Source organism: Zingiber officinale, chromosome 7B (assembly GCF_018446385.1).
Source record: "Zingiber officinale cultivar Zhangliang chromosome 7B, Zo_v1.1, whole genome shotgun sequence".
Classification (NCBI taxonomy): domain Eukaryota; kingdom Viridiplantae; phylum Streptophyta; class Magnoliopsida; order Zingiberales; family Zingiberaceae; genus Zingiber; species Zingiber officinale.
In genome coordinates this window covers 108,964,184-109,107,858 of record NC_055999.1, presented here as the reverse complement: position 1 = coordinate 109,107,858, position 143,675 = coordinate 108,964,184, and the positions used below count along the sequence as shown (strand labels likewise).

The following is a 143,675-nucleotide window of genomic DNA, read 5'->3' as shown; positions in this document are numbered from 1 at the left end:
TGCTCTTCGCCGTTCGGTCTTACTAATGCCGAGCCCACAGCATGCTTGGTCGAAGACAAGTAAATACGGAGCGGCTCTCCTACAGCCGGTTTGGCCAGCACGGGTAAAGAATTGAGATAAGTCTTCAGCTCCTCGAACGCCCGATCGCATTCCTTGTCCCATTGAAACTTGGTAGCCTTGCGCAGGATCTTAAAAAAAGGGAAGCTTCGGTCGGCCGTTCGGGATATGAATCGTGATAGTGCCGTTATCCGACCGGTGAGGCGTTGCACTTCTCGAAGATTTCTGGGAGGAGACATATCTTGCAATGCTTTTACCTTGCTGGGGTTCGCTTCTATGCCCAGCTCGGTCACAATGTAGCCCAAGAAACGTCCTCCCTTTGCTCCGAACAAACACTTCTGGGGGTTCAGCTTGACCCCGTATCTCCTCAGTGTCTGGAAAGTTTCTTCCAAATCCGCATAAAGGTCCGCCGCTCGGAAGGATTTGATAAGTATATCGTCCACATACACTTCCAAGTTGTGCCCGATCTGCTCCCAGAATACCTTATTCATCAGCCGCTTATAGGTAGCTCCCGCGTTCTTCAGTCCGAACGGCATTACGTTGTAACAGTAAGTGTCGTCTGCGGTGACGAAACCGACTTTCTCTTGATCTTCTCGGGCGAGCGACACTTGATGGTAGCCATGATATGCATCCAACATGCATATCAGCTCGCATCCGGTAGTGGAGTCTACCAGTTGATCGATTCGAGGCAAGGGGTAGAAATCCTTTGGGCAGACCTTGTTCAGATCACGGAAGTCGATGCAGACTCTCCACTTGTTGCCTGGTTTGGAGACCAGCACCACGTTTGCGAGCCAGCTCGGGAACTGCACCTCCCGTATGTGGCCGGCCTCCAAGAGCTTCTCCACCTCCGCGCAGATGATGATATTCTGTTTGGCACTGAAGTCCCTTTTCCTTTGCTTTACCGACCGAGCATTCGGTCGGACGTGAAACTCGTGCTGCGCTATGCTAGGCAAGACTCCTGGCAGCTCATGAGTCGACCAAGCGAAAATGTCGCAGTTTTTCTGGAGGCATCTGATCAGCTTCTCTTTCTGACTTGCTTCCAGGTCGGCTGCTATGAAAGTCGTGGCCTCCGGTCGGGAAGGGTTGATCTATACCTCCTCTTTTTCTTCATAAACTAGAGAAGGTGGCTTTTCCGTTATAGCGTTTACCTCGACTCGTGGCACTTTCCGAGTGGATCTAGCCTCGGCTCGGACCATCTCTACGTAGCATCGCCGGGCTGTCAGCTGATCTCCTCGGACCTCCCCAAATTTATCTTCCACCGGGAACTTGATCTTCTGGCAGAAGGTGGAGACGACCGTTCGGAACTTGTTGAGAGCCGGTCGCCCCAGGATAACATTGTACGCGGATGGAGCGTCGACCACAATGAAGTTGGCGGTCCGCGTTCTTCTGAGTGGCTCCTCCCCCATCGAGATAGCCAGCCGGACTTGTCCGACCGACAAAACTTCGTTACCGGTGAATCCGTAGAGGGGGGTTGTCATCGGCAGTAACTCGGCTCGATCGATTTACAATTGGCCAAATGCCTTCCGGAAGATGATGTTGACCGAGCTGCCTATATCAATAAAAATGCGGTGAATAGTGTAGTTAGCTATTATCGCTCAAATGATGAGGGCGTCATCATGCGGGACTTCGACTCCTTCGAGGTCCCTAGGCCCAAAGCTGATCTCGGGCCCGTTTGCCCGCTCCTGACTGCAGCCAACTGCATGGATCGTGAGCTGCCTAGCATGCGCCTTCCGTGCCCTGTTGGAATATCCTCAGGTCGGGCCTCCGCCGATGATGTTGATTTCGTCCCTCGAGGCATTTCCTCTGTTCTCTTCCTCCCGAGCGGACGACTTAGGTCGTTCATGCGACGCCCGGGGATTAGCTCTGTGCGGCTGGTGAAGGTGCCGCTCGGGTGATTCTTTGGTTGCCCGCCGCCTGGCCTCTTGGTGTCGATGTTGCCTATCAGGCGATGGGTATCGACGACGATAACTCTTGGGAGCGGGATGAGCGATCAGAGGGAGACTCCGACAATCTCGGGTGTTGTGTGTGACGGATTGGTGGAGCGAGCAGAACATGAGAGTCCACACCTTCCCTTTTGGCTTAGGTCGATCAGCAGCTACTTGTTGGATGGCATGCAGCCTCGCTTGCTGATGGGGACGAGCCATCTATGCGCGGGGTCCTCTTGGCGGTTGATAATTGGAAGGCGACTTCCGCTCGGCGAGGACTGGTGGCTAGGCTGGTGCTTCCTTTTTCCTCGCCATCTGAGCTTCCTCCACGTTGAAGTACTCATTGGCCTTATTCAACATGTGGTCGTAGCTGCGGGGCGGCTTTCTGACGAGCGCACGGAAGAAATCCCCGTCCACAAGCCCCTGTGTAAATGCGTTCATCATAATTTCCGAGGTGGCCGTCGGGATATCCATGGCCACCTGGTTGAAGCGTTGGATGTAGGCCCGAAGTGACTCCCTCGGTCCTTGTTTGATGGCGAATAGGCTGATGTTGGTTTTCTGATAGCGTCTACTACTCGTGAAGTGGTGGAGAAAAGTCGTGCGGAACTCCTTGAAACTTGTTATTGATCCGTCCGGCAGCCTCCGGAACCACCGTTATGCCGACCCAGAAAGGGTGGTGAGGAACACTCAGCACTTCACCCCATCTGTATATTGATGTAAAGTGGCGGTGTTGTTGAACTTACCCAGATGGTCATCCGGATCGGTGGTCCCGTTGTATTCTCCGATCGCCGGAGGCGCATAATGCTTTGGTAGTGGGTCTCTCAGGATGACATCGGAGAACTGCCGATTGATCCGCTCGGGGGATGAATCCGTCTGGGGCGCCTTGCCCTTCCTAGCGTCACGGATAGGCGCCTCGTCGGACGATCCCTGGTTGGCTAGGGCCAATTCTGATGGCGTCTGGAATAGTGCTCGATGGAATGGAATAGGGGCGGTCGGCGCGTCTCCTGGTGTGCCGATCTGCCCCTTGTTCTGAGCCCACGTAGAATATTGTTCCGGTCGGTCCTCCATTGCCGCTCGGCCTCTAGAGGCGGATGCGGCCTGCTGCGTTATCCTTTCTGTTTGAGCCTTCTGCTGTTGCTCAACCATCTTTGCGGCTCCCGCTTGAATGAGTGCTTCGAGCTCCTCAGGAGAGAGCGTTACCAGGAGATGACGTCCAGCTTCTTCCATCTTCTAGGTTCGGATTCAGGTGCGTTCCCACAGACGACGCCAATTTGATCCTGTCTGAGCGCTGAGTCGACGGACGCTGGGGACGTGACACTCTCCTTGTTGGTGCAACGGAGACCGGCAAGAGGGGGGTGAATTGCTGAAAACAAAAAATAAAAATACCCTCCTCGGATTTCAACTCAGAAATAAGTGCGGCAATAAAAATAACTAGCAACTATACAAAATTAAAGACAGAAATAAAAACGGGAGACCGAGGTTTAACCTGGTTACAACCAAGGAGGTTGTTAATCCAGGACAATCGAAGATCGCACTAGCAGAGTCTCCTTCACTGTAGGCGGAGAAGCCTTTTTACACACTTAATGAACTCACAAGTTGCTAGAATTGAAAGTTTGAATGATTGATGAATTCCTAGCTCCAGGGGCCTTTTATAGCTTCTGGAAAGTCTATCCCGAGGGTCCAAGGCGTCTCCAAAAAGGTTCAAGGCGCCTCCAGCTCGGTCAGCGGATAAAACTTTATCCGCGCGCAAACGGTCAAAACTGACCTGTTGAAGGCGCCTTGAACAGGCTTGAAGGCGCCTTCAAGCTTGTTTAAGGCACCTTAAGGCTACAGTAACTTTCTGCTACAGTAAATTCCAGCCTCTTTTGACTCATTTTCTTCTTCGCTTTGGCTTCCGAAACTCCGTTCTTTTGGGTGATTGTGGCCAACAGGAATAGGGCTCACCCGAACCCAATTCCCGGCCTTCTCCTCGAGCAGCCTTCCGTCTCGGCTTAACGTCCCTCGAACGCCGCGCACGCTCTTCACCCCCACCGGAGTACTCTTCCGCAGCTCTCTCGTCCTTCGGACGCACCGAGCCCGTTGACTCCCTTCCCGTGCCGTCCTTATCGCTAGCTGTGTCTTCCGCTCGACTTCCTGTGCTCCTAAGCTCCTGCACACTCAGACACAGGGATCAAACACAGCAGGACCTAACTAACTTGGTTGATCACATCAAAACTACCACGGGGTCCAACACTCTCCACTGTCTCCGACTGGTGGTGTAGATCTCCGGCGAACCTACAAAGAAGTCGAGCCGGGAGGGGTTTCCCGGCGACGAGCCTCCGACGCTCAAGTCAGGCAGCGAAGAAGCAGAGTGACGTTACTGTGACTGCAGTGATCAAGATTCCATACCTCCATTGAAGTCTGGGGGTCCTTATATAGGACCCCGGGGAGGCGCGGGCATGCTTCTCGATGCGTGCACGCTTTCCAAAACATACCTCAGTAGGGTTGTGTCAGAAAAGTACGCCTGACGCCATTCCGCAATCGTCCGAGCATATTCTGGATGTGACAGTGGAAGCTTCTACCGTACGACATTCTGTCCACTCCAGCCGCCGACCATGCTGTTTGTCGGCGGCAGGTGTCTCGAGTATGAAGCTACCAGCTGTCATTTTTGTCTCCTAGCGCTCTTGTCCGTTCCTGGGCCGAGCGGAACGACCGCTCGGCGCTCATGCCCTCCAAGAAGCCCTGTTCACGTGCTCGGCTGGGATTGCAGATTACTATCCTGCAGCTCGGCCGAGCGTCCTGGCTTCACGGCTTAAATACTCTTTTACCTTGAGCGTCGGAAACCCGCGCCCATGGTCGGGTTGTCTTTTGTCCGGCCGCCTAGGAGACCCAGACCGGGCGCCCGGTCGGCCGGATGTCCGGGGATGGTCCGCCAGTCCGCTCGGCACGACCTTGGTGTTGACCCTCTTGACTCTTGACCTCCACGTATCGTTGACCCCTCGCCAACGAGTGATCCCCTCGTCTTTACCACCGGATCAGTATATATATACAGTATTGATATCCTGCGTGACGCGCACCGTGCGTGTCGCGCAGGAGTATTTTGTTTTTCTTTTTAATTTTTTTTTTAAATTTTGAATTAAAAAAATAATATTTCTATATATATAAATCCTTAATATATAAATATATCCCCTAAACATAGTATAATACTTCATAAATATTTAAATATATTTCATTTTTAAATTTTTTTTTACTAAATACTATAACCCAGTTGGAAAATCTAAACCCTAGAGATAAAATCTAAAAAAAAGAAAATAACTTACAAAATATAACATGGGAAGCATGAATCCTAGAAATAAAATTTTTAAAAATATTTTAATTATTTTTTTTCTCGCAGGATATCAGCCATTTTTTTCTCTTTTTTTTTAAAAAAAATAAAAATGAAGTATATTTAAATATATATTGAGTATTATAATTAATGTGTTTAGGGATATATTTATATATATAGAAATATTGATTTTTTTAATTCAAAATTTTAAAAATATTAAAAAGGAAAACAAAATACTGATTTCCTGCGAATTTGTTTGGATTGGATTGGATATATATATATCCTACGAATTTGTTTGGATTGGATTTGGCGTGTCTAGAATTCATCCAGACACCCGTGTGTAAATTGGTCCGCTTGGAATGAATCCATATTTCTAGATTTTTCTCTCTCTATTTTTTTTATTTTAAGGTATATTATATGTTTTTAAGGTTTAAAATTTTAAGATTTAAGAGTTGAGTTACAATGAGTCTGAGCCAATAAAATTTTTCTCTAAAGTTTAAGTTTCTCTCTTGGGTTATAGTGTTCAAAATTTAAAATTTTAGATATTCACAGGGTATATTATATGTATTTAGGGTTTAAGATTTTATAATTTAGGGGTGGAGTTATAATGAGTTTAAGCTAATAAACTTTTTCTTTTAGGGTTTAATTTTCCTTTTGAATTATAGTATTCAAGATAAAAAATTTTAGGTATTCACAAGTTATAATATATGTATTTAGAATGTTTGGTTTAAAATTTAAAGAATTTTTTTTATTTTAAAAAATAAAATAAAATAAAATAGAAGAATTGAGGCCTTAGATTAAATCTAGACGTCTCACCAAAAAAGTTTTAAAAAATAAAAATAAAAAAGAATTGAGAGATTATTTTTCTGGCGCCTGATATATATATATATATATATATCCTAATTATTTATCATTCAATTTCCATATAACAAATATGAGATATTGGATTGTTGGACAGTCTGTTATAAGAATTTTAGATTTATCTTAATGGCTAATAATAATTTTTTATAAAATTAAATTTGTAGTTTTCAAAATTAATCGGTCCAAAGTTAAATGCATATTGCTAGTTAAAATATGTTTTTAAAATCAAACTAGTTGAGTTACTAGAACACTCCATGGGTTAGCCAACTTGGGCCAAAAAATTTATGAATAAATAACTGTCTTTTGTGGGCTTAGACCGGCCCAAGTCCATATAGACAAACAATTTGAGCATGGACTTGTATGGTCGTGGCAAAAGGCTATGCCATCGAAAATAGGAACCTTTTGCTTCATGTAATGTAAGCTCTCAAAATATACTATCAATACATAGACATATACTTAAGAAAATATATAAAAACGTTTAGAATGATGCATGAAACCTAATCATTTCTATCTAGTCATTTTGAAATAAAAGATTTTGATAAAATATCCTTTGTTATAAGAATCTAGATATATTCAAGAGACATTCTTGAACTATCACAAAGGACCTATATTGAAAAGATATTTATAAAATATGACATGTAAAATTGTGTATCTGGTAACACATCTGTGTTTAACGGTGATGGATTCAATTTGCAACAATGTCCACAACTGAACTTGAAATAAAGTAGATGAAATAATTCTCTTATGCGTCTGTTGTGGGAAGTCTCATGTATATACAGGTTTGTATACGACCATATATAGTGTTCATAGTGGGGATGTTAGTTAGATATGTAAGTAACCCATGAGCATCGCACTGGAAAGTGATAAAGAGAGTGATGCGATATTTCCAAAGAACTAAAAGAGACATGTTAACGTATCAGAGATCAGATTACCTAGAGATGATTGGATATTAAAACTTTGATTTTGTTGAATGTTTGGATAACAAAAGGTCTACTTTAGGCTATATGTTCATGCTCACTAAAGGAGCTATATCTTGGAAGAGCGTTAAGCAGATGTTAGTAGCCACTTCTACTATGGAGGAAAAGTTGATAAAATACTGCGAAGCATCCATTCACGAGATTTGATTATAGAACTTTATCATAGCATTATAGATCGCTCATGGCATTGATAAACCATTAAAAACCATCTGTTAAACTAAAGTCGCAAAATTTTACACTAAGAACAATCGTAGTTCATTAATGTCCAAATATATCGATATCAAATTTCTGGCGGTTAAAGAAGGAGTTCAGAATCATCAGGTGATGATAGAGCACATCATCATAGATTCCATATTGACAAATTCACTGACCAAGGGATTAATGTCTAAGGTATTTCATGCACATGTTGTGGATATGAGTCTTTTTTATGGAAGGAGAACTCATCTAGTAGGAGTCTGTATTTATCTTATTGTTCTATGTTAATAAAGATAAATATTTTGTTTTGATTATTGTATATACTTAAAGTTTAAAATATTAAAAAGTATTTATACATTTGTTTGACACTCTAAATAAAATATCATAATTTACTATTGATGTTTAACATTGGATGTTTGTAAATATGATATAGATTTCTTTTGAAATTATAAGATTTGGATCATAATTTGCTGTTGCAGTTTAGCATAAAGTATTTGTAAATATAATCAGACCCTTTTCGTTCACTTTAGAACGAGTTGGAAATTGACATGTACTAATCACATTTCACATAATTTTCATACTGCACATCCATGTCTTGATCATGTCATTAATGACATTAATATTATGATTACTATTGGGACTGATTATAGCCATATATAGTAGTTATTACCTCTTTAGTACTATACCAATGAAGTTAATGAAGATGATTATTTACAAAGGTATTCTGGACCCATAAAGTTTGATATTAACTAAAATTATACTCATATATCATATACATATCACATGTAGCCCAAGTGGAAGATTGTTGAATTTAATCTTGTTAAAGTGGTCTTAATGTAATTTGTATATGCAGATACGAACTGAACCCATTTAAATGATTTAATTTGAGGTTATTGGATATGAGTTGAATATATAGAACAATTTAGCTCAATTCGTTATCATTTATGGACTGATAATGGATTGTATTCCCATATAAGAAAGAGGTCCCCGTTGGATTAGGATATAAGACATAATCCTCGATCCCCATTGATGAAGGTTTTTGGCGCTGCCATCTTATCTTCTCCACAAAATCTCCCCTCTACTTTTTCTTCTTCCGCAGGAACCATAGATTAAGAGGACGATGGTACAACAATGACACTTCTGTTGTAATCAGGTTCTGTGTCATTATTTATTTATGTATTTACTATACTATACCATGATTTATGTTGAAACTAGATCATACTTAGGGTTCATTGTTTTCTCTATTTATTTTCAAAAATTATGAGATTAAGGGAAAACTTTAATTCCCATCACATGGAGTCTTCTTAAACAAGGAGAAACCTCTTACATCAATTAGTAAACACAAATATTAAAAATAAGAATAAGTGAAACAATGAAGACTCTTGAGGAGATATAATATACATGTATTTTGTATTTCTTAGATTGTACTTTCACAACCTCCTCGGCTCTTTTTACAGCTTCACATTGACTCTTGTCATTTGTTGATATGACGACCATTAACTGAGTGAGTGTTATCTATCCGTCAACTACTCCTTGGTTCTTATATATCCGAATCATACCATTAGAATTTCCATCTTCCATTTGATTTGGTCACTGTAACTCCAGTCGATTGATCTGAACCTTTAATTGATTCATTAATGTTCAATCAACTGTTTTAATTGACTCTAACATTTTGGACTATTCTATTAAAATTCAATCCGACTATACAAGTCAATTGAAAAACATACTATTTACTTCTAATGAACTTTAGTGGACTTAGCTAGCCGATTGAATAATATTTTATTTGTCAACATACACAAATCAAAAAAATACATAAAAAGTTAGCTTAAATTTTTGTCAATCTCATCAAATTCTTTTATTGTCTAAATGCATATCTCCATAAGATGCTAAGTTTGTTAGAAGATAATAGATTTAATAATTGGGTATAGATTTATTTCTGGTGATGTATATTTTTAGAAAAAAAATTCTTTTCATTCTTAGATATTTGGCAATGGACTATAAGCTAATCTCATGATCTATTTTTCTTTATATAATCTAGAGACATATTTTGAGGGGCTCTTGGTATGAAGATGATTATATTTGTACTATAATTTATTATCTAAATGCATAGAAAAAGTTAATGATTTTCACCTTTAAAAAATTTAAAATTATATTAACTCAAAGATTTATAATCGTAATCTTTTTTATACTCTAACAACATTTTTTATATAAAATAATAAACCTTCCAATAAAACTTTAATTGTTCTAATAAAAATCTAATGTTTTTTTCTAAAAAAAAATTAAACATCTTTTCAAAAGTTTTAGTTAATTATAAAAAAATAATGACTAATTTAACTTTTAAATAATTTATTGAGGGAATAAATTAATTACGAATAGATCTCTATATAAAACAGTATTAAATTCCACGACTTCATCAGAATTGGATTAAAAGAGAACTCGACTTCGTTAAATGGGAAGTTGGGGTAGTTGTAAAACACAGCCACATATTTAGTGGAATTGGATAATTATTAATTATTTATTCAATCGTTACTTAATATAAATAAAATTTCTTATAATCCCCCCTTCCTTAGGAGAATTCTATTGTTGACTTTTTTTATTAGATCATTTTTTCAAGTGCAAGGAATAATTATTTTGATAACAAATAAAGAGAGATTTGAAAGTATTCAATATGAAAAAAATTGAACCGATCCAAGCAAATTAACAATATAAAAGTTAGTAGTAATTTTTCTTATAATTTAGAAACACTATGAAATTTTTTTTTAGCAATTATCCATCGTCACTATTTTCAATCAGCGGCTATTTTCCATTAGCGACTGATTAGTGATCAATTATTATCGTTGCTATGAAATTGGCCTATGATGTCACTTAGTGACGAAATTAAATTAATTATTGCTAGTCAGCAGCAGAATAAAATTTCATAGTTAATTTTAACGACAAGATTAAAATAGTTGGTCGCTAAATTAGAGATGGGCGTTTATTAATCTGGTAGCTAATTGTAAAGATGGATATTATATTCCGTCTCTAATTAGCAATGATTAATTTAATTTTGTTGTTAAATTCGTTAACAATGTCGTTATACCATAGCCAAGATTTGCGATAGAATAATTAAAAACTATCGCTAAGTAGAGACGGATATATATAAATACCATTGCCAATGTAACATTTTAAAATTTCACGTACAAACATTTGTGATGGAAGTTAAGTAAAGATGGAATTTTAAATATTCGTCTCTATATAGAGATAAAATATGAATACGCCATCGCTAATTATTAAGTTTTTAAAAATCATATATAAACATAGCGACAACAATTAAATATTTCATTGCTAGCTAAAGACGGAATATAAAAGTTCATCACTAATTAGAGACAGAATATTAAATTTTCATCGCTAATTTCATAACTTTTTAAATTTCATATGAAAATATATAGATGGAATTGACAACATTACGAATAGAAGATTGATTATTTAGCAATTATGCAATTAATACAAGAGATACTAGAACATGATTTCATGTATAAGTGAGGTAATACAAAACTTAGCATATTATTAAGCATATAAAGTTTTCATATTCTTTTCACATTATATTTGACCTACTTTGGTATGCATGGATTCGTGATATCTTAACTTTTCACTTCATTTTTATGTTTTATTACTTATATGTATTACTCTCGTGTATTTTTATTGACAGGGACGTGAATCAGAGTGAAATCGGAGCTAGGAGACCAAGATTAGAGAACAGAGATCCAGACACTAGTGCTCGTGCCCAATGGCACGGGTCATACCCGATCAAGTCTCTCTCCATGACCACCTGTGCCCAGCGACACAAGTCATGCTCTGCGAGGGTCTCTTGCCATGATCGCTCGTGCCCAGCGACACGAGTCTTGCTCAACAGCACGAGTCGTGCCTGACTCGAGTCTCGCGCCATGACTGGTCGTGCCCGGCTCATGTTTCTCATCACGACCACCTGTGCCCAATGGCATGGGTCGTGCTCCGCTCGGGTCTCTCTCCATGACCGCCCATGCCCAATGGCATGGGTCGTGCTCAACCAAATCAGAGGTCTTCACGCCCGACACGGGTGCCCATGCCAAGCGGCACGGCTCGTGTTGGGCATCCAATTTCCTGCACTATTTAAGGAGCTCTCTCCAATTAGATTAGGGATCTCAATCCGAGATTGTCCAAGGACCCCAAGGAGGCTCGAGGAGGAGTCTTCATGGTGTTCCAGATTCATCCGAGCATCAAAGAGAGATCAAGAGTGACGAGGAGGAAGATTCATGATCAATCCTAAGCTTTTCTTTCTCCTCTATATTTTTTCTGGATTTGAATCTAATTGTCTGAGATGTTGAACATGTTTTGTGATTGTAACCCCTTATTTGTGGGGTAATTTCTTGGATTCTAGGATTAGGGAGTGTGATGTAAACATTATTTCATTGGTCTATGCATGTTTTCTTTTCTTGTTTCTATGATGTTTTGGATTATGATTCAGATCTACTGTATTAATACAATCTTGATAACAAAAGCATGAGATTCATATTCCATAAGGATTTGGGGGTGAATCAAATGGAGAATTTGACCCTCTTACCCATAGAAAACCAAGATATGGAAAGTCGAATATTAAAGTGCAACCCAATATGTCGCGAAGAACCTTAGGCCGTCATAGAGTTTAATGAGTTAAACCTAATTTGTTGTCACACAGTAGGAAAAGTGGTAAATTAGATGTCAAGGGATCTTGTGACAGAGCCTCCCTAGGTTTCGATCATTAGTTGTGATCCTTTTGAAAGTAGACGATGATTAAGGTTGATACACCATTATAGCACCAAAAGTTCATATCGGATCCCATAGGATGGTCTACCTACATAAGTCAATATTGAGAACAAGAATCCGAACATAGTGTAGGATCGTTGTGCACGTGAGAGGGGGATGAATCACGTAGTTTTAGAAAACTTATCTTTTTCTGTTTTAAAAATGAGTACATAGCGGAATAAAAAATAAAAATAGAAAACAATAAGACACAAGTACACGAGGAGTTACTTGGTTTGAAGTCTTCGACGACTCCTACTCTAAGACCCACGATTCCTTGGACCATATCGACGGGTAATCCACTATAAATCTCTTTCCAGAACCACTAGAAAAAAGAATCTGTTGGGGACGTTGGTGGCTGGCTATAAGGGGTTTTGAATAGCCCTGCACAATATAAAACAAAACCCTTCTTGGACTTTAAAAGAACACTTACGTAAATTAAATAAAGAAAGAAACTAAAAAGATGAGACTCACGAATTTGATTTAGTTACAATCGGGGATGTTATTAATATAAGAAAGTTGAAGCGCAATAAAGATCTCCTTCAGACGGAGAACTTCTTACAGTATTCAAGCACAGAAAATGAGAAACTAAACTAAACAATAGAAGCATACAAATGTATTTTTGATCAGCTTCATGGCCCGTTAATTTCCTATCTTTGACTGTCTTAATCTTGACTTCTTTACCTTTGACTTATCTTTGGTATATCCCTTTTATCATCGCATCACCATACTTACCTTAACTTTTGCACTTTGGCCTATATAAGCCTATAAATTAATATAATCATTTCATCCTCTCCTATGTAATTTAACTTTTGTGCTCAAGTAAGGTGGTTTGGCAAATTTATCTTAATAAATCATTTATGTCCTCTCCTATGTAATTTAACTTTTGTGCTCGAGTAAAGTGGTTTGTCAAATTTATCTTGATGGACTTATCGACATTATATTGAACTTTTATATTAACATAATTAATTAATTGTAGAAATTAAATATGAGAAAAAGTCGAAGATCTTCTAAAGTTCTATTTTGATATCCAAATTATATATATACAAACATATGTAATTTGAAAAATAATTTAAATCATTAATAAATCGATATGACATTTATAATTCTTATCATAATAATTAAATTTCACCCATAGGCATAGGCATAGAGAGTGCCAATTCATATATATCGAATCAGATTCAGATTAGATTAAAAAAAGTTATAAAAATTATCAATTTAAATATGAATATCTTAATTTTTAAAATAAATTTTAATTTAATCTTAAAAATCTACTAAAATCTAAATTTAGATCCATCCGAATCTAAATCTAATCTGAAAATTTCAAATCTAAAAGCTCTTCAATTCGAACTTAATCCAAAATCTAATTTTGACAGATCAACTTGGATCGAATCATCATTTTTGACACCTGGGCACATATGATGGTAAGACAACGATTATTTAAATCTTCTCACGGAATTCGAACCATATTAGTTGGATCCAAAGTTCGATACTTGGATTAAAAAAAATAAATTAAATATTAAATTTCTTTTAAATATGATTTTTCAAAAAAAAAAAAACTCCAACTTACACCCTCACACCGACACGTCTCCCACAGCAAATCTGTTGGGCCCACAACCTTCCCACGGACAACGTGCTGCCACGTCACTATCCCCTCCATGTGATGTGATGGCCGCCCTATTTCCTTCCTTCCTTCCCCATTAAAAACAAAATGATACCCATATATTACCCAAAATGAACATTTATTGTATTGCTTTTTCAATTATTGGTCACGCCACTTGGTTTCGCATCTTCTCGTTTAATACTCCAATTCATATTTTATTCAAATTTGTTACCCTTATAATTTAATAATTTCCAAAAATAAATTATAAAGTAGTTTTAGAAAATAATAAAATATAAGGGGGCAAAATAAAATTATATACAATCATTTATCGACGTTTACGTGGGTAGGTCAGGTGGTAATTGCTCAACAAATAAAAATTAGAAGGCGATAACTATAAATGTTAATTCGGACGATGGATCACGTATAGTAGAAAAAAAATTAAAAAGAAAAAATCCCCTCGAGGTGGTGTGATGTGATATGATGATTAAAACATAACATATTATTACATTAAGTTCAAGTATGTCTTCTCTCATAATTCAGTCAATGCATTAATGACTAACCGCAATCCATCATCTCGTGATCCCACACAGTCAATCCTATAAAAAAAAAAGATTAATCAAGATGAATAACATCAAGTCCTAGTGATCGATCCGACCCATGAAAGTTTTCCACCGATCATCAGGGTAAATCGAGAAGCACTCGCAGTAGGCAACCCAGGAGTGTAGCATCCTTTAGCTGCATGCTCCATTTAGAGAAAAAATTCCTATAAATTCTTCATAGCTGGGACTCGAACCGTGGGTGTTTAGGTGACAACCTAAATACCCCGCCACTGCACCATAGCCCTGGGGACCCACACGATCAATCCCATTATGGCATAAGACAAATACTCTCGCCCCCAGCGCACCATACGGTCAATCCCATTGTAACAAAAAGACAAATACGCTCGTCCTCAGCGCCTCTGCCAACCCGTCCCAAGGCCAACACAAGAAGGTAAATCACGAGCGGCTACTAGCCTTTGGAATAGTGACTAGCACATAAGGAATGTATTTACCTCAGTTTTGTCAAGATTCGAACCTCAGACCTCATTGTAGCAACACCTCATGCGCTAGCCACTAGACTCATCCGAGGGGACCACACGGTCAATCCCATGACCATATATGAGGAGGTAAATTGAGAAGTTATAGTTGACCATTGTGGAGGGATTATTCATTCGATTTTGCCAAGAATCGACCACTACTCATTGTTATAAGTTCTATCCCATAGTTGTCAACTTATGTTACAAAAAGGTGATTCGCTCATCTCCAGCGCCCCTACCAACCTATCACTAGGCTAACACGGAGAAAGTAAATAATGGATGACTACTAGTCATTAGTGCACTGGCCAAGACATGCTCGGATGCACCGAGTTTGATCCCATGATCTAATGTGGTAGTACTCTATATTTTAACTAGGGGTGATCGCGGATCGAGTTAGTTTGGTTATTAAAGTAAAAAAACTATCCGGTCCTACTAGATCAGATAATGCAATATCAGAACCTACATCCGGCCCTATATCCGACAGTTATTATGTATCAAATATCCGACGGGTTGTCAATTATTTGGATATCCGATCCTATATTCAATGAAATATAAAATATAAATATAAATACAACAAAAAAAATAAAATGATAATAAATATTACTCATTACATGTTGTAGTAGCTAATCGATAGTAGCTACTACAATGTGTAGCAGTTTATCGGCAGTAGCTGCTACAATGTGTAGCAACTTATCGACAGTAGTTGCTATAAGTAGTGGTGGTAGCGGATTAGGTTGGTTTGGTTATTGGGATAAACAACTATCCGACCCTACTAGATCAGATAATGTAATATCAGGACCCTACATCCGGCCTTATATCCGTCGGATTTTTGTTCAATTCGATTTGGATCGGTATGAGCGGGTTGGTCGATTTGGTGGGTTAACTGCTCCCCTAGTTTTAATCACTGTGTCGCACCACCCCAAGGGACCCGTAGTAACTAATTTATGTGGCAAAAGATGATTCGCTCATCAAGGCATGGAGAAAGCATGTTGGGACATATCAAGTTTCAACTCCAAGATCTTATATGATAGCACCCTATATTTTAATCATCGCGTCGCCCCTGAAATTATATAGTAATTAATTTATGTGGTAAAAAATATTCGATCACCTTCAACGTCTCTATTAACTTATTTTTATATCAATACAGAGAAAATATAGCTATTAGGGTGCGTTTGGTTCAAGTCATCATGTATAACCTTGGTTATGTGATTACCAGGTAATCACATAACGAAGGTTATAGGGAATAAAACATAACCAAATGTTGTTTGGTTCAACTTAGGTAATGCAACAAAAACTTGTTTGTTTGAAGGTTTTAATGAATACCCTACTTTAATATTTTACCGTATTACCCTCAGTTACAAAACTAACTATACATATTATTATTATTATTATTATTTATTTATTTTTTAATGTTTTTTTACTTTTGTATGTGTTTTTTTTATTTTTTAATGTTTTTATATTTTTATATTATTTATATTTATATTTATTATTTTTTATATTTTTTTAATTTTAATTTTTATTTATTTATTTTATTTTTAATTTTTTTTTATTTTTAAAATTTTAAAATTTTTATAAATTTTTTTTTTTTAAATTCTTAAATTTTTTAAAATTTTTAAATTTTTAAATTTTTTTAAATTTTTAAATTTTTTAAAATTTTTATAATTTTTTAAATTTTTTAAAAATTTTAAATTTTTTTAACATTTTTTAAATCTTTAAATTTTTTTTTTTATTTTTTTTTAAAAAAAATATTTATTTTTTTAAAAAATTATTTATTTTTTAAAAAAATTAATTTTTTAAAACTTTTTTTTTTTTATTTTTTTACATTTTTTCTTTTTTTTTTCATGTTTTTTCTTATCAGAGGGTATTTTTGGTAAAAAAAATTCGTTAACCCCGGAATCAAGAAAAACCTTAGTTTTCTGAGGTTTTCCGATTCCTGGCTGCATGACCCTTTTGCTGACGTGTCGGGTATGGAACATTACTTGGGAATCATCGAATACCTAAACCAAACAAGGTTTTTGTTGATAACCTTGGATGAGTAACCAAGGTTATCAAAAATAACCCCGAACCAAACGCACCTAGTGTAATGACCACCGACATACCAAATTTTAATCCTACGATTTAATACCATAACATTATGGCTTAACCATCGCACTGTCGGACATGCAGTAACTGAGGCATCTGATGGTGTTCTTATGAGTTATCAATGTATTCATTTTATATAGTATTTTAATTTTAAATTTTAATTAATATTATTTTAACTGCTCCGATCTATTTTTAGCCGTAGATTGGATGGCCATGGAAGTGGGTTAGTGTACTGGGTGGTAATAGCAGAGATCCACGATGGCATGCATGATGCGTTCCCCATCATCCGCATCATCTGAACAAAAAAGGAACCGTACATGACTCTGTTCTCGTCCTCGAAGGACAGCTTTGATTATCTGGAAACTGCGGATGCGACAAGGCCAGCGTGGATTTTTGGCGCGCTTCCTCCAGGCGAATCGCTGGACTTGTTTAACTAACTCGGTTTCCGCGCGGCAGCACAACGGCGGGCCTCGAGATTTTTAAATCGCCTCAGCCACCCGCTTCGCCATCATCCGACGGACGACAGTAGCTCCTTTCCTGCTGCTGCCCCGCGCCGAGGCTCGCGGACCGCTAGATCGCCCCTCCGAGGCCGTCGTGGCCGCAGCTTGGCCGTCTGTTCGTCCGCCGACACAGCGCGTCGGAAGCGGCCACCGGTTCCCGGCGGCGAATAGATTGCCCCTTTGTCGCGGTCAGGCGTTCGAGCTGGAGGGAAAGAGAGACTCTGGGTTCTTTTGCGGAGACTTGTGGTGTGATCTTATGGACGCTAAGGCGAGGCCGGCGAAGCGTATCCTGATCTTTGCACTTTTCCACATGCGGTTGTTTGATTTTTTATTATTATTATTATTATCAGATCCGAGTTGCCTTGATTGATTTTCTTTGTATTTTTTCGTGATTCTTTTTTCGTTTGTAAAATTCGTTTTTTTTTCTTTCAGTTTTGTTGCTTTGTTGCTGATCTGTGAACAACTTTCTTCATTCCATTTTTTCTATGACGTTTTATTCCATTATATCAGAGATCCTATAAGGTCGTATCAAATTGATGACCGATGGTTGATACTTAATGGTTGGTTTTCTTTTTCTTGCCCATAAGGAAAGAATAAAGACGAATACTTTTGTCTTTAGATGCAAGCAACATGAGGGATCTATCTGTTTTTTTTTTATTGAAAAGAATTTGATGGTTCTGTCATTTAGGGATCAATTGAGTTAGATATCGCTGTTAGTTTTTTTTTTTTTTTTTTTTTTTTTTTTTTGAATTTGTGATCTCGATGATCGCGATTGATTTGTCAAATAATCAAATTATGTAAACCTTTTTTTTTAAAAAAAAAGTATCTATGTAAAGCTATGATTTGTTTACACGGCGGCACGATTTTCTACTGGCTTAATAAATCGGCATCCTTGCATCCCTTGATATATTGGGTCAATTGGTATTTTCTTTTCCGGTTTTGGTTATGCGTCGACCTTCACTTTTAGTTATCCAGCCATTGATGAAGCAATTAAGACATTGAAGATCGATCCTCCGTCAAAAGCCACCAGTGTCACCATGGTAATCTGCAGCGTACTATTGCTTGCTTTTGAAATCGAACTTTTTTAGTTGGGTTTTGCTTGATTTATTTTCAAACCCAATATTGATTTTTGACTTAATTCTCTTTTTAGTTCGGTGCAAAAGGTGCAAGCTTGTCTGATGCAACATCCTGCATCTCTTCCGGAGATGCAACAAGCATCATCAAGGAAAGCGAGGTAGACCAAGATGTGTCTGTGGATGATCAGGGCACATATTATAATGGTTACTATTATCCAGGTTTGTCGTCAAAATTTTCCAAGTTAACTGAATTTCACTTTCATCTCATATCTAAATCCAAACAGGATCTCATGGTGTCATGGGGGAATGGGATAATTCACGTTGCAACCGTGGAACAGATAACGTCCAAGTAGAGCATCCTGTAAGTGTATGTACTCATTTTTTTTAGCTCCTGCAATTTGTTCGACTTTTTTCTTTTCTTTATGTGTTCTTCAGGATTTCCATTTTAGGAGCTGCTGAAACAGCATTTTTAAAAGAAGGGACATGTTCTAGTTTCTAAATTAATTGCTATTTTTTTATTAAAAAATATATATTGATATTTCAGTCTTTAGGTTTATGTGCTAACTATAATTGGTCATAAAATCACCATGGAAAATTAAAAACGGGTTCATTTGGATATGCAGCAATAATTGCTTGTCTAATTCACTGTGGATAGGTTGAAAAGGTTTTACTGCAATAATTTTGACAAATAGTCATTGTCCCTTACTGGTTGAGTCAGGTTTCATGTGGATCAGTTTCTGTCATTGAGTATGTGAGACCATGTCAGCATATCACTCTCCGAGCATAGCAAGGTTGTTTAGATGTAAGGTTTGTTTGTTTTTTCTCTAATCAACTAACCTTTAACTAAATCAGTTGAAACCATCTTTGAACACCTCCACCGTGGCTACTTTGCTTTCATATGCTAATTGTTTTTGCTTATTCTCTGGAGGTAACCTCACACATCCATCATTCATCTCAGTATTTATGATGTCTGAATTCCACTTCACAATGTGGAATATCAAATGTTAATTTAACAATGAGAAGAGTACAGTGAAAAGAGTAAAAAAAAGGGTCAAATTACAGAGCATTATCACTCTTTTCCTAGTTATGAAGTTAGTGGGCAACCTAGAGTGCTGTATTTTCTCAATTTGCTTCATATGGATGGTTTGATTGTCTTGTATGGATGTTTGCTCTAACATATTCTTGTGTGTCCTTGTTTCAGACCATTCAAGTTGATAGTGGATCGCTGATATACTACTTGCCAGGATTTCAAACTGGATATAGCAACTACGGTCCATTCTCACCTGGACCCATGTATTGTGCTGATGGACAGTTTTGGGGGCAAGGCTCATATTATGCAAGTCCAGTTTCTCCTCAAACGGTTGTTTCGCCAGGAATTTATGCTCATCCAATTGCTTATGGGCCTGAGCTAATTCCTGCATACCCATGGGATCCATATTTTTTCTTGCAAGATGGGATTCAAGGGAACACATTTACTGTGGATCCAACAAATCCACATTATAAACCAAATCATTCATCCCATGGTCATAACCTTCCTCCTTCCAAAACCTTGACAACTTCAAAAGTGACTTCACTAGCATCTGATTTATCACTTCCTGTATCAGCTCAAAACCAAACACAGAAATCTGTGCAGAAGGTAATGCTTTTAACTTTCTGTTTGTCTAGTATGCAAGATTGTACTTGAGATCCTTTTGTTTGCACATTTTGAATTATTCCATTGGAATTAAATGGTTCCAGGCACCCACTGCTGTTTTACCCAAAGGATATGTTCCTCTAAATAAGTTCAGTGCATATGCTAACCAAGTGAATGGTGCATTGCATTATCCAAACGCTGTCATTCCTATGAACGAAAATACACGTTGCTGGGTTGATGATGAAAAGCTGAAAGCCAGAAATAAGCTTAATAGTTTTGCTGATCTGGACCGTGGTCCTAGAACAAATAGCATCAAAACTACTAATTCTGGCGATAATTTTCAGGAAACTCTTAGCATCAAACAGAATGATAATAGCAGTGGTTCAATTGACAAGGATGAATACAACTCTCCTGATTTCATAACGAAGTATGAACAAGCTTTGTTTTTTATAATAAAATCATACAGCGAAGATGATGTTCATAAAAGTATAAAATATAATGTCTGGTCAAGCACTCCAAATGGGAACAAAAGGCTTGACAATGCCTTCCTAGCTGCTCAAGGAAAGATGGCAGAAAAGGGTGGCAAGTGTCCTGTGTTTCTCTTCTTTTCTGTAAGTAGACCTAACTCCTCCTTTTCGAAGGTTGGCCTAACTATCTAATCGCAAAAAATGATCCTTGATTTGGTGTTGCTATCTCCTACATGGATTTCATGACACATGCATTTTAGTCATTAAAAGTGTAACTTGGATTTTAAGGAAAAATGTCCTAATCCATTAAGTGGGTGTATCATCTCTCCAAGTGTTCCGCATGTTATGATTGAAGAATTTTGCCTTTTTACAAGTGTCGTTTTATTGAATGCTCAATTGTTTTATTTGCCTAAACCTTTGAATCTTTTGTTGTTCAGGTTAATGCAAGCGGTCAATTTTGTGGTGTTGCAGAAATGTCAGGCCGAGTTGATTTCAGTAAAAATATGCCCTTTTGGCAACAGGACAAATGGAATGGCTTTTTCCCAGTGAAGTGGCATATAATTAAAGATGTTTCAAACCCACGACTCCGTCACATAATATTGGAGAATAATGAGAACAAGCCTGTAACAAACAGCAGGGATACGCAAGAGGTATACCTCTCTATAGTTTCAACTGTGAATATGTTGATGTTTATCCGGCTGTTAGAAGGATCTGGGTTTCCTATTATAATGTTCTGATAATTTACTAGATGATTGTGTTTTCAAAATACAATCTAAGGATCATCCCATTGACTCGTAACTCAAAATACAAGCACATGACCAAATGGAAGTTCAAAAATCATGACCATGTATTTGATTTAAGGTATTATCAAACCCTCCACTAATTTTCACTTAAGACGTTGTGTACTTCTTAAAGATTTTGAAAAATGATATGGCACAATATATATATATATATATATAGAGAGAGAGAGAGAGAGGCTTCATACCCTACTTACCTTATGATGCTTATACCTTGTGAGCACCATGTGAAATATTTTATTTTTTTAATTTCCTTTAGCTTTAATATTATAATCTAAACCCTATGCTCTAAAAAAAAAACTTGGTGCTCACAAGGTGAATAACATAAGGTAAGTAGAGTAATATTCTATATTGTTAAAATGCCTTGATAATTACTAACTTGGAAGGTTGCTTTAGTAGAAGTTAAAAGTATCAATCTTATGAACCTATAATTAAGCACTTCATCCTTCTCCTTACATTGGGATTCATAGTCCAAAGGAAGTTCAATGCTCTCTTGCCGCTTAACTGTCGCCTCATATATACCTTACTGTATTCTATATGTTACTGGATGTGATGCTAAGTACTTTAAATCTGTCAGGTTAAGTTTCCACAAGGCACTGAGATGTTAAACATTTTCAAGAGCTATTCTGCTAAAACGTCCATATTGGACGACTTTGGCTTTTACGAGAATCGCCAGAAAGCAATGCAAGAGAAGAGGGGCAAGCCTACTACTCCAACTTTGGATAACTCTCTGGTAATCAGTTATCGAATTATTTATTTTGCTCTAAGCAGTCTCTATGAGCACTAAAAACTCTCTTACATCCTGATGCGTATTCTCTACAGTCCAAAATGGTTGAATCATCTCAATTCCAGAAGCTAGATGATTCCAAATCACATAAACTTGTGTTAGTCGAGGTGAAGGAAGCACTCCCTTGCTCGAGGGTCACTTCACCTAAGTGAACATGCAAAGGAAGCCAGCTCTTTATGTGGACTGGAGAACTACAACAGCGCTCCTTTGAAGTTAAAAAGCATTCTGTCCCTCCCTCATGGATTATCAACATCGACCTCAATTCAAGAAGGAATCTGAAAATGGAAAACACGAGACTACGGAGTGCCCGCCCCAGGAGCAACAATAGCAATGGTTGGGGAGAGCTGCATCGGGCAAAGCATTGCCGGCTTCAATGGCATATGACTCCATTGAAACAAATTGATCTGGAAGATGTCGATAGATGAAATGGGGTAGGATAGTGTAAGCATGTAATGCAAGAAACTAAATCCCCAGAGGCTGCTTGGGAGCAAAGTTGTGTTGTCCAAACACTGAATCTGGAAGCAACATATTAATAATAATAATAATAATAATATAATAATAAATATCCCTTTCCATTCTTTCCTCAACCTACACCATTACCTTGTATTTGCACAAGTTTTAGTGGATTAACAGTAAATTCTTTCAGTGACATGACTGCTACCTTGATGGCTTGTTTGACCATATAAGAAGACAAATTTTCCTCTTGATATCATTAAAAGTTTCATGACAATTATGCAACAACTAATGACGATCATTAGCCTTCCTGCTCAGCTCGGGTAGGTGGTTCATTATAATAGATTGATGCAGTTACATCAGTTTTTGAGTCTAAAGTTTTTGATTAAATCACATCATTGTAGTAAAAATTGAAGTTGGATATTTGTTTTAGTACAGTGATCTTTTATATGAAGAGGTCAGATATCCAACGAGATATTTTATATCAATTAAAATATCTTGGTTAAAAATTGATCTTAAAATTTATTGGATCAATCATCCAGGTAGATACCAACTATATCAATCTATTAGGAATTGTTAAGACCTATTCATAACTTCATAAAACAATAAATTGTGAAGTGGATTCATAATTTTTTAGAGATGGAACATGTTTTAAGGAAACATGAGAGAGGCATGAAGTATGTTGAGACCTATTTATCGGTCAACTTATATTCCTCTAATGAGTCTCAACTACCGAATCCCCTTTGTTCTAGTTGCACCATTTAAGTGCAACATATCGCGCCAAAACATAGAAAAGTAAAAGCATATATTCATTCCTTCTCTAGGAGGTAAACATTCATTTTAATGAGTGGAATGAAGGCAAAAAAGGAAAAAAGTTGACTCAGGAATCAGGTGCTTTGTTGGTTTTATTGAGTGAGTTCTATGAAAATTAAGCTCATATTAGCTTTAATGAAGTATTGCATCAAGATCTCTTTCTTTTTGTCAATTAACATATCTCCTTTCCTTCTTCTTAGTATACAAAGCATGAGAATGTATCCATTCTGTTTCATTACATATAATATGTTCATCTTTATATATTGTTGTAACTTTAACTGAGTTAGTAAATAAATAAAGCACGGCAATGATCGAGTTTGAGCTTTAATGACATATAATATGTTCATCTTATTTGCATTCCCATGCCAAACACTTCTCTAGCTCGAACTTCAAATATTTATTGTATCTTATCTTCCTATTCGATGGGTTTACACTGTGTTTTGCAACTATTACCAATCAACCAATCTAATTAATGTTATTTATGATTTTGTACTATTGGATGTGAGTTTATATGTGTAGAACCTGTTAACACGTATTCTATTATTATTTATAGGTTGATAATAAAATCAAATATACTGCTATATATATAGGACGTAGTCTTCGTAGAATTGAGTAGCTTTTTGAGATCTCCCTACTTCCCATTAGTGAGGAGAGTACGAAGTCATCACCCTAAGCCCTATGAAAGATCTGCCTATAGTTTACCTCTTCCCAAGATCATAATTGGATTTCGTGGGATAATGACAATTCAATTGCATTCAAATCATATTTCTAAAATTTGGATCTTAGGATTCATGATTAAGAACTCCATATACTACTTGCTCCAACCATTTAAGATTGAGTCTTTTGATGTTGTTTAGACTCTTTTGTAAGAACTTAATATCCAATGAGAAATTATTTTTTATTTATTTATTTATTTTATTTAGTTGGTAACAGGTATTTAGTTTATGTTGATTAATCATGGGATGATCAATTATGTCCCACCAATGTTTTTCACCAACTACCAGAATCAATCGGTAAGCGCTTATAGTGGATGACCCATCAATCTATCATTCTTAGATCAATCATCTATTAAGAAAAATTCATTCATCAATTCATCTGAAATTATTATTATGCAACATGGGAATCTATCATCATTGAACTGTATATGTTAAATGGAAATCCAAAGAAGGCTATCGACATTTCTTGAATTAAATCTACCTTCTCCAACAATCACGATGTCGACTTTTCAGCTACTCATTGTGACTTAATTTGGGAGTTAGGGTTCATTCGTAACATGGTGAACATGACATTGTTCAGCAATAAAAGATCTACAAATCGTTTTCACTTAGTCTCATTTATTGGAATAGTATTGCAAGACTTAATGAAATAAATAATTGCAAATGATCTAGAATTTTACTATGCAGTAGGACACACTTATGTGCTTGTGAAAATGAAATGAGATGACTTTTTTGGGGGGTATGAACTTTATCCAGTATATGTCCATCCGGCATGAACATATTGTTAGACAATTTACTCTATCTATCGAGATGGACTTAAATTTCAAGTCGGGAAGGTCTAGGCGGGAAGCCGGGCTGCTAAGCTAGGTAAATTGAGCTACCAAAAAAGGTTGAGTTGTCGGGGATGACTAAACTGCTAGGGAAGGTCGAGTTACTTAGGAAGGCAGAGCTATCAGGAAAAGTCAAGTGGCTTTAGTGTTGAGTGGGTTAAGCGGCCAAAGAGCGAGCGACCAAGTCGTTGAGCTGCTAGGGGCTAATAGCCCAAGTGCCCGAGCAGAAAGGTAAGGGAGGGAGGGCAAGCTGTCGAGTGCTGAGAGGCTGGGTAAGGAGGTCGAGCTGTCGAGCCAAAAGACTGGGTTGCTAGACATGAAACATAGCTATTGGACTGGGAGCCAAGGCTACCGAGCAAGCTTGGCTGCTAGGTAGACTTGATCATGATTCGAAACTTATGGTTCGATAGGTCAAAACCGCCGAGTTAACATTTTGGAATTGTCAGTTCGACGATTCAAAAAATCTTAATCTTTAACCTTAACCTTCAAAAGCAATTACAGTTCACAGTTTAGAACCACTAGTTATGATTTGATTCACAGTTTATGAAGATTAAAGATTATTATTTATATTTTATTTTAAAAAATATTTAAAATTTATAAATATAGAAAATATTAAAAAAATATGCGTTGGTGCAGGAAGCACCAGATGATCGAACTCAAATTTTGATAATGACAAAGAGTTCAAAGTTAAAAATTATTATGGTTCTAATAAGTCTGACTAAGTGTGCAGGAAAGTCCTAAATGAGTTTAGATAAGGTAAAAGTTCTAATGAGTACTAGGCATTTGGAAAGCCCTAGTTGTGTCTAAGCAAGGAATTCTTGGTCTGAGGGACTGGGCAGAGGTCTTAGTAGGTTGAGAACATTAGGAGAAAAATCCTACTAGTCGAGGACAGTAGGTGAAAGTTCTGGAGGTCACGGACACCATACGGAAGATTGGATAGGTCGGGGATCGAACGTCCGACAAAAAGTCCTGAAGTCTCGGATGCTAAGCAAAAGTTCAAATTATCTGGAGAATCGGTTTGACATTAGGTAAGCTCTCCTGAGAAAAGTAGATGAGGACGTGTTCCCCGTTGAGGAAACAGTAAACATCAATTTGACTTAGGGTTTCATGAAAATCTGAAAGTCAGAATCGGATAGTCCCGAGACTGTCAAATTCAAAAATGATATATTTTACTTGTTATGCTAATTCTATGGTACAGGAAATTAAAGTTGGAAGATTGGCCGGACAATGGGCATCTAGGCACTCGGCCTAGGTCCAAGTGTCGAACATCCAAGCGCTCGGACGTCCAGGCACCCAGACTAGGTCCAAGCGCCCGAACTGGGCCAAACTCAACTGCTCGTGCAGATGAGTTAGCGTGATCTGATTGGTCAGCACATCTCAACATCCAGGCATCCGGGAGTGGTCCAGATGCCTGGGTAAAGATAAAAGTTGTTGGATAGAGTTTCGATGAGAGGATGCTACGTGGGGGCGCCTAGGACCTATCCAGACGCTCGGAGGTGACTTATAAAATGGACTTCGACCAGCACCTCAAAAATAACACCTCTAACGATTTACTCTTTTACACGATGCTCTAAAGACAACTCGATAACATTGTAATGCTGCTCCGACGATCGAAAGCATGAATATCTGAATCTTTAATTGTTGGTATAATTTCATTTATAGCACTTAAACTATTATCACTTTGTACTTGTACTTATTCAAAATTATTAGTGGATAGTCCAACGAAAACAATTGACAATCGCGGACCTTGGAGTAGGAGTCGCCACATGCTCTAAACCAAGTAAAAAATAACGTGTTAACTTTGTTTATGTAGATTCTAATAGGACACTCCGGTGAGCTAGAGGGAGTAGTTAGCTTGAATCGTTTCGTCGATAATTTGTTGCAACAGAAAACACTCAAAACAATGATAACATCCGGATTTACTTGGTATCCACCTTAACGATATGACTAATCCAAGGATTCACATAGAGTATGCTCTCCACTATGAAAATACTCCTTCTCATAAATACTCTGGAGGTAGAGAAACCTCATACAAGCTCTTAACAAGAAAATACAACAAGGAAATGAATGAATAATAATAAACACATTGCTTGATCTTTTGTATCTTCTAGATACCTCTTGTAGACTTAGAAATGAAGCGACACTTTGCCTTGAATCTTTCGAGAACAAGCGGTGAAGAGTGGAGAAGAAACCGAGAAGAAGTCTTGCATTTGAATCTTCACAAACGCCTTTATACCTTATGATCTAGGGGATTGAACTTACCCTCAATCGATTGCCACATGAGATCCAAGCATATCCAGCCATCCGACCTCACAATGACTCTTTTCTTCTTCATATAATCGATTACTGGCCTTCTTAATCGATCACCCAGTTGATTACAAAGCCACTATTCGCTCGTGAGTTTCTCTCAATCGATTACCCAATCGATCATGCTCTCACGAGGATGATAATGTGCTTCATGAAAAACTCCTCTTGATCGATTAGATGATCGATCAAGAGCTCTTATTTGTCGTGAAGAAATGTATCCAATCGATCACACAGTCGATCAAGCAGCTTCAATCAATTACCTGATCGATTCAGAAGCTCTCTGTTCCCTCATGACCAAGCTTAATCAATTAACCAATCGATTAAACTGTTGGTGCAGTAAGCATCCGACGATCGAACCTCAGTTTTGATAATGGCAAAGGGATTCAAAGTTAAGACTCCTTGTTATCTAACGTGGTTAAATAAGGTTTCAGGAAAGTCCTAACTGCGGTTAGGCAAGGGAAAATCCTAAGGGGGGGTAACCTTAGGTTCTAGGGGGCGGTAACCCTAGGTGGAGGAAAACCCTAAGGGGCGGCAACCTTAGGTCCTAGGGGGCGGTAACCCTAGGTGGAGGAAAACCCTAAGGGGCGGCAACCTTAGATCCTAGGGGGTGGTAACCCTAGGTGGAGAAAAACCCTAGGGGGCGGTAACCCTAGGTCCTAGGGGTGGTAACCCTAGGCGGAAAGTCCAGTCGGTCTGGAGGACCGGACTGACAACAGGTAAATCTCTTGAGTGGAGTAGGTGAGGACGCGTTCCCCGTAGAGGGAACAATAGGCGTCGGGTCGACCTAGGGTTTCCGGTTGGAAACCCGAAGTCAGACCCGGACAGTTCGAATGCTGTCAAATCTTTTATTCATTATGTTTCTGTGCTAACTTTGTTTTGCAGGGTATGTGTTTGGGACTAACACATTTTGCAGGAACAAAGGAGCAAGTTACAACTCGGATGAACAGTGTCCGAGGCGCCTCCATGGAGCTTGGAGGCGCCTCGGGTGCGAGCCAGGAAAAGGCCAGCGCAGCAGACTGGAGTTCAAGGCGCCTTGAACCGGAGGTTGAAGGCGCCTTGGATAGGCTGAAGGCGCCTTAAACCAGATAGAGTTCGACCAGGTCCGTGCTGATCCACGCGGGTGACTCGGCTCGTTCAAGGCGCCTTGGTGAACAGTGTAAGGCGCCTTGAACCCCCTTTATAAGGGGTCTCGACCAGCAGCTTCAGGACACAACTTCCAAGCAATCCTTGTGCTGCGTGCTGCTCATTCAACAACCCTGAAGTGCTGTTACAAGTCCACGACGACCAGGAGCTTCGAGATTACGATTCTGTCGTCGGTATACTTGTTTTTAATTACTGTACTAATTGTAAATCTTGTACTCCTTTTTCGTACTTATAAGTGTTGCCCACCGAAAGCGATCAAGGATCGCGGGCCTTCGAGTAGGAGTCGACCTAGGCTCCGAACGAAGTAAAACTACTTGTGTTCTTCTGTGTGTTTGTTTACTTTCCGCTGCGTTACTTCTCCGATAGTTTTTTACGATTCGAAAAACGAATTAGCCGCGAGCGCTATTCACCCCCCTCTAGCGCGTCTCGATCCAACATAAACCTCTTGTGATATCCTTAATCAATTGGAATTCATCTCAATCAATTCAGCACAGTGCAATGCATTGTGCTTGGCAAAAACCAAATTCCAATCGATCACTTGATTGATTGGGTTCAGGGTGAATCAATCACTTGATCGATTCATCATGCACTTCGTGAAGATATGTACTTAATCAATCGGTTGATCGATTAACACAAGTCTCAATCGATCATCTGATCGATTACCCAACCCTAACTTGCTTAACCTATGTCCAGAGTCCCCTTGCCCAATCTTCGATTAACCATGACCTGTTGGGACTTCTCCACAAAGTGTTCAGTCAACCTTTTGACCCACTTGGACTTCGCCAATTTTTTGTTGGACTTCTGATCACCAAGTGTGGTCCTCCTTTACCCACTTTGATTTTTCTCTTGCCTAACCACAATTAGGACTTTACCTTGCCAACGTGTGATCTCCTTGATCCACTTGGAATTCCCTTTGTCTAACCGTAGTTAGGATTTTTCTTTTCCAACATGCGATCCTCCTTGATCCACTTGGACTTTCTTTGCCAACGTGCAATCCTCCTTAACACACTTGGATCTTCCTTGCCAACGTACGGTCCCTCTTGACCCACTTGGACTTCCCTTTGCCTAACCGTAGTTAGGGTTTTCCTTTGCCAACGTGTGATTATCCTTGATCACTTGGACTTTGTTTGTCTAACTATAGTTAGGACTTTCCTTGCCAACGTGTGGTCTTCTTTGACTCACTTGGACTTTTCTTTGTCTAGCTCTCGAGTTAGGACTTTACCCTTGTCTAACCCCTAGTTAGGACTTTACCATTGCCTAACTTCTATTTAGGACTTTACCAGTCAAGTACCAATCCTCCATGATCTACTTGACTTCTCTCACATATATCCTACAACATATTGTTTAAACATGTTGTCTACAACATATTGTCCAAATATCGAAACTTAAACTCGAATCCACTCAAACTTAATCAAACTGATCAACTTTGACTCAAAAAATGATTGTGCCAGCAATCTCCCAACAAATTATTCTTTTGAATTCTTTTTTTCTGCTCCGTATATTATTGATTTACGAAAACAACTAAAAAAGTCACGAATGATATTTATCTCCCTCCCCCTTCTAACACTTTCGATCTTACAATATGAACTTATATAAGTTGTTTATCTATTCACTTAGGATATAAGGGAATTAAAACCAAGTAATTCATTGTTATTTCAGTATTAAAATCTCCTACTTCATCTTTTGAAGGTTATATTCTTTTATTCTTTTTTAACTTTCACCTAATCATTAGTATTTGAGTTTCCAAAAAAAATAAAAACAGAATAGATTGAGAAGAATATTATACTAAACTTTGAACCATCTTTGTTTTCCCAAATAGTAATACATGTAATAAAATCTAATCCTAATAAATGAAAGAGAATGCAAATAATGGAAATCTAATCTACCTTAAATTACAATTGCAAGAAAATTTACAAAAACATAAAATAAGTATAACATGAACTTGACATGGAAACATAATCTAATCTAACATAATTACTCCAAAATTAAAAATAAGAATAAACATCCTAACTAAATTCAACAAGAAAAGCATGGCACAAAATTAAACTAAACTAGTTGCAACAATTAAAGTCTAACTAAGTAAAGAGATGAGCTGAATGGCCAGCGACAATGAGAAAGGAGGTGAAGTCGCTAGCCTTAATGGAGGAAGAGAAAAAGATGGGTCATTGGTGGCATCCAAGGTTGGCATGGAAGAGATGAAATTCGCTTGAGATACTTGGTGTGAGAAAAGAATAGAAGGCCTAGGGTGCGTTTGGTTTGTTTGTATTTTCATTTCATTTTCCAAAAAATCATATTTTCTCGTTTTTCAGAAAATGACTTTTTCATATTTTCCGTTTTCTTAGAAAATGCTCTTTCTTTTTCTTGAAAATGAATGTGGAAAATGTAAATCAAACGCGTTTTTCATTTTCTCAGAAAATGAAAATAGAGAAGAACATGGAAAATGAAAATCAAACGCCCCCTTAGGTTTTTGTAAAAGGATAACGGTTTTTAAAAACTATTATTATAACCCCTAAAAAAGTGTTGATGGGCAACTATTTTCAAAAAACTATTATCATATCCCCTAAAAAAGTGACCATAGAAAATCATTATCGTAGTCCAAAAAAAGGCTCATAGACAAGGATTTGTATCATTGCCCCTAAGAAAGCGCTCATACAACGTATTAACTATTGTCTTTGATTAAAAAATATTCAAAGATAATGATTTTTACTAAAACTGTTGTAAAATTGTAAAAAAAATAATCATTTTGGCATAAAATCATTGTCTTTTAAGTGTTCTTGAATAAGGATTTTTTTTAATGAAAAAGAGTTTTATTTTACCAAAACAAAATAGCCTCTCTAACATCAACTAAATGATTATTTAAATAGACCCAAAACTTTAAGATGCAAAAGAAAGAAGAAGAAAATTTTAATAAAAGGAAAAAATATTAATAAAAAAAATCTTAATAGACTCAAACCCCTTAAATTTTTAAACGAATTCAAAACCTTAAAAATGTAAAAGGTGAATTTTTTTTTTTTTTTTTTTTTAAACAATCTTGAGCCTTTGCAGTGTAGCAAAATGTGGTTACACACATCTTAGTCGTCTTCATAGTTTATCCTTAGATTATATAAAGAAAAATAAATTATAAAATTAACTTATAATCGACTATGAAATAATTAAGAAGGTGAGAGATCGAGAGGTTGCACACATTATAGCCTTTAACTTTATGTTATCCAACACTATATATCTTTACATCCATGGATAAATGATGGGGCCAATCAAGTGTCGCCTCGTTTGGAAGGTGCATTATTAGATGTACTATGATCGTGTGAAAAAACTTAATAGAAAAATGCTCTCCGTGTTAAATAATAATAATAATGCAACATGAGTTGATAAATTGATCAACTGTATTTGGATGCAAAGTCCTCGAACGTAATGTCGTCTTAGAAAGAATTGACAAGTTCATAACGACACATTGAACTTTTCTATGCACAAAACTTTATAGAAAAAAAAAAATCGACATAAGAGATTTGCTAAGATTGTATAATAAATGGTCGATGGCTAGAGGGGTCAATCTATAGTCTATAGCATGTCCCGTCGTCACCTATAAATTCGAACTATTTCTTTCCCTTACATATGAAAAGTCGAATAAATTCGTTAGTTCATGTGCATCATACACGCGTCTTTGTTTGTATCAAAATAACATGCATTGTGAAAATAGAGTATCAAGTTCATTCTTCTGTTGAATTACTCCCTAAATTTCAGAATATATCTTCTTTCAAGAGATGAATAAACTTTATACAAAGTATATATTCTTTATAATAACTAAAGAATGTGCACACGCGTTGAATGCTCCTTATATCAAGTGGGTTAATGTAGGGAGAAATTTAGAGAAAGAAGAATTAATGTATAAAAAATAATTTTAATTTTTGAAGATTATTTTTATTTTTAATTTAATATCATATTTGATCTAAGTTAAAAAATTGAGAAAAATATGTTTTTTAATATTGTCGACTCAAGGTATTTATAGAAATTTTTTTGCACACAGTGTTGTCAATTTTAAAATGTGGAACTAAATAGAACTCTAGATTTTTAATAAAATTCTTAGTTTCGAAATTTAATTATTGATAGAAGCATTTATGGAAATTACTAATCAATTTTAAAATTATTTTTGATATGAATAATAAAAAAGACATTAACATAATTTTATTTTGGACTTTATCAAAATTAATTAGTAAAGAAAGAGGATTCTTACTAAAATAGTAAGAATAGAATAAAATAATTAAGAAAGAAAATATGTTAAATTTATCTTACTATTTTATTAAAAATCTCTCCCCTTTACTAACTAATTTTGGTGAAGCCTAAAATAAATTTACGTTAATATCATTTTTTCTATTCACACTAAAAATAATTCTAAGGTTTATTAGTAATTCCACAAGCGAAACAATCGATCTAGATTTCGAGACTCAGCTGCAGCATATTATTATGAATTTTTCTCATCATTAATTTTCTCTGGTCATTTTATATAAAAAAATATAGTTCTCTTTAGTCCCACATCTTAGAATTGAAAACACTATGATTAAAGAAACTTCTATAAATATTTTAAGTCAATAATGTTAAAAAATATACTTTTCTTAGTTTTTTATACTAAGATAAGTATAATATTAAATTAAATTAATTTTTTTCATCGGGAAGCCGTAAGGGTGACATTTGAAAATCCAAACAATTCGGATTTTCAAAGGCCCAAATAATAATTTAGATTTTCAAAAGTCAGTACTTTACCCTAATGACTCTACTTTAGTATTTCAATACTAAAATACTTTAATTAATATAATTTCATTATAAAGGGTCAATGTGATTTCAATATATTATATTACACACGCGACGCGTGTGCACCAAATCTAATAATAAATAATTATTTATATTATTTTTCATCTTGAAAAATCTCTTTAAATTTGATTGTACTTTTATTGTGTCAATATGTCATCAATTTTAAGGTTAATATAGATATACAGGCGTTGAGAGTATGATGAAATCGATCATGTCGGCTGTGCTACGCGCTGGGATAAAAAAAAAGTCAATCAAACTCATATATTACTTAGGGCATCTATAGTACATCACCATTATAACACCCATCACCTCATCAAAAAATACAGAGTTCATTGTCATATATTCATTATAACAACATATCTATTTCACCCACATTACTTTAATATTAATATTCATTATTTATGGGTCCCACAATCCACTCAATCATCTTAAAATTATATTATATTAAATAAATATATTTTAAAATATTTAAATTATTATTACTATTTTTAATAATAATCTTACTTTTTAAAATTATTAATATTTTTTTTAAAAAAAAATTAATAAATAAAATTTAAACAAAAACACACATGTGGCTAGCCCATCCCATAATAAATGTTAATATCAAAAAGTGTTATAACACCCTTATTAATCAAGCATTGCAGATGTGTGAAAAAAATTGACAATTCATGCTTATATTAAAAAAAAACAGTACCTAATTTTTCAATTGATATATTTGTTTCCCATTTGACCTTTTTATACCAAATTTTGTTTTTTTGCATAGCATTTGAGGTGTTGTTTTTGAAATATTTTTTTTTTCAAAAATAGAATTGCACCCCTCTAACTTCTCTATTTTTAAAAATAGGGTGATTTCAATTTGATTTTTTACTCTTAATTTATCATAGTAAATTTCTATGAGACTGAGTAACCTAAAATTAATTGATATAAACTAAATACTTAAATACTTGGTATCAATTAAAAATGTATAGGTTTTAAAATTTAGTACCATGATTATATTGATTTTAAAATTTATACATTATCGTGATAATGTTGATTTTTAAAATATAGTGTTATAGTAGTGATTGACGGGAGAATTAAAATAAAAAACAAGTATATGCTTTAGAAAATCTAAAATTAAGTAAATCTTTTAATTCGGTAACCTTTAGTACGCCCCTCTGGTCAATTGTTGAAAAAACACTAGTAAGCAATCTTTTAGTATTATTATGCTCAAGATGATTGCATCTCACTTTCTACTCTTTTAAACTAATATAAATTATAAGGATTTGAATTTTATGTCACTTCGCACTACTTTTAATACATTTAACAATCGATCTTCATTTGCATGCACCAATCCACTCGTAATTATGAAAGATTAGTCCCCAAATTATGATGTCATAATAGGATATTTAGATTATCATTTAGGTATCTATAGTTCGAATCTCCTATTTATAAAAAAAAATTTCTAAATAGGAAGTACAATCAAAGAATGTTGGATTTTTAGATTGGTCGTCATGTGCGCTTCCTGATTTATCCTGATGACCGATGAAAATTTCTATGGGGTTAAACTGATCCCCCTAAATCTTTAATGAAGCTAACTAAAATTATCATATAACTATAGAAAATTAACTTTATTCCATTCACTATGGTCACTCCTCTTATTCACCCAACAACTGATCAAGAGTTATATAATTAGGGATTCGTCAACTCAATCCGAGTCGAGTTGAGATTTGGATTGAGAGTTTTCAAATTTGGATCAAATTTAGATTGAAGATTTTTTAGATTGGTTTAAGATTGAATTAGGTAGAGTTGAGTTGAGTTGACCTAAATGAATCTGAATTTAAAATTGTTTAGGGTTAAATTAAATTTTATTTAAAAAATTAAGATATTATAGTATACAAATAGTAAATGTTAGTATAACACTAATAAAATATTAAAATAAAAGTAAAAAAATTATAAGAAAATAATAATATAAAAAAGGAAAAATTGATTCAGATCGGTTGGATTGTCCAAGTTCAGATTGTGATTTATATTAAGTTTGAGTTTGAATTAAATTCGTATTAAAATTTATTTTAGTAACTAATCTTCAATCCAACTCATCTAATCCGTCAGAATTAATATCCTTTTTATATATATATATATATATATATATATATATATATATATATATATATATATATATATATATATATATAGCTTTCGTATAATGATACAAGAACAAAACTCTTTCTTAAGTTTTAAGACATCTAAAAATCAGTCTTACTTTTAATAAATTAATAAATAATTTTTTAATGGATAATTAATCATAAGACTGAGGGGGTGTTTGGTTGATGGAGTTGGGAATGAAGGAATGAAATGATAATAAAAGATAGTGTTTGGATTGTGGATTTGAGAATGATATTTTAGAAATGATTATTAAATTTATGAGAATCAACCAAATATCTCCTGAATTGATAAATCACTCGCTACGAGTATAATTTTTTTTTTTTCCTAAGATCAGATCTGTCACCCCGGGTTAAGTTGAATACGTGTGCCGACTAAAGACAAGAGTATATATATAGCCAACACTAGTGCGGCGGCAAAGTCATCATCTCCCCTCCTCCTCCTCCTCCTCCCCCAAGCTCTGCTAGCCATGGAGGACACGTTCCTCAAGCAACTAAGCCATCCCAGTATCGACGAAGAAAGAGGCTCCTCCTGCCTCGGCAGGAGCGGCGGCGCAGGGTCCGTCGACTCCTCTGTTCTGGCGGAGGGGCGCGCAGCAGCCAGCCGGCGGCCGAGCACGGTCCTCTTGGCGGCCACCTACGCCGCGCTCTTCGTCGGATCACTATCCTCCTCTCTGCTCTCCCGATTCTACTTCGTGCACGGAGGATCCAACCGGTGGCTCTCCACCCTGGTCCAGTCCGCTGGCTTTCCCCTGCTTCTTCTTGCTATTTATTTAACTCATTCCCCTGCCTCCGGCGGCCGCCCTTTCTATCGCTTCACTCCTTCTCTCCTCTACCTCTCCATCCTCCTCGGAGTCCTTGTCGGCATCAACAACCTCCTCTTTTCCTGCGGCGTCTCCTACCTCCCCATCTCCACCTCCTCGCTCCTCCTATCCTCGCAGCTCGGCTTCACGCTCCTCCTCTCCGCGCTCCTCGTCCGCCACCCCCTCACCTTCTCCAACATTAACTGCGTCGTCCTTCTCACCCTCAGCTCCGTCCTCCTCGCTCTCGACTCCTCCACCGATCGCCCCGCCGGCGTCGACGGCCGCAGCTTCTTCCTCGGCTTCGCCGCCGCCCTCGGCGCCGCCGCCCTCGTCGCCGTTTACCTCCCCGCCACGCAGCTCCTCTACCTCCGCGTCTCCGGCTGCCGCGAGGCCGCCGAGGTGCAGGTCGTCGTGCAGGCCGCCGCCACCGCCCTCGCCGCCGCGGGCATGGCCGTTGCCGGCGGATGGCGCCGCGAGGACGCATGGGACCTCGACGCCGCCGCCTACTGGTCCGTGGTGGGCTCCGCCGTGGTCAGCTGGCAGCTCTGCTTCGCGGGCACCGCCGGCGTGGTCTTCCTCACCTCCTCGGTCAACGGCGGCATCTGCATGACGGCGCTGCTGTCGGTCAACGTCCTCGGCGGGGTCCTGGTCTTCGGCGATGAGTTCGGCGGCAGCAAAGCCGTCGCCATGGCCCTCTGCCTCTGGGGCTTCACCTCCTACGTCTACGGCGAGCTGAAGCTGGAAAAGCTGGAAAGCAGCAAGGACGCGATCAATGATGGCAACCCCTTAATTAATCCATAAAAAAAACCCACTCCCTGCTAGTTAATTAATCATTAGTGCCAAACAACTAATGACGCATTACTGTTTTTGCTTCAATTCCATCTTTTCCTCCTCGTCTAATCCTCTGCTGGTTACAAATCATATAGTGGGGAGATTAATGGAGTTAATTAGTTAATTAATGCGTGCACTTCCACTGCCATAGCAATTCTTTATTCTTCTCTTCTTCGAGGTTAATTAATTTCGATCGAAAGCCCAAACTCAACCACCCCACAATTCTATTAATTACTTAGCTTTGGAGCATGCAGCAGTAGTAACATGGTACTGAAGGCGAGTGAGTGAGTGAGTGAGAGACGACAGTGCATGTGAAAAGGATGGAACATGTCCATGTTGATCTTCCTGTTTAGGGGAGTACTTACTTAGCTTGGTGTGCCTGGCATCGAGCTTTGCCATGGCTGATCATCTCCCTCTTAGATCCTGAGGCCTCCCTCGGTGGCCACGAATACGATGGAGAGACAGATGCTGTTGCAAAAGGTGGCCGAGTGAGTCAGCTTTATGGCGGATGCCTCTGCAATTGGCATCCTTGATAATAAGGTCGCCTCAGTGTCCTACGTACTGCGAGCTGCATGCTAGCTAGCAAGTTTCAAGAGGAAGGAACGCAATTCAGTAGCCCCTCGAATAAGTATCTTGATGCTGCTACAGATCGGAAAATCAACAAGGTTTAATTTGCCTATAAAGGGGGGGAGCTAGCTAGCTAGTAGTGATACACTCACTATGTGAAAATGGATAATATACTTCGCCACTGTTTACTTCAGTAATTAGTAATTACGAAGTAATATATGATAATCAACTTCGATAATAAATTTGATGTAGTAAATACGATTTTAGACTTCGTAGGTTTAAAAATGCGGGTCTCACTTTTAATTTTATCAGACATTTTATTTCATAATATATATTCGATGAAGTAATAAGTTATAAAATAAAATAAATATGTTTAAGTGTTGAAGTAATAAGTAGAATGGCTTAAAATTTGTGCATAGTTTGAACCGGTTTATTATGTTTTTCCACCGAATCCTACAAAAACCTAATTTTGCCGAAAGCACATCACAATCACATTTTTCTCCTTCGCGTTTTCTCTTGCGATGCGCAATGGCCACCCGACGACAACTTCACATTTTCTCCCCGCAGCCTTCTCTTTCGTGTGCCCCCATCCCGACGGCAGCCTTCTCTTTCGTGTGCCCCCAGCAGCCTTCTCTTTCGTGTGCCCCCATCCCGACGACAGCCTTCTCCTTCGGTGTTTTCTCCCCGACGCGCGACGATCACTCGACACTAGGTTTCTTCCCTCTCCATCCCTTTTTTCCTTTTCTCTCTGTTGTGTTATTAGTGTTCTTCTTCTGTACAACGTCTTTGGGAGAATTGACCTTTAATAGGTCATCCTCTTTGAGGTTTCTTGTTCACGGAAAGAAGGCATGTACTTTGTAGGAGTTCGAGCTAGAGGTCGTTGTCTCTAACAGATTCAGTCCTGCAGCCCTAACAGCTCGTATACCAGGTTGGTTTATGGCATCTCTTGCCCTATGTTTCTCTCTTCTTCATATGAGATAATAGATGTGTTTTTTAGGGGAGGGATTTTTGAATTAGTTAATGCTCATGGATTATCTGTTGAAATCAATCGTTCAGATTATGGATTTTGTAAAATGTGAATTTGAGATTGAAACCTTCATGAATAGACTATCTGCTAAACCCTTTTGGTGTTCAAAACTTCATCTACAACACTACCTCGTAGATCTACTGATATGAAAAGGAATCTTTTGTCTTAGCTTATAAAATTTCTTTAGAAAGCTTAATTTCTTCGTTACATGAACTGAAATTCCTCCCTTGGATATGGTATACAAGAGCAATGAGCATATGCAGAGGCATACGTTGATTATTATTAGTTATTAAAAAAATATTTATATTGATATTTAAAGTATCTATCATTTTCAAATAATTGTTTAATGCACACTTAAAAATTATAAGTTATTAAATAAGGTAGCTTACAGCTTTAAAGTTAATTTACTTTAATTTAATGTAATTTGTATAAACTAAATATGATTCTATAAGTGCATATACTATATGTGATCGCTATTTGATCCCCTTCATAGTCTAGGTTGCTGCTTTTGCAATTCAAGTGGAGGCTTTTTAGGCTAAAGCTTAAACTTTATATGTGCCTTATATATGTTTTGTGTTGCACTTATTTATTTGTTTGCTCTAGTCATGCAAATCTAGCATACAAGTTTATGAAATTCAATGAAACTCCTTAAACTAATTTCATGTGTGAGACTCTAATGGGTAGCATCCATGGTTTATGAAAGGAGGGGTTGTTAATGGATACTTAGGTTATAATTCGAGAAGTGTGAGGTTTCAAGAGTTATTCTCTTATATCCTTACCTCATAAAAGAGACGACTCAGTGTAAGGGTCAATTGCTCAATATGTGTGGTTGGTAGTTCTTAACAAGACCTCTACCACCAACCTACATTAACTTTCTTACTCAACTACTGGGTTCCCTTCTACTTAATAAAGTGAAACATATGTCGCCCTTTGACATCATGTTAGGTTAGGAGGTGTTTATCTTTGTTGCTAGAAGGCCTTGATTAGCCCTTCCATGCTGTGGTTGAGTTGGATATATTCCTTTCCACTCCATTGTTTGTAATTTTCAATTGAATCTTTTTTTTTTCTATTTATATAATGAGGCTGCATATGTTTCTCTATGCATTAAGTGGATGTTCTAACTGTGCATCTCTCAGTAGATATTATCCACACCTTTTGACATAAATAGTCTATCGGGTAAGCTTAGTTGCATGTCTAGATGGTTTAGTCATTTAGGCAGTTAAGTTGCCTTTTAGTTGGATTGAATGATCGTTTCTAGGTCGTCAAGAATGAAACCACCTATGTTAGTAGTAAAAAGAAAATCGCTATGAAGTATAAATTAGATTACTGTGGTGATATGCATGTTATATTAACCATTTATTCTTTTGTACTTCACTGTATAATGAGCAAAAAATAAATGAAATATTTATTTCTTCTTTTGTACTTCACTATATTTACTTCACTATATTAGATTACTGTAGAGAGAAAGCTGAATTTCTTCTTTATGAAATATTTTATTTATAAAATATTGAGTCATTTTTTATTGATCCTCAAACTTCTATTAATGTTTCAGTTTGCAGCATCAAAAAATAAAGAGTACTACAATCAATCTCAGTATGATGAAGTCAGAAGTGAATGGAATGAATTCGTCTACTTCTATATGGGTGCCTAAATGTAGGCTATGATATAAATTTTAGACATGTATTTAGAGATTTTTGGATACAAAAGTTTTTGGATTATGGTTACACATGTCTTTTATGAATACACTTTTGGATTGTATTTGATACATATTTGTGATATATTTGTTTAATTTTGTTGGTCTAAATTTTGTCAATTAAAATTGTATTGCAGTAAAATATGGTCAATTACTTTGATACTATAAATAAATGATGAAATAATACGACAAACAAGACTTCGCTAAATTTAAATAGTGGTGTAGTTAAAGAAACTATTTACTTCACTATTGATCAAATTTATGAAGTAGTTCGTATAAATTACTTCGCTACATTGAATTTTTCGTTGTTGTAAAATATACTCTATTACCGCTATACTACGATGAAGTAATACAATAATAAATATTTCAACCAAGATAAATTATGCAGAAGTAAAATTAAATTTTTACTGCACCATAATACAAAAATTGTGAAGTTGTATACCTATTTTACTTTGTCAAACAACGAAGCCTATGAAGTAATATATCATCAACTACTTCAGTTATTTTACTGGTCTCGATGAAGTAATAGAGTTTTTTTACTTCGAAAACGGTCCGATTTTGAACCGATTTTAGACCGGTGATAGACTTCGGTAAAAGTGTGGTGAAGTAAAAAATTTACCCTTTTACTTCACGTGCGTCTACTTCGGTAATTATCTACCTATTACTTCGGATAATATCCGAAGTCTATTGTCAATTTTCACATAGTGACTGGCTGAATTTCATGTGGCTTGTACTTGAAGATGCAGCGTTTAGTTTGTTCCTTCCTTGTTTACCAGCGCAACCAAGAACATGCACTGCTGCTCCTCAGCAGGCCGTGATTAATTAATTAATGCTTTTTTAAATTCATCGGTTAATTTCCAGAGCAATGTCGTCACATCATCATTTGTTTCTAGTCATCCAAGGTTGGAGTTGGGATTTAATTGATTGAACTGGTCTGCTTCAGACCTGAGGTGGCTTTTTGTCTAGGAGGACCCAATAGACCCCCATCTACCGCTCTGTTAAAGTTATTCAAGCTTTAATTTGAGTATCTTTACATTGAAATTATGAAAAAAGTAATAGGGTTCTAACCTTGTATATTTATCTTAATATTGTGATGGTTCTTCATTGGAAGCTTTATGGGCTTAAGAGACATTTTATGCTGCCTTCGGAGGTTGGAAAAAATTATGTTGCTTATTAAAGGTGCAATTTGTTGTTCTCTGAAATTTTAGTATTTGGGCGTGTTAGAGATGTGATAATTTTTCTATTGGCAATGAGAGAGTTATTTGGAGAGTAGGCTTAGACTAACTATATTAATTCAAATTTGGATAAATAAATGTTGGATTTGAAGTGAAATTTTAAAAACATTGTCATAGCACTCTCCAACCCATTAAGTGATATAACACGATTAGCTTATGGGACATGCAATTATATAAGAATGTTAATATACATTTAGAGAGGCACTAAAGAATGTTCAATTTCTCTGTGTAATTATTGAATGTATCATTATTCAATAATAGAGTAGGATTTGGGAGTAAATTAGATAATAAAGAAACTGATATATATATATATATATATATATAAAAAAGGTGTTATATATATGCACCCTCAAGAGACTAGTCTTACCTCAGCCAAGCTTGAAAACTCATTCAAGCATTTACAAATAAGGTGCTAATTGAATCAAATATTCAGAAATAAATTTGATGTTCAACTAATGTTCATGAACATGAACAACGATTGTAAATTGTAAATCATATTTATCAATAAAATTCAATTACCAAACTTCGCCCTTAGCAATTCACTTAGGCACTTTTTCACTTCCACCAAATTCAACTTGTACTCATATCTATCTCAACCATAATAATATGGTGACAAAAATGAAAAAGGTAAATCACGGATGACTATTAATTTTTGAAATAGTCATTAGAGTATGAGAAAAACATTTACCTCGATTATATCAAAATTCAAACTATGGACCTCATGATGACAACACCTCATGCGTTAACCAGACCGTCCCGTGGGGACTTCGACTACAATAATTTGATCAAAACATGAAGTGGTGATGACATTTCATTAGATTTGAAATCATTTTCACCTCATCATCTTGTTAATGTTTAGAGAAGATTAAGAGAAGTATAGGCGTGCAATTTTAAAAAAGAAAATAAAGTTGAATCGATGAAATAAAAAAAAATCATACAAAATATACAGCTTCCAGCATCAGAGGTAATCAAAAAGAGTATAATTTTCCTCACTAAAACAAGAATTCGATCTTGATAGCAAGGAAAATATATAAGAATAAACAAATTCCTCCCACAATTGAGAAAAACTAAAATAAAATGGCAATAATAATAACAGAGTAAGCAACACCAAGATCACTCGGAATCGCTCTCGAGGCTTTCCATCCCCTTCAATCCCAAACGCCTCTGCGTAAAATTGAATCCATAAATCAAATTTTAGAAATTTAAATTCAATAAAATAAAATAAAGAATGCAAACTTCGATCTCACAAAACCACGAACGCGAAACAAACAGATTACGAAGACCACGTTTTTTAGAAAATTAATAAAGAATAAAAAAAAATCGAGTCGAAATTCGTGATTTAATTAATAATTACCTTCTTGTTGCACCTTTTCTCCCTAACGTCGTATCTTCCTCTCGACAAATCTGACAACCACATTCCAGGGAAACAGTACTGCAATCGCACAGAACGCAGTGCCTTATTTCTAGATCTGAAGAGCAGAAACAAACGGAACAAACAAATAATGAACGAAAAGGAAATATAGTTTGAGATCGATACTTGGAGAGACTTGTCGACGCACTTGGCTCTCTTTTTGGGCCTCTGGGGAAGCTTGCTGCCTCTCATGGCGAGGAAGTCGTCTTCCTTCTCCTTCCGGGAGAGGGAGATGCAGATCTTGGGCCACTCCGATTGATCCACGCTCAGCTTCTCTTCGATCGGGGCGGTGTCGAAGTCCTTGTCGAGTTCAGGGGCGGCGTTCATTGGGCCGTCGGAGACGGTGGCTTCCTCGGTGGGAATGGCGGTGGTCCCTTCTCGGATCGTGGTGGGCCGTTGAGGTCTTGATCACGGTGAGAAAGGAAGGGTTATTTCGGAGATCTATAAATGGTAAAAAATAAGGTGGGGATGAATTGTAGCGTGGCCATGCTATAAATAGAAAGGAAGTAAGAAGTGGTCGTAAACGATTCATGACCATAAATAGAAATAAAAGAAATTATGAAAGTGTTTAAACCACAATAATTAAAACACGAATACTTTCTTTTTTAAAAAAAATATATTGAAGTGAAAATATTCAAGAGAGGGTTAAGAAAATAAGAGGAAAATAATTCGTGCGGATTTCGCTCTCATGGATGCGATGCGCCTTGCGATGGTTATCGCCGTCGATGGTGACCTTCTCTTTCCATGGTCTAAAGAAGGGCTTCCTTCCGTTGCTGAGTGGCAAGATATCGAAGCTCATTTTATGTAATCTACATCAACAAAGTGAAATTGAAATAAGCAACTGGTTCAAATCTCGGTAAATCAATCATATCACGGGGAAAGAGAACGAGAGATATGGCATTAAAATATGATCTTGATGTAAAACACTCAGGAAGGGTATCAAACAAAATCCAAACTTGCATTATCCAGCAAATGTTGATTTTTTGATGGGATACATGAAAACAATGATCTATATAGAACCAGGTGCGCTAGAAAATGTTGTAAGCAATTTGATACCAGGAAGAGAAGACCTTAGTGAGAAGATCAAAGACTGGAAAACTTCAAAAAGATCATATTAGAAGCAAACGTGAATTCTGTTTACGAACTTGATGATCCCCAATTTCTAGAAGCCAAGTGTGTTCTTCAAATTCAATCGTAAGAAGAAAAAAACTAGGAAATGTCACCAACAACTTGCGACAAGCTGATCTAATAAATACATGATTCAAGAAGAAAAGCTCGGTCATTTCAAAGGAGAAAATTACAACAGAAGAGGAGAAAGGGACGAAAAACAGTACAGGAAAAAAAACTACCGAGATCAACAGGAAAACAAACCATATCAATCCAACCAGAACAGGGTAACAGTAGTATCCATATCGAAATAAGAAAATAATGTGAACTAGAATTGGTCATCTATTTTCCTCTATCAGTCCTTCCCTAGATAAAATCAAAACCATATCGAAAACAATTTGTTGAAAGGAAATGGTACCAGGGAATCAAAATGTAGCTCCCTACAGATCGAACGATCTTCTCATGATTTGCATGTCAGTCGAAACAATCAAAGACCTTTCCTCTTTCTTGTTCTTTTTGACCGAAGATTATGTAGAAATGGGTTTGAGGAAGGAGATGAAGTGAATCGGGAGGAATGCGGTGGAACAGAACAACCGAGCGGGGGAGGAGGAAAGAGGAAGCAAGCGAGGAAGGGGATGAAGAAGAAAAGGGTTAAAATAGTGACTTTGGGGGATTTAAATTGACTATATTACCCCTACTCCATGGCGTTAATAACCCAAAATGTCCTCCCTCTCATGAGGATTGTGTTGTCAATAAAATGAAAGTAGAGGGCGTTTACGGAATTAAAAAAGTAGACCTTGTTCTAGTTAACATAGCAATTCGATGCGGGTGCTTAGGATGGAACCCAAAAAATCAAGATCCACCGTTCATTAACAGATCCTGGATCTCCGCCGTTGAGCATATTCTGATGCTTCTGCAAGTATCCTGCGAATAGTCCGCCTAATGTATGGACGCTGGTGATTGACCTGAGAGCATCTGAACGGTCGATTAAATTCAGTCAATAATTGTAAGACCCACAATGTCGTGAGCTTAATTTACATGATAATAGCATAAATAATATACAGTTAAGATTTACCGAGAGAAAATTAAATCACCTTAATACCATTTCGTAGTACCAAAGAAATGATCAAAAATCTCTCTATCGATTTGGTCGATGAAAAACTTTCTTTACCCTAAAATTTTGTATCAATCTTTTATAGATGTTATCTTTTAAATATAGTAAAGATATATGATATGTTGCGGATCTTTTACCGTGGACTCGTTCAGACTTAACTCGGGGCGTCTAAAATTGATCTAGGTACCAGTGCATAACATAGTCCAAGTGCCTAAATTCATTCAGTATTTTTTTTTAATTTTATTTTTGGATATATTATATGTATTTAAATTTTAAGATTTTAAAATTTAGGAGTTTAGTCATAATAGGTTTGAGTCAATAAGAGTTTCCCTCTAGGATTCAGGCTTCCCTCTTGAGTTATAGTATTCAAGATTAAAAATTTTAGAAACTCATGAGTTATATTATATGTATTTAGGATTTAAGATTTTAGGATTTAAAGGTTGGATTATAATGAGTTTAAGTTAATAAAATTTTACTTTAATGTTTAGGCTTCCCTCTTGAGTTATAGTGTTCAAGATAAAAAATTTTTAGATGCTCACAGGGTATAGTGTTCTTCTTTAAGAAAATTTTATTTTTTTCAAAAAAAATGAATCTAGGCACCTGGATCATTGTAGTGCGAACGGGCTCACGACGTATGGTTCACAGTAGATCACACACACACATATATATGCTTGATAGCCTGGGCGATGTTGATGAGCGTCGCCCATGGCCCATGGGTGCCTCTTACATTGGGAGGCACGATTCATTTTTTAGAATCGAGGTGCCTGAATATGTGAGGATTGCCCAAGAGTGTCCACCAAACGGGGGTGCAGGCTAACAAAATATTTTATATATATATATATATATATATAGAGTATTGATATCCTGCGCGACGCGCACAGTGCGTGACTGTGCGCGTCGCGCAGGATATCAACCTTGTTTTTTCTTTTTTATTTTTTTTAAATTTTTGAATAAAAAAAATAATTAAAAAAATCAATATTTCCTTATATATAAATCTTTAATCCATGAATATATCCCCTAAACATATTACAATACTCCATAAATACTTAAATTTATTTCATTTTTAATTTTTTTTTTACTAAATACTATAACCCAATTGTAAAATCTAAACCCTAGAGGTAAAATCTTAAAAAAAAATAACTTACAAATTATAACCCAATTGGGAAGCATGAATCCTAGAAATAAAATTTAAAAAAATATTTTAATTATTTTTTTAATTCAAAATTTAAAAAAAATAAAAAAAAGTTTGATATCCTGCGCGACTCGCACGCACTGTGTGCGTAGCACAGGATATCAATACTATATATATATATATATATATATATACGAAAATATTACCCTACGGCACACATCCGTGCGGATCGGTGCGGTGGATCGATCCACTGATCGATTCAGCCCCGCTGGATCGATCAGTGGATCGATCCAGCAGGCGCGAGAAGACGAAGCGGGGCTGGCGCGAGAAGAAGCGGGTCTGGCGTGAGAAGACGAAGCGGGCCGATCGCGAAGCTGCCAATTCTGGCCGCGATCCGGTCGAAATCCGCTCGCGGCCGGATTCCGGCCGGATCACGACCGGATTCCGGCCAGATGGCGGCCAAAATCCAACTGTTTTGTGGTCAAAATCGGTCGCGACGCTAGCAAATGCAGCGCTGCCAATTCTGTTGGTGATTCGGCCGGAATCCGGTAGCGATCCGGTCGAAATCCGGTCGCGTTGTGATCCAGCCGAGGGGTGATCCGTCAGCATCCCGTGAAGATCAGCGGCGCCGGCGACCGACGCGAGAAGACAAGCGGGGTTGAATCAATCCACTGATCGATTCAGTCCCGCTGGATCGATTAGTGGATCGATCCATCACTAATTTTGATGCGTGCCGCACCAAACCGTATGGAGCGTGCCGCAGGGTATCTTTATATATATATAAGCTCACCTGTGGTTAGAGGTGGAACTAGAAAAAAAAATTCGGGAGGCTGAATTACACAGATATTTTTTTTGTACGGCTAAATAAAAATATTTAATAATTAAAGTTTTACATCAACTCTTGCATAATATACGATGCTGCAGAAATTATACACATGAAGTCTGAAATCTAATTGATAAAGAAATCAAGCTCTAGTCTATTCATTTCTAGTGTGTTGATCCCTCCAAGGCTCCAATTCTTGCATAATATACGTATTGCAAAAACTGTAGCCAAATAAACATGAACATCATTCACATAAATCATAATATGTATGAAATTCTCATGATAGATAGTGTAAAATAGAGCAAAAAAAAGAGGTTCAGAATTTTAAGGAATCAACGATGAACAAAGAACACTTTAATAGCAAATGTTTTTGCCAATACAGAAGTATAAGAAATAGTTGTACATCTCATTTTGCAACCCACTTGATGACTAATAACATGAAACACTCTCCATGCAAAAGCTATTAACCTATTAAGTTAATCACAACCAATTGATCTTGTTGAACACTTAGGATTCTCATTTAAGCCATATAATAGGCCGCAATACTAATACTTATAATATGTGATTGAAATGATATTGTTAGAGTTTACCAAGAGTCCAAGAGACTATAACTCGAGAGCCTTCCCCTTGTCCCACTTAATACTCGACAGAATCTCCATAACCTGATAAATTAAAATTGAGAACATTTAATCTAACTTGTAAGAAAAAAAAACTAGAAGTTTAGGAAAGATTAGTCTACCTTTCTTACATAGGTGAGCTCCATTTCTGGGTTGACACAGAAGTTTACGACGATCGACGAGTCGATACAAGAGGAGACAATTGGATTCTACAAGACTGCATTTGTTGAAAATATTGTAATATTTCCTCATTTTCAATTGTAGAAAAAAAATATCCTTTTCAATGTATACAACTAGACTGTCATTCATCCATTCATCTCTCATTCTATTGCGTAAATCAATCTTCACAGTCTTCATTGCAGAAAAAACTCGTTCAACCGAAGCAGTTGCAACTAGTAAAACTAATGTCAACTCTATCATACGATAAACCAATGGGAACACCAAATGTTTTTTAGTCTCAACCAATTCCTGAGCAAGAATTTCTAAGTCATCAATTGAAGAAAAGTATGGATTATCCCGCTTATTATAAAAGTAACTCATAAGTTGTTGTTCCAAAAATAAATAATCAGTACCACAAAAGTCCTCGGGATAAAAATCAGCAAGATGGATGAGTTTGTGAACACCAAATTGAGAGAAAGAATTTCTTGGATGAAGACATGATATGCAACTAAGCAATTCCGTACTAACTTTTGAAAAATGATATTCATCTCTTGTATAATTAAATCAACAACGTAGCATTCAAATTTGCAACCATGATAACATTAATAATCAACGAAATCTCTTTAACAAAAAAATAGGTTTTCAGAAATAATACCTGACAAAAAATCTCCACACGATAATGATAAAATTTGGTGATGAGTTGCCCTCTACGCCTGCCATGACCACGAGTTAGCATGTTGTCATCTATATCAAGTATTGAAATCATATTCAATTCACAAAATGTGTTAACTCGTTCCAAAATTATCTGCCATCTATCTTGCCTGAAGTCTTGTAGTCGACATTTCACACTTCTAACCAAAGACATGGCTTGAATAATATTTTGATTCCCTTGTTGTAGGGAAAGTGATAACTTGTTTGTAATTCCAATATATACTTCATCAAATGTAACACGAAAACAAATTGAGAACTCTCCATCTTCTCAATTAAACCTGCGACAACACCTTTATTTGCAGAATAAGAGGCATCATCATATACATTTCCTAACACTTCTATCACTAAAGACCACATAGAGTATAAACGAAGTAATGTTAAGTAGTGTGATCCCCAACGAGTACCTCCAGGTCTTGCTAAACTAGTTTCTTGTTTTTTTTTCTTTTCCACTAGTAATTTCTCCACTTTTCAATTTAGCAATTACCTTATTATGTTGAATTTTTCTAAGTTGATCTCTTCTCTTACAAGATACTCTAGATATATTCACAATCATGGTGATATACCCAAAAAATTCACTCATAGTAAAATTGTCATGGGCAACAGCAACAAGAACTAATTGGAGCTGGTGATAGAAACAGTGAACATACATTGCAAATGAATTTTCTTGTAGTATCAGATATTTCAATTCATGGAACTCACCACGCATATTTGAAGCTCTCTCATATCCTTGGCCTCTCAATCTAGATAATGATAAACCATATTGCACGAATAAAGCATCAATAGCCATTTTCAAAGAATGAGAACTAGTGTCAGGTACATGCACAACTACAAGAAATCGTTCAATCACACATCATTCTTTATTCACATACCTCAAAACAAATCCCATATGCTCCTTCACTGAACTATCTCGAGCCTCATTAACCATCAAAGAAAAGAATTTATCTCCAATATCATTGATTATAGCAAGTGTGATCTCTGAAGCACAAACACATGTTAAATCTTTTTAAATTTTTGGGGAAGTCAATTGATTGTTTGCAGGAGCATTTTGTTTTATAACTTTAGAAACCTCTTCATTTCGTTGACTATACCATTCAAGCAACTCAAGAAAATTACCTCTATTTGAAGAACTAGTTGACTCATCGTGTCCTCGAAAAGTCAACCCTTGCTTCAATAGAAAGCGTGTCACATCCAACATTGCTGTTAAACGAGTGCGATAATCAATTTCCATATCACGACTATGTACTCATAAAATATTCCCCACACTGTCTTTGATCTTGAAAAGACTCAAATTGTATTCTAGCTTCATTGTGACAACTATTCACAGTCCCCATATGACGATTGAATCTTTCTAATGCCCTTTTTCAATTGTTGTAACCATCTTTTATAAAGGCATTATCTACATTTTCTTTATTTAATGGTTTGAAAAGATAACACCAAAAATAAAATGCAACATCTTTTGATATGCTATACTCTAGCCATGTATATTTTTTATACCAAGTTCCTTGAAAACTTCTTTCTTGATTACCAAAAGTTGTTTTCGAATACACATGACCATTTGGTTGACAAGGCTCTCGGAGCACATACTCTCTTCGAGCTTGATCTCGAATAGCAATATCAAATTCTTCAATTGACTTTCGTAATCCCAGATCACTAACAATATCATCCAAATTTAATTTTACATGAGATTGATTTTTCACTTGTTCAATAACATTCGGCTCATTAGAGGAGCCAAAGCCGGAACTACGAGTTCGTTTAAAAAATCTCTCCATATCCTACACAAATAAATAGCTAAAAATAAATTATGTAATGGAAAACTACAAATGTAATGGAAAAATATATGTTGAATTAATAAACTTTAATAAACCACCACTACCAATCTAATAGAATATTAATGGAAAACTAAACTACAAATGTAATCCTGTACATTTTACAAAAAAAATCAAATAATAATGGAAAACTACCAATCTAATAGAAAACTAAACTACAATGACAATATGGTATTCTGTACATTTCTAAAAAAAATAAAATAATAAAAAATTAAAATACAATAAATCTAAGTTCTAACCTTATGGTGAAATGATGTTGGAGATTGGAGCCTTAGATTTAGATACTCGGTTTTCGGTTGGAGAATAGAGACTACTGCTGTCGCCTGCTGCTTCCTGCCGTTTGGCTATCCGCGAGCAAGACCGCGACTCCACCGACTACCGCACTTGGAGACTTGGTTGGAGGCTTAGAGCCTTGGACTCAAGAGCCTTGAAGGAGAGTTGGAGTGGGAGAGGAAGAGGTTAGGAATTTAGGGTTTTTGCCATTCTGTGAAGCAGCAGCGAAGGGAAAAGAAAAGAAAAGGCAGATTTACAGAGCTCGGTCCATGTTTAATGTTTTTATTTTTTTATTATTTAATTTATTTAACTTTGGGCTCCACTTACTAAGTTGTCGTATTGCTTAATTAAAATACTAAGAACATGAAAAAAAACACTCCTTCTTCTCCGGCACCGCACACACACGACCGCACCCGCACCACACGGTGGCATAAGCGCACAGCCGCACAGGCACAGGGCAGCGGCACCGGCGCACGGCGCACCGCCACAGGGCCTACACCGGCACTGGCAGCAAGCGTCGTGGATAGCATCCAGGTTGGGGAGGCTGAAAATGTCTTGCCTCTTCATCCTCTTGCATCACTCGGAAAATGTCTTGCCGTCCAGCGATGTCCAGTGGACGGCAGCCAGACCGGGGGGGGGGGGGTCGAAGCCTCCCCAGTTGGTCCGCCACTGCTTGTGGTGATTTCCTACAGTTTGATGCTGCAGAGGTGAGCTGGAGGGCGACGTGGAACACGTGAGAAAGAAAAAATGTAGCAAAACGCCACACCTCCTCCATCTCTAAAAAAACCCTAGCTGCGAACAGTAACGCCTTCTCCCTGCCACACCTCCCTCTCTTGCCTATGAACGGCTTCGCCCCGAGAGATCTCTATCGCCCTGAGCTTTCTCAAGCCGCGACCTCCCTCTCTCACCTTAGTTCGAAGTCGTCGCCTCTCTCGCCTCAGTTCAAAGTCATCGCCTCTCTCGCCTCAATTCGAAGTCGTTCCCTCTCTCACCTCAGTTCTAAGACGTCGCTTCCCTCTCAACCAATGAGAGACCTAGCTTCTCTCTCCCCGCGTCCCCTCCTTCTCAACCAATGAGAGCCCTAGCTTCTCACTCCTTGTCATCCCCTCCCTCTCATCCGACAAGAGCCCTAGCTTCTCTCTCCCCGCACCTGGGTTCCTCGCCGCCATGAAGCCTCACAGGCGCCCTTCACAAGGTACTTTGTTTACTCTGATTTGGGTTTCGACTCAGTGCCTTAATCTGAGTTGGTTTTACAATGGCATGATTTCACCTTTATTGTCTTCTTTTTTTTTATTGGTATTGACTGATGATCGGGAAAGATAGAAGTTTTTTGAGTGAAGATTACTCATGCCTTTGTGCTTATGCATACTATTTTAGCAGTTTGAGATTATAATTTGGGCATTATAATTTTAGTTTATATGCTTTTCTTGACTACTCTATCTTCTAAACAGTAATAATGTTTTCGGATAAAGTTTAGAGATATTTCTGATTTGTTAGCCTAACTATTGAATTGATGTCGTTCTCTTTCTGTTTCCCAATATTGAATTAATAACAACAATGACACAACCAAGCCTTTCCAATTGCTTATTTTGACTAATTTGTTTAGTTTTTGTGGATTTTATTCTATTATTTTGCTTTAGAAAACTGTTAAAGTTAGTGTTTATTTCAAGTTAATTGGAACATTTGTTGTTTATTTATCTACTTATACATCTATTATAAAATATAATGCAAGGGCACCCAAAATGGAAGAAAATAGAGTTGATGATCAAGAATTCATTCCCCAAGTTGTAGAAGATCGAAAGCTAAAAATTGGAATGGAATTCCCATCACTAGAGGATGTATATTCGTTCTATAACTAATATGCATGAGAAGTCGGATTTAGTTCAAGGAATAACACGAGCAGGAAAAACAAGATGACAAATGAAGTAACATGGAAATAAATTGTATGCTTTAAAGAAGGGCATACAGATCTAATGCGGAACAATAAACATCCAAACCCTGATCAACCAACAAGAGAAAGAGCACATGGCACAATTAGAATGCGTTGTAAGTCAAATATTGCATTTGTCAAGAAACAGGCGGGGCCTGCTTGGGTTGTGTATAACTTCATAGAAACCCATAATCATCGTCTCTCGACTTGATCACGCTCACATCGTAGTGTTTTGGTAGCAAGAAAACATTGATAAAATAATTTTCAGAGGCCAATAACCAACTTGTTAACGAATGTGTTTATTGGAGATAGAATATGGAGGCTCTGAAAGGGTAGGTTGCACAGAAAAAGTTATTAGAAACTTTAAGAGAAATCTTAGGGATGAACAAAAGGGTATTGATGCAGAAACACTAATCGCGTGTTTTGCATCTGAGCAAGAGAAGAATTCAATTTTTTTCTTTGATTACAAGACTGATTTAGATAAAAGATCTACTAGGTGCTTTTGGGCTGATCATGTCTCAAGAAAGGCATACAATGTATTTGATGATGTAGTTGCATTTGATACCACATATAATACTAATAGATATGGCTTATTTTGGCACCATTTGTAAGAGTTAATCATTATCATCAGACAATTCTTTTTGGTTGCGGGTTTCTTAGTGATGAGAAAACTGAATCTTTTGTTTGGTTGCTTACAAAGTTCTTAGAAGTCATGCCTAAAGGTGCACTAAATATTATCATCATTGATCAAGATCCTTCTATGACAAGATCTATTGTATAGATTTTCCCTCAAATAGTGCATCGATATTGTTTGTGGCATATATTGAACAAATTCTCAGATAAATTAGACCCTTTGACTTTTCAAAACCACTATCATAGCATAAAGAATGTCATGATAAATTTTACAACACTTGATGCTTTTGAGAAGTCATGGGAAGAGATTATCAAGTGTGATAACTTAGAAAAAAATGATTGGTTGTCCTTGAGGTATGAATTGCGACATAGATGAATACCAACATATTTTAGTCATGTATTTTCTATAGGAATGTCAAGTAGTCAAAAATCTGAAGGCTCACATGCATTTTTCAAAAATTATATCTCAAATACGAACTCATTAATGGATTTCATCATCCATTTTAATAGAGCATTGAGATACCAAAGACACAATGAGTTAGTTGTGGATCATATTAATATGAATGAGCATCCCAAGGTTAAGATAATCTGGTCAATGGAAACTCAAATGGTTAAGCTGTACAAAAAAAAATGGCTGGAGTTTCAAAGTGAAATGTCCGAGAGTCATAGTTATTATGTGCATCAGATATTTACAGGAGTTGCCTCAATAGTTTACCATGTGATGAAATTTAAAATTCTTCTTCTTCAAAATCAAGAGTACTCATGCATGACAAACAAAGGGACTACATATCATGTAGCTGCACAAAATTTGAGTTTGAGGGCATTCCATGCAGACATATGTTAGTTTTTTTTCGTATTAACCAAGTATTTCATTTGCCTGATACGTATATACTCAAACGATGGACACGACATGAAAAAGTAGGAGCAATATATGCTTTAGGGGAGCAAAATGTCATTGATGATCCAGATTTAGAAAGAAATTTGATGTCGAGACACTCGAGGTTATCCTATAAAGCTTCAGTGTTAGTTGATGATGCATCTTTGAGTAATGACAGGACAACCTTCTTGGATGAACAATTCGATTGTATCTACAATAAAATTCAAGAGATGTCCATTAGTACAACATGCAGTGATAGAAGTCAAAGAAAGAAATTCATTGTTGAGAGCCTTGGTATTATTGATCATTCTATAGTAAGAACTAAGGGATGTGGGAAGAGATTGAAATCATCAAAGGAGAAATCAACATCAAATTCCAGGCTTTGTCGTGGATGCAGACATCGAGAAGTGTCATATGACAAGCGTAACTGCCCCAATTACAACAAAAGTATGTGTCGATTCAATTTTTTATTTTTATTATATTTTTTCTTGCAAACAAATTTATTTGATTATATTTTGTATATAACAATGTATCAATTATCAAATTAATTGAAGAAAATAATCATATCAGTCTCGACGATACATATGAACCTGATTTGGGATCTATAGTTGGTACTATCAAAATTTTAATTTGTAAAATTATAGTGGTTTATTGTTTATTGAGAAAATGAAATAAATAAATTATTTTTATTGTTGCAGGTTCTAATAACATGTGCTAGGATGTTGTAATTATCTATGGTTAGTATTGATCTATTTCCTTTGTTTGTATGTTTAAGGTTAAATATTTCTATCCTTATTGTTTGTATTTAAATTGATGTGTATTTTCTTTCAATGAATCCAGTGTTAGAGAAGATTTGCCTTGGCCTTGGTTTCGATTTGGTTTACTCCCTTTGCTCTAGTGTTAGAGAAGCTTTCACCCAACAAAAATTAGTCATCAAAAACTTTTTTTTGTTTGATTATATCGTAATCGAAGACTTGTATTTTGATGCCAAAGATTGATCTGATTTTTTGTTTTTAGTTTACGGATACTGGAAATAAAGTAATTGGAAATAGTCAAAGACTGATCTGATTTCTTTTTTTTTGTTTGATTATATTGTAATCCAAGAATTCTAGTTATTGATCTTGTGTTTTGATGTCATATGCTGTCTTGATCTTGTATTTTGATGCCATATGATGTCATATTGTAATCCAGTTTCGATGGGTAGTACCTGAAGTTCATTTAGGTACTAGCATGAGAAAATTGAACTCCTCTTCTAGCTTTGACAATAGCATTGGTGGCACATCCTTCATACATGTTGACAATGTTGCCACTGTAATCCTCATACTTCTGCTTTACTCATCCATATGGTTGTCGTGTTATACAGGTTCATTTTTTTATTTTTGATTCGTTGTCATACTAGTTTATGTGAATGTGTATTTTACCTCTATTATTTTTTTCTTCTATTGTCTCAGAGAGTGCTGGAGCATTGTGACAATCCTAATACTCAACAGATTGTCATGGGTGAGATTCTACATTCTGTTTCCATGTTGACACAAGACCAAGATGGTAATTATGCTGTTCAGAAGTTATCAGTTCTGTTTCCATGCATTTCTTCAAACTATTGTAATTGGATATATTGCCTTTGGTCTATTGCGTTTTCCTCTACCTTTGTTTATCTATTTAAGGTTTATCGTCTCGTTGTGTAAGGAAACCCAAGGAGTGTTTCAAGAAATACTATCGTCTTGTTGTGAATTTAACTTTATCAGTTTCGTCAAACTAAATTCATTGTCGCGACTTTCTGGAATTGCTAGGACAGTGATACAGTCGCATCACTGAAACCTGTTTGAATGTTTTCCCCACTTGTTCAATGGCAGGCCATGATGAAAGATCAATTTGGTAACTACGCCGTACAAAAAGTGTTACAGATGTGCGACGTTCAGCAGCGGGAGCTGATCCTCTCGCGAATCAAGGTCCACTTTAATGCACTTAAAAAATACACTTGTTTGATTATATTTTCACACAGAAACATGTAAAATAATGCCAATCTGATACACAATCATCTATCTTAAAATACATCTTTTATTGTAACTGATAGAACCAAACGATACCTGCAAAACATGCATCACGATCAAGGATCGATCAAGAAGCTGCATCCTTTCGAGAAATACATCCTTTATTTCTCATTACATTGATTAAAATACATCACACAGAAAAGAGTTGTACACATCTAAGCGTCTTCAACTTATTTTGAAAGGGTGCATCCTTTTATTTTACAAACTCAATGTGAATTCATACGATATTCTTGTGAAGCTCAGTCATATTGATCGATACAAATAATAAGCTCAGCTTATCAATTAGACACAATTGAACAACTCGAGTTGCATCTTTATAATTCATTTGAAACATGCATAAAAAAACTGATGCAAAACTTGTTTTGGGAAATTTTCCGAGAATTAGAAAACATTATAAAGAGTCAAATTTAGCTTCTGCTCAAATTTAAAAGATTTAAAAGAAATTAAACTATGACTGAAACAAAAATTAATTATATTTATGTTTGAGATTATTTAAAATTTGACTCTTTATAATCTACAAGTTTGTTATGTAGATGGAAAGTAGAAGTATGAGGAACACTGTTATCATATTATAATTGTAACATCAACATTGTTTAACGTTGGCAACACCAACTAACAAACCAAGTTTGTGTCCATAATTATAAACATTTAGTCAGTTACATTACAACACCAATATTACTTAACACTAACTAACAAGATGGGTTAACAACACAATTATGATTACGACTAAGAGAATCAAGTTCATCATTACTGATATCCAAATGAAGTTCAGTACATGGATTATTCTCGAATTATGTTCATGAGAAGTATTGTGTTCACTTTCAATATTGTCAGATGAACTAGTATCAGTCGTCACCCACTTTTATCATCCATGTTACCCACATCTGTAATACTATCTTCCAAGATTCTTGGTTGATATAGAAACACGTAACATTGTTCTTTGTCCGCAGTCCCCCTACATATTACAGGTTGAAATTTCATATTGTCAATGTTACTATAACTTGATGATACCATGAAATAGTAACCTAATTATCAAATTTCCATTACTTAGATTAAAATAAAAAATTTACAACATTCTCTAAAACAGGTTTGATTAATGTTCAATTTGTAAGAATAGTATATATTCAGCTAATTAATACAGCAATCACAATAAAATATGAAGTACTTGAAATCCTCATGATATTCTCAACTCTAGAGTGCAGTTGAATATGTTAGGCCATGGATCATTGTCGTTCATCTTAATTTATGAATTTACATTGCTCTATTCTCTATCTTATAAGGCTGCAACCTCTAAGTAAAATGAATTAAATAGCTACTATTCCGGTCATGATCATTGTAAATTTCACATTGATTTTCACACTAATATAGTTACTAACATTAGAAACTTAAACAACCATTGATTTTCACCTCTAAGGGGAACTTGAACAACCACTAACATCTTCGAAACCCAAATCAAAGGAAGACAATCAAGGTGAAATCATGTCATTGTGAAACCAACTCAGATTAAGATATTGAGTCGAAACCCAAATCAGAGCAACAAAGTACCTTGTGAAGGGCGCCTGTGAGGCTTCGTGGCGGCGAGGAACCCAGGTGCGGGGAGAGAGAAGCTAGGGCTCTCGTCGGTTGAGAGGGAGGGGACGACAAGGAGAGAGAAGCTAGGGCTCTCGTCGATTTAGAGGGAGGTGACGACTTCGAACTGAGGCGAGAGAGGCGACGACTTCGAACTGAAGCATGAAAGGTAACAGCTTCGAACTGAGACGAGAGAGGGAGGTCGGGGCTTGAGAAAGCTCGGGGCGACAGAGATCTCTCACAGCGAAGACGTTCGGAGGCGAGAGAGGGAGGTGCGGCGTTTTTGACGCATTTTTTCTCTCTCATACGTTCCACATCACCCTCTAGCTCACCTCTGTCGCACCAAATCATAGGAAATCACACAGACAAAAAAGCTCACTTGCGGTGATTTCCTATGGTTTGGTGCGACAGAAGTGAGCTGGAGGGTGATGTGGAATGCATGAGAGAGAAATAATGCGTCAAAAACGCCACACCTCCCTTGCTCGCCTATATTTTTGGTAATATAGGTATATAAATATATATTAATTTTGAAGTTGACTGATTTGATCCTATAGAAAATTTCCATTGGTCACGGATAAATCCATAAAAAATAAGTGACAGTCCACGCAATGGCTCAATGATCCAAGTGGTTCAAACATAGGAGGTGAATTTCTCGTGTTCCATGAGTTTTAAACCCTAGGTCCAGGGGCGTAGCTAGAATTCAAAAATAGTTGGGACTGTCACAGATGTAATTGATACAATAAATTAATTAGTTTTAAAATATAAATTAAAAAATTTATGAATATTAATTTTTAAAAATAAATAATAAAAATATTTAACATTCAAAAACATGAGAACAAATACTATTAAAATCGTGCGCTTCAATTCTACTTAGAATCAAATTTATTAATAACATTTATCAATTTTTTTTAATAAACTCTCGTTCATAGGTGACTATAGAATTTGTTAAAAATCTTTTTTTATCTTATTACAAAGAGTTGTTTCAACTCTTCATCCCAATAAAAAATTATTTTATAAATTTCATAATTATTCAACTTTGTGTTATTTCTAATTAGGAAAATCACAATACAAATTCAATAACAATGGTAACGTCAATAATTCTCAAAAATCACAACCAGTGAATTATTTTTCTAAAATTTGTAATAATAAAATTTTAAGCTAAAAATTAAAACTTGAAAATTCATAAACATGATGACCCAATATTATTGCAATTTAAATAATCATAACTAAATATTCAATATAATTTTATAGTCATCAAATTTACCTCAAAATCACATAATTTATCGAACTAAATCAAATAGATAAAATTTTCATTTGAGGTAGCACACAAATCAACCAATCAAGTTGAAATTCAACTTCAAAACTCCCAAAATCATAACTAAATAGAGCGAACAAAATTTATAATAATTTGTAGCTTGAAACATCCAAACCAAGGATCTGAAATTGAATTGAAAACTCCTCAAAAATTAAGTAAAATCGATTTGGGTTGGAGTAAGGTGGTCATGTAGTACTTCTGCCCAAATTACTGTCGGAAATTCAAAGGGAAGCGATAGTCATGGCTAGGTTTGGTCAGAAAATCTTCTTAGGGTTTGAATGCACATAACGCATCACCTAAACTCTAGGAAATCATCGGTGAAATGACATAAACTGAAGGAGAACAACTCACGCATGACTTGTGCAAACTAGGATTTGTTTTTCACCATTCTTACTCAAATATTCCAATTCAAGCGACAAATTTAGGACTGTAAATAAACCAAACGTTCGTGAACAAACTTGATGTTCGACTTGGTAAGATCTTATTTATGTCCATTCAATAACCATAAGACCAATTAAATAAACAAATTTGGACAACTTCTTAAACTAAACAAACAAGTTCTAACACACATGTGTTTATCTCATTAATGTTCGTGAATAATATTCGTGAATAATGTTCACGAACCATGTTCATTAATAAAACTATTATTAATATGCTAAATAAATAAATAAATAAAAAATAAATAAATAAGTTTGACTTATCAAACTCAATAATCAATTAAACAAATAAAAGTTTCAAACAATCAAATAAACTTGAATTGAGAGTTCAATTATATCTAAACAAACCAAGCTCGAACCAAGTTTTAGTTAAGAGCTTGATAATATCTAAACAAACTAAGCTTAAGCCAAGCTTCAAAGAAGCTCAAGCTGGTTTACCTCACCATGCGTCTATGGTCTGTGTACCTGTATATATCTTTCTCTATATCCATGGAGCCGACACTAGGGGGTTGCTAAGTTAACAGATCTACCTTTTTTTTTCCAAAGAAGCTCAAGCTCATAAAAATAAACCAAGCTAAGCTTGAGCAATCATTTCAAAAACTTGGTTCATTTAAACTTTGCTCGGCTTGACTCGATTATCTTATCAAACAAACTTGAACACTTCAAAGTTTGACTCAGCTCGACTTATTTACAACCCTAGATAAATTGATACAATAGAATTTGAATTAGGTTGAGTTAGGATCAAACATCATTTTCTAACAGCAATCAGTCAGAAATTGAAAGGGGAGGAGGTTGATGGAAATGACTAATAGATTTATGATGAAGTTAAAATATTAAAATTAAAAGTTTTTTTTTTTTTGAGAAAATTAGGTGGGACAGAAATCCATCCTAGCCCAAGGATGACTTTGCCCCTCTTATGTGTATGGGTACCCTAAGATGTGTTTACTCGTGGTCTAAAAAATTTTACACTTTTTTTGCCTCATGGTAATGGTACAACGGTAGAGTACTTTTTCAGTTTCCTAGACATCTAAGGATCGAGTCTCAACTTCAATAGATTAATGAATAAATTTTCCTTAATGGATAGTTGACCTAAGAATGCTGGGTTGATAGACCACTCGATGTAAAGATTTATTGATTTACTCCGATGATCAGTGGAAAATTTCTATAGGATTGAATCGATCATTCCAAAAATAATAGGCTTAAATTGAATACATAATGTCAACTATTTTTTTTATATGTATATTCTTTTTTTTTTTTACCAAGTATTTAGTTTATCGAATCGACTAATCTCGAATACCTAGTTTGGTCTCATAAAAAGTTTTCATTGGTCAACAAAGTAAATAAAAAATACTAATAAAGATCCATTCAGATGACTAATATCTTAAATTTTGAGTGAAAATTTCCTACCGTATCTTAGGTCCATTGATTATCCGAGGCATTATCTTCTTATTACACAATGCAATGAAGATCCACGGGTGTTATCACATGAAATATTGAGGTCGAAATTTGACATGTCCAAATATATTTTTCTTCATGTCTTGGTCAATTATACTAATAGATAATAATCATCTATGATTTATATTTTCTATATTAATTTAAGGATAAGATTATGGGACGTTGAAAATGGATGAATCATCCTTTTATCACATCATCGATTTATTGCACATCCATTGCGGGCCACTGTATACACGTCAAAAATCTAGTTATCTACTCATTGCCTGCCACTTGTGTAAAGTTGTGTTGCACTCTGTGCTTGCAATTGACGACGAAGATGAAGGGCATAAAAGATATTTCAATTTATTCTTAATGTTTTTCCTTTGCACCTTAAACACACTAAACACGGCTGGATGATCTTTTAGTTTTTTTTCCCTTCCACTCCTCTTCCGCCCCTCCAGGTAAACACGTTTGAATGTAACAATGGTGACGTACTGACGTTGTAACAGCTTCCTGTGTCGCTTCTCTGTACCGCTTTCCAACATTCAAACAATTTCAAATCGGGGTCGACCGACGCTCCTTGCAGGACAAATCATCTTCTCCTCCCGCTTCGCGATCCAACCGTCCACAACATGTCGACGCCGCTTCGTTGGACGGATCAGATCTTCCAAGTTGAGTCCAACTCATTACCAACCGACGGTGAAGACGTCAAACTCTAAAGCCGTCTCTGTCTGTTGGACGGCGAGTCGCCAAGAAACTCTCTCTCCTCCCCGATCTCGGTGTTTGCGACGGGCGGGGTCGGGATCTCGCGGTGATCTGATCTGTGTGCTCTTCGATCTCTTCGCCTTTGTTGTGCTTGGGACATGGAGAGCTTGATTTCGTTGGTGAATAAGCTCCAGAGGGCTTGCACGGCTCTAGGTGACCACGGAGAGGAGAACGCCCTCCCGACCCTCTGGGACTCCTTGCCGGCGATTGCAGTCGTCGGTGGACAGGTCAGTACTAACACATCCCGGATCTCGCTTTCCTTCCGATCGTGGCCTTTTGTGCTACTCGTTAAACGGAAATTGGTCGTCGTATTGCATGAGCTCTGGGATTGGACCTTCTTGGCGGCTGACTTTTGGATGTGAGCTTGTTTTGAGAGGAAAGATCTAGCCTTTTTGCCCGTCCTGGTTCTTGTGAAATCAACGTGAAAATATTTAATGGCAAAATTTCCTTTCAAGTTTTTTCCAACCAATTCTGATATGCAGTTATAGCTCAAAATACTCAAAATTTATGGAAGTTCAAAGATCTATAGCTAATATGACGCCAAGCAGAATATGTATATTATTCTGGGACGTGAAGTTGTAGAAGGATTAACAAGAAAATAAGAGAGAAGTAACACAAAAAAATTGAATAACTTAAATTAGGCTTAAACATATTATGAAATCAAGAGCGCAAAGAAAAAGAGATATAGTCATAACGTGGTTTAAGTGAAACCAATTGATTCAATATTAAAATAATTTCTCCTAAATATCATTTAAGCATAGGTTTATATAGTTCTCAAAACTCTAAAAAAATCCTAAACGGAAAAAATAACCAACTAGACTTATTCCCTAGGATTTAGGATAAATTAACTAATAAAATTTATTTTCCTAAGATTTAGGATAAAATTAAATATAATTAAGAAAAAAACAAACTAAACTTAATTAATGGATAACTAATTAAAAAAAATCTAAAAGATGCAAATCTGAATACTTTGGATTCCTTCCTGTATCATAACCTTTTCGGAGAACATAAATTGATCATGGTGCTAGATGCTCCTGCATCAAACTGCCCAGGTTGAAAAAAAACTCGTCTTCGAGTTTAAAATAGTATTAGGTGGCAGCCCAAGAGGAAGATCCTCTAGCACTGAATCAGCAATATTCATTTGTTGCAGATAGATACGTATTAGAGTAGCTTTATTTGATTCTTGTCTTCCAAATCTGTGCTTGATCAAGGGTAAGTTGGTCTCAGCTCTCTCCTTAAACTTCACTGTGCAAGCCAAGAGATAAATCATGCATGAATAATGTTCTTCTTCGTGTTCAACATCATACTTTTGCGTTGTAGAATCAAAATACTCCCATCCGTCATCAACCTTCCCCGTGCGAGCACATGTAGACAACACCAAGATGAACATGATGCTTGTGGGCTCATTTTCTGTATCAAGAATCACTTTGAACAACTCCAATGCTTCCAAACCAAGTCAATGCTGAGCCTAAGCTGTGATCATAGTATTGAATGAGACCATGTTGCGTTGGTGCATCATCTCGAAAAGCATATTTGCATCCTTGAGATTTCCACACTTCGCGTACATGGAAACTAGTGCATTGTCAACAAAGATTTTATTGCTTGGCGACTCAATCTTAATGGTTAGTCCATGCATTTGCTTCTCTTGCGACGGGGATGACAAATTCGAGCATGAACTGATGGTGCACACAAAGATTCAATTGTCTGATTTAACCCCAGCTAACTACTTATCGTAGAAACATTCAAGGCCTTTCTCTTAGAACTCATCATTGAGCAAGTACCCTGAGATCATCGTGTTCAACAAGACTAAATCAGGATCATCAACCTCCTTGAAGACCTTCAGTACATTGACTATCCAGCCAACCTTCGAGTACAGCTCAATCAAGCCCCTATCAACATGATATTTTCTTGCAAAATCATTCTTGGTCATATGCACATGGAACTGTGCACTGCTGGCTGAATCCTTCACGACTATGAATGTTGTGAGCATGTTGGCGAGCGTGAACATATCGATCTCGAAGCCTTTCTTCACTATTGCTTGAAACAAGTTAAGGGCTTTTAGTCCTTGCCGGTGCTATCCAAACGCAATGATCATGCAATTCCAAGAAACAACATCCCTTTTGCAGAACATCTCATCAAAAATCGGCTCGGCTTCGACCAAAAAGTACTGCAGTTGCTGATGAGGGTGTTGTTAACGAAGATATAGGAGTCAAGGACTGAGGCGATGGTGAGGAAGTGGAACTACTTGATGACATTGACGACAGATGAGATGACAGAGGAGAGGGTGAAGCCATTGGCGTCGGAGCCAAGGTAGCGCATGCGAGAAAAAAAGCGGATGAAGTTGCAAGCGTAGGCGCCACCGTTGGCGGCTGCGAAGGCGAGGAGGAGAGTGTTGTAGCAAGTTGGAAGGCTGCTTCGGTGTCTGATTGAACAGCTAGCAGTAGCAAAAAGAAACAAGAATAGAACTTGAGCAAGCTGGTGAAGTAGAGCCTGTAGCCCATACCATCGGGAAGAGAAGAAGGAACCACAACGGGGAAACAACCGGAAGAGAGAATAGCCTTGAGTGATAGAACATGCATTATCTTCAATACCTTCATCCATTTTTGCAAATGATATTAATGTTTTGTAATTGTATATCTAAGGCCATAGTAGATTGTTGAGCTCTTTGTATCTTAGAAGAATTCAATTCCCTCTCAATATTGCTTTTAGCATCATTAGGCCCTACAGTTTGCTTCACTTCATTGAGTTTAAAAAACCAATACAATCGTGATCTTCATCATAGAGTTAATCAACTCAATTGGAATGAATCAATCCTCCCATATGTAATTTGGAGTGGAAATGGGGATTTCAATGGATGCGTTCTTCGCCAAGTGGAAAGCATTAGAAATAAGAGAAGATACTTCTTCTTCCTCCAAGATAGCAGTAGCGTGTCCTTCGTTCTCATCCTCTTCTTTAGGGTCTTCCAATTCGTCATCATAAATTGAATCACCAAATATTTCAATCTTGTCGTCGTCTCCGCCTCCTCCTGTGATCGAATGATCGGAAGAGTAAAATTGGGCATACTCGATGTTGTTGAAGTCCGTATCCTCATGGTTGTCTCCACCATCGCGGAAGGAAGGGGGGATGTATAGGTGTTGCAGAGTTGACGTTTTCTTGAAGTTGTAGGTGGTGGGGCAGTTGGTCTCGTATTTCTCGAAACCAAATTTGCGCTTGAACATCTCTTCTCGATTGGAAATTAGGGATTTTTCAAAAGGGGAATAAAGGAACTTATGATCTTTACGATCTTGTGCCATTAGACGTCGAGATGACTTTGTGACTTGTCTCTAGTGAATCTCATCTTGGGTGATATGACCATGGTGTGAGGCTTCCTCAATCGGAACCTGCCTTGCACGACCATGACCATGTCCACAATGACCCTCCATTGGATCGTAATGAGCTCTGATACCAACTGACACGGGACAGAATATATATATTATTCTAGGGCGTGAAGTTGTAGAGGGATTAACAAGAAAACAAGAGAGAAGTAACACAAAAAAAAGGAATAGCCTAAATTAGGCTTAAACTTATTATGAAATCAAGAGCACAAAGAAAAAGAGATGTAGCCGTAACGTGGCTTAAGCGAAACCAATTGATTCAATATCAAAATAACTTCTCTTAAACATCATCTAAGCATAGGTTCATATAGCTCTCAAAACTCTAAAAAAAATCTAAACGGAAAAAATAACCAACTAGACTTATTCCCTAAGATTTAGGATAAATTAACTAACACAACTTAGTTCCCTAAGATTTATGACAAAATTAAATATAATTAAGGAAAAAACAAACTAAACTTAATTAACAGATAACTAATTAAAAAAAAATCCAAAAGATGCAAATCTAAATACTTTGGATCCTCTCCTACATCATAGCCTTATCAGAGAACATAAATTGATCGCGGTGCTGGATGCTTCTGCATCATAATCTATTGGAATAGCAATCAAAGGATAAAAATATGTTATGTCAACAGGTCACCGTATATAGTATTAGGTTCCCATTGCCAAGTGGAAGAGGCAAGAAGGATAAATAGATTTATCACCCATTTGGTAAATGTCAGGGTCATTTTGTTCTTGGAGGAATTACTAACTCAATCTTTGCTCGTAGACTATTGAGAAGACCGAACTTCAAAATGTTATCAATAATCAATTGCTTTAACCATCGACCAATAGGCAAGACCTACTTAGCAAATTAAATAAATTTTGCAATGCCATTGTCTAGTAACCCATCCCATCCTTTCACCATATCAGATTTTGGCTATTGATTTTTTTTTGGACACGATCATAGTCCCTTTGCTACTTCATTTTTAATAATTTTATTTGGATTTTACAAATTTTATTTTGTTAAATTTATCATAATTTGTTTTGTTAATTCATTATGTTGTTGTTTTGGTCTTGTAATTCATGTTTTTCTATTTCATTGATTTACTGAATATCCAAAATTGAAACCACAAACCGACTTTCTAATTCTTTCTAATTAACTAACAATGTGAAAAATGTAAAATTTGAATCATTTTTATATGCATCAACATGACAAATAACTGTATTTTGAAATTCTGTTTTATGTTATAGTTCATATATATTTTGTGAAGTTCTCCAGTTTCTTTTTCACTGTCCCGCAATAATTTTGCTTAGTCCTTTCTCTAAACATTCAGGGTGTGATAGCCGATACTTGTTTTTGGTTTTAGTTTCTTGTTATCAGTATTATAGTGCATTTGCTATGCATCTGTCACCAATGTTCTTCGCTTAACAGTGAAGTGTTTGTACTTTTCTTTCATGATAATAAATGTGCATTGTATAATACCTGGAGTTTAAGTACTCCATTCCACCTGAAATGCCTTTTTTGTTATTTTATTCTTCTGATATGGTTGTGTTAACAGAGTTCTGGAAAGTCTTCAGTATTGGAAAGCATAGTTGGGAAGGACTTCCTACCAAGGGGTTCAGGTAAAAACTTACTCCAGTTCTGTTTTGCTGTGTATTTGTTGGTGATTTTAACTTTATGGTGGCTTTCAATTTCAAAAACTTGTAGGAATTGTTACTAGACGTCCCCTTGTTCTCCAGTTGCATAAGATTGATGGTGATAGAGAATATGCAGAGTTCATGCATCTTCCAAGAAAGAGGTTCACTGATTTTGGTAATCTTATCTGTTAATGGTGTTGATTTTAGCACATCTGGAAACATAGAGACACTCTCTAATGTTATTGATTCCTTGGTTCTTCTGGACCTTTGAAAATGCTAAATACTCGTAGTAAGATAATCTAATTAAGTTCAAATGCAGTATGCTGGTTTATGATATTGTCGAGTATCGAAAGAGCAAACTTTTCAGTGATTTGTTGGTCCTCTTATTCCATTTGCATTTGTGTACACCAATTAGATTTGGTGTACGTTGCATGCTTTTCAATGTCTGTTATGCATTGCATCTGCATCTTCTCTAAATCCTCATTACATTACGATTCATATCATATTCATTTTTTAATGCAGCTCTTGTTAGGAAGGAAATCCAAGATGAAACTGATAGAGAGACTGGTCGTACCAAGCATATCTCACCTGTTCCAATTCATCTGAGTATTTATTCGCCTAATGGTGAGATTGTGGCATGAGAGCCAGAAATGTTTATGATTTTTGGTAGATTTTATGAAGCTTATTGAAATTACATCAGTTAATCCATAGCTTCATGTTTGCTAGGACATCCTTCAATATAAGACAACTATTTTAATGTGCCAATTAAGTAAATTGGCTAATTCATTTCTTACAATATCAACATTTTGGTGTTATGATTGTTTGTGTATTTTAATTCCCCAGTTTAGCTTGATAAATCTGTCTTTAATATGTGTGCTTTTTTTTTGGTCCTCAATGCATGTCTTCTTTTGTAGTTTCCCTTTGAAAACTAAACTAATCCTCATACTCACGGATGAAATGACAAGGTTAGCTCATGTCTAAAGTCAAAAATTCAAGCTAGGAAACTAAGGCTGATTTGCCTAGTTGAGCAGCTTTCTGTGACAAGAGTTGAACCAACAATTGCTTACTCTGTTGCTGACGTTCTCTCATTAGGTTATGTTTGCCTGTCATGTGGTCATTTTCCCACTGTATATTTTGCATTAGCACATGAATAAGAATGTGGAGTTTAATCTTTTACCCTAATGCTAATGCTCTAAAGTTTGGCAGTCGTGAACCTGACACTTATAGATCTTCCTGGACTCACAAAGGTGGCTGTTGGTAATTTACTTTCCATGTTTGTTAAATGTTATGTGCCTTTAGGCAGTAGAGTTGCATTTCTTATTTATTTACGACCTGACTATGTTTTTTGTTGCAGAGGGTCAACCTGATGGTATTGTGGCTGATATCGAGAATATGGTTCGGTCATACATTGAAAAGGTTCATCCTGCTTTTTAGATATCCAGAATTATATTCCACTCAGATTCATGTTTGTTTTTCTTTTAATTATTTTGGATTTTTTTTTTTTTCAAATATTCTACGTATGTCTGTGTATCCTTTACTATGATCTGTTTGTTCCAAGACTGACTCTTTTTGGATTGTACAGCCAAACTGTATAATTCTTGCCATTTCGCCAGCTAATCAGGATCTTGCCACATCTGATGCAATTAAAATCTCTCGTGAAGTAGACCCCAAGGGTAAGTCTTTATGATTGCCAAGGTAGTTGTAGTGTCACTTTGATTGCATACTTCATTTTCACACCATGGTCATCAAATTGTATCTATTGGAAAAGAGTTATACATTAGCATATACGACCTATAAAATCTGTTTTGGTGATATAAGTGAGCTTTCACAATATCTCAGTAACCATGGATTAATGAGATGATAATTTGAAAATTTTGAAGTAGTTTGAAGGAAATTGTTGTTGGAAAATGGTGGGATTTTTATATTCCTTTTGTGCTTGTACATTTTCTTTTTTGATGTATCTGTGTGTTGTGAAGAATGATTCTGAAATCTTCCAGTGCAAGATATATATTAAACTTGAGACAGATTGTATTCCATGGTAACAAGTTTATGCATTTCATGATTTATGCTATTATAAGGTCCGATAATCTAGTCTGGCATTAGTATTTCCGTGTGAATTTCTCTGCAAGTGTTTGAATTTGAAAATATTGATGGGATGATAATCCCTTTGATTAAGGATGTGAAGGGGCTTAATTTTTTTATTTTTATTTTTCCTTTTGCTCTAATTGTGTTGTAGGTGAGCGAACATTTGGTGTGCTCACAAAGATTGATCTTATGGACAAGGGTACTGATGCTGTCGATGTAAGTTGATTTTATTTGAGATACCTGTTTAGATTTTCAGCTTTAACAGGTTACAATGGCATGAATTGTCTCTTTCTATTTTCAGTTTTTGAAAATATCTCATGATGCTGTGATAATTGTTTTAGAAACTAGTTTGATGGTGTTGATTAGTCTATTTTATTTCATGTAAATCTCTTGTATTGTTGGAAAATTTTGTCTTCCATTATGATTCTGCTCAGCAATGTTTATATGCTTGTTTGATCGAGTGCCTTGGCTGTTTGGTGTTGCCACAAATCTTCAGAATACATTGTTTTGGATCTTGTGGAGTTGGAAGAGGATGAAAGTTTAGTTCTTATAGTCAGTGAATAGATAAATAGCATCGCTGAAGATGATAAAATTTAATTAATTTTCGTTAGGATATATAGCTGAATTACAACACATGTTAAATGATAACAGGAGTTTCTAAAAAATGACAACAAAAATCATTATCTCTCAATCAGAGATTAAAATCTTGACCCGTGTCAGTTGGCATTGATCGAAACTTATTATTCCGCTCTCTAATTGAAGCACAAAGGGAGATTGGCATGAAGATTTCATTATCATTCTTTACGACCGACCTCCTTGTGATATTTGAAATTCTTCTTCGTTGTGACAACATTGTCAAGTGTTGACAATGACTTGTATTTTCTTGATATTTTCTTCATGCAGTACCAAACCTTTCTTCCTCATAGTGTGTTGTTGCTATCTTTGTAGCGACCCTTCTTGCATGCGATACCCGAAACACTTATTAAAGTGACGATGATGACTTGCTTGTGTTTTCTTCCTCGATTTTTCTCCATGTAGTATCAAAACCTTTCTTACTTGCGGTATTTCGTTGGAATCTTTGTAGTGGTCCTTCTTGCACACGATATATGAAGCCCTACTTTTGCCTTTATGTTGATTGGTTACAATGTGAGGTGATGCAAGGGACTAGCATTGGCAGCACTTCCTCCTAACAATAGGATCCTTTTTGCACATGGTAGTACATTCAAGTCAATTGGTGGATGCGAGGGATTGCAACATATGTGATACCTTCTTCCGGTAAGTTTCCTACTCTTTTCCTTCTTATTCCTCCCCTCATTAGAGCGACCGAATCATATACTATCACTTCTAAAATGACATATTTGTATTGAGACCTAAATCGTAGCTCAGAATGAGATTTGAGATCACGATCCCAACTATTTACAATAGGTTGCTTTAACATTAGCCTCCATTGAGTTCCAAGGATACATGAGTAATAACAATAGTTAAATCATTTAAAACATTTTTCAATTTTACCAAAAGGCGCACTTAACTTTCAGAATTTTCCAAAGGGTACACAACACTTTGGTAGTTACAAAAAGTGCTGATATTAACAATGTGGTCGGATGCTTTGGAAGTTGGGTTGGAGTTACAACTGTTTGGACCGCTATTTGGGGAGGGATATTCTAGGAATTAAGTGCGCCCTTTTGTAAAAACCAGTGTGGTGAACCCTTTGGGAAATTCTGAAAAGCTAGATGGGCCCTTTGGTAAAACCAAAAATATTTTAAATGATCTGACTATTGTTATTACTAATGTATCCTGAGAACTCAATGGAGGCTAGTGTTAATGCAACCTATTGTAAATAGTTAGGATCGTGAAATCTCATTCTGAGCTACGATTTAAGTTTCCAGTCGGAACAAATGTGTCATTTTAGAAGTGACAACATATGATTCAGTTGCTCTAATGAGGGTAGGAAGAAGGAAAAGAGTAGGAAACTTACCGAAGAAGGTGTCACATATGTTGCAGTCCCTTGTATCAACCAGGTGTTGCCAATGCTAGAGTCCCTTACACTGCTTCACGTTGCAACCAATCAACATGAGAAAACCTTGAAAAGAATAAATGAGAAGAACGTAGATTATATGTCAAGTAATGATATGTATCGAGTTGTAGAGTAAATCCTAAACAGTCTTCTTTGTAGAAACAACAGTCGCCCATTTTTGTTTTTTGATTGCTATACTGCTGGAACAGTGCTTTGAGTGGAAAAGTTGCATGTAAAAAGGACTTGGAAAGCACAAACCTCTAGGAATGTTTGGGTAGCTCGTATAGTCTTTAGGTCGGATGCTTTGGAAGTTGAGTTCGAGTTACAGCTATTTGCTATTTGAACCGTTGTTTGGGAGAGGGATATTTTGGGAATTAAGTGCATCTTTTGGTAAAAATCAAAGCGTGGTGTGCCCTTTGGGAAATTCCAAAAGTTGGGTGCGCCCTTTGGTAAAATGTCAAACATTTTTTTCTATTGCATTAAAGTCTCTTTCATCTCCTTCTTACTCTTTGACCTATCATTCTAATCAATTCAATTTCTTAACTATAGAATCTATTGGTTGCCTTTGCACATATGTATGCCATCTCAACCTATTTTGTCTCATTTTATCCCAATCAACACTTAAATCAGGAGTTGGTAGATAAAGCAGCTAGAAAACCAACATTTAAGTTTTCTTTTCTTCTTTTTAGCAGATTCTCTGTGGCTTTGTTTATGATCAAGACAGATGAATATGCTGCATATATAGGCATTGTTCTCCCCCTGGCTACTGTAGATCTGAAATCAACCTAGACTTCACATGATTGATGGCGAGGTGTCCTTGTTTCTTGCCATTGATGTATGGTTGGTCCTCTTTTAGGGTTGCATCACCCAAGATCAATCTATGCTGTTGTAAGAATTATTGGGAAGGTGCTTAAATCCTACGCCCATAATTGACGACAGTGGGAGATCATGTAAATTATTTAACCTGGATTCATTTTATTGTTTTTCAGTTTAGGCCGCCACCTCATACAATCAGCACAAGGTGATCAAGGTGTTTTGCAAGTAGTTGCCCTATTCATTGGTAGTCAGTCCCAGCCAATAATGAGTAATCAGTATAGCTTGATAGTTGACATGAAAAACGGTTATATTCACAATATATTTTGAAGGCTTAATATAGATTAACTATATGCTTACTATTTAGCAATTTGATGTAGCTATGCATTAGGGATTTAGAAAATAATGGTGTCTAAATAAAATTAGTTGCAAAAGAGAGAGTAGGTTTCTGATTACCTTAATGTACATCTTGTAAATAGATTACTATTCTTTTCAACCCGCATTTTCTATTAGCATGTTGATCCTATTGCTGCAGCTATGTATCTGGCATTCAGAAAAGTAATGTTGTCTGAATAAGTTGGCTATAAAGAAGGGGTTGGTTTTTAATTGTTTTAATGTATGCATTGTAAATGGACTATCTTTTTTTGAGAGCCAGTAAGTGGTTTTTATTCAAGATTTAGGATATTACACCAAGTATTACTGTTTCTGTCCCAGCCATTTGGTGTCTTTTCCAGCAATTATTCCGTACTTTTCTTTTCCTTTTTATCATTGATGAAGGTGGTGTGCTGTTGGTTTCTTTTTTGTACTTAATATGTTTTTTTCATTGGTGTACAATTATTATACTGCAAAGTCTTATAATTTAGTAAATCATACTTTCTTCCTTGCAAAATGCTAATCATTTCAAGATGGCTGCCAATATTTATAATTCATGGATTACTGCCTTTTCTAGTAACGGTTAGTTCTGCGAAACATCTCTTTTTGCATCTCTGAAATTTTCTTTTCTTGAATATGACATTTATTTTTTTATTATAATAATAATATTTTGTATGTTTGGGGGTGGTGGTGGGTGTCCAACATTGGTTTCGCCATAACTTGTTTTTTGTGTTTATAGATATTGGAAGGAAAAGCATTTAGACTACAGTACCCTTGGATTGGTGTTGTCAATCGTTCCCAGGCTGATATTAATAAGAATGTGGACATGATTGCTGCTAGACGGAGAGAGAGAGAGTATTTTGCTAATACACCAGAATACAAGCATCTAGCTCACAGGATGGGTTCAGAGTACTTAGGGAAGGTCATGTCAAAGGTACAAGAAGTTTCTTTGAAGAATTTCTGTCAATTGATTCTAGCTTGGAGCTAGTAGTCTTTGCCAAGTAATAGGCATAAATTTCTCATTTTGCAGCATTTGGAACAAGTGATTAAATCTCGAATCCCAGGCATTCAATCTCTCATAAATAAGAGCATTGCTGAAATTGAAGGTGAATTAAGTCGTCTTGGGAAACCAATTGCTGCAGATGCTGGAGTAAGTTCAATGCTGTACCATCATTTGTTGCTGCATGAAACTTTGTTGTCAATAGATAGTAGCTATTTTTCACCAGTTATGCTGGGCATATAGATTAGTTTAAAATTTGGTTTACTTAAAAGTATGATTCCTTTGCTTTGCTTATTTTTTTAAAAACATCCGGAAGCTGATATTATAGGTTTGATTCATAAATTATCATTTATTTTGTGATGAAGGATCTTTATTTTTGCGCTTCCTTTTTTTGTCCAGTTTTCTAGTTCTGATAAAACATGAAAACAACCAAATTTGGTACTAATAATGTAATTTCATATGGTTTCTTGGATCAAAGTCATTTACTATTTAGTCCGAGACTAACACATCAATCTCATCTCTTAGAATTTAAGCTGGAGATATCACAGATATATATTAGATGCATTACTTACTCTACCATTCAATTATTGCCCAAATCATTGAGTTTGTCCATTTATGCAGGGCAAGTTATATTCAATTATGGAAATTTGCCGTATCTTTGACCAAATATACAAGGAACATCTTGATGGAGTGTAAGCTTTTTTTTTTTTACTTTACAATCATATTTGCCTTTGTCTGTTGCAATGTGTATAATCTGCTTAATTCATGGATTATGGTTATGTATATTGTAGATGTATAGTTTTGAAATCTAGATTGGAAACTGTCATAGAGTAAAACGTGTTTCAAAACCGAGCATACCATTGATAACATTGTGTGGCTGTTAGATACGGAAAATTAGTGCTTCATTTTTTTGCAAGTTCTGATTCTTTCATCAAGGCAAGAAGATTCTAAGATTGTGTGGCTGTAGTTGTTGCCTCCAAGTTCAATGCACAATGAACTGCCATCTATAAATAACATTATCAGATATGTCTGTAACAGAGGATACATTGTCATATATTCCTGTCCCTTTGGAATTTTATAGGCTGTATTTGAAGTTGCAATTAAGATACCTTGTAAGATTCTTGGACTTCCATGGTTAATTAATATCTGAATCACTATCACTTGATGGTTTTTTAGTTATATTCTGTCTTTTTTTTATCGGTGCTTCAATCAGGATCCTAGACTTTCATATTGCTCCGCTCTAGTATAAAAGATCCCTGTTTGTAACAGAAGAAAGACAGGAGGGCAGCTGTATTGAGAGGGTTGACTCACAGATAGTCCAGTGGTCATGCTACTGAGAGTTTGAAATTATTTGCCAATCGGGATATTTTCCATTTTTTGACTTCTTTTTATATTCACTTAAATTGGGGCATATTAAATTGTTTATTCTTCTTCTTATTATTATAATTTTGTACTAAAAAATTGAAAATGAATAGTCAGAAGCAAACAATGTTGAATGCAAAATCAGGGTATTAGCATTGCTTGTAACACTATATCTTAAGGTGTATATTGATTGGCATACCAATTGATTGACTTAAGCTTGATAGATGAAACAAGTAGTATGATGAACCTCTTTCCCTGATGATAGAACTGATGGTCTAGGTGTTTAGGTAACGTAATGTTAAAGAGGGATGATTCCCTATTCTCTGTTATTTTTTGTTTTGCACTTTTACCACATTATCATTTGATGTCCTTTTTTTTGTAGATCCTTTTTTTAACCAAAATGTGCTACTCTCTGCAGGCGACCTGGTGGTGAGAAAGTTTACAATGTTTTTAACACTCAACTTCCTGCAGCTCTAAAACGTTTGCAATTTGACAAACAACTATCAATGGAGAATGTCAGAAAACTCATCACTGAAGCTGATGGGTATCAACCTCACTTGATAGCTCCTGAGCAAGGATATCGCCGTCTTATCGAATCTTCTTTGGTTTCTATTAGGGGTCCTGCTGAGGCATCTGTTGATGCGGTAAATATGCTGCTAATCCTTGGATTCCAATCTTTATTCTTCATCTCTGCTACTTGAAGGGTATTCATTCTGTTTGTTTGATCATTTTTTTATTTATTGTAAAGGCTTGTGTTTTCTTTATCTTTTTCTAGTTATGGGAGGATATGCTGAGTAGGTATTTGTTGAAAATAGAGCAATAATTATACCCTTGGTTAAACTGCTATAGTTTTCTTCTGTTTCCACGGGTTTGGATTTGACCAGCCCTTCCTCTTAATTCCTGCTAAGCTCTATACCCGTTTTAATAGTGTTGGTTCCTAAAGTAATATCCCATCTAGTGAGATAAAGTTTGGTTGTTGTTGTTCCTAAAGCAATATTCACCACCACTATTCTGGAGTAGAGTTAATATAATCCAAAATGACTAGCCACTTGGCAGAGGTGTTCCCCATTATACAATATGTTGATTGGGGGAAAACATATTAGGGCTGTTTCCCTAGTTAGTCCCCTTTACGTTATATAAATTATCTCTATTGTTCATTTACATTTGCACACTTTAAGTTAGTATATTTACTAATTCCTATTTTATTTACATTTTAGTCCGCAACACTTCCTCTCAAGCTTGTTAAAAAATATTGTAAAATCCCACTTTCTTACAACTATTATTGATTCTAAGACCTCTTGAAGGTTTAATGAGCAAATTTTCTAGTTGATCATTAGAAGTAATAAAAGAGGTCAAAATTTAATTGGATTGCATTTTTTTCATAAACGGAATGACAATCTTTCTTGTTTTTTTTTTTTTTTGCTTCATTGAGAAGGGGTTGGAAGCAATATGCACAAAAATATTTCATTAACTCACTCAAGACATTGCTCTGGTACTCGACTTAGTTATTGACTGTTTGAACCATATACGATCATATGTAAGAAGAGTCATAGTTCAGGGCTATGCCTTTGCACTTAGCTTATTAGGAACTATCTTCTATAGAGTTTGTAGACTAGGATGATCTAACCAACAATGGACTAGAGTGGAGAAGCATTAGCTACAAGAGCAGATTAGTGTGTAACCACGGTAAATATACACAATCCTCGAGGCTCGTGCGCGACACCAATCATCTTTCCTAAATGGATACTGAATTAGCAGTAAGTTTACTAAACAATTTAGTGATCCGGTGAGTTTTCTCACAAATACTAAATTGATGGGTAATTTAAGCATATAGAAAAAGAAGTGATAAAGATGGAGTAGGAATCACTTGACTAACACCCATGCAGATGAGTGATTGACCCAGTTGTTAGAGTTGTATGAATATGATGTGAAGATTAGGGAAAAAGAGATGTTAATAATCATATGCTCAGAGGATTAAGAATTTGAAATCCAAGTTTTAGATATAGGTGCTGTGGAAGCAGTAGAATTTCCTCCTTGATCCAATGATGACAAAGACATGCATAATGCACTTATAGATGCCTGCCACTTAAGAAAGCATTGATATTTGGGTGGTATTTCTGTCTGCAGAAAGTATTGCAAAGAATTCCATGAAGAGTTCCTTTGGATGAGCCATACTTGTGGAATTTGGTGATGCAGGAAGAGAACTACTAATTTAAATGGAAATCTGCCAAAACAGAGGTAAAAATCATCTGAAGCAGCTGATAAGGGAAGAGGTGCAAACAGACTTAATTTGGATTCTGAAATTCAGGAGGGGAAACCAAACAAGGAATCTGCTGATTCAAGAGCCTTCCTGTTGATTTTTGGAAGAAGCTAGCACCAAAAGCAAATTTGAAAACAAATTTGATCCATGAAATCAGTTTTTTGAAAGCCTTCCAAGAAGACGGAAGAAGAAACTCTCCAAGGAGATGGTTAAGTGAATCTGGATGTGGATCTGATGCCGATTGGAAGGAATCTATGGCTCACAGAAGAAGCAAACAAAAATCTGCCTAGTCTTCTTTAGTGAATAGAGACAATCTACTGGAGATCAATTTTGTTGGGAGGATTCTCCAAGGGAAAACTGCAAGGGGGAACAGATCTAGAGATGAAGAGGCTCCTTTTCCCTCAGCCACTGGCTCTGTCTGAAATCAGATTGCACACAGAATCCAGCACACACATAATCTCAGGAGAGAGAAGCTTTAATGAGCAAAAATACGCTGGAGGGGAGAGGGCAAGCAATCGGGAAATTTTATTAGGTTTATTTCCCTATATAATCCCCTTTACTTGGATATAAATTACCCATATTGTTTTTATATAATTATACTTATATAATTATATCTTTACAATTGAGCCATATTCTATTTACAATTTGATCTCAACAAATATAAATGCATCCAGTATGTTATTTTGGACTATGAGGTGGCAAAGCACTCTATAAACTGATGTTCAAGAGTACCATCAACACTTATATTTTGACAACCACAATATTATTCTTGTTTATAATATGCCTAGGCATTCTGTAAATGACAGCTTGAGTGGAGGGATGATAGTATGTATGTATAGAAAAAAATATTGTGTAATGTCTTTTTTATCTTTTTTTCAATAGCTGACAATTAACACATACGCTTACAATTTCATAATATCATTTTCTTGAGGTCATTTAGCTAATTTACATAGCTTCTCGTCTTAAATTGCTTATTTTTCCTGTCATCATCTGCTTGTTATATGCCCTTGGATATACTGGACAGGATGCTTTTATTGTTTCATTTGATTGGCTGTTTATTGTTTTGTAAGATTGGATGCTCTTTATGTTCCATCCATCATTAAACTTGCAAACATTTAGTCTAACCTTGGAAATTCATTAATGTGATATCTTTACTGTGTTTCCAGGTTCATGCCATACTGAAGGAGTTGGTTCACAAAGCTATGAGTGAGACTCCGGTATATTGTACTTGTGCATCTCTTGCCTCTTGCTGTTTATGATTTCTTGCTATGCACGAAATCATTCATTGCTTGCTGTTCCTTCTTTATCAATGTTTTCTACAGGCTGTTTACAACATATTAATGGGGGAAAACAAAATGAAATCAGTAATAACAAAGATGTGATATGTCTAATGATGCTTTTGTTTGAGTTAATAATTAATTGTATCCTTATTCCTTGGTACATCCTAGATTAATAAAAACAGGGGATAGGATTGAGAAAGAAATGAAGAATATGCACTATAGCTATTTGAAGGACTTTTAACCATCAATAATGATTGTCATACCCTAGATGCTGCTAGAAGTATCAAAAGTTAATAGGTATAGGTGCTAGGGATTTATTCCTATATATACACATTTCATGTACGAGATCTCTAAAAACAGAAATATATAATAATATTATTATTCCACTTAACCTGGATCTCAGGCCTTTTATTTTTCAGGGTTGGCATTTCACATAGTAAACCCCTTAGGGAGGGGAGGCCATCAATTTTGATATGGCCACAATGTCCCCTCATCCATGTCAACTTCTTCCTTCGGATAAAAATCATCCTTCCTCTACCTCGTCTCTAATCTCTAGCACCCACCCACTTTGCCTGCATCACCATCTGCATGCTCTAGTTGATGCACCGGAACAGCTAATTGTTGAACCTGTTTTTCTCCCTGACGTAGAGCTCCTCATTGGATTTACTTGTGGCTCCACCTTTGAAGAATCATGTGCAAGATCTGCATATTGAATTTTCCTTTGATTCTTCCTCTTTGTTGCCTATTGACTAATTTGTTGCTGCTTCCCACTCCATTCGAATTATAACCACTATGCTTGTCTCTTTGGTGCTCACATCATCAACATCCTTGATCCTCTCATTTGCCGACATGTCATCCTTCACTTTCATCGAATCTGATAAATGCACCTACATCCCTCACATTCAAATATCTCCAACAAGAGGAGATCGACACCTTCAAACTATCTTCAATCTTCAGTTGCATCTACTAATAACAGTACCTCTGGTGGTGAGAGACCACTAATGCATAACAATCGGGCCAACTAATTGCCATGCTCTGTGCTTCATCTCTCTATCTTGTCCCTCAAAACATTTTCCTCTATATAGATGATGCCCTACGTGGTGATCACTCTCTCCTTGCTGTCAACAATGTGGAGGTAAGTTCTACTCTCTCAAATAGGTTATCATGCTTATGATGCTTCTTTCTGGGTCACCTTTGACCAGTGGAGTAACACCTTCACTGATTTATGGAATTACATTCCCTCTCCAATGGCCCCTACTCACTTTCCTCTGTGTCATACATTCAAGCAACCACTAATCATTAATTTCATTATGTGGAGAATCAAAATTCACCCAATGCAGATCTAGCATGTTGATCCCTTCTATTTTTACCCTACGACTTAAGTCTTGTCTTCCTCTACTAGTACATGCATGTTTCTATTTTCCAATTGTTGGTCTTGTTCATTGCTTTTGATGCCTTGTATTGTCCTTCCCGTGTTGACTTCTTCCACAAAGGTTTTGCTCATGGTTCTTAGTAGGTAATTTCAACTTCTTTCCATATTCGTTGCATCCCACTTGACATATGTTTGGGCTTTATGCCAATTGCCAAGTATGCATCCACCTTGGCAGGTCTTGACTAGGATCTCATATTGCATATGCAGTCTGTATGTGTATGTGCGATTAAAAAATCTTATTTGATTCATTTAAACAATTTAAACAAAATTAACTTAAAACTATAAACTATCCTATTTAGTAACTTCTAACTTGTAGGTTGAATCAAAATTTTCCATGTACAATAAACAATTTCATAACTTTTTTAACCTCTGAGAGTTTGTTTGTCACATGAAATAAAACTGACGTTTCTGCTGCCTTTTTCTTGTTCTGTAGTCTGAGAGGCTTCTGATTCCAAATTGAGGGAGACTTAAAGTTTGCTACCTCCAGTTTATACAATTAAATGCCAGGACTTAATAAATGGTTGATCGAATGTTACTTTGTTATAGTCAGCGAAATATGTATAGTTAAAATGTAAACGATCATTCATGCTGCAATATTGGAATAGGTATTTACTTAAAATGATTGGATTTGGATCCAAATGTCACAGGAAGCTAATAAATCTGGAAACCACTTGGTCTTAAGAGCACACTAATCTTATGTCTCTCAAATTTAAAGTCAATCTCACAAATTCACTAGCAAAAAATTCATAAAGCAGGTGAGACTTGAGAGATATTAAACATGAATATTACCTTAACCTACTAAAAGCTGGTGAAGCTAAAACCTGGCTTCACGAAAATTAAAACTTTCAAGTTTGTTTTGCTAATATTTGTAAATTATTCTGGAAAGTTTCTCTCTTTAGCTCATTAGTTGAAAGAGTAGTCAATTTATTATTATTATAATTATTGTTATTATTACATTATATTTTTTTAATTAATTATTTTTTGCATAGATGTAACTTGTAGTGGGTGGCAAACTTCTTAATCCATCTGCAATTGGTTGGTATGAACTCCAATTTTTGAAGCTTATCTACTGGTTGTCTATGAAATGGCTTTGAACTGTATTTTTCCAATTCCCATTCTGTTGTCAAGTGGTTTACAAGTATAAGTAGTTGCGTCTATGAAGTAGTGGTTGGATTCGGTCATCACTTTTGGAATACCAAGTGTCAGAAACATGAAATGGTGCATCTTAATATAACTTCTGAGTTTGACTAGTAGATCGAAGCATTAAATTTTTTTTCCAGAAATTGATTAAATACTGAATAATATGGTCTGAATAGATAAATTCCTTGTAGGAAGAAAATTAATTAGACCTTCCATGATTTTTTCAGGAGCTGAAACAATACCCTACATTGCGAGTTGAAGTTGGCAATGCTGCATTTGAATCATTGGAAAGAATGAGGGAAGAAAGCCGAAAAGCAACTCTTAAATTAGTTGATATGGAGTGCAGTTACCTTACAGTAGATTTTTTCCGTAAGCTACCTCAGGATGTTGAGAAAGGAGGAAATCCAACACTTTCTATATTTGACAGATACAATGATTCCTATCTCAGACGCATAGGTGAGTTTTCATGTGTAAATATCTCTGAAACTTCATATTTTACTAGCAAATTGCAATGTATGTCCATTTGAATTTCAAATTGATGTGTTGTATCAGTTAAATACATTATTGGATTTGAAATCTAATCTCCTATATGGTCATGCGGTCATTTCTTGTTCACATAATGAATCCTACTAACCTACTTAAAGGCATTCCAAATTTTGTAAATATAATAGATGACTTTCAACTTATTGTTGTACACTACAGGAACAACAGTGCTGTCATATGTGAACATGGTATTGGCAAGCTTGCGCAACTCCATTCCAAAATCTATTGTTTACTGCCAAGTTCGTGAGGCAAAACGCTCCTTGCTTGATCATTTCTTCACCGAGCTGGGAAAGAAAGAGGTGAAATAATGTAGTCATCAATTAAGTTGCATGAAATAGTTGCTGTTAATTATTCAGTTTCCACTTTCATACACATTTAAACACATTAAGAGTAATTTGAATTTGCTCATAATTTTCTGGGCTAGTGAACTTCGTTGCTGATTTTACCCGCCTTGTGTGTTAACCCACCTAGTGGATTAATTATCATAATACGAGTGGCATATAGTGAATAACAGTGCGAGTTAAATCAAGGGATTTTGGAAGAGCTCCACATTGATTCAAAATTTAAGAAGTCGCAGTATATCTACATTTGTCTGACTGAGGATGCTCAAACCTGTGTGGAGGGCATATTGTGCATAATTATCTGTGGAGGCAATTATTCTGCCACGGTTTACCTTAGCTATGTATCCCATGGAAACAATGGTAAATTGAAGAGCACCCGTTGATGAAAAATCTGTTATTTTGATTTCGATATCGAATCCAGTTGACCATAGGATCAAGTGAATGCGTGATATCTAATACAGTTGACCATTGGATCAGGTGAATGTGTGTTTGCTTAACCTTCATGGCACTTTCAGATAACAAAATAAATAGTTTACACATGTTTTAGTACTCGAATGAGAGAGGTTCAGCATGCAGATGACCTGAACGCATTTTAAAATATGAGTTATTGATTAATACTGATAAGGTGCATTTAGATTATGAACATACAGGGATTCCTTTCATTCTATGGCTTGTCAAAACATTTTGATCACTTTGTGTGAATAATTTAAATGTAGAGACAATCAAGAACATCTGTTGGTGGACAACCTAACCTTTCCTGAACGTTTCTTCGTACTTAATCGTGCAGGCTAAGCAGTTGGGGAAAATGTTGGATGAAGACCCAGCAATTATGGAGCGTCGATCAGCTCTGGCCAAGAGACTAGAACTATATAGAAACGCCCAAGCTGAGATCGATGCTGTTGCTTGGGCCAAGTAGAGGGCAGTCAGGGACTGTTCTCATTTTGTATAATCTCTAAGCAATTCATTCATTCCGATTGAGAGGTGTGCCCAATTTCATACATTTTGCAGCGTTCTTGTCTCTCTTCTTTTCGTTTGACATAAAATGCATCACGAGTTTGTAATATTTAGATCTGTTGTTGTTGATCCCTAATCGTACCACCCAGTAGGTAATGTATAGAATTTATGTAGCAGAAATGTCTCTTTCGATGCTCTAACACAATATGGACTGTGTTGCTCGAAATCCCTTATTTTTCCTAGTGAATTGTCTTTTTGTCCATTGTTAGTTCATGTCCAAGTCTAGTTATATTTGGGAACTCGATCAATCTATTTGAATCAGATGATGCCTCTCTGCTAAACAGGGTGATAAAATATAGAATTAAGAATTGCTTCATAAAGAATCAGTCTTATCTGAAACACTATTTAATAATCATAAATTTGTGGGTTGACACAGTTTGTTGAAAGAATGGTCCATGGACGATGAGAGCAGACACTGTTGGATACACTACCGATCGAGGTTAGTTAGGTCAATTGGAATGTCTTTGAGAGGACTTGGCAGGTGAAAATCGAACAGCAGTGTAGATGGGTCAGAACAGATTCGGTGAAGCAACAAACTTAATTTTAGCATATTATAATATTTTTAAAAATATATAAAATGCCAGCATTAAACTAGTGAGAAAATAAAGAATAAAAAACAAAGAGGGTCCCCCCTCTAAAAAAAGATTAATTAAATTAGGTAACATTGAATTTGAGATGATCGACTTAGTTTCACAGAAGCTTTTTATTGGTTGTTAGGATAAATCAGGAAGTACTTATAATGAGTAATTCAGAAGCTCACCGTGAGCATATTAGAGACAACTAAGTGTCTTTATCTGTGCATCATACCCTCGAGACCAAAGGGCGTCCTCAAAAGAAATATCAAATGGACGTTAATTTTTTTTATTAAAAGAAAATCAAATGATATTCCATCACCTATTTTATCCTCAAAATACTTTTTATCTCAGTGTTGTTATAATAGTTACCGATAGTTATTGAAACGTATAGAAGCTACTGAGTAATTGTTATAATGTTGTTCTTTATTCTCAGTGCTATTGCAATAATTATGACTAGAAGCAATTATGTAGTTCTCAATAGATGTAAAATGTCCCGTTAGATGTCTAATTTTTCGTTGTCTTTCTATGATTTATCTATTTGTATCTTATTATGAGATTGACCATACTAACCGTTTGACATGAACGATATCATTTTTTATTTCAATAGAAGCTATTATGTAGTTACTATAATATGTAAAAATTATTATGTAACTATTAAAACATGTAACATTTAATATAATATTATTGCACTATTACAATAGCTATTTAGTAATTTTTACCATTGTTTTAGAGTGATTTTGATTAGTTTAAAATAATTTTGATAAAATTTAAATAATTTTGATTAAGTTAGTAAGTATTTTGATATAATAGTAAAATTGAAAATTTAAAGTTTAAGAGTTTAGGATTAAATGTGCTCTAACTGTTTGGTAATTGCTAAAATATGAAAAAGCACCTAGTTTACACTTAATCAAAATGAATTGCAAACTCAATCTAAATATGTCATAGCAGCTGCCAAATAATTTTATATGCATTATAACATCTACTCGATATATGATATAATGTCGTTGAAATGAGGGATACATTCGAAATAAAATCAATGATGGGCCGCCCTTTGAACTTTAAAAAAAAACAGCTGTTTTTGATGGTTTATAAAATTTGGGATGTCTTTTTTTTTGTTTTTTTTTTTGCTTGAAAATAAAGCTAGATGATTAAATTGTGAGGTCTTGGAAGGCTTTTTCTCTTTTGGTAAGTATTTTGATAATTTCAGTGTTTAGGATTTAAATATAATGTATAGCAACTATTTGGTAGGATTATAATGTAAAAAATCAAATCCCTTAAAAATAAATAGTTGACTAGTGCATGAAATATTATCATAATATAATATGAAAAATTATCTAGTTCACACGTAATCAAAATGAATCATACGCTCACTCTAAATATGTTATAACTTATACCGAGTAGTTTTTATATGTTATAGTAACTACTCCATAGCAGATACAATATCGCTGAAATAATGGATATATTTGAAATAAAATTAATGATGGAACATCCTTTTAAACTTTTTTTAAGGCGTAAAATTCTGGTATCCTTTTGATTTTTGTTTGAAAATAAAACTAGGTGACTTGATTATGATTTGAAAATAAAACTAGGTGACTTGATTATGATGGCTTGGAATCCTTTTACCCTTTTAGTGACTAAAATGGGCTATAAGTTAATTTCATAATTTATTTATACATATATAATTTAAAGACGGAATATAAGGATGCTGATGAATCCTTTTGGCCCATTTATTTAATTCGTTCGATGAGAATTGGCCCACTCAACGCGATCACAACCAACACTCTACCAAGTGACGCAAGCAAACCCCAAAACCCTCGTCTTAAATTCTCCCAATTCGGCTGCTGTCGTTCATTTCGATCCCTCCCTTGTGACCTCGAACAAGAGACCCAGGCGGAGTAATGGCGCTCTCGAAGACCGTCTCCTTCTCCTGCCGCCTCAAACCCTACTCCTTCCCTTCCTACTTTGCCACGGCCTCTCGCCTCCGCTTCTTGTCCTTTGCCACGGCGGAGGATGCCGCCGCCGAGCGCCGCCGCCGCAAGCGCCGCCTGCGGATTGAGCCGCCGCTCTCCTCTCTCCGCAACCAGCGTCAGCCCCCGTCATCCGCTCCTCCCCGAGGCCCCAGGACCGCTCCCAACCCCAACGCCCCCAAGCTGCCGGAGCCCGTTTCCGCGCTCGTCGCCAAACGCCTCGACCTCCACAACCGCATCCTCAAGCTCGTCCGCGAGAACGACCTCGACGAGGCCGCGCTCTTCACCCGCCACTCCATCTACTCCAACTGCCGCCCCACCATCTTCACCGTCAACGCGGTCCTCAACGCCCTCATCCGCCAGTGCCGGTATGCCGATTTCCTCTCCCTCCACCGGTTCATCACCCAGGCCAGCGTCGCCCCCAACATCATCACCGTAAATCTCCTCCTTCAGGCCTACTGCGATTGCCGCAAGACCGACATCGCCCTTGAGCACTTCCGGCTTCTCCTCAAGGACGACGCCCCGTTTCCTCCCTCTGCCACCACGTACCGAATCCTCGCCAAGGGTCTTGTCGACAATGGCAAGATTGAGCAAGCAGTTGAGCTCAAAGACGACATGCTCGCCAAGGCCTTTGTTGCCCCGGACCCCGTGGTCTACAACCACATCATGCAGGGCTTCCTCAAAAAGGGGGACCCCGACACAGTTGTCTCCCTCTTCGAGGAGCTGCAGGAGAAGCTCGGTGGTGGCAAGGTCCTTGATGGAATCGTCTACGGAAACCTCATGAAAGGTTACTTTGGAAAGGGGCTGGAGGAGCAGGCAATGGAGATATACCGGGACGTCCTTGGTGAAGGCTCAAAGGTTCGGCTTGAGTCAGTGAGCTACAATTTGGTGCTGGATGCGCTTGGAAGAAACGGGAAGCTTGAGGAGGCCCTCAACCTGTTCGATAGAATGCTGAAGGAGCACAATCCACCGAGGAGGATCACAGTCAATTTGGGCACCTTCAATGTGATGGTTGATGCTTATTGCATAGCCGGAAGGTTTCAAGATGCGATCACAGTGTTTGGGCAAATGAGCGAGCAGAAATGTGTCCCAGATACACTGTCTTACAACAATTTGATCGATCAGCTGGGAAGCAACAAGTTTGTTGCTGAGGCAGAGGTGTTATACAAAGAAATGAGTGAACGTGGGATCAGTCCAGACGAATACACCTATGTGCTACTGGTGGAAGCATGTTTTGGGATGGATAGGGTGGACGATGCCACTGGGTACTTCCAAAAGATGGTGGAGTTGGGGCTAAGGCCAAATGCCACTGCATACAACAAAGTCGTCGGCGGCTTGGTGAATGTGGCACATCTTGATGAGGCCAAGAAGTTCTTCGACCAGATGTTGGAGAAGGAGGTCAAACCTAATGTTTCTAGCTATGAACTATTACTGAAAGGGTTCATTGATGCTGGGCGATTGGATGATGGGCTGAAGACACTCAAGGATTTGCTGCTCGATGATGGAGTCACACTGAGTGAAGAAATGAAAGGGCTTGTGGAGGAGGCCTTAAAGAAAGAAGGGAGAGAGGAGGAGATGGGCAAACTGTTGGAGGATGTCGAAAGGGAGAAGGCGGAACGGTTGGCACGGGAAGCAGAAGAGAAAGCAAGAGCTGAGGCTCTTGCCAGGGAGGAAGAAGAGAATAAGAAGAAGGAGGCTGCCGAGAAAGAAGCAGCTGCAGCTAAAGCTAGTGCTGCAGCTATCGAAGCGATATTGGGGCGAAAAAAGGATGAGCAAGGCAATGAATCATCTGCAGATTCTAAATCTGCCAATGCAGTGATTGAAGGGGAAATTCTAGATGGTGGCTTGAATGAGGAAGAGAAGCTAAGAGCTGCACATGATTCCCAAGAAGCCCTTTGATGATTCACAACAAGCAAGTTCTGCATACATGGTATGAACACATTTCTCCATGCCATATTTGGCAACTGCTATTTTACCATGCTCCATTTGTCTAGTGTGCTACAACTAATTCCAAGGTTTACTGGTGTTTCACTTGCTCTTTTGACTGCTAAGACCTTCAAACTCTTACAGATAAATTATTTGGCATGCCTCTTACAGTCTAGTTTTTATGTATTAGCATTTTTGTCATTGTATTATGCCTGATATCTACAGAAGAAAATGATGGGGGAGAGTTGGTGACATTAAGTTTCTATCTGCTTTATACTGTGGTAACTATTTGATTCCAAGGTCTATTTCTCCATTTGGGTTAAACAGTTAGACACTGGCCAAACTATTGGGGGTGGATATGGTGTGTGATGAATCTTTTTTCCTCATTTCCATTAAAGAAATCATTAATAGATGAGTAAGAACAAGAGAATGCTAACAAAATGATATTTAGTGAAAACATAAATAAATTTACTTAGTTTAATTTAATCAGAGATGTAGGTATGAGTAGTTTTTTATTTTAAAAAAATATATATCCTCTATAATTTTAAAATATTTATAAAGTTTTTGAACCATGAACATTCATTCATTAACTATTAAATTGAGAAGAACTTTGGTGACCAAATAATATTTCTTTATAAATATCTCGAATACTTTATATCCTCCTTCCAAAAGTCAGATAATCTCGGGGATGAGGCAAAATTTACTTGCTTCTTTTAAAGATAGGGCCAAATGGACATGAGAAGTATAGGTGTCAAAATGGGTTGTCTTGACTTGTGATTCTAAATCGATCGGTCTTAGAAGGTCTGATGTCTAAACTAGTCTATTTTTTTAAAAAATAAAATAATTAAAACTTTTAGATATTTAAAACATAAACGTAATTTGTTTCCATTTATCTTTTTTTTTTAATAATTTTAAATATATGGTTCGGGCTCAATTTGGATCAGTGTCAAACTTACATCTTTCGGGAAATTTACAAACGAACAATTTCAACGAAATCTTTCAATTTCTTATTTTATTATGTTCAACTCTATGTATTCCTCTATCCGTAGAGTACATTGAATGTACAGAAATGGTTATAACAGAGTTTATGTTATTCGTATTAACAGCTATTCTAGGAGGAATGTTTTTATGTGGTGCTAACGATTTAATAACTATCTTTGTAGCTTCAGAATGTTTCAATTTATGTTCCTACCTATTGTCTGGATATACCAAGAGAGATGTACGGTCTAATGAGGCTACTATGAAATATTTATTCATGGGTGGGGCAAGCTCTTCTATTCTGATTTATGGTTTCTCTTGGCTATATGGTTCATATGGGGGAGATCGAGCTTCAAGAAATAGTAAATAGTCTTATCAATACACAAATATATAACTCCCCAGGAATTTTAATTGCGCTTATATCCATCACTGTAGGAATTGGGTTCAAGCTTTCCCCAGCCTCTTTTCATCAATGGAGTGGAATTGGGTTCAAGCTTTCCCCAGCCCCTTTTCATCAATGGACTCCTGACGTATACGAAGGAGTGCGATTCGTTCGACAAATTCCTACCTTTATATCTATTTTTGAGATGTTTGAGATTGAGCTGCACTCGCCTCAGGTTCAACATCTCGTAAGTTTAGGGGCTCAACATCTCGTGAGATTAGGGATGTCAAAAATGAATCTGATCTAATGATCTAATTTGAGTTGATTTAAAAAAATCAAATTCGGATGGGACATTTTCGGATTTAGGTTGGATTCGGATTGGAGTATTTTTGGATTGAAAATTTTCAGGTTGGGTTAGATTCAGGTTGTCCCAAATTTTCAGGTTGGAGTTTATGAGGTTAAATTAAATTTTATTTTAAAAATTAAAATGTTTTTATGTATATTAATATCAATATTAGTATGATAATAATAGAATATTGAGATAAAAAAAATAGAATTATAAGAAAAATAGTAAAAAAAGTTATTATTTTAAATTAGGTTTTCAAATTATTCAGATCAGCTTTAAGGGTTTCAGATTGAATTTAAATTTGAATCAGATTTTTTAAAAAAATTAATCTTCATCTAAATTGACATCCTTACTTGAGACCGAGCTACGTTTAATTTTTAACAAATGAAAAATATCTTGTTGAGTATATCATCACTCCAAAGAGTCGTTGTAGGACAAATGTCATCTATTATTATCCCTTTTTTTAAAGAGTTTAAAGGTCTCTTACGAAAAGTCAATAATATAACGACTGCACTTTTGCTTACCCAGAAAAACAATTCAAAGCTAATATACTGATTAAATTCATTTCAAGTTTATAAATTTTAATGTTTTTCAATCCATTCTAAACTCTAATTCTCTTTCAATTGCACACGAAAGTTTTAAAGACTTGCTTCTGAATTCATTTTATTTCTTACGAAAAAAGTTTTAAGTGTTATTTTCAAAAGAAAAAATAATCAAACATACTTGTCCTCATGGTTTCCCAAAGCTCTAAAGAAGACATTTAAAAGAAGTCAATAAAATAACCACTAACACTTGGTGTTCTTTCTCGCAGTGAATGGACATAAACCTTTGTATCTAACACAAAATCAAAGAAATTGCTGTTGCAGGCTCATAGATCAGTTTTCTTTGATCTTACTGCACTTGAACCTTTTGTCAATTTTGTCCACAAGTTCTTCGCACGTTTAGATATGTTGCTCAAATGCCGTTTCATTACTGTCCATGTTTCAGCAATTCCTTGCAAAATCTTCTGTTTATAGTCCAGCTTAGGATGAGCTTTACCCTTCATAATATTACCCTGAACATTAATAACAAAAACAGAAAAATCATGAAGAATTCAAGATTCATGATGGAGGTGCGAAACTATTGGTCAAAATTTTAAGTAACCATTTTTTTAGGAAAGTCATCGTCTTCGTCTTCATCGCTGTCGCCATCCTCTTCGCCACCCATTTTGCCGCTCATCAAATCTTCCCGCGAGTACATTTTCATTCCCGGTGCCCCTGGCATTCCCTGTTTTTATGATAGGTAAAGATATTATATAGATTGTAAGGCGTAAATCGGAAACTCAAACCAGATTGCAAAATACCTCCATTGATCTCAGAAGTTTATCCATGTCAGCTTCTTTAGTGGGCTTGACAACAAAAGCCTCTCCAGAAGCCCTATCCTGCAGATGAAAGGGCGAGAATAATGATACATATATGCACTAACAGCAACATGGTTGTAATGCCATGCTACACTGATTGTACAAGTTGTTCCAGAAGTGAAACCAGGAATTCACAATTAATTTAAAAGATAAAAGCTAGTTCAATGGGAATGGATGATCATGGTGCATATCAAAAGTGACACCGAGAAACTACAATTAGTAAATTCAAGTCATTGACTTAACTTCTGTAGAACAGCGAGGATTATGATGAATGTTCAACCAAGGCTCTATCATCCATGGCTTTCAAGTGGGACTTATTGCATCGGTTTAGCAACATGCACACCCAAATTTACTACAGTTCTATTCATGTAGATAAACAGGTTCAGTATAATTGTTAAAATCTCGTGTAGTGATGGAAGAACCATTACTTAGTTTCCAGTTTTGACTGTCATTAAGTATTAATAATGGTGCAAATGTCTTAAGTAGGCGATTGGATGTTACAACTAAAAGGAACACAGTTATCCTTCCCGGAAGAGAGAGAGAGAGAGAGAGAGAGAGAGAGAGAGAGGACAGTTTTGTTTGCGTAAGAAATGAGATTTAAATTGTAACAACTTCAGAGAATGACTAAATTACCGCAGGAAGAGGCAATGGCTTGACAGAGCATGCTTTGGAGAGGTCCTTGCAAAGAAAATTAACCAACTCATCAACTGAAGGCCTTGTGCTATACACAAATTCTGCAACATCAGTATCTGAGTAACCCATAATCTGCGAACAAAAATTTCATGCAGGTTATGAAAATGGTTCGGCATATTATGTTACATATCACGAATTAAAAATAAAAAAAAATATATAAAAAAAGAAGTAAAATTCTCTTTGTCCCACATGGGTAGTAACCTTAACTGTCCTCATAGTAAAAGAACCAACAAAAGATTCTTGCTATATCAACAATTTCCAACAGTCAATCCAAATTTGTTTCAAGGTACACACATGACTCATTGCCGAGTAAGTAGTCCTATCCATGACTCAGAAAATTGTATTCTGTATCTCACAGAAAGCATACTCAAGTTGGAAGGTATCAAAATAATATAACAATGAATTTCTTATCCATGATCATTTGGCAGCCTGTTCAGTTTAATGATAAATCAAGAGAGTGGTAGTAAAACACAAGTACTAAGATGGCATCCAATGTAAATTAAAATAAATTTCCAATAAGCAAAGTTACTATTGATTTTTTCAGTATAGATGAATGGTAATTTAATTAGAATGCTATCGTGCTAAAAGAAAATTGGAACTACGCAATAACTATAAATTTGCACATAAAGGCAATCAATTAAACTTCATAAAACTTAGGATCTGCGAACATCAGCCAGAGAATAAATGTATGTATTTTGAGGGATTTAAGAAATGTTGGTCCTGTTAGAACCTGTTCATCTTAGGCAAGGCATCCCTCTTTGCCATAGGTGAGATTATAACATAATAAGTAACTTTGATATCATCATTAGCAAAGATTCTTTAACCACAACTGCTTGCACAAAATTGTCCTCAATAAAATTAAACATAAAAAAGGATCTTAAATGTCTTTTTAATTTATATAACATTTAGTGGGAACAATTTAGGCACCATCTTAGAATATGGTTGAAATTTCAAATTAATTTATAGTTATGCATGAATGTAAAATATAAATGCAGAGTAATTGGTCAGTTAGTGAAGCCAACATATAGAATCCAAAATCACATAATAAACTTGAATAATTTCAGAATTATCCGAACAGAGAGGGAATTATCAATTACTAATGGGTAATAAAAAGCAAGTCCAATGATGACAAGTTAATAAAACAACTACACTCAATATTGTTCTATGCCTATGCCAAAGGAAACAACATTTATATTCCATGGCATGTCAGGTACCTCTTGACAAGCACGCTCAATGGTTTTGCATTCTGAATTACATAATCCTTCAACACCTTGCTCAACCAACTGGAAAATGCAAAATTTAACAGGGTAAGTATAGTACAAGTACAATTGTAAAGGTTGCAACCTAGGAAAGAATATCTTTAGTCAAAAACTGTATTATTATACATGAAAGCGGCAAATGTTGCAAAGAAATGAAATGGCATGGGGAAGCAGAAGGAAGAGTTGAAACTAACAAATTATGTATTCTGGTAAAAGAAAAAGAACAAACTTTTTCCAATTAGGATAGTAATTAAACCTTAGTTTCAAACACATTTCACTATAAGGCAACAAGTTTAGAGGTAATGAGAATTCTACAATTTTTGCTGAATTATTTAACTTATACAATAAGTCCTTTATGAGAAGAATATCTTTAAGGAAACATCAAAGTTGAACCAATTCCATAAAACAATTTTTTTTTTCCTCCAGGTAGTCAATCCTTCTGGTCAAATTCATATGTTGTAATGGGGATTACGAAAGATCCAAATATATGCAAAAATACAATATACAGTGCCAGAAAGAAATTAAACAACCCCATGTGACAAAACAGAAGAAACTCCGAGAGAACAGTCTTGCATGTGTATACGTCCCCCATAGAATACCCTAATTGTCCAATTAATGAAACTACATCGAGATAAAATATAGAAAAAATGTGAATTCGCTGAGTTTTTCTCCACATACCTCCAATTTATCTCCTTTCTCAACAAGGTCAATCTGGAGAATCCAGTCCGCCTCTTCCTTCTTTAAATTACAGATATTCTCTGCTATTTCAATGATCTGGAACTCCGAAACCTAATTCAGCACCGAATTAATCGAGTCAGATCTGGGGTTTTCGCCGAAGTGAAACAAAAGAGAAAAACCTTTTTTGGCGAAATCTGAGCCTCCTTCTTCTTGACTTGATGGATGATTTGGTAAGCGGCCTTTTCGCAGACCTGGCACTTGATGAAGGGGATGTCGCCCTTTCGAGCGGCTGCAGGCGTTTTCTTCGAGGAAACGAGGGAAAGGAAAACCGAAGAAGAGAGGAAGAGGATGAGAACAAGGAGAAGAGAGAACGAAGAGACGAACGACCGGAAGAGCCTCGCCATTGCTCGCTCGTCTTCTCCTCACCGACTGACCTCCGATGGCTATTTGAGATGCTGCGTTGACTCCTAATCGATGTTTCGAGAAGACACTAGGTACCGGAAAAGAAAATATCGAACTTTGGATGGGCGAAATGTTAAAATGCCGAATGAACCGGAAACGGGGTTGAAAGTTTATTTAATTTACTCCCTATAGTTTCATTTAGGGGGTTTTACAAAAAAAAGCGTTACTTTTGCAGTTACAAGTGGAGAGGGGTTTAGGGTTTGTTCATCGTCGCGGAGAAACGGCGGAAGGAGGAGAAGCGAGCTCGGGAAGGGGCCGAGGTCAGTGTCTTCTCGGTCGACGGGGAAATCGAGTGACTCGGTGTTGGCGGAAGTGGAGAGGATTGCCATAGGAAGGGACGTAAGGGCGCCTCTCGATTTTTTTTTTCTTCTGCTGCCTGAAATGCGCTATGGTTCTTGTGGTGGATTTGTTCTTGCCTCGAATTTCCCATTCATGTTTTTTCTCGTTGAATGTTAGTCCTTGAGTTTGTTTCTTATGACTTTAATGATGTTGTTTGTGTTCCCTTCTTTGTTTGATTCTTTTCGCTAGGTTATGTCACGTAAATCATTTTGAGAAAGCAAGTTGTTTCTTCTGATTGATTCTAGCTTATGTCATGGTTGGTGTTGTTTAAGTTTACTTTATTTTTCCCAGTCCTGATAAATGATCTGTTGTTCTATCCTCTTCTTTGAATGCCTGATTCTTTTGTTGAGCTTATCATCTGAGCTTGTATTCCATTAGAATCGAATTGTAAGGCAGTTAACCTCCGAGGTGAACCAAAGATTAATGATGGGCAATCCGTACACAAAGCGTTGTGCTGATAATATCACTAGTCTTTAATCTTCCTAGTTAACTCACATTTTTCCCCTTTGTTCCCTCTAAAGTTCATTTATTTTCTTCCTCTTCTACTTCCATGTTTCAAATCCTTAAGATACTCCTGTTTCTGCGAATTACATAAACCTGTTGTTTCTTTTGGTGTTTCTACTTTACTTGTAGGTGCGCCTACCTTCCCTCTGAATCTTCTATAATCATAAGTGCACAAAATGATTTTTTCAGTTTGTATGTTCATGAAACGAGCATCACACTTTTCATATTTTTTAAAAAAGATTTCCTGTATTACATTATATATTTTTGTTTGTTTTCATGTTTCTGAGGGTGGATTGTCCTCTAAAATTAGTCAACAAGCACATCTAACAAATATTAGCCATGGGTTGTTTCTGTTTTGTGTATGGAGATCAGGACAAACCTGCTCTTATCACCTATCCAGATGTGGCTTTAAATTGTGAGTTCGCAAGTTAACAGAAGTAGCTTCTAGCTTCCACTAAAACCTTCAGCTTTGAATTGTTTTCTTAACATCAAAGGTGAATCTTGCCATCAATTTTGCATTACAGTCGTTACTGTTGGTGTCAATAGGACCTCACTTGTTTTATTTTTCAAAGCCAAGAAATTCCACATAGCTGGATAGCCTGGATTGGATGTCTTTAGCTCACTGGAGAATCCTCTTCTTGAAGTAATGCATGTTTTTTTGTGTGTGTGCGCGCGCGCACGTATCAAAATTCATTTCTGTGATAGTTGCTTAGATGTGTCATGCTTCCAAGGACTATTCGTTTCTTCTGAAGCTGCTTCGTTAGTGCTTCACAATTTCTGCATCTACCTTGTCAGTCCTCCAGGTCTTGAGGTTGGCAATTTGTTGAAGCTTCATTTAAGAGAACTTCAGTTTCCACTTATATGCACTTCTGGTTTTTATGATTCTCCAAATATCATTGACATGTCTATTCCTTTTTGTGAAGGGGAGCCTTGGTACAATGGTAATGTTGCTATCATGTGACAACCTTTTGCAATGCAAGGTAAAGCTATGTATAATAGACCTCATGTGATCCGACCATTCTCCAAGACCTAGCATTGGCAGGTGCTTTTGGCACCGGACTGCCCTTTATGTCTATTCCTTTTTGTACTTGAGATGGGAGCTTCTCCAATTTCTTCCAATGCTTCTATTCCTCCAGTTAATGATTTGGGAGATCAGGTTTCTGTTTTCTAACCTCTCTATTCATGCTTCCTAGGTTAGGTTCAATTGTGTTTAGGAATCTTGTCAGGGGCATATATACTTACCCTTTTTCTGTACGTATCTTTGAATTATCTCTGCCAAGTATTATTCTACTTGTAGTGCTGACTCTACATAAATTCTTTACAGATTATATTTAGGGAACGTGTGTTAGGTCTGATAGTTGTATCAAATTAGTTATTTTATCATCAAATAGTAACTTTAAGGTGGATTGGCGTTGGAAATTCTACTTATCTTTAAAATGATAAACTGCATTAATATGTCATCAGGTGCTATTTGATTTCCTCTACTTCTATGGGATATGTGGCTTCATCAAAGATTGTTTGCTCCAGCAATACTTTAGTAAGGTAGTTTTCCTCTAGTCGTCTGTTTTACTCAGTGCCAGTCTCATACTAATAATGATCTCATTTTGATCATTGGTAGGAAATCTGTGGTTACACCACACAATTTCCAGAGTCACATATAGCACAGGCCTGCAGAACTTTGAGTTTTCATATCATTTTATGTATTTGAATGCTTCATCAATTGGTACATTAAGGCATAAAAAGAGGAGGCTTAGTTTTTTATTTAATTTGCAGTTGCCTAGATCAGAGGCAGAGTACAAATATGTGGTGTTATCTTCACTCCATTAATCGATAGTTCCCAATGACTTTGAGGAACGGTCCATTTATTACTAGAAATAACAAACTTTTGTGCATATGTATTTCGTTAATCATCGTAACCTTGTTTCAAAAGTATATGTTGGCAGGAGATACAACACCACTGATGGATTGCAGCAGCTTCTTTGCCGGACACTGCTATTTGTTGGTGAGAACTCTCCTTTCCATTGTTATGTGCTTCACATGATGTCAAAACTAATCAGAAGATACAGTACATGATTGAGGTGATCTCACTACAAATTATATCATGTATCTTTGTAATAGAAGTGCCTTCTCATATTTTTCTCTATTCTTTACTTTCTGTTCTTTTGGTTACCTATCAAGCATGTGGATCCTAGGTCACCGAGGAGCAGCCCTGTGCCATTGTCTTAATTGACATAACCAGTACACATTGTCGACGCAGTCCATGCTGCATCTACCCAGAGCTGCTTTCACCTGAAAGCTTGAGAGTATAGTTAAAGCCCATCAAAACCAGGTCTCCAAGTCTGACAGCAGCAAGGGTAGACCGTGACCAGATGAAACTTTTGTAATAAACTCATCGCCTTCAGTTTTATATTTCTATTGAAAGTCGATCGGGTGTAGTTCATTGAAATTGACCAATATTTGAAGTCTTTGGTTGTAGATAGAAAGGGATGGATTGGTGAGATGATTCTATAGACATCATGTTCTCTTGTAAGTGACCGTCTGTTGTTGATGAAATAACAATAGATGCGAACAGTGGTCTCAACAAACTCTGAGAATGCACATTTAGAACAAGTTGACAGGAAAACCTATTTATGCACAGATAAATAAAAGATTCTCCTAAACACTAGATAAATATAAGATTTAACACTTAACATAGAGACCAAAAATGGCTTGTTATAGAGAGACAAAAAAAGTTAATTGTAGAAAAAGATCTGATAAAAAATATTTAGCTGGTTACTTGGAGGCAAAAATGGATAGCAAAAATAAGTTCAATAAAAATGTACCCTCTGAAAGAAGGTGATAGACAATTTTCTTATGTTTTGTTTGCTTATGGAACATTGGATTGTTGAAACATAAATAGTTGTTTAATTGTTGTTTCAAAAAAAAATTTAATGTCAGGTCCTTTCGGTAAAAGATTTAGTCCACATTCTCTCTTTCAAAAAAGATATAATCCACATTGTATCACAAGTTGAATGTGTCATTGCTTTGTACTACCAAAATATTGTCACATTATTTTGCTTCTCGACTTTCCCACATTTTACTTTCTTGCTGTTCCAAGTTATTCATCCTTTTGAACCCCTGAGCACAACCCCTTGATTGCTTTAGACAGGATCTTTCAAGCAAGCTTTCACAGCTACTTATTAGCGAGATGCAAATCACACAAAGCAAGTATCAGGTAACAAGAACAAGAACCAACTTAAATAAATCTTAAAGATAGCAAATCTTTGCTGACAAATAAATTTTTTAAAAAAACAAGCAGTCCCATCAACTCCTAAAACAACTCAAGGAAAAAAATAAAACTCTGAACGACCAAAACTGAACGCACTAACATTCTGTTTAAATGTAGAAAAGCATGCTGTTGTTGAGAGACAGCTTTCAATATACATAAGTTGAAAAATGAACTGAAGAACCCACACAATGTTTACTTCTCAGGAAGCAAAACGAGTCTTAAATTAAGAACTAGGTATCTCAGGAAATGACACAGTTGGGAAAACTAGAGTTCTTTATTTTCCCCCTAGCGTGGGAAACTGACTGGGATCTTCAATCAATGGGGCATCCGTTATATGGCTTGCTCCCTTGCCTCCAAGACTGCTTCCGAATGGTGCATGGTCACCTGTTCCCCTGCCACGTCCACGGCCACGGCCACCTGAGCTGTAGTATTGTTTGCCATTGCTGGTCTTGAAGAACTCATTTATGCTCAAGGACTAACAAAAAGAAAAAAAGCTTCAATACTTGGAAAGGGGAAAGTATCCATTTGGCAAGTATAAACAGCAAGTCTCAAGCAGTAATATAAAGTGACAAAATGCAACACCTTTTTGCTCTTTTCATCTCGATCAACACTTTCTTTCTTTTTCCCTATATCCTTGTCAGAACCCTGAAGCATAGAGAAATTGTAAGAACAAATCATGAGAAGTAGCCAAGAATAATGGATGAAAAGCCTTGTGTGTGGGCATACCAATTTAACAAAAACAGGATCAACTTCCTTTTTGGTTGTTAGTAGCTGCATTGATTGCAACTCCTTGTCTATTTCTACCTTCCTCTCCTCAGCTTTCAGTGCAAGTAAAGCTTTTCTTTTCTCCTCTTTTACTTTCTCATATTCTTCCAAAGTCATCTCCTATGCAATAGAATTGAAAAGGTCAGGATTACTGCAAAAAGTAAAAAAGGGGCCAAATAGTATAGGAAAAGCAAGAAGTTGACTAATAGCATTCGCAAACATCTCTTTCAGTTATTTAGTACATAGTATTTCACATCTTTAAAAAAAACAACCAAACAAATCATTAAAAAAAAAAAGGCAGCCCGTTGGACGAAGCTTCTGCCGTGCGGGGTCCCGGAGAAGGATCCATTGTACGCAGCCTTATCCTGCTTTTTTGCAAGAGGCTGTTTTCAGGATTTGAATCCGTGACCTTTTGGTCACATGGCAACAACTTTACCGTTGCGCCAAGGCAAATCATAATAATAGAAAATTCATACAATATTTCAAATTGTCCAAATAAAATAATATTTATTAATGAGTTCAGCCAATTGCTTGGATTAAACAAAACCTAGGATATTGGAAAGAGAAGTTGCTCAAAAACAAGTGTTAACTTTAGACGGGCATATTATAAACAGAAGACTTGCTTGTTTATATACGCAAAATTACAACAAAATTCTATCCATAGGGTCATCTCTACAAGACTTAGAAGCCAAAATATATAACCTCTATAAAATGGAATTGAATCTTAGACCAAATGGACAAAAGAACTTTTACCAGTTAATAGATGCTCTAAATGAACATTATATAATAATGGTTAAATAATCAATATAAAACAACTGAAGTTTGACCAGTGACAAGATTATTTTAATTCAACCAACATGAGACAAACAAGGATAGCATTGAATGGTGCATAATGTAACACCAGCAGACTCACAAGAAGAAAATGACATTTAACATCCTAAGTATGGTATCTTCTCAAATCGAGAGCATGAAAGAGAAAAGAACATGTAAATACTTAGGTTCTGCCACATACAAATTGTTCTAGGCTGGATGAAATAGACTATTTGCATACATATTTGTTTCATACTACAGACAATGCAAGACCCTTATCTTTTTGCACAAATAGAGTTGTCACTGGGTTATACAGCTGACAAAGAAAAGGAAAGAAAGCTACAAACACCTTCTAGAGAACTGAATCCATCTCTTTAAAAAGACATTCGAAAAATCAAGGATGCAATGTCCTTAAAGACGTAACACAAATGGAAACTCAGATGAGGAACAAGCAGGATCTGATTTCTCATACTGTTCAATACCAGTGAATTAAAAAAGAACCCCAAAATAACTGTTCCTGAAGCACATAAATTTGTAAGAAAATGGAAAGACAAAGGATGTCTAAACCAGTAAGCGGGTTTTACAAACAGTAGCTTCCTCGTTTGAAAAAAGTAGGGTTTTACACATTTTTTTCTGGTTACACTTGCACAAAGAATTTGCTCCTTGAATGTATCACCTGCTCTGAATTCTCAGACAGAAAATGCTTTAATTATAAATACAACTAGATAAAAGGAGCACCATACATTAAGCATTCAATCACATGGATACACCATACTTTTATAGTATCATTGGAAACAATCAATATAACCTCAAATGTGCACGTACAGTACATTGAGAGGGTTTTCCAAGAGAGACACCAGATTAGTAAGAAAATTTAAGAAAACAAGAATATAACTCTCATAAGTCAACTACTAATCACCTATAAAGAGAGAGACATTAAGTATCATCTGCAATGTGCAACCATTGAGAAGGAATAAAAGAATATTGACTACACAGGAAGTCACTGTGTATCCATGCAAAAAGGATGGTTTCAAAAGCCACTTCAAATTAACTGAAGTATTGACGGATATTTTTGATGCTGCAAAGTGAGAATTATATCTGAAAAGCAGTGTCACCTGGCAAGGATTCTAAAATGGTTATTAAAAAATTTAAGCTTGCAGGCAGATTTTTTCTGACAGAAAACTATAAGATCACAACTTTAGATGGCAGGCATGTGACCAAAAGAGATCTACCAGTTATCTGTTGGGTGAGATGACTTGACTGTAGGATGTTTTGCCACAATTATGATGTAGTTATAGAGGTATACACCACATAATCATACTAGAAATTAAAAAAAAAGCTATACGTTTTATCATGAATGTGTAGATTCACAAGCTTTCGAGTAAGTTAAGAGATAAAACAAGTCGAGCATGCAAAATCTTAATTGTGCAAACTTGTTTCTATGCTTCTAAACATTGGGCAAACTTCATAACTTGTTTGGAAAACACAACCGTCAAAAATGACACATTATAAAAGTAAAATTGCATAATAAGGTTTTCATTTTAAAATGTAATATTTTAACAATAACAGATAATCTATGGTCATTATCTTTTTGGGCCTTGAAATATCCATCACCCAACAAAAAAAGTTAAGTATCTAAACATAAACTAACCTTATCTTCTTCCTTTTCTTCAGGCTCATTAGTTGCACCATCCGTATCCTTGTTCACCTCTGTTAAAGGTGAAGTTTGCTGTTCTTGATGCTCTTCACTTGGCAAATTTTCATCAGACTTGAAGGCATCATTCTTTTCCCTATTTAATAATGAATTGCAGGGATAAGAATAAGAATTAGGAATACAATGTGAGAATACTTCTGTTTTTACTAGATTTTTGCCAACGTAACTGTGCGAGTGTCTCATCAGTAGAAGTTCCCCAATTACCACGCCCTGAACCTTGACGTTTCATCTCATAGCCTCGGCCAGTGCCACTCCGACGCTCATACAACCTGCGTGGGGGTCGTTCAGAGTCACCTCCATTTTCATCATTGCTGTATTCAGCACGACCCCCATATCCACCACGACCACGACTAGAAGGCTGACGTGGGGGATGTTCCCTCTCAGGCTTGTCAACGTCACCATCTTCACCACCACCACGACCACCACCATAGGATCTGATATACCCATTCGAGTTCTCATTTCCAAAGTCACGATTTGGACCTCGTCCACTGCCTCGCCCACGGGTAGGTATGCCTCGGCCAGCCCCACCACGTGCTGGTGCAGCATTGTTCCTCGCTTCCCTCACTGGACCAAGAGCATTGCCAAATCAAAAGGAATATTTTTGTACCAAAAGGCAATAATTTTCCTAATTATCCGGACGCATTTAAGAGAAATAGCTTAGGCATCAGTTATAATGCGAGGATATATGATATTACCATGAAAAAAATATATACAAAATTCAAGATCGATGTCAAACAACCAAAAGGCTAATCTTTTCCAGAAAATAAAGTCGGCCAAGCTACTCGAAGCTCACCAGCTTGTGAAGGAGGGAGCGGTTTTGCAGGAAGCTTCGCCGCTACCGGAGTGGCGGAGGCTGGAACAGCGGTCTTTTGGGCCGCCAACTTTTGCTGCTGAGCGGCGATGAGCTGCGAAGGGTCATCGTTATCGTCATCGCCCAGTAGCGCGAATGAATTGATGGGAGCCATCGCCGCAAGATATCTCCAAATTTCCGGCCTCGCAACCGCACCAGGGTAATGTGTGAGACTAGCACAGTCGCCGGCGGGATACAATCGCCATTAGAAAGAGTAAGAAATCGGGGAAGCGATGAAATAGGCGAGCAAAAACCCTAGCCGCAATCTTCAAGCACGAATTGGATCGCACACCAGAGCAAACGCAAACCCAATCCCAAGCCGCCCATCCTCGTCGATATTTAAACTGAATCGGTAACCGAAATGACGATAATAGATAGCGATCAGCAGCTGATTTACGCAATCTTTCCTGTTTTGAAGGACATAGTCAAGGGTAATTTTGTCATAGTGTTCATTAGGTCACGTGGATTCAATCGATCCGGTGAGGTTAAGTATCGGACGGTTGAGATTTATAGAAGGGTATTGGGCTGATCGTTATGGGCCAAGGCCGTCTTCGAGTTTATTTAATTGTTTAAGATTTTTATATTTTTAAACTTATTTAATTAATTAGTAAGTTTCATATTATAAATTTATTTATTCCTTTTAAATCTATTTCTAAGACTATTTTTATTTTAAACTTATTTAATTAGTTAATAAGCTTCATATTACAAACTTATTTATTCATTTTAAATCTATTTCCAAGACGCTGATACCACACCTTCCTTCTCATCAACACGCGACACATTCGCGATTAGCTTCCGATTTGAATCGTGCACTCTGTCCTAGCGTAACACCGCAAGCCACCACATCTTGCGTCGAGAGTCGACAAGCGAGAATTGCAAGCAAATGGGTTGGCTTTGACTTGATTGTGTCTCATTTTCTTACATTGTATCTTTTTTCCCTTGAAAAAGAGGGGGAAAATAACGTTTTGAACAAATTGACTCTAGACTTCAAGCTGAACAACTGCTTTACCAATCCTACAATCTTCAAAAGTATAATGAAGAATTGAGGCATTGAGAAGTCTCATTGACTAGAGCTCTACTTCAAGCTCGATGTGAATACAGTCTCACCGCTTGTGACGGTGCGCCTGTTCTGAGAGTGAAGGTTCTCTAACTCCAAGCTCCTCTTCAGCTGTGAAACCACATTCGCCATGGTTGGCCTCTGATAGGGCAACACTGTCAGGCATGCTAGTGCAGTAGTAATGCATTTCCAGACAGAATTCGCACTGTACTCCCCGTGCATCCTTGCGTCGACAACATCCTCTATGCTTCCTTGGGCGAGCCTTTGTTGGATCCAATGCGAGATGTGTACATTATCTTCACTGGTTATGATTGCAGGTTTTCCTGTGATCAGCTCCAAAATGACCACTCCAAAACTGTACACGTCACTTTTTCTACTGAGTTGGCCGGTAATATGGTACCTGCGTGATTTAATAAGAAGGCGCGATATTAAGCAAAAAGAAAACAAACACCTATTATATTTTCTTAAATGCATCTGTTTGTCAGGAGAAAACAAGAGAATGAGAGGTCTAGTACTCTGGATCCAAGTATCCTTTTGTCCCTATTATTATGGTTGATACATGAGTGTTTGTCTCACTTAAAGTCTTTGATATTCCAAAATCGGCTATCTTTGCCTCAAACGTGTCACTCAGAAGTATATTGGCTGTCTTGACATCTCTGTGAATGATCGATGGTTTGCATGACTTGTGTAAATAATCCAGTCCTAAACATCACTAGAAGTTAAAACCTATGAAAAAAGATGGCAATAAATTGATCCGACCAACAAACTTGGCGAGCAAGCAGATTTGCTGTGCTAAGAACTATACCTTGAGCAGATTCAAGTGCAATTTGGAGACGCTGCCGCCAACTTAAACTTGTCGCATTCTGTGTTCTTCCTGCAGTTCATTATGAAAGTGACTTATCAATACTTGTCCTCTGACTGACAGCAAGCATTATTAGTTTGAAAGGAAAGACAAGTAAAATCACCTACAATCTATATCTACCTTTAAGAAAAATCCAATTTTTAAGTAAAAGAAAGTGCTTAACTTTGAATTTGTTTGACAGGAAGTAAAATAAGTAAACAATAATCCAGTATGGTTATTCACTTTATCACAACATTTTCATGTACATGACAATTCATGAATTAGTAGTGACTGACCGGTAAGTTTCCTACAGTCTAATTGGTATGTGCTACCGTGAGCATATTCAAGAAAAACAAAAAATAGTTTCAAACCTCTTAAATGATTTTCTACAGATCCTTGGGCCATATAGTCATACACAAGTCCCATATAGTCTCCATCCTTGCAGAACCCAAGCATAGAAACTAAGTTTTTGTGGTGAACCCTCATCAGAAACTGGGCCTAACAAAACAGTAGGAAAAAGATTGAAAACATGTCACGACATAATGTTGATGCAGAACAAACACAAAAGTGGTAGCATTCTCTGCTATCAAAAGTACAAGAAAAGTTGAGGGCACAAGAGAATTTCAAAGTTTGGGTAGATTTATGAGAACAGCCATTTTTATTCTCATTGATGGTCTTGTGTTTTGAAACCTCTAATAGAGCTAATATGAGAAAAGCATAAGGTTCTGTTACCTCATAAAGAAATTCCTTAGGTTCCTGAGATGTTGAAGGAGATCTCATCTTCACTGCAACTTCAATACCATCTTCTAAACACCCATAGTAGACAGTCCCAAATCCTCCTTTACCGAGGACTCTCTTGAAATTATCTGTTATATTCTTCAACTCCATATACGTGAATTGTCGATTCTCAAATTGCAGCGGGCTGTCTTGGCGCTTTTGTATTCGGTTGAAGATAGGTTGGTTTTGCTGGCTTACATGGCTAGCTCTTCCATATCCTTTCAAGTATGATATCATCAAACCACACAAGATGAATTGATTAGGAGGAATATATTTTTTGTTGATTAATTGTGCATCTTAAATTAAGGAAGAACTTGGCAATGCATTTGCATTTTCAAAAGTGCATTGACAAAGTAGTTTGTGGTAAAGTGCATTGTTAAAAGTAGTTAACTTTAAAAATAATCATATCTTTACATCTCATTGACAGGGAATATAATATTTTATGTATAACTATTATCTTAGAGCGTATATATTATAATGTTCTTAGTACAATTATATGTCAACAAATAATTACTAATGTCATATGTTAATAATTCATAACATATAAAGAATAATTTTAATAAAATGACATTTTAATTTACTAAAAACATATTTTAAAATGTTCACTTTTTTTGGTAAGCAAAAAATTAGAATTTTTATTTTATGTTAACAAAATATTGATTTAAACACTGAAATATTGTATTAGTTATCTAATTTTTATATTGATTTTTAGGAGCATTTGAAAATTGCTTAAGGAAAACAGCTTTAGAAAGAACTCCCCCACTCAGCCTTATAAAAATGTCTCTGGGAAGAAAATGCTTTGAGCAAAATCACTTCGGACATTAGTTTATTAAACACTTATATTTAACTTCCAAAGTGCTTTGGCCTCCAAAAGCTCTTGAGAAAAATCCCAAACTTAGCCTAGTAATGACAGGATTGCGAGAATTTAATTTTAGAAATGCTTACCCTTGTTAGTTCTGTATCTCCAGACAAGGAATACCACTAAAACTACTAGCAGCAGAGGAAGTACACCAAGAATCACGATGACTGGTGCTGTTATTTTCTTCTTTGTTGATGCTGGTGTTAGCTGACATGAACTTTCATCGGTACAAAGATAAGGATTTCCTTCAAGTCTACATTCATTTATATTCTAATCAGTGAACTAAGAACACAATTCATTTAAGGCACAGAAAGGTAAACCTTGAGCTAAATTTGAAAAAAGAAGGTAGTATCAAACAAATCCATGCAGAATTCAGTTTCCTAGGAGATTTATACTGTTCCGGTATGAAAATCTCACCACGATGACTTGGCGGTAGAAATCCATCGCGACATAAAGAATGATGAAGTTGAGGCATTCTCCTATATTTCTTCCCTGCCCGTAGCGCCACAATTTCCTGGGGAGAGTAACAAATATAAAAGGGTTTGTCGGGAGTTACCCCAGCGAGACCAATTCAATGCCTAAGTTAGCATGGAAGTTTGATAGCAACGGAAAGAAAGTTGAAAAATCCATCGCATAGTTAGAGAAATCCCCCCTTCTGTAGGGAAGAAGAAGACCTCATTAAAGAATGCCGTTTGTAACCACTGTATGCTGGGAGCTCGGGAGGTTGGTAGTCGGCAAGTCGACAACTTGAGAGATCAGATCGGCTCGGAAGATCGGACCGGCTCGGAAGGTCGGATATTGCCACATAACCCCCATGTTGACCAAGTCCTAGAGGATGCCACTTGGACTCCCTGTTGATTGGGTCAAGGGCCCACCACGTGGACCCTTACTTACCATCCGCATCACAAGCATCCCCTTCAAGTCTAGCCAAAGGAGGGTGTAGGTTGACTGACTGGACAAGTATTCTGCTCAACTGCCAAAATGGTCCATGTGATATGGATGGTAAAGGTCCACGTGGTGGGCCCTTGACTCAGTCAACATGGAGTCTGGGTGGCATCCTCCAGGACTTGGTCAACATGGAAGTTATGTGGTAGTATTCAACCTTCTGAGCCGGTCTGACCTTCTAAGCAGGTCTGATCTTCTGAGCCGGTCCGATCTCTCGAGTTGCCGACTCTTCGACTTGCCGACTTGTCGACTACCGACCTCCAGACCTCCCGAGCTTTTGGCATACAGTGGTTACAAACGACATCCTTTAATGAGGTATTAGAGGGGCATTAATGAATTCTTCTTCCTACATAAGGGGGGATTTCTCTAACTATGTGATGGATTCTTCGACATTTTTTCCGCTGCTATCAAACCTCCATGCTAACTTAGGCATTGGAGTGGTCTTGCCGAGGCAACTCCCGGCGAACCATTCGACGTTCGTTACTCTCCGCAAAAAATCATGGTGCTACGGGAAGGGAAGAAATCTAGGAGAAGGCCTCGACGTCATCATTATTTATGTCGGGATGGATCTCCGCAGCGGCGTCATCGTGGTGAGATTTTCAAATCGGAACAAATTGACACCGTATGTGGGAACATGAGTGAAAGACATTCAGTAACTACGCCGACGATTTTCCTAAACCGCTCAATTGAAACATCTTTTGTGGGAAAATGAGCAAAGACTTTTTGACATCTGAAGATGTTGGAAACAAAAAAAAGAGATCTCCGACAAAACATTTCATCTCCAGAAAAAAGATTAAAACAAGTCAAGACGTTGAAATCAAATTTACATAGAATTCATAGAGAAAAGCCAAAATTCTAAACCTTAAATTTCCTTTTGAGTACTTTATAATACTTAGATATTATTTAAATTGAGGCTTTACGGAAAAATGATAGCGGCATCAGGAGTAAAGCCGTTGTGATCACCACTATAGGCCATAGCCACAAGTGTTGAAGATGGTAATAAAGTACAACTATAGCCATCCACTTCATCATTGTCTCCACCTCATGCGGTTGTTAGTATCAACCCTAAGAGTCAATTATGATATGATTGACAAGGGACCTATTGTATTATATTTGATTAGTAAAAGGCAATGTTTATGGTTATTATATTTACTTCAGATCTGTGTCAATTGAATAAGTATAATAATATACTAGGGTAATAGGTTCTAGTCTACAATATATCAATTTGTTGAATTGATAGTGAGAGGTTGTAGATATATATAAAACACTACTCTTAACCATTCATAGTCAAGCATTAATATACAAGGGCAATATTAATACATTGAGACTAGCATATAGATCAACTGATGACTTGATCTCACAAGTCATGGATACAAGATATCAAATTGACACATGAGTACATATTAGAGAATATGTACTGAATTGACCCGTCATAAGAATATTTCATGGATCGTTATATGAGTGTTATAAACATTCTCATAGTGACTATTAGTATAAATAGTCCTTAGACCTGAAATCACTACGGTTCCCTACATAAAAAGTTGTGTACTTTGGTATTGACAAACGCCACCTACAACAGGATGAATTATAAAGTCGATCACTGGGTATGTAATAAGTTTTGCGGAGGGATGTGAGTGATATAGATGAGATCTATTCCTTTCATATGATGGAAGTGATATATGTGGACCCCTTGATTAAGTAGGGCTACTAAAATGCATGGTCATACTCAAATAAGTCAATATGAGATATTGAGCTCATTTGGTTAAGTGAGTCTACTTGGAGATCAAGAAACATAAAGATTCATTAGAGGATGACACAGTTCATGCCTCATGGATCAATCTAAGATAACAAGGATAGAAGGATTGAGTTATACAAGATAATAGACACAGACAAGTTAGGTTGGATCTTGACATTCTCGTCACTTGGGTAATAATGATGCATTGTTAGATGTCGCTCATTGCTTGTGTATTTAAAATAGTTTTAGAAACATTGCCAACGTTACGTGAACCTATTGAGTCACACATAAAGAGCATGTTGATTTAGAGATTGATTTATTTTAGTTTGACTAAAATTGTAGAGGTTTGAGCCTTAATTATGAAATTGGTTTCGGACCTTATTATGGCTCAACCTAATCAAGAGCCCACTAAGATAAACACTAATAGTCATCAAAGAAGATGAAGAGTCCTCGGAGAAGATGAAGAGTTCATCGGATACGACGAAAAGTTAGTGTTTTCTCTTCTCTTAATGCCACATTAAATAGCCATAAAGAGGCAAAAAGGTGAAGAGGTATGGGTGTCTCTTGGATTGCCACTATATACATCATTTCTAGCAAGATGAGGAAGAGTGTGTGTCTCTCCGTTCTTTTCTCTTCCATTTTTGTGTGTGAAGAGAGCTCTTCAATTCCGAAGTTCTTGGAGAAGAACCGAGGGACTTGCTCGTGTGGATACGGTAGAGGTGCGGACATTCTGATCGCGTTGAGATCTGTCGAAGCACCAATGTTGCCAGGATTGTTCCGTTCACGCACCAAAGGTAACAATCTGATCAAAATGCGTACTCTGCATTCGCTTGGATCTTTAGAGGGATCCTTTTTCTGCTGCGTATATATGTTATTTTTTGCAATAGATCCCAACAGCGATCACGGTGACCAATTCTTTTGGGAGATCAATGGCAGGCCGCTGATCTACCCCCTCTCTCCGTTGTCATAACCGTTGCCCCCTTTCTCAGTGACTATGGCGATTGTTGGAGGTGTTTCCTTCTCTGTGACCGTTGGGATGTTGCCGTAACAGTCATATCCTTCGTGGTTGTTCAAGAATAGCCCAAGCCCCAACCACCACTGTAGGATTGGTCATGGTTAACGATCTCAAGTGACCAAGATCTGCTGCCTCAACAAAGAGGAGAAGGCAAGGGGTCGACGCCCTCTATTGCTCCCTCACAAAATTCCTCTTAGGTAAAAGGAACATCTGTGCAAATTGAAAGGTAGCACTTTTCTTTCAACCTTTCAATATCATTAAGGATGCCTTAGGTAACGGGAAGGAAGCTAGATGGCATGTGTGGGTTGTCGCCATAACTTGTTCTGTCGTTCCATTCCTTTTGGCGTCACGTCGAACCTCACATCATCAATGGTTTTTAATGCATCTGCATACACCAACGCCGTTGACATCGTCAAGGGTCATTCTCTTATGCTTCGTAATGCTTTTGACTCATATTTGTGATGTATTTACTTGCTCAAGATTTTTCTCATTATTAAATATTCTAGTATTTAAAGCTCTTCCTAACATTTCCAATTTGGAAGTATTGTTTGTTGGTGCTTCTGACATGTGTATGCAGGACCTTTATGTCAATCTTCATGATTACTTAGACATGGGCATCCATCCTCCATATTTGGGCATGCTCTATTGGATTTGTATGTTTTCCAACCAATCATACATTTGTACACCGTTTAAAGGAATTCTTCAAGAGTCTTGGTAGAAACACAAAAAATTTAGATGCAAAGGCGCTCCTGTTGCATCTACTAGGTTTTTTATAAAGGATCATTCTAATAGTTGCACCCCTTGATGAAAAGGACTATAGCGTCTTGCTACAAGAAAGGAATCACAATATATGGGCTTCTTGACATTGCTTAATGTCTTGACACTATCTTCTGATCTCATACCCCTAAATGCCTTCAGTCTTGCAAAGGTTTCTTATCATTCTCCCTTCGACTCCACAGGTACTTGGGAGTCATGGGATTAAGTCTATTATTATCTCTTGGATAGTGGTGGGGTCACCTTAAAATTTCACAGGTTAGAGTGCATTTAGTATTATATTTTGAATATAAATTGTAGCTCATCCTCGCAGCTTTACTTGAAGGTACTTCATCGTGGTCGCCGACTATTGCTCTTGGTCTTGAACCAACGATCTCCATCACCTCAAAATATCCTTTTCAAGGCCCAAACTCCCTCAAACATAGTCGGGGTCAAGATCCAGACTATGATATCAACCTCCCCTTCGTATAAAGGTCGAATGCATATCGTACCACCAATATCCTTTTCAGGGCCCAAACTTCCCCGATTCGGACATAATCAGGGTTGAGATTTAGGCTGCGATATCAATCTCCCCTTCATACATAGGTTGAACACATATCATACCGCCAATGTCTTTTTTAGAGCCGAAACTTTCTCGACTTGAACATAGTCGAGTCGAGATCTAGACTGCGATATCAACCTCCCCTTCGTACAAGGGTCGAGTGTATATCGTATCGCCAAAGTCTTTTTCAGGGTCCAAACTCCCCCGACTCGAAAATAGTTGGGTCGAGATTCAGACTGTGATATCAACCTTCCCTTCGTACAAGGGTCGAGCGTATATCATATCTCCAATGTCCTTTTTAGGGCTCAACCTCTCTCGACTCGGGCATAGTCGGGATCGAGCTCTTATTATGTCGGTAAGCCTCTCCTAGAGCATGATGTCGCTAAGCCTCTCCCCAACTCTGCGAACATTCGGGAGTCGTGGATTGGGGTCGAGATTCAGGCTATGATATCAACCTCCCCTTCGTACAAGGGTCGAGTATATATTATATCTCCAATGTCCTTTTCAGGGTTCAACCTCTCCCGACTCGAACATAGTCGGGATCGAGCTCTTATTATGTCGGTAAGCCTCCCCTAGAGCATGATGTCGATAAGTCTCTCCCCAACTCCACGAACATTCAGGAGTCGTGGAGAGAACATGATGCTTAGCCTGATTTCTCTTCCTACTCGTATATAGTCGCGGATCGATTTATTCTCTCTCGACTCGGAATCGCGGATCGAATTATTCTCTCTGTGACTCCATTGATACTCGGGAGTCATGAGATCGAGCTTATTATTCTCTCTCGACTTGGACATAGTCGCGGATTGAGCTATTTTCTCTTCAATTCCACCTGTACTCGGGAGTCGTGAGATCGAGCTTATTCTCTCCCGACTTGGACATAGTCACGGATCAAACTATTCTCTCTTCGACTCCACCGGTACTCGTGAGTTGTGAGATCGAGTTTATTATTCTCTCGCGACTCGAATATAATCGTGAATCGAACCATTCTCTCTCCGACTCCACAGGTACTCGGGAGTTGTGAGATAGAGCCCATTATTCTCTCCCGACTCATACATAGTCATGGATATCGAGTTATTCTCTCTCCGACTCCGTAGTTACTTGGGTGTCGTGAGATCGAGCTTATTATTCTCTCCCGACTCGGACATAGTCGTGGATCGAAATATTCTCTCTCCATCTCCAGCGGTACTCGGGAGTAACTTATTATACTCTCCCGACTCTGACATAGTCGTGAATTGAGCATTTCCTTTGTCGGGGGTGGAACGCCACTTATTCCCCGACTAGGACTCAGTCATGGATTAGTCTCTCTCCTAAACCTCGATGGACTTCGATTAATTATCATCACATTAGCTCTACCTTTAGGTACTTGGCCACATGGACCATTTTGGCAGTTGAGCAAAATACTTGTCCAATTAGTCGGCCTACACCCGCATTCAAGTAGACTTGAAGGGGATGCTTGTGATGCGGATGGTAAGTAAAGATCCACGTGGAAGGCCCTTGACCCGATCAACAGGGAGTCAGGGTGGCATCCTCCAGGACTTGGTCAACATGGGGTTATGTGGCAATATCCAACCTTCTGAGCTAGTTCAATCTTCTAAGACGGTTCGATCTTCCAAGCTGGTCCGATCTCCTGAGTTGCCGACTCTTCAGCTTCTCGACTTGCTGACAACCGACCCTTAGACCTCCCGAACTCCCGGTATACAATGTTATAAACAACATCCTTTAATGAGGTATTCATGAGGTATTAAAGGGGCATTAATGAGGTCATCTTCCTTATCCGATGGATTCTTCGACCTTCTTTCTGTTGCTATCAAACCTCTATATTAACTTAGACATCGGAGTGGTCTCGCCGAAGTAACTCTTGGTGAATCCTTTGATGTTTGTTACTCTCCGCAAGAATTCGTGGCGCTACAGGAAGGGAAGAAATCTAGGAGAAGGTCTCGACGTCATCGTTCTTTATGTCGGGATGGATTTCTGCCACCGCATCATCATGGTGAGATTTTTCGACTGGAATATATACCATTATGGCTTTGTAGAATTCTTACAGTAAGCATATACTTGCAATAAACATTATTTCAAGTTTAAATCTCTAATTTGTCAAAAGCAGAAATGCTTAAAATATATTAATTGCATTCTTCTTAATGTAATAATGTTCATCCTTGCTCTGTTTGATGGGACGATGAATAATGCTAACGTTTGTCATTATGATAATAAAAAATTTTAACAAAGAAAGATATGATGCTATATAGATAAGCAAACCTCAAAGTGAGCAATCCATTTTGTGCTTCTGTCAGAAGAGCAGAAGGAATAGATCCAGTTAAATTGTTATTAGTCAAATCACTACAAAAAAAGACAGAGGATGACAAAAAAATTTATGCATTCACAAATTTAATGATAAAAGAAATATTAAGGAAAGTGCTTACAGGATTTTGAGGGAAGATAAGCGTGCTAGAAAACCAGGTATTGTCCCTGTTATATTGTTGTATGACAAATCCCTGAAAAATGTTTTGAAAAAATTCTTTATCCAAGGTAGAAGAAAATTCCTAAACATAATAAACCCTAGTCCCCTGCCTGGATGGCTGAAGTACAAAAGAATTAAAATCCAAAGCACTAATATTGCAGCTACAAATTGTGAGGGGACATGAAATATGTTGACCTTCACCGCATGAGTTTTTGTTCTAGTTGCCTTGATGTGATTTATAATTCTAATGACATAGTTTATTTGTAACCATGAACACTACATAAGTTTGAAATTCATGAATGACAAATTTTCACTACTCTTTTCTTCACATGTAACATACTGCAGATTCATACACATATATTGCTTGCAAATGCACAAACATATGGCATTTGGGTGATAAGAATGGTATCTAGATAAGAAAATAGGATTGATGGCACAGTTTGCTAGCTGTTTGACTATAAAAGAGAGAAGAGAATTTAATAAAAATGGAATCAAAAGCACTTACAAGTACTGGATTGCAGCAAGGGTAGCAAATGCAGTACTTATTGTACCATTCAATCCACTCGAGGACAAATTTCTGCAGAATATTTAACATAGCCAGAACACTTATACTGTTGCCTATTGCAATTGATGAAAAAAAATGTTAGTTTACTTTAATTGAATTCAATTAAAGAAAATATACATTCTTGTGATCCTTGGAGGCTCAGAGAGGCTAAAGGTACAGTTTATTCCATCCCAGGCAAAGTCTTTTGGAGAACAAGGATCTCCCCTCCAATTTCTCTTGACCTGATATGATTCTTTTATTCCACTTATGGCATCAACTGGAGAAAACAAATTAAAAGAAAAATAAAATTTGGCACTCTTAAAAACAGCAGAGAGAGAGAGAGACTTATTCTGGCATGCAACAACAACAACTAAAAAAAAAAGTCCCAAATTTTCTGGGTGTATGAGCTGTTCTAGCACACCTGTGCCTATACACATTTAACTAAAACAGTATGAACGTAATGACAAAAGTTCTCAAACATGAAAATAGAGTACAACTTAGCTTAACCAGCATTATAAACTTAAAACACTTATTGATGTTAACAGTTCATGGCTTATCCCATTCTCACTGCACTAAGTTAGATTTTTATCTAATCAATCTTACAATTCATATTTCCTTCAAACAGAATACAACTCGAATGTAAATGCACCACAACGTTACTTAAAAACGGTCAACGAGTGTCAATTAGCTGTCATCAGACTAAAAAGATAGTGAGGCATCACAAGTCACAACTAGTTCTAAGAGAAACAGTACTTTAAATAAGTGCAATTTCCAGAATTCGAAGAGACCCTCACGATTAAACAATTTCAACTCTGTCAGGAGCAATATATCGAACAATCTGAGGGTATCGCAATCAAAGAACATAACTTTATGCTCCAAAACAATGCTAGTGATTACAATTGAATTATCGAAGCCGCGAGAAAAAAAAAGGGAAAGCGTACCATCTCCACCATCTGTTGCCTCATTCGAGCTGTCCATTGCGGCCATGATTTCCATTGCATTGAGGATGGGCGGAAGGGTGGAATTGCTCAGCGCTTGGAGCGTTATGTTATACTGCCAATATCCTGTCTGCGAAACAATGCCGTAGACAGAGTCACTCAAGAGATATTCCGGGACTAAAGGCTTTTGGAACCAGCGAGCACCGTTGAAGTAAATGTAGAACTGCCTCGACATGTTGCCGGTGAGGGTCAGGAACTCGGAGAAGTACAAGACGGCCACCACGATCTCGCTGAGATCGCCGGGATCCAACTCCAAGGTGAAATTCAGTGTGAGAGAGTTCTCCGGGGTCACCGCCGTCTGCATCACGGCGGTCGGCGGCTCGAAACCGTCAACGGAGAGGTTATTGACGGTGCTATCGGTTGATATCTCGGTCCATTGGGGGGAGCTGTAGGCTTCCCATATGCGGTCATATTTGTCATCGGGATACCTAACGGCGGCAACGGCGAGGGCGAGGGCGAGGCCGACGGTAAATAGGCGAAGCTCATTAATTTCGATATTGGTAACAAAATTGCAGTTAATTTACCTGATGGCCCCGCTGGTGGGTCCCATGTTAAGCCTATTGTGGACCACCGCGCTGAGGGTCGCGTTTAGCCCCGGGTAGACGCCATCCTTCAGCGGCCTCACGTCCATCCCCGACACGAACGGCGTCCCCTTCCCCGTGTTCAGCAGGCACACCGAGAACGACTCCCCCAGCGCCACCGCCAAAGCCTCCGTCCGGATCGTCGCCGCAGGATCCGTCACGTTGATCGTCTTCCACAGATTCACCCCCAGGTAGAGATCGAACACGATCGACCGGCTGTTCCGCCCGTCGTAGTTACCGTACATGAACGTCGCCCGCAGCAAGTATTTCGATCCCATCGCGACCCCGGTGATGTCGTAGCAGTTGCGGTTGTTGTTAGGGAAGCTTCTCACGTTGAGGAATCTTCTCTCTTGCAGCTCCATGGCGCTGGTGGCGTACGCCGCCGAGACGTTCGCGTTTATGCCGGTGTCAATATAGGGGCTGTCGGAGACGTAGTTGAGGTTGGTGATCGGGTCGTCGTAACTAGATCCATCTTCGATCCCGCAGTCGATGCTTATAAACCCTAAAAAAGGTTTTTTGTTCTTCCCCTTCTTCAAGTTCATATTTTTGAGAGTCGATGCGATGTCGATACATTTGGTACTTACCTTCCGATGACTGGCAGTGAACACGAGCGACGGCAATGGCGGCGAAGCTGAGGAGGAGTGAGCACCATTCCGCAGTCATTTTTGACGGCAGCGTCGTCACGGACGTGGTCGCCCTCTTCTTCTCCTTCAAGGTGATGATGCTCGACTTCATTACTTGAAAAGAAACTTTGTGAATGTCAAAACTCTCATGTGGACTAGAAGGCAATTTTTTTAATCCATACGCGACAGCATACTGGAGTCGTTGACCTTGACTTGCTAACGGGCAAGTTGACCAAACAAAGGACGAGAATCTTTTAGGTAGTTGTGATCATCCACTAATGACTTTGTGATGCCTGCGCTAGGATTGAAGAAATCACAAGTTGTAGCTGAAAATGCATAAGAAATGTTTCTGCTTTCACTTTGATGCTGCACAGAAAACGGACCCTAAGTTCTGCCCACACAGTTGCAATCTGATGGTGGTTTCACATCTGGATCAGCCTCATGAACCACTGCAATTTTAAGCTTTCCCGCTGTTGTTAAGGGAGAAAGCAAAGCCCAATTTCATTGTCATGTTGCTAATTTCATTCAAAGAAAAAGAGCGTCGATGAACCACCTGTGTCTGAAATGCTTGTGCATTCATAATCATACTCGCCTTGTCTTCGTCATCTTTGAGAAGTCTCTTGCAGGACTTCAATGGCGTTATTAGTAATTGGTTTTTGATATAGTACCTGAATAAATATTACAAACGAACCTGACCCATTTAGGTTCAACAAGATGTTTTTCTGTTTAAAACTTCCTGTCCAACTATGCATGAACGAGTACCCAGTGGCCTTGTCAGTTGATTTGTTAAATATTGGTAGCAAATTGGAATTCACGAATTCCTTGTGGAAAAGGTACATTTTCTGCTTAGTTTTAATTAGAATACCAAGAGAATTCCTCTCGATTCCTCCTTTAAAGTTTGGAAAAAAATAAATCAAGCGAGGGGGAGACTGCACAAGTTGTCCTGACTTTAGGATATCTTGGCTTATAAAATGCGAACCGCCAGGGTGTTACAAGTAGGAAAGGTAGGAGGAACAAAAGAGTACCTCCTTTGAACCATTCATCTTTAGTGTTGAAACCTATAGAGCACATAGAAGGCTTGCTAAAGAGAAAGATACAGATGTTGTCAAAAGGACAAAGGCAAGACTCCAATTCAAATATCTTCATGGCAAACCTTCCAGCTCTAGAAATTGTAAAATCTCAGAACGAAATGTTACATTTCTCAAATTGAACAAATCAATGTTTAAGAAACTCACAAGTTCCTGTACTCAGTTTTCTTAGATGAAATGGGACTAGATGAAGTTTAACAACACTATCTTTCCTATGAAGTACCTCAGTTTTCTTTGATGCACTCAGTTTTCTTTGCATGCAGGAAGGTTGAAGATTTATTGATCATCCGTAGGAAATCCTATGAAGTACCTCTTTCTAACCATCTAAATCTAATTACTGTCAGATTGATCTTGGTGTTAATGGCCGCTTCATTATCTACAGAAATTTGTGTTAAATTTATCTATGGAAAATAGAAATGTTGACAATTGCTCTCAGTAAGCAAACTATTTCGAACCACAGAAAAAAAGAAAGCTATTGTAAAGAAGGGTATATGCAAGAAGGTGATATGCACAATGTCTCATGCATAAGGCCTCTATAGTAGGGGGCATTATAACACTTACATTGTGGCACAAAGGTGTGAGTTCATTCAATTGGAAGTCCCTGTGGTACCCTCAAGTAAAGATGACTTTGCTATCCTGCTTTAATTGGATAAGATTTGAGGAAAAAGGAGAGGAAATAGTATTAAATTTATCTCTTGTTGCCTGAACATTACTTTTTAGATGAGCTCATAACTATGCTACTCCTTGATGCCTCATATAACATGACTCCCTTATACTATAGTGGGACAGTGAGGTTTACTGACACTAAAACATCCTCATGACCATTGCTCATACAATCAATGTGATAAGAGTTGTCACACTCAAGTGAGGTGGCATTTCACATCATGAAGATGCTTGGGATCTGGTGGTGCAGACATGTTTGGTATTAAGTAAAGGCAGGTAGGTTTTTACAGCATATGATCTCTTCTTCTAAGCACATAAGATTCTTCAGTTTCTGCTAATTTGCTGTTCATGTGATAACTTCAGTCTCCTTTTAGAACATTTTGCTTTTTTATTTATTTTAAGAAGCAATGAGTAGAGTAAATCTTGTACCTTTGCTTTCCAGAATACATTATGCAATAGCACAAAATGAACTTTGGGTAGATTGATACCACAAAGTTATATTGAATGATACCTTCTACATAATTGTGCTATATCTACTTGAATCTGTTGAGAGTATGAAAGCAGCTCTAATCCATACTATTATTACTAAATCCAAACATAAAATCAGAATCACGTTTCTCTATTTAGTCACTTCTACCACTGAACTGTCTGATGAGTTTGCTGTTTAGTGGAATAAATCAATAACTGATTGCTTTTACCTTAGCTTGTTCGAGTTTGTTTTCCCCATGCTGCTAATTCACTTGGTGAGTAAGAAGACGTAGTTGGTCAAATACACATGAACTCCTTTGACTTAGCCCTGAATCTAGGTCTAGTCTATGATATAAGTAGGTCAGCAATTATATAATCCATCTTCTATGAAATCACATGGCTTAGCATTTGGGTTTCTATATCAGTAGGTCAGAAGGCAGGCTTGTGCAAAGTCTAGCCTCTGACCTTGCACAATATATTAGTTTATGCATTTTGGATTTTTGTGTTTGGCGTATCTTATGCCCATTCATGACAATTGTTAACACTGCAAACGTTCATGCTCACAGGTTGTAGAATGCATTCACTACAAGCTCAAGTGTTAAAGTACAAACTTTATAAAAAGCTCAACAGATTATAGGGTAAGTTTTTATCTGAACACATGATAACTCTATTAAATCTCCAATCTTTCTCTTCCCCATAGTTTCTACCTAAAGCTTTGCAACAGTATTTGTCTTTAACTTGAATAATGGATGAAATCATAGCATGCCAATTGAGTTTCTGATGAAATAAGCTAAAGAAAAATACAGTTGCATACAGATTGAAAATCAGACAAGGAGAATCTACACATTCCTTCACTCTCTTACAGAAATTGGAGATTCTCTATGGCCTGAATTAACCATTCTTACAATTCCTAAGAGAACCTCTCCAACGCTCACATTGTTCTAGTTTCAATCTACTACTACAATCACCACATGCTATCCAAGTAGTAATCCCTTGCCACTTCCCTCACTGCCGTAGCAGTCCTCACATCTCTCCCTTGCATTCTATGCTTCAAACTGCCTGACTCACTAGTATTGTACTCCACCTCCTTCGCAACAACTTTCTTCCTCGGGCTGCCCTTCTCCGCCCGCTGCTTCGGCACACTCTGAGTTCTTACTTTGGCAGCAAAAGACGACGTTTTCGCCATGTAGCCCGGGCAGCTCGAACGGCTCGGAGTTGTTGGCCGGTGACTATGACTGTTCTGAGAGAAGGGTGATTTGTCAGGGTGCTGATAGCAGACGATAGGTGGAACCTTGTGTGGAAGTGGAGATGAAGCTGGAATCATAGGCTCCTCAAATACATTGTAGTTGGGAGTTGCTCTCCTGAATGATTTGGACTTGAGCTGGTATGTGTCCATCTCCACAATCTTTGGGCTCATATCGAAACCAGATCTCTGTTCTGTTCCTGTCTGCTTACACCTTGTGTTAATTCTTTCCTGCTAAAAAACATAATGAGAATGAGATGAATCCACAATTGTGCATATGAATTCAATTAACAGCAGTCTTACAAAGGGTTTTCTGTGGCAGAATTCTGTGGTGAGTCTTGGACTCCTTTGGGGAAGTGTAAGGGGAGCTTGTTGAGGCCATGCATGAGACTGAGCTCTCATGAGAGCTTGCAGTCTGCGGAGGGCGACGGCTGCTTGCTTCCTCACGAGGTAGCCTCGAACGAGTGCCTGCAACTTCACCAGGGCTTTGAGTGCCCGGAGAGCTTTCTTGGCCTGCGTCACATCATTAGCCATTAATTTAAGCAGAGGAAATTGGATGGAGGCTACAGTGACGTTGTTTAGTTTGGTCTCACCAAGTGGCGCCTGAAGGCGGTCTGGATCTTGACGGCGGCCCACCACGGGTAGCTCCCCAGCAGCACCGCCCTCGTCTCCTTCCCCAGGCTCTGCAGCCGCCACATTGCCGCCTGCGCAGCAGACACAGCCGCATTGGCCGCGGCCGCGGTGGCGACGGCCACCGCGATTGCGTGCTTCCCGTCTTCCTCGCTCTCGTCGTAGAAGGACCTCAGCCACGCCACGTCCGTCGCCGACAGGGGACTCTGGTGCCCCATGCTCTCGTCTTGGCGCAGCTTGGAGTTGGCGATGCCGAAGCTCCACCTATTCCTCTCCTTGGCTTCGTAGCCGCTGATGCTGGCATTGTCTTTTCCTGCCGCCTTCGCTTCCTTCTTCCCCCAAAGAACACTCCTCAGCCACCTCGTCGCTCGGCCCATGGCGCCGGAGCTCCAGCTTAATTATCAAAAGCTACAAAACAAACCACAACACCTGATCTGAAGGCCTACTACAATTATAAGAGAGGGTCAGAAAAAAATCAAGAAAATAATGGAAGAAAGAGGTAAATATTTGATTGCTCCACTTCGACAGCAGAAAGAGGCACTCCTCTTACAGTGATCGTCTCGTGTCTCCCAATATTCGCCACCAACTCAGATTTATCGTCACAAACGACAGAGCGGGGAGGTTTTTTGCCGCAGTGAAAGGAGGAAAAATACAAGCAAAATTAATTCCCTCCTCTGCCTCTGCCACCTGTAGGTTGCTCCTTCCTCGCGGCGGAAGCCTTCATCTTTGACTCGACGCTCTACAGAGCACAGCGCCCGAACAGTGCAAGTGTGAAGAAATCCCTCAAAGAACGAAAAAGTTCGGATCTTTCCGCAGGCAATGGCAGAGATAAGCGACAGGTAGTAATGAAACCGAGCTCAATGCTTACAGCAATGTCGGATGTGGCAGAGTGCAGTCCGAGTGCGACCACCCCTCCTCAGCTCCTCTTCCTCGCTGCTCGATTCTTTGGCACACCGGGGAGGAGGCGGAGGAGAGCGAGACGGAAGAGGAAAGACGGCGGCTTTGATCTCCAGGCACGGCATATAAAATGGCTAGGAACGGCGACATGTGATGACGATGCCGCGGTGGGGGCCGGCGCGGGCTTCTCTGCCATTGGCTGTTTCCGGATCTAAGGCGGCGGCTCGAATCTGGGAGATGTGGTTTTAGATTGTGGTAATAATTGGATAAATCGGAGTGGATTAACCTAATAATGGAACCGTTTATTCGATCGAGGCAGCGGAGGAAGCGCGGTGGGTGGAAGGGAGGGGTTTCCGAGGCAGGCATGACGTCATCTGGCGTGGGCTGCCGTGGCCTTAAATTGCGTGCGCGAGCATCTCGCGCTACCTAATTATCTCGTCGCACGCCAAACGCCGAGGGCATTTAGTGGCGCATGCAGCGATGGCAGCTTGAAATTAGGCCCGGGCACGTGCGAGCTGTGAGTTTTTTCTACTCACCTGCCACCTCCACGTGTTACGCATTCATTGACCCAAAGTTTTTTTTCCTTTTTTAAAAAATTAAATCAGGTCAATTACTCCTATTAAAAAAAATAGTCAAAGGACATTTAAATTTCCTTTTTAAATTTCTATATATTTATTTTTTATTTTATCTCTCCCATATTATAACATTCAAAGACTAAAGACTGTGGTGTTATTTCAAAAACTAGTAACATATTAAGTTAAGTGCATCTCTTGAGAATTTAGTAACATATTAAGTTGTTTGAATGGATTGCTATCGTTATTATGGTTAATCTTAGACAATCTTCATGCAAATTGTACGCAGAGAACAATAGTTAAACTCAATAGCAATCAGTGAAACACATAACAACGTTTGTTTTAATGTCCAATATCAGTCTTATAAGTTCACTAAATACTTTTCTGACTGAGCATTTTGCAGGATGATCTGTTTGGAATGCACACTCCTCACTGAAGCTCACTTCCTACCTACCCTGATCCACATCTGACTGAGCTGAGTTCATCATCAACCTCCTCTCCCTTTCAAATAACCACTGATGCATGCCACTGAGTGCAGCAGCAGCAGCAGCAGCTGCAGCTGCTTAATTGAGGAGTTCAACTATTAAGCAGAGTTTGATCTGTTCTCTATGGTGCAGGTAAATAAAATCCACCTCACCATTCTTCCTGTATCTTGCTCGCCTGATTAACAAAGCTGCAAGCATTACTGAATGCAGCTTATGGTCTCAGTAACCACACAGAAACACAATGTGTATGTGGAGACAATTTGTCTGAACTGAGAGTTATTGGGCGTATTAAAAGCCAAGCAGGTAGCTGATGTCCATACATGAATGATTCACTGAACTGAAAGCAGCAGCTCAATGCACTGAATTCATCGAACATATGCAGGTAAAGGCAGTTTCAGCTACTTTTTAGGAAGATGTTTGAATGTTTCAGAGAAGAACTAGTGTTACTGCAATTTGATATTTGTGTAGGTCATTTGATGAATTATATTCGATAGGACTTTTCATGTCATAGGACATTAATTCCATGTCTCTCTTGTCACTTTGTTGTGTATTAACATTGAACTGACTTCATCATTAAAAGTTGTAATGGTCTTTGTGCAGTGTTGGGTCATGTTGAAAGGAGATTTGCCTAGCTCTTTCCTTCCGTGTCCTTAGGCTTCGCGGCTTTCCTTTTCGATGATTGTAGCCGTGGTGGCTTCGGTGCAGTGGTTCTTAGGTCAAGCCGGGCACTGATTTAGTTGTGGATGTGGTCGAAAACTTCTTCCATGCACATTGATAGTTAAACAAAAGGGTTAAATTGACTTGGAAAATATCCATGGAAAATAATCAAAGGCATCAACAAATCATGACTTTCTTCAACATAGATGGTCATGATTATAATGTGGTTTAGGCAAGACAGATCTTCATTTTTAAGCTAAATTTGAGACACATATGAAGATCAATCAAGTCTAATTGACATTTTTTTTATGTTAATAGGCGACGCTCATTATCGAGCCGGCCCAATAGGCCTATGAAAGTCCATGGTTCTAAAGTTTTGACTTATTGTAGAAGACAATATACTTTGGAGAAAAATTATAAGGGAAAAAAGAGAATAAAGGAAAATTATATGGGAAGAAGATAATTTATATGTTATTTTTTTAATTAAATTTATTTATTATTAGACAAAATAATAATATTTATCACGATGAATTTACTTTAGGATTTTTGAAAGAATGAGAATGGATAAAACTAATAATAAATTATAAAAGTGTATATGTAGTTTGTTTTGAATTTATTCATAAACTTTATTTATTGCTCATCAATTTCTTGCTTGTCTGGGATAATTATTTGTTACAAGAGAATAGTTTGCGCATGTATAATCTTTGTTGATATTACTAAATTAGCGATCAAAATATAACGTAAGGTGTTTTAGACCTTTTAAAAATTTTAATTTTCATTAACTAATCAATAATCAATATTAACGTTTGACTAATCAATATTAATTATTTTTAAATTCTTATTATAGTTCAACAAGATTCTTACTCTTGGACATCTCTTCATCATCTATCTTTTCGTAAGTGATATTAACATTTACAACTAATTGAGATATGGATTGGAGTTATGAATCAACTGAATGTCTCTCCACTTTATCATTTTGAAATGCATCATGGTTTTGAGTAGTGATGGTGTTCAGCATTTCCATGGTCGAGCGAGGCTTCATTCGACAAACAGACAACTATTCACTAGATCTTCTTCTTTTCGTAGGGTATTTAAGATAGAAAATTTAACCTGCTTGTACTCTGAAAATGAAAGGTTCAAACTTGTTGAACTTTTTATTTGTATTAACCTCAACTAAATTGTAGTTTGAATGTATTCTGATACATGTTCTTGGGGTCAGATCATACCATGAACATTTGAACAACATACACATTTTTATAGGTAATACAGGATATTCAACCTTTATGATTTCGTCAAGTCTACTATAGTAATCAAACTCAGTGTTACTGTTGTTCATAGATCCTTTGACGCAAACAACAGAATTATAGGTTAATCTCCGTGAATCTCGTTGTGCCATGTGAAATTTGAGGCCATTAGCATAGTAACTAGAGTAAACTATTATTTTATTGAGCAGTTCTGATGTAAGATTCATTATCCTATTATCTTACACATTTGAAAAACAAATGGTCTTTCACCTATAGATAGTTATGATATCAATTAGAACTGAACTTAATACACACGAACTAAAATTTTTTAAAAGTTCTCTAACTTAAATATGTTTGAAACCATAATACAAATTCGATCTCCAACTTTTCAACTACTTCACTTACACCCATTGATAGATTTTGTAGATATAGTTGTTGTTCATATAAGTTGGGAAAGAAGATAATTTTTAAAAAATTGAGATATCAAGCAAGCCAATTAAATAGAATAAATATTTAATTAAAGAAGTCAACTTACTTTATATAAGGTTTAACCTCATCACAGTTTAAGAGTATATATGTTCTTGCAGCGTGATATTTTTATTGAGTTAACCATCTAAAAATAAATGCACCCATTAGCTTAATAGGAAACTTAAAAATAGAAAGTATTGATGGGTCTATCAGTTGAGCATCATCAGAATTTCTAGGATACTTGTGATGTCTAATTTTCACATTATCAAAAAAATAATAGGAACAGAAGGAATATACTTCTTCAACCAGATGAGTGTTACATATTGATCTCTTAACTTTTGCTTTGTTACAAACATTATTCTTTAATTTTCTTATAAAATGTTCGAATGGATATATCCATTTGTACTGTACATGACCAACTATTTATGCCTCGTATGGTAAATGTACTGGTAAATATTCCATTGAATAAAAAAAATGGATGGAAATATGTGCTTCAACTTACATAGCATTTGAGAAATATCTGTTTCTAGTCGAAGCATATCAACTGTCATAATACACCTTGTTATCAAATCTCTGAATAACTGACTCAGTTTCGTAAGTACTTGTCAAACATTATTGGGAAGTAAATCTTGAAAAATGATTGGAATAAGTCTTTGCATAAATACGTGACAGTCATGATTTTTCATTCCAAACCTCTTTAACTTGTTCATATCCACGCATCGAGCTATATTTGATGTATACCCATTTGAGAATTTAATTTCTTTCAACTAACTACATAAGGCTTGTTTACCATCTCTGTCCAATATATAACAAGCCTTTGGAAATTTATTGGTTGTTCATTTTGATGCTACTATAGTATGTAGACCAGTTTTTTTAATTTCTCACGTGATTTTGCATTGTTTTTAGTTCTTCTAGGCACATTCATCATAGTATTTAAGATATTATTGAAGAAATTTTTTTCAACATACATCATATCTAAATTGTGTTGAATAAGTAGATACTTCCAATATGACATCTCAAAAAAAATACTCATTTTTTTCAAACCACACTTACACATTCTAAAAATGTATTTATTTATTTCATCAGAACCAGGTTGAGATACTGGTAGAAAATATAGAATTATCTATTTGTTCAATGATTTCTTCACCTGAAGCATGAACTATTGGGAGAAGTTTTCTAACTACAACATTCCTTAGGATTTTTTTTATTTCACCTAAAAGGATGATCAACTTGTAAAATTTTACGGTGATTATCAAACCAAGATACCTTCCCACTACAAGGTAATGAAAATACATTAGACTCTATCAAGTAGTGTGGGCATGTTAATTTACCAGCCGTGCTCCAGCCCAACAGCATTGAGTATGCTAGAAAATTATTGATCATTTATAATAATGCAATATGCAATCTAAAATTAGTTTTACTTGCAACATCATAAGTCATAGACCTTATATTCCATAATTCATTTAACTCAGAAATCAGAGGTCGCAAGAAAATATCTATTTTCTCTTTGGGATTGGTTGGACCAGAAATAAGCATAGTAAGGAACATAAATTCATTTTTTATGCACATCTATGACTATAAATTTTACGATGTTAATATAACTGGCCAAGATGAATATTGTTGTCCCAATTACCCAAATAACTGAAATCCATCTGTGAAAAGTTTCAATCTCATATTATGTGGTTCCATTATAAACAAGGGAAATAAGTATCAAGATGTTTCCATGCAGGGGAATTACAAGGATGACACATTATATCTTTTTCATGCTTATGATGTCACATCATGTGGTAAGCTGTAGTGGCAGATGCATACTAGCGTTGAAGTCTAGCAATTAATGAAAATAATACATCACTTTCCAAACAATATTTTTCTTCTTCTTCCCTGATATGTGAGTATGATGCTTATAATGAGGGTGAGTACAAATTCTGCATTCAATAAGTTCGTTGTCTTCATTCCAAAATATCATGATGTCTTCTCTATAGGCAAGCCTAAACCTTTAACTAATTTTGTTGTACCATAAAAGTTATCAGTCATTATGTTATTAGCAGAGAACAACTCTGATATTAATTGACATATGTCATTGTAACATCTTTTTGAAAAATGATGTTTTACTTTCATATTCAATAACCTTGCAGTAGCTGATAGTTAACAATGACCAAAAGGAATGTCTTCCCACACTTTTCTTTCACTAGCCTTTAACATTTCATATAGTTGCTGATATTCAGGTGTTGATATTTCATCTATACTGGAATAATTAATTGTATTCATTGTTGGATCAAGAAGCGCTAGAGGGGGTGAATAGCTCTCGTGGCTTTCACTTATCGAAGTTGAAAACGTATCGAGTTAAGCAGCGGAAATAAAAAACACACACACAGAAAACTCCAAGATTTACTTAGTTCGGAGCCTAGGGCGACTCCTATTCCAAGGCCCACGCTCGTTGAGCGTTTACTTTGGGCAACAACTATATCGCGCAAAAGGTTACAACTTTAAAGTACAATATTAAAACTAAAATGATAATTATACCGACGATAAAAATAGCAATCTTGAAGCTTCGGGTTGTCGGGATTTTGTTGTAGCTTAGCCGGATCGTCTCGTTAGCAGTGCACAGCTCAAAGATGTCTTGGAATATAATGGATGTAAGTGCTGGTCGAGATATCCTTATAAAGCTTGTTGAGGGCGCCCTCAATCCCCTTGAGGGTGCCCTCATCCACGCCGAATCCGTCGCGCGGATGAGCTTTGAAGAAGTCCTCGCTGATCCTCTTGAAGGCGCATCCATACTCCTTGAGGGCGCCTTCAAGGCTGTCCGAGGTGCCTCAAGCCTCCATGAGGGTGCCTCCAGCCCTGCTACGTGCACTTCTCCTCCTCTACACCTGAGGCGCCTCCAAGCTCCATGAGAGCGCATTGGGTACTGTTCATCCGAGACACACTTTGCTCTTTAGTCCCTGCAAAACATGTTAGTCCACAAAATACCAACATATCCTGCAAGACAAAGTTAGCATATAATAAACATAATAACAGAAATATTTTGATAGTCTTCAGACTGTCCGGTTCTGACTTCGGATTTCCGACCGGAAACCGTAGGTCGAACCGATGCCTACTGTTCCCTCCGCGGGGAATGCACCCTCACCTACTCCACTCAGGAGAGCATACCTGATGTCAGCTCGGTCCTCCAGACCGACTGAACTTTCTGCCTAAAGTTACCACCTCCTAGGACCTAGGGTTACCATCCCCTAGGGTTTTTGGCCACCTAGGGTTACCTCCCCCTATGACCTAAGGTTACCCCCCTTAGGATTTCTACCACCTAGGGCTGCCATCCCCTAGGACCTAAGGTTACCGACTCTTAGGGTTTTCCTTCACCTAGGGTTACCACCCCCTAGGATTTTCCACCTGCCTAACCGCAGCTAGGAATTTTGCCTAAGAACACTTAGGACTTTCCTACAAAGCTCATTCAAGCATATTAGATAACAAAATGACTTAACTTGAACCCTTTGACATAATCAAAACATAGGTTCAATCGTCGGATGTTTCTTGCACTAACATTCATCGCATTGTGAACCATTAATTATATTGCAATATTATTAGTTGATAATTTCCTAACAACAGTTGTGTGATATTACCAATTGGAGTAATTTGACATAAACCATTTTTACATATATGTGCTTTCACGGTATTCTCATCACGGAAGACTCTATTTCTACATTTGCAATGAATACACAGACATCGTAACTCGACATCATTCATACATTATGGATGACTCTGAACAAAATTCATAAACTGTTCAACTTCAGCAATAAAATCATTTCTAATAAATTTATTTTCTAATCAATTGTATATTCAAACTTTGTTCATATACATTGTTACATAATGAGAATACAATTTCATTATATTTGTTACAAACTATATGGGTTGCTAAAAATATTAAATTAAGAATTTAAAATATAATTTGTTTTCCCATATATTGAACTTGTAGTATGTATCAAACTAAATCATAAGAAACCTAGATTTTAGATCAAACAACTAACAAACTATAATATCTTTCATGTTTCAACCAAAGATAATGAACTTTAAAATTAACATAGATGTAAATATACAAATATTAAAATAATAAAATGATTATATCATGTTATAGATCAAAATACTAATTTAACCTACATCTAAATTAAACCATGCAGAATAGCATGTTTCATATGAAGATTGATCTCGCCCGAAAGCAGTAAACCTAATCTGGTATAGGTCTCCATTATTTTTTATAAAAAGGTAAATATATATCATCAAAATGCATAATCATACAAAATGATCCTAGAGCCTCATATGTCATGTCTGACGAACTGTCAGATTTGGAAGAGGAACCATAAGCGTGTATATGTGCTCACTCGTGTACCAACTTTTGCACACTCTACTGTGCATGCTAGCTGCATGCTCATCCTTGGTAACCGCCTACTGAGCTAAGGTATCAACCAACATCACCCTTGATCTGTGTCCATGCTGCTCGTGTATCGTCCTCTTGATCTGTGTCTATACTCATCATATTTCACCCTCGCTATCCATACTTTATCATGTGTCCTCCTGATCTGCCACTATCTTGTGCCCAGGAGCCATCAGTAGCTCCAAGTGATCTCTGTCAGTCTTTTCCAACCCATGGGCCTTGGGTCGCCACTGCCACCTTCAAGTCACATGAAGCTATTTTGAGCAAGTGATCAGCTATCAACAAATTTGATATGTTTTTACCTCGAGCCGTTTGCTGCGGGCTAGGTATGCCTTTGTGGTGGGCCTACGCATCCTCATGGGTTTTTTGGCAAAGCCCCAGCCATAACAGATTTGATGTTGTTCTTACCGTGAGTCATTTTTTGTGGACTAAATAGGTCTCCACTGTTTTTTTTTATGAAAAGATAGGTCTCCATTGTTGATATTAGAGAGGGTGGAGGTGTATCACAAGGTGGGAATGTACAGAGGGCATCAAGGGCCATGGTTCAAAAAAAGCCACGCAGTGTTAGGGAGAAACTTACAGACGAAGGGGAGAATCGAAACCTTAGAAGAGAATCGTCATAAACTACGAACGACGAATGCTAGAAAGGAAGAAGAGCATGTGGATAAAAACCCTGGGCCAATAGAGCTTATAAACCCAAGGGTTGAGACACAACTCTTCGATCTCAAGGACAAAAAGGCGGACTAATTATCACAGCCGTCAAATCAAACAGCCAAAACCTCCAGAAGCCTAACCATCAGATGTCTCTTCGGGGATTAAAAACCAGACATGGGTGGACCACGTGTCGGCACTATAGGAAAGGACATTTATAATGGATGTGACAAGCAAATCATCACCATGATACATCATCACATGTATCGCCTCATATTATTGCGCATTTATGGCATCTGACACACCCCTTTTTGAGATGGATAACATCAATGGTAAGCATAGCAGAGTGATGTCAGTTAGGACAAAGAAGTTGATCGAAAAACTAAAGCCCGTAGGGGTCTAGTCAGTCGGTCTTAAGCCTTCTTTGATTAGACTTGAAAGAGATGCTTGTGATACAATGAATGAGAAGGGTACCCAAGTGGGGTCTGAAGTTTAACAGATCAAAGTAAGTGGTAGTCAAAATCCAAGATAGGTCAAAGCCCAAGTAACTTGCTCGGTGAGATCTCCCCACAGTGATTGGCCAAGGCCGATCAGACACCTTAAGGGTCTAGCTCCCCACTCAGCCAAATGCTTATGGGGCTCTGTTCCCCATTACATCCTAATCGACTAAGGTCGATCGAACATACTCTTAGGGGTTAGGATCCCCACTCAGCCAGATGCTTACAAGCTAAGGCTCTTCTCCCCATCACATCCTAATCGACTAATGCTTATCGAACATACTCTTGAGGGTTTTGCTCCCCGCTTAGCCAGATGCTTACGAGGCTCTACTTCCCATCACATTTTGATTGGCTAATGTTGATTGGACATACTCTCAGGGACCCAGCTCCCCACTCAGTCATATGCTTACGAGGCTCTACTCCCCATCATATCCCGATCGACTAATGTCGATCGGATATCCCAAGGGCCCAGCTCCCCACTAGGATGCTAGCATGGGCCAATCACTCCTCATGAGAGGTTGGATTTCATGTTCTTGGCCCATCTTCTGACTAGCAGCCCAATAGACCTTCTGGCCCATGAGCTTATTTCGTCATTAATACGACACGTGAGTTTGCCATAGAATCAGAGGATTATATTTTTGCACAGATACACAATACCCCTCCCATACCTATGATGGGATCGTTGGATATAGTGGAAGCATGGTGATCAGACAGGCTGTCTAGTAGTGATATGATGTCTCATTAAGTGTGGAGATTACAGAGGCATTATAAAAGGGGTCCCTCTTTACTAGCACAAATACACGAGTCTATCACCTTTCTTTTATGATTCCACTATTCTTTTTCTTCCTCAGATAGTGACTTGGTTGTCGAAGTAGCCGCTTTAAGGACCCCCTAGCTTGCTTACTGATGATCTTCTTCCTCCTTTTCCTTCTACTTATGCTTGCAGGTTTTCCCCTGCGTTCCCATGTCAAAGCCTTCTCCTAGTTAAACTCTAAGCCAGTCATCAATAGTCCACTACTCACCACTTTTCGATGGGATCAAAAGTCAACCAAGTTTAATTAACAATTTTTTATATTAATAGGTGATGCTAGTTATCAAGCCGACCCAATAGGCCCATGAATGCCCATGATTCTAAAGTTTTGACTTCTTACAAAAGCCGATATACTTTGGAGGGGAAAAATTATAAGGGAAAAAAGAGAATAAAGGAAAACTATAAGAGAAGTAAATAATTTATATGATGCGGTGATGAAGAAGAACCCTACTTAAAATGGGTCAAAGCGGGGAAGAGCAACTGACGTGGAGGACAAAGTTAAAATAGTCAAAAGCTCAGGTCCACAGATTGAGCGAAGTTGGTCTTGTTAGAGTGTATACTAAAAGCCTAGCTTTTGGTATAAATATTTATCTAGAAATAAGAATCACATTGGTCAAAAGTCTACATTTATGATAAATGTAGTTGCTCAATTAATTTATATTGTAGATAACATGGTGTGTGGTGTCACACACAGAAGATCATGTTATTGGTTCCTTATAAATTATAAACAGTAGCTCACGACCAAGATGGAAAGGAACAAACCATTGGAAGGTCGTAGTGTAATTAGGTATTAGTGTATCTTAACTATATAATTACACTAGTACACTTAGAGTGTATTGAGTAGGACCATTTGAGGTCGTTCTTTTTATACTGACTTTATAAAGGAACAAAGACCTCAGTTATTATGGAAGTGTGTGCTCTTAATCCTAATATAATAACAAGCACATATATTTGATATTTATTTCTTTAATTTATCAATGGGTGAGATTTAGTTCGATGAATCAATAAGCCGATAAGTTGGGAAATGATATCACTTATAGTGTGTGTTGTTGATTATAGAAGGAAGCGTGTCCTAGTAATCTAGGTTGAGAATGTCCCCAAGAGGAGCTCATAAGGATTGTCATGTTAAACCCTGCAGGTGGACTTAGTCCGACATGACGATGAAGTTGAGTGGTACTACTCTTGGAGCTAGATATTAATTAAGTGAGTTGTCAGTAACTTACTTAATTAGTGGACATTTGTTATCTTAAACACAGGGAGACTAACACACTCATAATAAGAAGGAGCCCAAAATGTAATTTGGGATTGGTGCGGTAGTTCAATAATAGTTCTCTAGTGGAATGAATTATTATTGATAAAATTAAGTTGTGTGTTCGAACATGAATTTTATCGGAGACCAAAACCAATTCCTCCTCTCGGTCCCTATCGTAGCCTCTAGTATATAGAGATTTATACCCACCGCATACCCACCTTCTTACCCATCAATGGCCAAGCTAGCTTGGAACCCAAGCTAGGGCCGGCCAAGACCAAGTGGATGAGTTAAGTTGGTGGCCGGCCAAAGCTTGGGTCCCAAGCTTAGGTGGCCGGCCACTAGAATATTAAAAAGGATTTTTATTAAAATTATTTCTCATGTGGATATCATGTTTTTAAAAGAGAGTTTAAAAATTAAAAATTTCCTTTTATAGCTTTCTACAAAAGATTAAGAGAAGAGATTAATCTCTTTCCTTATTTGTAGTTTAAAAGGATGGTTTTAATTTTTGGTAAAAACTTTCCTTATTTGTAAATCATCTATATGTTTAAAAGAGAGTTTAAAATTTGAAATCTTTCCTTATTTGTTGATTAAAGGAGGATTTTAAATTTTAAGAAAACTTTCCTTTTTAAACATATTCATGATTTAAAAGAAAGTTTAAAAATTAAAAATTCTCTTTTATAAGTTTCTACAAGAGATTAAGAAAAGATTTGATATCTTTCCTTATTTGTAGATTAAAAGATATTTTAATTTTTAGAGATAACTTTCTTTTTATTCACATGTTTAAAAGAAAGATTTTAATTTATTAAATTTCCTTTTTATAAACCAATCATGAAGGGATAAAAATTATTGAGAAATTTTTATAAAATTCCGGAAGCAAATAAGGAAGTTTTAATTGGTGTTTAAAATTTTATTTGCTTGGAGCCGGCCATTATAAAATTGAGAAAGGAAATTATTTTTAATTAAATAAATTTTCCTTTTCAATGGCAAAAGAATTAAGGAAGTTTTTATTAAAATTTCCTTATTTGCCAAGATCAAGGATTATAAAAGAGGGGGTAGAGGAGACTTCATTGCTAACGAATCTATTCTATTTTTCTCTCCCTCTTTTCTTCTTCTTGTGGCCGGCCCTAGCCTTTCTCCTTTCTTCTCTTTTGGTGGCCGAACCATACATCTCTTGGAGTTCTTGTTGGTGGCCGGACCTAGGAAGGAGAAGAAGAAGAGGAGGAAGCCTCATCTTGAAGATCCCTTGGAGTATTGGTGGTGATCAAGTTCTTCTTCCTTGGAGGTGGTTCTTCTTGTGGCCGAACCTTGCTTGGAGAAGAAGAAGGTGCGTGGTGGTTCTCGTCTCGGAAGATCGTCGCCCACACGACGTCCGGGATAAGAAGAGGAATACGGTAGAAGATCAAGAGGTTTTTCTAAAAGGTATAACTAGTAATTTTTCTTTCCGCATCATACTAGTTATTTTTGGAAATAATACCAAATACAAGAGGCATGCGATTCTAGTATTTCGAATATGTTTTTCGATGTTGTGTTCTTTTGTTTTCTTTTTCCTTGTGATTTGATTGTTCTTTTCGGTTAACCTAAAGTTATTTTAGGAAATTAAATATTAGCTTTCCATAAAAGGTTTTGTCTAGTCGGTGGTGGTTGCTCCCATATCCAAGAAGGCCATGTGCCTCGCCACGTCAGTACTGGGAACCAATTATGGAAATTAATATTTAATGGAATTAATAACTTAAGGTGATTTGGGTTGAACGTGTTAAGTTCCGCAGGAGACCCAAGTCAAAACCTAAAAGAACGAATAGATTAAGTTTTGGATCAAACGTGTTAAGTTCCGCAGGCGATCCAAAATTTAATTTAAAAGAACACATGGTAGCTAGGAAAAGGTTCAGACCTTTGTACAAAATTTTTGTACAGTGGAACCTCTAGGCTTTCCGAGTAGCAACCAACAGGTCGAACGAGCCTCCAATGTCAATCAGATGTCACTATCCAAACGACCGTCCTCTGAAAACTTGTGACTGGGGTTAAGAGCCAAACAGTAAATCTCCCTGACCATCATTTCTGTCAACCAGATGGCATGTCCAGTCGGACAAAGGCAGCCCTCCGACAGTAAGAAAGCTGAGTGAAGGAAAATAGCTCTGTTTAGTATGATCGAGCCAGGACATCCCCATCGAGTGGCTTCTGGTCAGCCTACAGTGGAACCCACCTACATATCTCATCATACCCTTTTAGAAGTTTGTAACACTGATAACATAACATGTCTAGCAGACAAATCATACTTTAGAAGCTTCTAGCATGTCACATTAGAGATTTGTGTGTTCATTTAAGGAAAGATGTCATAGACATTTTTTAACTTGTCTTGTCTTAGAACACTTTGGAAAGCCTACATACACTTTGAGATACGTGCACAGATGCTACAGTGACACTATAAAAGGGGGTTTCCATCCATCGATAGAGGTATGCGATATCTTGTTATTCTACACACTCTAGCTACCATTCAAAAAGTTGCATGGTGTTAGGGACACTTTTTGACTTGTCTTTTCCTAGGAGGTCTAGGAAAACATGCATACGTTTTGAGATGCGTACACAAACCCTACAGTGACACTATAAAAGGGGGTTCCCACCTACAAGCGAAGGTATGCGTAACTTCATTTTCTACATGTTCTTGCTACAGTTCTTCATTTTTATCATCAGAAACTGATTTGAGCGTCGGAGAGTCATCGTCAGAAACCTCTTCCTGGTCCGGCACTAACAACTTTGTGTCACAGGCTTGTGTGGAGTATTCGCTTCGTCAACTTTCCAGCCACATCCCAGTTTGTCATCTTCATTTTCGGACATGATTAATAATAATAATAATAATAATAATAATAATTTTTTATAAGTGTGTATATATAGTTTGTTTTGAATTTATTCATAAACTTTATTTATTTCTCATCAATTTCTTGCTTGTTTGGGATAATTATTTGTTACAAGAGCATAGTTGTTTGTGCATGTATAATCTTGTTGATGTTACTAAATTGGCTGGTCGAAATATAAAGTAAGGTGTTTTAGGCATTTAAAAACGTTTATCTTAAAGATAAAATGTATACATTGACACATTAATTTTCTTTCTTCTATCTCTCAAGTTCCTTTTCTTTTGCAAACCAATCTTCAAAAATAAAAAAAAAATAGATGTTTAGAGAACCTAATCTTATAAACCCACATAAAGAACTTTTCGATCATTTCACCTCTTGAAAAAATAAATCCATTCACATTGATAGTTAAAAGATATCTACAATCATAATTTTCTTCAACATGATTATATAAAGGTTTTAGGTGAAACCACAGCTTCATTTTGAAGCTGAACTTGAGACACAATTGATGAATATACCCATAGTTATAATGTTTTGATAGAAGACACGATAAAAGGAACATAATTTATACGTAGTTTTTCATATTTAATTTACTTATTAATAGATTAAATAACTATTTATCATGATAAACTTACTTTAAATATTATTTATTTTGTATTTAGCCTACTCAATTATATCAGTCGAATGATACATAATATTATCAAATGAGGATTATTTTAATTTGACTTATTCATTTTGTGCCACAACACATTTTCTCTAACAATTAGAACAAGATATCTCAAGGCCACTAGATGCGAAGAAAATATCAAAAAATAATTAAAAAAAAACAAAGGCCTAACTTTAGGGTGTCTTATGTTTATTTAATCCTTTTCATTCTCCATCGGGTTTCTTCCAACAATTAAGGACGAGAAGGGTCTAAAGGCTATTGGATATTGATCGTGTATGAAATGGGAAAAGATGGAGCGCTCAGTAGGTGACTCAATGGCTAACCATGAGAAGACTATGAGCTGATTAAGGATGACACTAAATGATCTTTCCTACGTACATCATAGAGTAAATGAAAATGTTAGAGCGAGAATCAGGGAAGAGGGGGGTGGGGGGTCCTTGACAGGTACTCCAACGTTCAAGTCAGAACGGTAACAAAAAGTGGAGAAGAGGATGAACAATAGAACAATAATGTAAATACGTGTGTACGTATGTAATGTAACGTAAGTGAGCGTAAGTGAGCCTATTTGCCCAATGGAAATGACATACTTTTATACTGACCCTCATAACTTTCGTAATAATGAGGCGTCAAAGAATGTCTGGTATTCGAATATGTCGATTAAAGGTAGGTGTATGATCACCCTTAGAGGAAGGTGTTGGTGCAGCAGACACCTATGGTCAAACTTATATTTTGATGAATGACACATGGTTAAAGTTATGTTTACTGTTATCTAACCTTGTTACCAAATGTACAGGGCTTGACGGGTTTGGAGGATCTGATACCAGACTGAAATCCAGCTAGGTCTGTTAAACCTGATAGCTAGTGGGAAGTTCAAATAGGTCAAGGAATAACCTGATAGTTGGTCGAAGTCCAGTTGAATTTGCGTACCTGACAACTAGTAGGAAAACCTGGAGTGTCAAAGAAGAGTCAAGCAATTCTGCATGGTAAGTGAGATAAGTCACTGGAGGAGAGTGATTCAGTGAGGTCGAGTCTCAGTTAGGGGTCATTAATTAGGTGCTAGTCCATCTTAGATCCATTTTGGAAGTCTAAGTTGAGACTATGGCTAAATCTTGGTTTTGAAAAGATAGGATCTAATTAATAATCTCTTATATTTAATTGTACTAACTCTATTTTACAAGGTATAGTTTGTTATTTGGACTATCACTTTTTACAGAGGTGAAAATGCAAAAGAAGCCTCGGATGAGCAGTGTCCAAAGCGCCTTGGAGCTGCGGGAATGCACCTCAGAGCTGCATGGAGGCGTCCTCGCGCAGATGAACTTTGAGGATAAAGTTCTTGCAGCTGGAAGACTCCCTGGAGAGTGCTGGAGCCACCTCAGAGCTACGCAGAGACGCCTCGGAGCACATGGAAGATGCTCTCGAGTGGATAGAAGTCGCAGTCTGCGTGACTTATCGCAACTGAAGCTTAAGAGATCATATTTGAGGTTGGAAGCGCCTCATATGAGGTTAGAGGCACCCTCAACACTCTTTAAAAGCAGTGGTCGGCTAGCAGAAGAAATACAACTCATTCTCGAGCTTCCACGATCATCCTATTTGTGACGTCTTCGTGATACTGCTGTTGCTGCGCTACTATTCCGTGGCATCCGACCGTTACTAGCAGACAGACATCGACATACGAGCTTCTTCAGAGTCAATCCATTTAGTGTTGGTAATGAATTCTTAAAATGTGAATATACATTTATAATTGCATAAGGAAGTGTAAGCTTGTTACACTGTATTTTTTATTCTTGTACTCAATTCTCTCTTCCGGTGGTTTCGAAAGAGGTTTATAGTGGATTTTTCATCGATACGGTCCGAGAGAACGTGGGTCTTGGAGTAGGAGTCGTCGAAAACTCAGAACCAAGTAACCGCTTGTGTTCAGATTTGCTTCTTTGTTTCTATTTATCTTTTCTCTTGTGCACTTAGTTTTAAAAAGTGAAAAAAGACAAAGTTTTAAAACCACGTGATTTACCCTCTCTCTCTCTCTCTCTCAGGTGCATTGATCTTACAGAAGGTTCCATTATGTGCATATGCCACGGTGGCGGAATATTCATTGACGAGTAACCTTTATTCTTTGACAGGTTGTTATGATTCTCTGACACTACTGTCTCTTGGAAGAAATCCGACTGGCCTTGTAGCTGACCGGTTGTAGGCTGAGAGACTAGCGCATGAGAAGTAGGGAGTTAAGTCTCATAAGGTCCGACTGACTCTGGCCCGACCAACTGTATACTAGGAGACTTGCACATAAGAAGTGGGGAGTTAAATCTCGTAAGGTCCGACCAGCATTGGGCTGACCAGCTGCATGATGGAAGATTGACACATAAGAAGTGGGAGGCTAAGTTCTAAAAGGTTTGACAGACTCTAGATCCGACCGACTAAATACTATGTGATTTGCCCTTGAAGAGTTGGGAGATAAGTCCCAAAAGGTCTAACTGGCACTAGATCCAACCGGCTGGATATTGTGAGATTGACACATGAGAAGTGGGAAGCTAAGTCTCGAAAGGTTCGACTAGCGCTGGATCCAACTGATTGGGTACTGTGAGACTTATCCTTAAAGAGTAAGGAGCTAAGTCCCGGGAGGTCCGATCGGACTAGATCTGATCGACTGAATACTGTGAGACTTGCCCTTGAAAAGTAAGGAGCTAAGTCCCAGAAGCACTGACCGGTGCTGAATCCGATCAGCTGGATATTGTGAGACTTGCCCATGAAGAGTAGGGAGCTAAGTCCCGGAAAGTCCGACCATCGCTAGATTCGACCGGCTAGATACTGTAAGACTTGCCTTTGAAGAGTGGAGAGTTAAGTCCTAGAAGATCTGACCGTGTACACCCTGATCACCTCCTTAACTTTTATTGTTATCTCACCTTAACTTTGACTACCATCTTATCTTAAATTTGAATATCATTTTATCTTAATTTTCACTAACAACTCACCTTAACTATCGATCCCATATTACTTTAGAGACCCTTTATAACACATCGTATCAAATATAAAGAAAACGTCAGAGGTAAACAAGCAAAGATCCCTAAAGAAACATTAGGGTCGTATCGATAAAAATTAGTCGGGATGTAAATCTAATATAAACCTTATCCAATAAGGATTTTGGTGGACTTAACTTGGAGTTTTTTTTTAATAAAATGAAGATCGGATAAAAATTATCAATAAGGGTACATATATATTTTATTTTGAATTCATATCTCAATCTAATAATTTTATATATGCTCCCATCAATTTCTTACTTGCGTGGCATTAATTATCTATTATAAAAGAATAATGGGGTGAATCAATATTACTAAATTAGAAGGTATAAATATAAAGTAGCATATTAAATTTTAAGCATTTAAAAACTTTATCGTAAAGATAAAATATGTAAATATTTTAATCCTAAGATATTTTAATTTTTCTTTTTGCAATTTCTCTTTCAAAAATAAATCCAACCGTCGTCCTAAAAGATCACAAATGCCAAAGCCTTCAAAATCTCTCCTCCCCTAAACTAAATTAACTTAATCTAGATTAATTAATTTTTTATCACTTCGATTTTCGAAGAAAGTTTGATCTGCTAATTAAAAAAATTTTGATTTATTCAATTTCGATTTAACCGATTACTCATTCCTTAAAAGCCATTGAATATTTAAAAAAATCACAAGCTAACCAAACACAGATTTTTAAAGTAACTTTAGGATAGTTGTTGATAAAAATTATGTACATCTAATATAAACCTTATCCAATAAGTATTTTGGTGGATTTAACTTAGGTTTTTTGTTGATAAAATGAAGCTTGGGTAAAAATTAAAAATAAGGGTGCGTATATATTTTATTTTGAATTTATATCTCAGTCTAATAATTTTATGTATGCTCTCATCAATTTCTTACTTGTGTGACATTAATTATCTATTATAAAAGAATAAGTATGTGAATTAATATTACTAAATTATAGAAGGTATAAATATAAAGTAACATTTAAGCATTTAAAAACTTTATCCTAAAGATAAAATATGTAAATATTTTAATCCTGAGATATTTTTTTCTTTTTGCCATTTCTCTTTTGAAAATAAATCCAACCCTCACGCAAATCACATAGGGAAAAGTTGCAAAATCTCTCCTTTCCCTTTCTGGCCGATTGGGATCGAGCGTACGAAGTTGCGGGTTGTCGCAAAATTTCATCTTTGATCTTGCAATTTCCGGTTTCCTTTTTTTTTACATTCTGCGGAAGGATCTTGGAAGGCGGAGCTCCGAGGCTCGGTCGTTGGGTTGCTTGGGAGGTGGGCAGCGGCTCGTCGGATCGGCTAGGACCGGCTCTTGTAATCATGAGGAAGGTGGCGGTGACAACGACGGTGGTGTGCGCCGCGGCCGCGTGCGCAGTGGCGGTGCTCGTTGTGCGACACCGCATGCGGAGCTCGGGCCGGTGGTCCCGGGTCGCTGCGGTGATCAAGGAGCTTGAGGACCGGGCCGCCACGCCCATCGGGAAGCTAAGGCAGGTGGCGGACGCGATGACGGTGGAGATGCACGCAGGCCTCGCCTCCGAGGGCGGGAGCAAGTTGAAGATGCTGATCAGCTACGTTGACAACCTGCCCACTGGGTATGTGCCTTTTTTTTCCATATTCGAAAGGAGCCTCTTTGTTTTGTGTATTAAACAATCAACTGTATTTATAGTGTGGATTTCTTGAAATTTTACCATTTTGGGCGTGAACTTTCTTTCTTATGACTTCCCAGAGTCAGCTATTTCATAGTGGCAAAGTTGGATCTTGTACCAATTTAACATTGCTAGTTATAGCTATTCTTGGTCGGTAAGAGCATAGTTGGGTCGTTCCTTTTACGTTGTTTGTTTCTTCTTGTGTTGTGTTTTCTCTAGCAATAGATTAAATTCGATGCTATTAAGGAAAAATCTAAGTTCCCATTGTAATTTATTCTCTTCATCATAACCCTGCCTTCTGCTATTTTCCTTCTCTCTAGTTTTGCCTTCTTCACCTTTGTTTCTTAAATTTAGCATCTTTGTTGCATTATGGATATGTTACTATTTATGAAATTTCATTTAAACTTATTCACTTGGATTTTTGTCTGAATGAGGAACACTCCTCAAGAATGAACTGACATTGGAATTAAATTGTTGTTTTTTTGTCACTTGTGCTGTATATACAACTTTGAACTACTGTCAAAACTTGACATTCTAAACTAACACCTTAGACTCCTTGGATATCATTTTCAAGGGATGAGGCAGGATTGTTTTATGCTTTAGACCTTGGAGGAACCAACTTCCGAGTACTTCGTGTACAACTAGGAGGGAAGGAGAAGCGTGTCGTCAAGCAAGAATTTGAGGAGGTTTCCATACCACCACATCTAATGGTTGGAGGCTCAGATGTAAGTGAAAAGCACTGATTGTTATGTTATTTATTCATCTTCCATTTCTTGTGTATCTATCCTTTCTTACATCTGAGAACATTTTCAGGAACTTTTTGATTTTATCGCTTCGGCTTTAGCAAAATTTGTTGCTTCTGAAGGTGATGATTTTCACCTTCCTGTTGATAGGCAGAGGGAGCTTGGATTTACATTCTCTTTTCCCGTGAGGCAAACTTCAATTGCATCAGGCACTCTAATTAAATGGACAAAAGGTTTTAATATTGATAGCACGGTAATTGCAGAGCACCTTTATTCTTTCAATGAGATGGGTATATGTATGACTTTTCTATGTGCTAATTTATTAAAAAAAAATCTGTTGCATGATGAAACTAATTTTCTTGCCCGGATTTTTTTTGTGGCTTACCTTTAACAGTGGTTCTCACCTTGCTACCAGAAGAATATTTTTTTAAAACAAAAACAATGCCCCGTGTATTCATTGTTTAATGAACTTTTATAATATAATTTGCATTAGAAACTGAAAATGTATATTGGCTCTTTTCGCTATGTTTTGCATAAATAAGTTCTTACAAATCTCATGGTTCTCAATGTAATGGTTGTACTTTCAGGTTCTGATTTGCAGCAGAAACTATATATATATATTGCTTGCTAAACTTCAAGGATGCTTATGGACTTGGTTTATAATCCTTAGTGCTCTTTCTTAGCATATTTGGTTCAATCAATGTTGTCATGATTGAGATTCTAACAATGGTGAGGAAATATAAAATCCAAATACAGATGGCATCTCAACCTAATTTCTATCCTATGATCTAGATCTTGTTTATTGTACGCAGCCTTATCTTGCTTGCAAGATGCTATTTCTGAAACTCAAACCCGTGACCTCCATGTCACATGGCAACAACTTTATCGTTGTGCCAATACTCCCCTTCAATTGTAAGATTGCTAGGTCTCGATTGCAATTTGATATTTATGCTACGAGGAGAGTATCATTTCCCATTTCTTTCCATTTATTATGTTTATATATTTCTTACAATGGTGACAACCACTCACCAATCAATTATCTTATGTAGCGACTTAAGGTATGTAATCAAGAAATGGGGTGAGTTTAATAATACAAAAGCAAAATTAGAATAGTGTTCACTTTCTAATCTTATTTTGACTTGCATATTTCTTCACTAAAACTTGATAGCTTTTCATAGCTTACCATGACAAATTTCTCAAAAGACTTGTAGCATGGACAACTTCATTCTCAATTTTTCGATTTGTTCATTCAAGGCGTATTTCTCACCGCTTTACTTTCGTGGGTAGCTTAAAAATCTGGATCAAATGATTGAATTAGATAGTTGAAATTAGATAGTTCAAATGATTTGTTTACCTCATTTTGTTGTTTTTGTTAAAAACAGGTTGGGGAAGATGTTGTAGCTGAATTGACTAGGGCCATGGAAAGACAAGGCTTGGATATGCGAGTCTCAGCATTGGTTTGTTTCTCTTATACCTTTTCCTGTTGTTGAAGATTTGTTTACAGATATCAATTCACAGCCTATTCTTAGTGTAATCAACTTTTATATATATAGAGCTAGATATTTAGTAAATGCTGGTCGTAATTTTTGTTACAGGTGAATGATACAATTGGGACATTAGCTGGGGGGAGATATTACGATCGTGATGTAGTAGCTGCTGTAATATTAGGCACAGGTACAAATGCAGCCTATGTCGAGCGTGCCAATGCGATACCCAAATGGCACGGTCTGCTACCAAAATCAGGAGAAATGGTAAGCATCAGCTCCTCTAATATAGTTATGACTAATTAATCATATCGGAAAACAAGACTATTATATATTTGTATATCTGTTGGCACGGTCTGTTTAACTTGTTATGGCATTTAGGTTATCAACATGGAGTGGGGAAATTTCAGATCATCTCATCTTCCTATAACAGATTATGACCGAGCATTAGATGTCGAGAGTTTGAATCCTGGAGAACAGGTGATGCCTCATATCTGAACATTATCGTTAGGAGAACTTGTTTGGATTTGCATAATCAATTATATTTGCGGTTGCAGATTTTTGAAAAGTTAATCTCTGGAATGTATCTGGGTGAAATTTTACGAAGAGTGCTCTTAAAATTGGCTACCGAAACCGCCTTGTTTGGAGATACTGTCCCACCGAAACTCGAAACTCCATTCATACTCAGGTATGCTTGATTTTGGCCAACAAACTAGTCTCTTTAAATTTAGTTGCTTAGGACTTCAGAACATGTTCTCGAGATAAAACTCGACTCTAGCTATAGATAGCTAAGATTTGTACTTGGTTTGCTACGTTCTAGAACGCGAATAGATTTTCTTACGAAATCCATCATATGAATTTTTTTTATACTGCAAATTCTCAAAGAAAAACATCTCAGTGAATATAGCTTAAATCATCTAACTTGTAGATCATTCATCTCTATCAGTGTTTTAGTTAAGGCCAGTTGAATATACTCTACCTTTCATTCGACTGTGAATCTCCTCTACCTTCTATACTTAAGCTATTGTATTTTATAGGACACCTGCGATGTCGGTCATGCACCATGATAACTCGCCTGATCTAAGAGAGGTCGGGAATAAGCTGAAAGAACTCCTGGGGGTACATCTATCGGTTCATGAAATATCGGCATCTTTACTTCTTAACCCGTCATGATTTTCTTGTATAATCTTCTGTTTCTGCTTGATTTACAGATTCCTAATACATCTCTCAAAACAAGAAAAGTGGTGGTCCAAATCTGCGACATCATTGCCAAGCGCGGGGCTCACCTGGCTGCAGCTGGCATAGTGGGCATTCTGAAGAAGATCGGGCGTGATGCTCCGCCAAAGGACGTCAGTAAACTTCCAAGGACCGCCATTGCCATGGACGGTGGGCTTTACGAACACTACACCATATTCAGCGACTGCTTGCAAAGCACCCTTAAGGAGATGCTTGGGCCAGAAGCGTCAACTGCTATCGTGATCAAGCTGGCTAACGACGGGTCAGGCATCGGAGCATCTCTCCTAGCAGCTTCTCACTCACAGCATCTAGTTCTCGGAGAGTCCTAACAAGCAGCATCTAAAACCTAGCTAAGATGAACCTCGCGCCGCACTGCGCCCTGTTTTATTTTAATCTGAAGGAAATGGTTTAACTTAATCTTTTGAGATAAGCATATGGTAGAGTAGAAACAAGGAGGTGGTCGCCACAAGAAGAGCAAAGACTTGTGAATCCTGCAATTGCCATTGCAGCAGCCCCCATTTTAGTTTCATCATTTCTTTGCTATTTCCGTTTTTTGCTATACAATCACTTCTTTTTGAAGTTCATGTCATGTCTCTCGAGTACGACGGTGTTTGTTATTCTTTTGTTGAGTGGTGTGTTAAGATGATCTGAAAACTTCACAGATTATGTTCAAGACTTCCTATTGGGACGAACGAACACAAGGTTTAAGCCCCTTTTGCGAATAGTTGCAAGTGTTTGTGAACCTTGAGGAAAGTGCGGTAGCCCCTTTTAGTAGGTTTCGGGACTGAAACCCTAAATTCTTAAGCTCCTCTCGCAATTTCTGAATCTCCTCTGCAGCTATCTCTCTTCCTCTTCGCCCCAAACCTTGATCGCAATCGTGTCATCGTCCACTTCGTCAACAATGGTTGACTCTTTGCGTTGACTACCGGACTTGATCTGCGACGGGAGGTGCGGCGCTCGAATGCTGTCAGCCTTTCCTCCGGCGGCCCA

General features: G+C 37.2%; 11 protein-coding genes and 2 long non-coding RNA genes across 35 annotated transcripts in view; 8 read left to right on the top strand and 5 right to left on the bottom strand.

The window, feature by feature from the left end:
* The first annotated feature begins 17,386 nt into the window (after positions 1-17,386).
* Positions 17,387-22,781, top strand: LOC122006837 (YTH domain-containing protein ECT1-like). Of its 3 annotated transcripts, none has more exons than XM_042562486.1 (9): positions 17,387-17,660; positions 18,352-18,416; positions 18,527-18,671; positions 18,737-18,813; positions 19,654-20,088; positions 20,190-20,696; positions 20,990-21,202; positions 21,927-22,082; positions 22,172-22,781. In XM_042562486.1, exons 1-9 carry the CDS (start codon positions 17,633-17,635, stop codon positions 22,286-22,288), a joined length of 1,743 nt encoding a protein of 580 aa, XP_042418420.1. In that variant the 5' UTR covers positions 17,387-17,632; the 3' UTR covers positions 22,289-22,781. The 3 variants fall into 3 exon arrangements, with proteins under 3 accessions (XP_042418420.1, XP_042418419.1, XP_042418421.1); XM_042562485.1 differs by having other exon boundaries at positions 18,737-18,819; XM_042562487.1 differs by having other exon boundaries at positions 18,344-18,416; positions 18,737-18,819.
* A 12,996-nt stretch (positions 22,782-35,777) lies between these two features.
* LOC122004052 (probable purine permease 4) lies at positions 35,778-37,104 on the top strand. Its single transcript, XM_042558994.1, has one exon. The coding sequence runs from the start codon at positions 35,813-35,815 to the stop codon at positions 36,944-36,946; it is 1,134 nt and encodes a 377-aa protein (XP_042414928.1). The 5' UTR covers positions 35,778-35,812; the 3' UTR covers positions 36,947-37,104.
* Positions 37,105-38,035: 931 nt separating this feature from the next.
* Positions 38,036-40,339, top strand: LOC122004051. Its single transcript, XR_006118197.1, has 3 exons — positions 38,036-38,255; positions 38,405-38,471; positions 40,123-40,339. It is a non-coding gene; the product is annotated as an uncharacterized LOC122004051 (long non-coding RNA).
* Positions 40,340-42,455: 2,116 nt separating this feature from the next.
* Positions 42,456-44,635, bottom strand: LOC122004050. The gene is made up of 4 exons (XM_042558993.1): positions 44,435-44,635; positions 43,036-43,718; positions 42,853-42,930; positions 42,456-42,662 (listed from the first exon to the last, which is right to left on the bottom strand). The coding sequence occupies exons 2-4, from the start codon at positions 43,234-43,236 to the stop codon at positions 42,612-42,614; spliced, it is 330 nt and encodes a 109-aa protein (XP_042414927.1). The 5' UTR covers positions 43,237-43,718; positions 44,435-44,635; the 3' UTR covers positions 42,456-42,611.
* Positions 44,636-61,615: 16,980 nt separating this feature from the next.
* Positions 61,616-82,531, top strand: LOC122006836 (dynamin-related protein 5A-like). Of its 2 annotated transcripts, XM_042562484.1 has the most exons (16): positions 61,618-61,909; positions 66,595-66,658; positions 66,744-66,848; positions 67,196-67,297; positions 67,880-67,930; positions 68,028-68,089; positions 68,256-68,346; positions 68,910-68,974; positions 72,697-72,891; positions 72,988-73,107; positions 73,579-73,649; positions 74,738-74,963; positions 77,746-77,796; positions 80,659-80,887; positions 81,134-81,273; positions 82,103-82,531. In XM_042562484.1, the coding sequence occupies exons 1-16, from the start codon at positions 61,781-61,783 to the stop codon at positions 82,229-82,231; spliced, it is 1,830 nt and encodes a 609-aa protein (XP_042418418.1). In that variant the 5' UTR covers positions 61,618-61,780; the 3' UTR covers positions 82,232-82,531. The 2 variants fall into 2 exon arrangements, 1 of the variants encoding a protein (XP_042418418.1); XR_006118781.1 differs by lacking the exons at positions 81,134-81,273; positions 82,103-82,531 and having other exon boundaries at positions 61,616-61,909; positions 74,738-75,023; positions 80,659-80,730.
* A 2,213-nt stretch (positions 82,532-84,744) lies between these two features.
* Positions 84,745-86,983, top strand: LOC122006835 (pentatricopeptide repeat-containing protein At3g49240, mitochondrial-like). Its single transcript, XM_042562482.1, has one exon. It carries the CDS (start codon positions 84,803-84,805, stop codon positions 86,768-86,770), a length of 1,968 nt encoding a protein of 655 aa, XP_042418416.1. The 5' UTR covers positions 84,745-84,802; the 3' UTR covers positions 86,771-86,983.
* A 2,156-nt stretch (positions 86,984-89,139) lies between these two features.
* Positions 89,140-93,025, bottom strand: LOC122006832. Its single transcript, XM_042562480.1, has 7 exons — positions 92,712-93,025; positions 92,533-92,643; positions 91,810-91,878; positions 90,536-90,667; positions 89,846-89,923; positions 89,647-89,769; positions 89,140-89,557 (listed from the first exon to the last, which is right to left on the bottom strand). The coding sequence occupies exons 1-7, from the start codon at positions 92,934-92,936 to the stop codon at positions 89,372-89,374; spliced, it is 924 nt and encodes a 307-aa protein (XP_042418414.1). The 5' UTR covers positions 92,937-93,025; the 3' UTR covers positions 89,140-89,371.
* On the top strand, positions 92,889-96,422 carry LOC122006833. Of its 19 annotated transcripts, none has more exons than XR_006118780.1 (6): positions 92,889-93,026; positions 93,170-93,333; positions 94,210-94,331; positions 94,410-95,379; positions 95,768-95,915; positions 96,030-96,422. XR_006118780.1 is itself a non-coding variant. In XM_042562481.1 (5 exons), the coding sequence occupies exons 2-5, from the start codon at positions 94,931-94,933 to the stop codon at positions 96,144-96,146; spliced, it is 330 nt and encodes a 109-aa protein (XP_042418415.1). In that variant the 5' UTR covers positions 92,889-93,026; positions 93,170-94,930; the 3' UTR covers positions 96,147-96,422. The 19 variants fall into 19 exon arrangements, 1 of the variants encoding a protein (XP_042418415.1); XR_006118778.1 differs by having other exon boundaries at positions 93,170-94,331; positions 94,410-94,480; positions 94,569-95,379; XR_006118779.1 differs by having other exon boundaries at positions 93,170-94,480; positions 94,569-94,648; positions 94,761-95,379.
* Positions 96,423-97,192: 770 nt separating this feature from the next.
* On the bottom strand, positions 97,193-101,557 carry LOC122006831 (RGG repeats nuclear RNA binding protein A-like). The gene is made up of 6 exons (XM_042562479.1): positions 101,188-101,557; positions 100,562-100,958; positions 100,332-100,470; positions 97,832-97,990; positions 97,688-97,750; positions 97,193-97,580 (listed from the first exon to the last, which is right to left on the bottom strand). Exons 1-6 carry the CDS (start codon positions 101,357-101,359, stop codon positions 97,380-97,382), a joined length of 1,131 nt encoding a protein of 376 aa, XP_042418413.1. The 5' UTR covers positions 101,360-101,557; the 3' UTR covers positions 97,193-97,379.
* A 560-nt stretch (positions 101,558-102,117) lies between these two features.
* Positions 102,118-115,089, bottom strand: LOC122006828 (probable LRR receptor-like serine/threonine-protein kinase At1g05700; the record flags this gene model as incomplete). Its single annotated transcript, XM_042562478.1, has 13 exons — positions 102,118-102,701; positions 102,817-103,003; positions 103,107-103,175; positions 103,514-103,640; positions 103,875-104,137; positions 104,865-105,031; positions 112,045-112,125; positions 112,209-112,280; positions 112,752-112,823; positions 112,929-113,067; positions 113,732-114,216; positions 114,313-114,871; positions 114,954-115,089. Coding segments are annotated over 13 exons (2,739 nt in total), but the record flags the coding sequence as incomplete, so codon positions are not given.
* Position 115,090: 1 nt separating this feature from the next.
* LOC122006829 lies at positions 115,091-122,109 on the top strand. Of its 2 annotated transcripts, XR_006118761.1 has the most exons (7): positions 115,091-117,019; positions 117,778-117,849; positions 118,018-118,595; positions 118,777-120,498; positions 120,957-121,170; positions 121,249-121,420; positions 121,639-122,109. It is a non-coding gene; the product is annotated as an uncharacterized LOC122006829 (long non-coding RNA). The 2 variants fall into 2 exon arrangements; XR_006118762.1 differs by lacking the exon at positions 118,018-118,595.
* Positions 122,110-138,644: 16,535 nt separating this feature from the next.
* Positions 138,645-143,102, top strand: LOC122006827 (hexokinase-2-like). Its single transcript, XM_042562477.1, has 9 exons — positions 138,645-139,168; positions 139,797-139,947; positions 140,036-140,218; positions 141,348-141,422; positions 141,561-141,716; positions 141,831-141,929; positions 142,007-142,137; positions 142,487-142,568; positions 142,661-143,102. The coding sequence occupies exons 1-9, from the start codon at positions 138,897-138,899 to the stop codon at positions 143,012-143,014; spliced, it is 1,503 nt and encodes a 500-aa protein (XP_042418411.1). The 5' UTR covers positions 138,645-138,896; the 3' UTR covers positions 143,015-143,102.
* A 213-nt stretch (positions 143,103-143,315) lies between these two features.
* Positions 143,316-143,675, bottom strand: part of LOC122006826 (receptor-like protein kinase HSL1) — a 2,670-nt gene continuing 2,310 nt past the window's right edge. The window contains exon 2 of the mRNA XM_042562476.1: positions 143,316-143,675. This exon is cut by the window's right edge and continues 314 nt beyond it. Within this exon, the coding sequence (XP_042418410.1) occupies positions 143,523-143,675 (153 nt within the window). The 3' untranslated portion in view covers positions 143,316-143,522.

Coding starts and splice junctions, on each gene's coding strand:
- LOC122006836 (XM_042562484.1), top strand. CDS start 61,781: ATGGAGAGCTTGATTTCGTTGGTGAATAAGCTCCAGAGGGCTTGCACG. Junction 66,659..66,743: donor CTTCCTACCAAGGGGTTCAG/GTAAAAACTTAC, acceptor AAAAACTTGTAG/GAATTGTTACTAGACGTCCC. Junction 68,975..72,696: donor AGGGTACTGATGCTGTCGAT/GTAAGTTGATTT, acceptor TTGTGTTTATAG/ATATTGGAAGGAAAAGCATT.
- LOC122004050 (XM_042558993.1), bottom strand. CDS start 43,236: ATGAACGCCGCCCCTGAACTCGACAAGGACTTCGACACCGCCCCGATC. Junction 42,931..43,035: donor GCGTCGACAAGTCTCTCCAA/GTATCGATCTCA, acceptor GTGCGATTGCAG/TACTGTTTCCCTGGAATGTG. Junction 42,663..42,852: donor AGAAAAGGTGCAACAAGAAG/GTAATTATTAAT, acceptor AATTTTACGCAG/AGGCGTTTGGGATTGAAGGG.
- LOC122006837 (XM_042562485.1), top strand. CDS start 17,633: ATGGACGCTAAGGCGAGGCCGGCGAAGC. Junction 20,697..20,989: donor CTGTGTTTCTCTTCTTTTCT/GTAAGTAGACCT, acceptor TTTGTTGTTCAG/GTTAATGCAAGCGGTCAATT. Junction 21,203..21,926: donor ACAGCAGGGATACGCAAGAG/GTATACCTCTCT, acceptor TAAATCTGTCAG/GTTAAGTTTCCACAAGGCAC.
- LOC122006835 (XM_042562482.1), top strand. CDS start 84,803: ATGGCGCTCTCGAAGACCGTCTCCTTCTCCTGCCGCCTCAAACCCTAC.
- LOC122004052 (XM_042558994.1), top strand. CDS start 35,813: ATGGAGGACACGTTCCTCAAGCAACTAAGCCATCCCAGTATCGACGAA.
- LOC122006831 (XM_042562479.1), bottom strand. CDS start 101,359: ATGGCTCCCATCAATTCATTCGCGCTACTGGGCGATGACGATAACGAT. Junction 97,991..100,331: donor AAGAAAAGGAAGAAGATAAG/GTTAGTTTATGT, acceptor TCTATTGCATAG/GAGATGACTTTGGAAGAATA. Junction 97,751..97,831: donor ATCCTGTTTTTGTTAAATTG/GTATGCCCACAC, acceptor TCTATGCTTCAG/GGTTCTGACAAGGATATAGG.
- LOC122006832 (XM_042562480.1), bottom strand. CDS start 92,936: ATGGCGAGGCTCTTCCGGTCGTTCGTCTCTTCGTTCTCTCTTCTCCTT. Junction 92,644..92,711: donor CTCAGATTTCGCCAAAAAAG/GTTTTTCTCTTT, acceptor GTGCTGAATTAG/GTTTCGGAGTTCCAGATCAT. Junction 91,879..92,532: donor AGAAAGGAGATAAATTGGAG/GTATGTGGAGAA, acceptor TGCATTTTCCAG/TTGGTTGAGCAAGGTGTTGA.
- LOC122006827 (XM_042562477.1), top strand. CDS start 138,897: ATGAGGAAGGTGGCGGTGACAACGACGGTGGTGTGCGCCGCGGCCGCG. Junction 141,423..141,560: donor ATATGCGAGTCTCAGCATTG/GTTTGTTTCTCT, acceptor TTTTTGTTACAG/GTGAATGATACAATTGGGAC. Junction 141,930..142,006: donor GTTTGAATCCTGGAGAACAG/GTGATGCCTCAT, acceptor TTGCGGTTGCAG/ATTTTTGAAAAGTTAATCTC.
- LOC122006833 (XM_042562481.1), top strand. CDS start 94,931: ATGGGAGCTTCTCCAATTTCTTCCAATGCTTCTATTCCTCCAGTTAAT. Junction 94,994..95,301: donor TTAATGATTTGGGAGATCAG/GTTTCTGTTTTC, acceptor ATATGTCATCAG/GTGCTATTTGATTTCCTCTA. Junction 95,840..96,029: donor CCGGACACTGCTATTTGTTG/GTGAGAACTCTC, acceptor TGTGGATCCTAG/GTCACCGAGGAGCAGCCCTG.